This window comes from Ranitomeya imitator, chromosome 2, assembly GCF_032444005.1.
Source record: "Ranitomeya imitator isolate aRanImi1 chromosome 2, aRanImi1.pri, whole genome shotgun sequence".
NCBI classification, from domain to species: Eukaryota; Metazoa; Chordata; class Amphibia; order Anura; family Dendrobatidae; genus Ranitomeya; species Ranitomeya imitator.
In genome coordinates this window covers 403,302,807-403,446,985 of record NC_091283.1, presented here as the reverse complement: position 1 = coordinate 403,446,985, position 144,179 = coordinate 403,302,807, and the positions used below count along the sequence as shown (strand labels likewise).

Sequence of the window (144,179 nt, the reverse complement as noted above, 5' to 3'; positions counted from 1 at the left end):
CCCGTGCTCCGATGCCCCCCCCCAGTGCTCCGATGCCCCCCCCGTGCCCTAATCTCCCCCCCTTATACTTACCCGGCATCCCGGTGTCCGTCCGGCCGTCTTCTCCCTGGGCGCCGCCATCTTGCAAAATGGCGGGCGCATGCGCAGTGCGCCTGCCGAATCTGCCGGCCGGCAGATTCGCTCCAAAGTGCATTTTGATCACTGAGATATAACCTATCTCAGTGATCAAAATAAAAAAATAGTAAATGACACCCCCCCCACTTTGTCACCCCCATTGGTAGGGACAATAAAAAAATTAAGATTTTTTTTTTTTTTCACTAAGGTTAGAATAGGGGTAGGGGTAGGGTTAGGGTTAGGGTTAGAAAACTGCATAAAAAAAAGGATCAAAAAACGCATCAAAAAACGCATCAAAAAAGGACAAAAAAGGACCAAAAAAAGGACCTGCGTTTTCTGCCAAGAGCTGCAGTTTTTTAAAAAAACAGTCCTGAAAAAAAAAGGATGGAAATCCTGAACGTGTGAACATACCCTCATACTGCATGATCTCTTGCTATTATGCCTCAGCATATGAAACATGAAGGATCAACAACTATGGATATAAAGTAATGTTCATGGTTTCTATCCTATGAGCTCATTTGTGGGAAGTATTTTATAGAGATCTGCTCACATGTCACCTTCATGTATTTTTTTTTTAATCTCTTTTATATAAAACTGTAAAAACAAAAATTATGCCATCATTGTTTGTCTTTATATGTTTAATCTTAAGGTTCACTTGCTCTAGATAACAAGGAGATAAGAGAGAGTAAAGATTATGGCAAACTTTTGAGAGTCGGACACGCAAAACTAGAACACGCCTTGCGGAAGCTGCCAGTCTCCATTCCCCTGTCTGTGCACAACAATGGCTTCTGCTGATTTGAAGCATGAGTTGACCTGTTCCATCTGCCTGAACATCTACACCGATCCCATAACACTGAAATGTGGACCCAACTTCTGCCAGGAGTGCATTGAAAGTGTGCTGGATATACAAGAGGGATCTGAGGCCTATACCTGCCCTGAATGCAGAGTGTGGTTTCAGGAACGGCCCTGTCCCGCAGAGGAACACGATGCTGTGTAACATAGCGAAGCATTTACTTAAAGGGAACCTGTCACCCCCAAAATCGAAGGTGAGCTAAGCCCACCAGCATCAGGGGCTTATCTACAGCATTCTATAATGCTGTAGATAAGCCCCCGATGTAACCTGAAAGATGAGAAAAAGAGGTTAGAATATACTCACCCAGGGGCGGTCCCGTTGCGGTCTGGTCCGATGGGTGTCGCTGTCTGGTCCAGGGCCTCCCATCTTCTTACGATGACGTCCTCTTCTTGTCTTCACGCTGCGGCTCCGGCGCAGGCGTACTTTGTCTGCCCTGTTGAGGGCAGAGCAAAGTACTGTTGTGCGCAGGCGCCGGGAAAGGTCAGAGAGGCCTGGCGGCTGCGCACTGCAGTACTTTGCTCTGTCCTGAACAAGGCAAGTCAGTACATCTGCACCGCAGCGTGAAGTCAAGAAGAGGATGACATCCTATGAAGATGGGAGGCCCTGGACTGGACCGCGACGCCCATCGGATCGGACCGCCCGTCCAAGTGAGTATAATCTAACCTCTTTTTCTCATCTTTCAGGATATATCAGGGGCTTATCTACAGCATTATAGAATGCTGTAGATAAGCCCCTGATGCCGGTGGCCTTAGCTCACCTTCGATTTTGGGGGTGACAGGTACCCTTTAATCTGATTAAAAGAGCATGAATAGGAATGAATTACAATAGCAAGGTGACATTAGCCCCTCATTACCCCACTTGCCATCGCTACAGGGCAAGTGGGAAGAATCAGGCAAAGCTCCAGAATTGGCACATTTAATAAATGTGCCTTTTCTGAGCAGCTGCGGGCTGCTGTTTTTAGGTTGGGAGGTCCATATCCATGGCCCCTTACCAGCCTGGGAATAGCAGCCCGCACCTTTGAGTTTTGCCATGTTGGTTTTAAAATATAGGGGGGATCCCATATTGTTTTTATCTTTCATTCATTGTCCCCTCCTCGCGCTGCTAGCCGGCAGAGCAGGGGACAATGGATGAAAGCCGCGTTCAGCACCACACGTAGGGAAACAGCGGCTTACAGTAGCGCTGCTTCCCCCGCGGCCGTCCGTGCACATGGAGGACAGTGTACACTGTTCTCCGTCTACATGTGTGTGGCCCGTATGTCCGGGTAAAAATGGACTTGTCTGCGTGTTTTGCACACAGACACACAGTCGGTCAAAACACGCTGACATCTGCATAGACCCATTCAATTTAATGGGTCTAAGTGTGTCAGTGTCTCCGATATGTGAGAAAACTGTCACTACATGTACCGGAGGCACTGACATGTGAAACCAGCCTTAGTAAACACTCTCCTCTCTAATCTATCCTGAATGCAGCAACCAGGGTCATATTTCTGCTCAGCCGCTACACCACTGCCTTCTCTCTGTGCCAGTCATTGCACTAGTTGCCCATCCGCTACAGAATACAATATAAACTTATCACTCTCAGCCACGAAACTCTCCACAGCCCTACTTCTCCATTCACGTCTGTCTACTGCCCTACCAGTCCTCTCCATTCTGCTAATGATCTTAAGGTACCTTCACACATAACGATATTGTTAACGATATCGTTGCATATTGTGACGTAGCAACGATATCGTTAATGAAATCATTCTGTGTGACAGCGACCAACGATCAGGCCCCTGCTGGGAGATCGTTGGTCGCTGAACAAAGTCCAGAACTTTGTTTCGTCGCTGGATCTCCCGCGGACATCGCTGGATCGGTGTGTGTGACACCGATCCAGCGATGTCTTCACTGGTAACCAGGGTAAACATCGGGTTACCAGCGTAAAAGTAAAAAAACAAACAGTACATACTTACCTACCGCTGTCTGTCCCCGGCGCTGTGCTCTGCTCTCCTCCTGCACTGGCTGTGAGTGTCGGTCAGCCGGAAAGCAGAGCGGTGACGTCACCGCTCTGCTTTCCGGCCGCTGTGCTCACACAGACAGTACAGGAGGAGTGCAGAGCAGAGCGCCGGGGACAGACAGCGGTAGGTAAGTATGTACTGTTTGTTTTTTTTACTTTTAGGATGGTAACCAGGGTAAACATCGGGTTACTAAGCGCGGCCCTGCGCTTAGTTACCCGATGTTTACCCTGGTTACCGGCATCGTTGGTCGCTGGAGAGCGGTCTGTGTGACAGCTCTCCAGCGACCAAACAGCGACGCTGCAGCGATCCGGATAGTTGTCGGTATCGCTGCAGCGTCGCTTAATGTGAAGGGGCCTTAAGACTAAAGGTACCTTCACACATAACGATATTGTTAACGATATCGTTGCTATTTGTGACGTAGCAACGATATCGTTAATGAAATCGTTATGTGTGACAGCGACCAACGATCAGGCCCCTGCTGGGAGATCGTTGGTCGCTGAATAAAGTCCAGAACTTTATTTCGTCGCTGGACTCCTGCTGACATCGCTGGATCGGCGTGTGTGACACCGATCCAGCGATGTCTTCACTGGTAACCAGGGTAAACATCGGGTAACTAAGCGCAGGGCCGCGCTTAGTAACCCGATGTTTACCCTGGTTACCATGCTAAAAGTTAAAAAAAACAAACAGTACATACTTACCTACCGCTGTCTGTCCTCCAGCGCTGTGCTCTGCACTCCTCCTGTACTGGCTGTGAGCCGGAAAGCAGAGCGGTGATGTCACCGCTCTGCTTTCCGGCTCCCAGACAGTACAGGAGGAGAGCAGAGAAGCAGAGCGCAGCGCTGGAGGACAGACGGCTGTAGGTAAGTATGTACTGTTTGTTTTTTTTTTACTTTTAGCATGGTAACCAGGGTAAACATCGGGTTACTAAGCGCGGCCCTGCGCTTAGTTACCCGATGTTTACCCTGGTTACCGGCATCGTTGGTCGCTGGAGAGCGGTCTGTGTGACAGCTCTCCAGCGACCAAACAGCGACGCTGCAGCGATTCGGATCGTTGTCGGTATCGCTGCAGCGTCGCTAAATGTGAAGGGGCCTTAACATCCTTTATAATCCGAACCAAAAGCTCTTATCTCCAAGACTTCTCTTGTGCTGCACCAATTCTCTGGAATGTCCTACCCTAGATAATACAGTTAATGTGCAGTTGTAAGAATGCCCTAAAAAATCACTTTTCTTCAGACTTGCCTATCACCTTACCTTACAAATCTAACTATTCTCTGTTCTCCTTTTCTAAATTTTCACCAGAATCTGGTCCTTTCTATCATCTGTTTGGACACCCTCCATAGCACTTTGTATCTGTACTGTCGAGGGAGACCTTCTGGGCCACAGAAGAACAAATTTAGATCGAGGCCTCCCAATCTGCCAGAGGGTTCCCACTTGGATTGCATCATGCTGGAGAGTGAAAATAAGATGCAGCGCAATAATGTATCTGTGTATCAAGCCCTGATGATTATTATAAGCATTGCTTAACCCCTTACTGACATCGGACGGAATAGTATGTCAGTACCCTCCACTTTGATGCGGGCTCCTGCGGTGAGCCCGCATCAAAGCTGGGACATGTCGGCTGTCTTGTACAGCTGAAGTGCCTGCAATAGGCGCGGGTGGAATCGCGTTCCACTCCTGCCTATGAACTAGTTAAATGCCGCTGTCAAACTCTGACAGCAGTATTTAACATGCGCTTCCAGCCATTGGGTCGGAAATACGTGCACCGCTAACCCCCGTCACGTGATCGGGGGTCATCAGTGCGTCGGTATGACAACCAGAGGTCTCCTGCAGACCTCTATGGCTGTTGATGCCAGATTGTGGTTGCCGCTTATAGCAATTCTGTAATTCAGCTACATAGGAGCGATCTGAGCATCGCTCCTATGTAGCAGAGCCGATCAGGCTATGTCAGCTTCTAGCCTCCAATTGAGGCTATTGAAGCATGCCAAAAGTAAAAAAAAAAAGTTTTAAAAAATATAAAAAAAATCAAACCTACACATATTTGGTATTGCCGCGTTTAGAATCACCTGATCTATCAATAAACAAAAAGGGTTAACCTGGTCGCTAAACGGTGTAGCGAGAAAAAAATCGAAACGCCAGATCAAAAGAACGTATCTGCACTGAAATGGTATCATTACAAATGTCAGCTCGGCACGCAAAAAATAAGCCTTCACCCGACCCCAGATCACGAAGAATGGAGACGCTACTGGTATTGGAAAATGGCGCAATTTTTTTTTCTTTTAGCAAATTTTGGAATTTTTTTCACCACTTAGATAAAAAAAATAACCTAGACATGTTTGGTGTCTATGAACTCGTATTGACCTGGAGAATCATAACGGCAGGTCAGTTTTAGCATTTAGTGAACCTAGCAAAAAAGCCAAACAAAAAACAAGTGTGGGATTGCACTTTTTTTGCAATTTCACCGCACTTGGAAATTTTTTCCTGTTTTCGAGTACGCCACATGCTAAAACCAATGATGACGTTCAAAAATACAACTCGTCCTGCAAAAAATAAGCCCTCACATGGCCATATTGACGTAAAAATAAAAACGTTATGGCTCTGGGAAAGGAGGGCAGTGAAACACGAAAACGCAAAAACGAAAAAAAAAGCTCCGGGGTTGAAGGGGTTAATATTTATAGTATTCAGAAAAAATAAGTAGGGTGATGTCTTCTGACCAATATCATATTTGTAATGTGGCATATTAAAAATCACGCTTAATACACAAGAGGATATGTTTAAATTCTTTGCATAAGTTTCATTTTCTGAGAAAGCAGCTACATACCTGAGCTAAGTTTTTTTTACTATGAATCTATTTTACTCAGGATGGCGGATGAGAATAGAGACGATATGCCTTGCCTTTACATAAGCTCCCTTTTTTCTCATTCTCATACACCATTGTTGAGGGCTACTTCTCTACCGTACTCTGGCAGAGGGGACTTTTCCGTATTGGTCACCCCATTTACCCTACAACCTGAGAGTGCAGAGGCTCATAGCTCCCTCCGTGGCCAGGGGCAACATCAGATAAAGTAGGTTCATGCTCAGGTGCCCGTGATAGATGATGGGTCTGGAACTGAGAAAAAGACCAGTCTAGATCTCAGCTGTAAAGACTGAGCAAAATGCAGTCCTGTCCTGTGGAGTACTTCAAAGGGCGACTGCTGCTCTTTGTCCATGGGCAAGGACCTGATAGCGTAAAGGGCAATGGGCAGACCCTCTCTTTCTTTTGACAGGCCAGGCCTTTGGCCAACTAGAGAAATGAGGTTGACACATAGGAGTACATACTTATTTTCCCCATTGTATACAAGTATATGAGTATTTGATACACTGCTGATTTTGCAAGTTTTCCCACTTACAAGGAATAGAGAGGTCTGCAATTTTTAACATAGGTTACACTTCACCTGTGAGAGACAGAATCTAAAAGGAAATCCAGAAAATCACATTGCATGATTTTTACATAATTGATTTCCATTTTACTGCATGAAATAAGTATTTGATACAATGGAAAAACAGAACTTAATATTTGGTACAGAAACCTTTGTTTGCAATTACAGAGCTCAGACGTTTCCTGTAGTTCTTGACCAAGTTTGCACACACTGCAGCAGGGATTTTGGCCCACTCCTCCATACAGATCTTCTCCAGACCTTTCCGGTTTCAGGGCTGTCGCTGAACAACATTGTTTAAGATAACTCCAAAGATTTTCTATTGGGTTCAGGTCTGGAGTCTGGCTAGGCCACTAGTACCGTAAAATACTTTGTACGGAGCCACTCCTTAGTTGCCCTAGCTATGTGTTTTTCTTCATTGTCATGCTGAAAGACCCAGCCAAGACCCATCTTCAATGCTGTTACTGAGGGAAGGAGGTTGTCGGCCAAGATCCTCCCTTCAGTACTGTGCAGTTGTCCTGTCACCTTTGCAGAATAGCACCTCCAAAGTATGATGTTTCCCCCACCATGCTTCACAGTTGGGACGGCGTTCTTGGTGTTGTACTCAACTTTCTTCTTCTGCCAAACGGCAATGTCAGCAGTCTCTTTTAAGAAGCTCAGCACCCTCTGCAATGCATCTAACCCAGTCAGAGACCTCTTATACAGCCAAATGAGATCTTTCTTTGCACTGAGGAGTAGCAAGCACACGCGAAACACGTGTCTGCAAATAGAGTATCTGATTTGGCTTTTCTCCAAAGGCATATACTTCATTAAAGTGTCAATATTGTCTTTTAGGTTGAGCTAGAGTTCCTGTCCTTTTTCTATCTGAAGAGGCAATTTGCATATTTAATGTCCCAAAGGAGCATTGCATGGCCTACAAGTCTGCTTACACTGGCTTATCTGGCATGAAACTCTCCATAAGGAGAAATGTTACCCCTTAGAACACAGGTGGGAGATCCAAAAACGAGCCGATCAAGTGAAGTGAAGCAATAAACCTCTGGCCTCTGTTTTACGCTATTTGTTTGTGTTAAGACTCCCATAATCTGTCCTCTCAGAAAAAGGTGAAAGGGAGGCCTAGAGCTCTGGTAAAGGAGAGGGAGAGTTTCAAACAGTGGAAAGAGGTCTAAGGGGTAACGTTTCTTTTTGCGGATAGTGACATACCAGCATCCCAAGGTAAGGAGGCTTATTCGCCATGCATGCTCCTCTGGGAAATTTAATATTCAAATTGCTTCTTCAGAGAAGAAGAGGACTTGAACTCTATAGCGCCACCTGTTGGAAGCAGCAATTCTACAAGTCACTATTGAGCCTTTAACGAGCCTTGAAATGTGACTTGGAATAAAAGCCAAATCAGAATATCAATTTGCAGACATATGTAGCGTTTATCTACTTTTCTATGGCAGTAATGCATTTCAAATTTTCTAAATCTTAGTATCTGAGAGTGCAGCTATATTTTCTCTTAGGGCTCATACTCATCTGCGCAGAAAACAGACGAGTGCAATCAGATAAAAAATCAGATTGCACTCTGACCAATGTTGATCTATGATTCCCTGCTCATCTGCAATTTTTTTTCTCATCTCAGGTTGGGATGAGAAAAAAAAATCGCAGCATGCGATATCGTATCTCAGATGAAACTTGCCAATGTAAGTCAATGGGTGTGATAAAAAAAATTGCACGACACTCGGACCATGTGAGTGCCATCTGACTTTTACACACCCATGTCCTTTGAAAAGCCAGCAATTCTTCTGCCACGTACAGTGACCAGACAGAATAGAATAAATAGAATACATATATACACATAGAATAGATGGATATAAAGATGCCAGTGACCTATATAATTATTACAGTGCTTGTGTAGCTTACTGTACATGTATGTTTTTACTTACTAAATTATTTTCTGAGAAAAATGGCATGAGATCCCCAACATTTTATTAACCAGAAGAGGGAAAGCTGACAACTGGAGGCAGATGTTTATAGCCTGGGAAGGGGGTAATACCCATGGAGCTTCCCAGGCTATTAATATCAGCTCACAGCTGTATATTTAGCCTTTCCTGGTTATTATAATGCGGGACCACCTCCCCAAAAAATGCCGTAGGGTCCCCCTATCATTAATAACCAGCAATGTCTAGGCAGACAGCTGCGGGCTGATATTAATAGCCTAGCACACGCAACTCAGAGTCTCTGCTGAATGGCAGGCTGTATGTCAGCCTGCCATCTAGATGTAGCAGAGCTAGGTGCTTCGCCGACTAAATGGATTATTAGCTTCTCAGTGGACAGGTGAGGAATATGGTTGCTTATTTTAATTCTTTTACAGGAGACATTAGCTGCAGTGGATTGGGCGTTGACGTGAGTATACATGTTTTTGGTAAATGTAGATACATTAAAGGAGTCTGTGTCATTTCAATTACAGGACTTTATTCTGGGTGTGTGTATTTTTTTATAATAGGACTATGGAGTTAGTAATGGGGATATATATATATATATATATATATATATATATATATATATATATATACACACACTCCCTGACAGAAGTTATGTTGCTTGTCCATGTTATGTAAATAAAAGCTTATAACCTGACATGAAATTCATTCATTGGTTGTATAAATTATTCTTTTGAAAGCTGAAACCCTCCGAAATGTGGATTAGGTTAAAAAAAATAAATTGGCATAAATACATAAATATTTATCAGTTAATGGACACAGAATGGTAAGATTTTGGCAAGACAAAAGTTTTGTCATCTGGTCATATAATGCACCCAATCCTAGTTTACATCCTCACCCGTGCTCTGACAACATGCCAAAAATCCACCCTGTGACCAAAGCCTGGATTATCAAGAGGCTGAAGCCCAGATCCACTGCAGAGGTGGCTGGCACCTTTAATGTGTCTCAGCGTCAAGTACAAAGAATTAAAAAAAATTTTGAAGAGACTGGAGATGTGTTTGACAAGCCCAGGTCCGGCAGACCCCGCAAGACAACTGCTCAGGAGGAACGTTTGTTGGTTAGAAAATCCAAAGCAAGCCCCTCTTCCACTGCAGCAGAGCTCCAACAGGCCTGGTCACCTCAAGTCCCTGTGTCAACTAGAACAGTTTGTAAGATTCTCGAAATGGCCTTCATGGTCGATTCAGTGCCCAGAAGCCAGCACTAAACACAAGGCAAATAAAAAACTGTGTTGCATTTGCAAAGTCCCACAGCCTGCTAAGCTGATGAACGCTGGAAAAGTGGCAGAAGGTGGATTTCTCTGCTGCATCTTCAGTAGAATTACTCCACAGCCGCCGCAAATACTGCAGGAGACCAACTGGCACCCGTATGGATCCAAAATACATCCAGAAAACAGTTAAATTTGGTGGTGGAAAGATCATGGTCTGGGATTACATTCAGTATGGGGGTGTGCGAAACATTTGCAATATCAATAGCCTAAAAGATCAAGAAGTATTAGCAACCTCTTATATTCCAAATCATAAAAGGGGTCAAATTCTGCAGCAGGATGGTGCTCCATCTCATACATCCATCTCTACAACAAAGTTCCTCCAGGCAAAAAAGATCAAAGTGCTCAAGGACTGGCCAGCCCCATCACCAGACATGAACATCATTGAGCATGTTTGGGGTAGGATGAAAGAGGAAGCTTGGAGGACAAAACCAAAGAATCTAGATGAACTCTGGGAGGCATGTAAGACTGCATTCTGTGCTATTCCTGATGACTTCATTAATAACTTGTATGAATCATTGTTGAACTGCATGGATGCAGTCCTTCAAGCTCATGGAAGACACACAAAATATTAAATATGACTCTAATAGCACCACAACTTCATTCACCAATGTTATGCAACATATAATTGTATTTTAAGTTAATTATTTGTTTGAATATCACATTACTTTCTTTGGGTGACAAAACTTTTGTCTTGCCAAAACCTGACCATTCTGTGTCCATTAACTGATCAATATGTCTGCATTGATGTCAATTTATTTTCTTAACCTAAACCACATTTCGGAGGGTTTCAGCTTTCCAAAGTATAATTTATACAACCAATGGATGAATTTAACGTCCGGTTATAAGCTTTTATTTACATAACATGGATAAGCGACATAACTACTGTCAGGGAGTGTATGTATATGTATATATATATATATATATATATAAAATTGTCTAAGGGGTACTTCCGTCTTTCTGTCCTCAACTTCCGTAACGGAAATCCCGCATCGCTGATTGGTCTCGGCAGCTGCCTGTCATGGCTGCCGCGACCAATCAGCGACAGGCACAGTCCAATTAGTCCCTCCCCTACAGTCACGGTGCCTGCCGCCCGCTCCATACTCCCCGCAGTCAGTGTCCCCGGCGCTCCGCTCCATACTCCCCGCTCCATGCTCCCCGCAGTCAGTGTCCCCGGCGCCCGCTCCATACTCCCCGCTCCATACTCCCCGCAGTCAGTGTCCCCGGCGCTCTGCTCCATACTCCCCGCAGTCAGTGTCCCCGGCGCTCTGCTCTATACTCCCCGCAGTCAGTGTCCCCGGCGCTCCGCTCCATACTCCCCGCAGTCAGTGTCCCCGGCGCCCGCTCCATACTCCCCGCAGTCAGTGTCCCCGGCGCCTGCTCCATACTCCCCGCAGTCAGTGTCCGCTCCATAATCCCCTCCAGTCACAGGGTTAATGCCAGCAGTAACGGACCGCGTTATGCTGCGGGTAACGCACTCCGTATCCGCTGCTATTAACCCTGTGTGACGAAGTTTTTACTATTGATGCTGCCTATGCAGCATCAATAGTAAAAAGATGTAATGTTAAAAATAATAAAAACAAACAAAAAACCTGCTATTCTCACCTTCCGTCGTCGGACGATGCGCTCGTGCCAGCCGCATCTTCCGTTCCCAGAGATGCATTGTGAACTTACCCAGAAGACTTAGCGGTCTCGCGAGACCGCTAAGTCATCTGGGTAATTTCGCAATGCATCTTGGGAACGGAAGATGGCGGCCGCATCACACAGCTTCGCTGGATCCCAGGGGTGAGTATATAACTATTTTTTATTTTAATAATTTTTTTAACAGGGATATGGTGCACACACTGCTAAATACTACGTGGGCAGTGTTATATACCTACGTGACTGGCCAATATACTACGTGACTGGGCAATATACTACGTGGCTGGGCAATATACTGCATGACTGGGCAATATACTACGTGGCTGGGCAATATACTACGTGACTGGGCAATATACTACGTGGCTGGGAAATATACTACGTTACTGGGCAATATACTATGTGGCTGGGCAATATACTACGTGGCTGGGCAATATACTACATGGCTGGGCAATATACTACGTCACTAGGCAATATACTACATAACTGGGCAATATACTACGTGGCTCTGTGCTGAATACTACGTGGCTGGGCAATATACTACGTGGCTGGGCAATATACTACGTGACTGGGCAATATACTACGTGGCTGGGCAATATACTACGTGACTGGGCAATATACTACGTGACTGGGCAATATACTACGTGACTGGGCAATATACTACGTGACTGGGCAATATACTATGTGACTGGGCAATATACTACGTAGCTGGGCAATATACTACGTGGTTGGGCAATATACTACGTAGCTGGCCAATATACTACATGGGCTGGGCAATATACTACGTGACTGGGCAATATACTACGTGGCTGGGCAATATACTACGTCACTAGGCAATATACTAAGTAACTGGGCAATATACTACGTGGCTCTGTGCTGAATACTACGTCGCTGGGCAATATACTACGTGGCTGGGCAATATACTACGTGGCTGGGCAATATGCTACGTGACTGGGCAATATACTACGTGGCTGGGCAATATACTACGTGACTGGGCAATATACTACGTGGCTGGGCAATATACTACGTCACTAGGCAATATACTAAGTAACTGGGCAATATACTACGTGGCTCTGTGCTGAATACTACGTCGCTGGGCAATATACTACGTGGCTGGGCAATATGCTACGTGACTGGGCAATATACTACGTGGCTGGGCAATATACTACGTGACTGGGCAATATACTACGTGACTGGGCAATATACTACGCGACTGGGCAATATACTACATCACTGGGCAATATACTACGTGACTGGGCTATATACTACGTGACTGGGCAATATACTACGTGGCAGGGCAATATACTACGTGGCTGGGCAATATATTACGTGGCTGGGCAATATACTACGTGACTGGGCAATATACTACGTGACTGGGCAATATACTACATCACTGGGCAATATACTACGTGACTGGGCTATATACTACGTGACTGGGCAATATACTACGTGACTGGGCAATATACTACGTGGTCGGGCAATATACTACGTAGCTGGCCAATATACTACGTGGGCTGGGCAATATACTACGTGGTTGGGCAATCTACTACGTGGTTGGGCAATATACTACATGACTGGGCAATATACTACGTGGCTGGCCAATATACTATGTGAGCTGTGCAATATACTACGTGGACATGCATATTCATGTATGTATGTATATATATATATATATATATATATATATATATATATATATATATATATATATATATATTGTAAAATTTCCCTGGAAAACTATGTGTAAATTACATGGAGAATTTCTCTATATAAAAGCTCATGCTAAAATCGCATTGCATTCAGATCGCGTTTGCATGTAAATCAGATACTAAATCGGATTGTACTCACATGAAAATTGCATGACACTTGTCTCCCTTTTCTGGACTGGAATCGGACCTTTTTTTTTTTTTTCATGGCGATGGGTATGAGCCCTTAGAATCATAATCTTAGTTGGCACCTGTACACACCATCTTGGATGTGCTTGTCTGTTTCTACATGCAACTCGTAATGACCTGGAGAATCTTAATGGCAGGTCAGTTTTAGCATTTAGTGAACCTAGTAAAAAAGCAAAACAAAAAAACAACTGTGGGATTGCACTTTTTTTGCAATTTCACCACACTTTTAATTTTTTTACAGTTTTCCAGGTCACAATATGTTAAAACCAATGGTTTCGCTCAAAAGTACAACTTGTCCTGCAAAAAACAAGCCCTCACATGGCCATTTTGACTGAAAATAAAAAAAAAGTTATGGAACAAAAAACTAAAATGTAAAAACTGAAATAGCTCTGGTCGTTAAGGGTGTTACCGTAAGCTTCATTTTCCAAGAAATACACTACTTTTCCTAAGCCGTGTTTCATTTTACTATGAATCCATTTTACACAGGAATGAGAATAGAAAAGGTAACATTGGTTGCCTTACAATATTTGTACAGATAGCGGTTCATGCGGTTTTATTTACGGTAATTATCCCTATACATTACACCAATGCCTGGCCCATACAATACAAGCACCTTTTTAACTTTTTGTGTCTCCCTTATTTTTTAATAGATTGTAGCTCGGGAACCGTTCTTCACTCCTCCTGGTAAGTGGCAAATTATGTGTTACTCTGTATTGTATTTATTGTCTGTACAAGTCCCCTCTGATATGTAAAATGCTGCGGAATATGTTGGCGCTATAGAACTAAAATTATTATTAGTCTTAAAGCTGTATCCTGGCTCCAATTGCTTTAACATTTTTTCCAATATTTGCCTTTTGTCTTACCACCTTCCAAGACTTTTTTTTCTGGGGGGCAGCAAAGCAGAATGAGAGCTGGTTTTGCAAGACACCATGTGGGCGCCAAATTGGAGCATGTGGGATTTATTTTTATTCTTGTTTTGGAGAGAGAGGTGTTGAGCAAAAATCTGCAATTCTAACATTATTGTTTCAGGTCTTTTAAAGTTTTTTTTATACATTTTCTACTGTGAATGATAAATAATATCTTAATTTTAGCATTTTTTTGTATTGTTCTGCAATACTTGTCTGTTCTGTATTGTAGAACATCTGTCGGTGCTAAACCAAAACCCAGGGTAGTGAGTCTTTCCTCTGGACACCATCATATAGATCAGATGGTTAGCTCTTCCCTCTAAATTCGGCAAACTTATCTAATGTCTTTTGACCACCTTAAAGAGGTTGTCCAACCCCCAGATCCATAAATTATACAGAAAGCCCAGACAACCCCTTTAAGTTCTGAACACTGGAGGAATGTCTCACAACCAGTCCTCCCTCCCTTTCTGAGCTTTGGCTGCAATTTATTGAGTGCAGTACAAAGAGCAGAAGACGAGTAGCGTAGACATTGGCTCTCGTGACAGGAAGAGTTTTTTCTCCCTTTGAAAAACTCCCACTTCCTGGATTGAAGTTTCATTTCTCCTCATCAGCTATGGCGTGCGCAGAATTTGGAGACGAGCTTCTCTGTTCAATTTGTCTGAACATTCATGAAGATCCTGTGCCGCTGAGATGTGGACATATCTTTTGTCGTAAGTGCACAGAGATGGAACTGGAAAACCTTGAGGGTTCTGAAGATTTTACCTGTCCTAGCTGCAAAGCAGTGTTGGAGGAGAATCCTACCCTGCCCCAAAATGTGACTCCATCTAACACTGCAGAGGGATTCTTGCCTACCCAGTTGGAGCAGGTGGGTGCTGGATTGTTCTGTACTTACTGTATTCATGCCTCAATACCTGCCGTGAAGTGCTGTCTGCACTGTGAAGCTTCATTGTGTGACAGTCACTTGAAAGTCCACAGCAAGTCAGAGGAACACTTCTTAACCAATCCCATCGTGTTCAAGGAGAGCAAAAGATGCCCCATCCATGATAAGGTCCTTCAATACTACTGCCCTAAGGATGCCACCTGTATCTGTCTCCTCTGTCGTCTAGCTGGAGATCATATTGGACATCCAGTGGAGCAACTAAATGAGGCCACCAAGAAGAAAAAGAATAAAGTGCGAAATCTTCGGAAAAAACTGTTCCAAAGGAAATTAAAAATGGAGGAAAAGCTTCAAAGCTTAAAGGAACAGCAAAATGAGTCACACGCGACAACAACAGGAGAAATGGAAAAAGTCACTGCCTTGTTCAGAAGCATCAGAAGCATGCTGGACAACCTGGAGACAAAAGTCTTGACTCATCTCTCCAGACAGGACGGTCATGTTTCACTCATTTCTGACCTAATTCGTGAAATGGAAATAAAAAAGGATGAAATACACAGCAAGATAAGCCACCTCGAAGAACTGTGTAATATGACTAATCCATGGTCAATTTTGCAAGAACCTCTGTCGAGCCAAGGGGACCTTTTTGTTGCCCAAGGGGAAGCCACATTGGTGGAGAGTAAAGCTCTCCATGCTGCGGATAGTCTGGATGCAGTTGTGATTTCGGAGATGTTGTACAAAGGGTTTACTGAGGTAATAACGTATGCCAAGAAGAACATTTTTACTCATGAAGAAACCGACTTACTACTGGACACAAGAAGAGCTGGGGTCAACGTGGATATCTCAGATGATTTAAAAATGGCCTCATGGTCACAAATAAAACAGGTACGACCAGGACAGCAGAAGCATTTAGAACGTTGTCAGGTCTTAAGCAGAAGCCTGTTTTCATCAGGACGACATTTTTGGGACGTAGAAACCAGTAAATCGGGGACATGGAGTTTAGGTGTTTGCTACGTCAGCATGCCCAAGTCAGGAGATATGGCCGAAATAGGTAGCAACAACAAGTCCTGGTGTCTGTCAAAGTACCACAATAGTAACCAGTATTCAGTGGCGCACAACGACAGAGAAGTCCTGATCGAGCAAAAAAACCCAAATAACCAATTTCGACTGTATCTGGATTACGAGGCTGGACAACTATCATTCTACGAACTAAATGACCCCATCAGACTCTTACATGTTTTCACCACCAAATTCAAGGAGCCGCTTCATGCTGCCTTCTATGTCTGCAATGGTTGGGTTCGAATCGCTTGAAGGGAGTTATTACTCTGTCTGTCCAGGTTACCAGCATGGTGTGCCATCCAAAAATCTCAGCTCCTCAAGAAAAATCTAATGGACATTATGTCAAGGGTCTCGAACTCTTGCAAAGTTATTACTCCCACCAGATATTAAGAAGAAATGGGGCTGAAAATTGTCTTGTCAGCTACATTTGTGCATGAATCTGTTTGCGTTTTTTTTGTTTTTATTTTCACTTTTTTTTTAAAGCCTATTTTGTGTTTGCAGTTTTTTTTTTATATTCATCATTGTGCAGATGATATATCAATATAGCTGCTGAAATGTGAAGAGACGAACATGAGAACATTAATCGTTTAATATGTCTCTGTGCTGTTTATTATTTTAGAAGATGATTACCGTATGTTTTCAGAATTTTGGATTTCTTCCCAAACTGGTAGCATTAAACTGGAGAATTTCTCTAAAGGGTTTGTGTAGGAATATAATATATGTTTTTTGTTCCTCTCTAGAGAAGACACCACTTTTGCCCATAAGTTATCTCTGTTATTCCAGTTTAACTATGAATTAATATCCAACTGCAATACCAGTCCCGGCCCACGGGCTAGAGTGGTGCTGTTTCTAGAAAGTTTATTTCATGGCTCCTCTTAGGATATCTGATCAATCATTTTAGTGGATGTTTAGTATATTTTCTATTTTTTTTATGATATATATTTAATGGAAATGTTAAACTAAAACGCTATGGATAAACGGCACATTGCTTGTAGTTATATAGTCTACTAGGTGTTTCCAGCTAGCTAATGCTCGGCACGCTCATTGCTATCTAATTAACGCTGCTGGTGATTAAAATAAAGTAAATAATGACAACATTCAATAGCGCTTACGCAGGTGGTAAATTAAAGTGTGGTAATATGGGGGGCGGGATTATGTGTGGTAATGTGGTGGGGAGGCGGGATTATCTGTGGTAATGTGGTGGAAGGTGGGATTATGTGTGGTAATGTGGTGGGGAGGCGGGATTATCTGTGGTAATGTGGTGGGGGGCGGGATTATGTGTGGTAATGTGGTGGGGGGCGGGATTATGTGGTAATGTGTTGGGGAGGCGGGATTATCTGTGGTAATGTGGTGGGAGGTGGGATTATGTGTGGTAATGTGGTGGGGAGGCGGGATTATCTGTGGTAATGTGGTGGGGGCGGGATTATGTGTGGTAATGTGGTGGGGGGTGGGATTATGTGTGGTAATGTGGTGGGGGGCGGGATTATGTGGTAATGTGTTGGGGAGCGGGATTATGTGTGGTAATGTGGGGGGCGGGATTATGTGTGGTAATGTGGGGGGCGGGATTATGTGGTAATGTGTTGGGGGGCAGGATTATGTGTGGTAATGTGGTGGGGGACGGGATTATGTGGTAATGTGTTGGGGGCGGGATTATGTGTGGTAATGTGGTGGGGGGCGGGATTATGTGGTAATGTGTTGGGGGGCGAGATTATGTGTGGTAATGTGGGGGGGCGGGATTATCTGTGGTAATATGGTGGGGGGTGGGATTATGTGTGGTAATGTGGTGGGGGGCGGGATTATGTGGTAATGTGTTGGGGAGGCGGGATTATCTGTGGTAATGAGGTGGGATTATGTGTGGTAATGTGGTGGGGAGGCGGGATTATCTGTGGTAATGTGGTGGGAGGTGGGATTATGTGTGGTAATGTGGTGGGGAGGTGGAATTATCTGTGGTAATGTGGTGGGGGGCGGGATTATGTGTGGTAATGTGGTGGGGGCGGGATTATGTGTGGTAATGTGGTGGGGGGCGGGATTATGTGGTAATGTGTTGGGGGCAGGATTATGTGGTAATGTGGTGGTGGGGGGTGGGATTATGTGGTAATGTGGTGGGGGGCGGGATTATGTGTGGTAATGTAGTGGGGGGCGGGATTATGTGGCAATGTGTTGGGGGGCGAGATTGTGTGGTAATGTGGGGGGGGCGGGATTATTTGTGGTAATATGGTGGGGGTGGGATTATGTGTGGTTATGTGATGGGGTGGTGGGATTATGTGTGGTTATGTGATGGGATTATGTGTGGTAATATGGTGGGGGGTGGGATTATGTGGTAATGTGTTGGGGGGGCGGGATTATGTGTGGTAATGTGGTTGGGGGTGGGATTATGTGTGGTAATGTGGTGGAGGCGGGATTATGTGGTAATGTGTTGGGGGGGTGGGATTATGTGTGGTAATGTGGTGAGGGGGCGGGATTATGTGTGGTTATGTGATGGGGTGGTGGGATTATGTGTGGTTATGTGGTGGGGTGGTGGGATTATGTGTGGTAATATGGGGGGTGGGATTATGTGGTAATGTGTTGGGGGGGTGGGATTATGTGTGGTAATGTGGTGGTCGGCGGGATTATGTGGTAATGTGTTGGGGGCGGGATTATGTGTGGTAATGTGGTGGGGGCAGGATTATGTGGTAATGTGTTGGGGGGGTGGGATTATGTGTGGTAATGTGGGGGGATTATGTGTGGTGATGTGGTGGGGGGCGGGATTATGTGGTAATGTGTTGGGGGCGGGATTATGTGTGGTAATGTGGTGGGGTGGTGGGATTATGTGGTAATGTGTTGGGGGGTGGGATTATGTATGGTAATGTGGTGGGGGGTGGGATTATGTGTGGTTATGTGGTGGGGTGGTGGAATTATGTGTGGTTATGTGGTGGGGTGGATTACATGTGGTAATGTGGTGGGGGGGATTACATGTGGTAATGTGGTGGGGGCGGGATTATGTCTGGTAATGTGGTGGGGGCGGGATTATGTGGTAATGTGTTGGGGGGCGGGATTATGTGTGGTTATGTGATGGGGTGGTGGGATTATGTGTGGTTATGTGGTGGGGGGGCGGGATTACATGTGGTAATGTGGTGGGGGGCGGGATTACGTGTGGCAATGTGATGGGGTGGTGGGATTATGTGTGGTGATGTGGTGGGGGCGGGATTATGTGTGGTGATGTGGTGGGGGCGGGATTATGTGTGGTGATGTGGTGGGGGGCGGGATTGTGTGTGGTGATGTGGTGGGCGGGTGTTATGTGTGGCAATGTGGTGGGGGTGGGATTATGTGTGGCAATGTGGTGGGGGTGGGATTATGTGTGGCAATGTGGGGGCGGGATTATGTGTGGTAAAGTGGTGGGGGCGGGATTATGTGTGGTTATGTGATGGGGTGGTGGGATTATGTGTGGTTATGTGGTGGGGGGTGGGATTACATGTGGTAAAGTGGTGGGGGCGGGATTATGTGTGGTAATGTGGTGGGGGGCGGGATTATGTGTGGCGATGTGGTGGGGGGCGGGATTGTGTGTGGTGATGTGGGGGACGGGATTATGTGTGGTGATGTGATGGGCGTGGGATAATGTGTGGTGATGTGTTAGGGGGCGGGATCATGTGTGGTAATGTGGTGGGCGGCGGGATTATGTGGTGATGTGGTGGGGGCGGGATTATGTGTGGTGATGTGGGGGACGGGATTATGTGTGGTGATGTGGTGGGGGCGGGATTGTGTGTGGTGATGTGGTGGGCGGGTGGGATTGTGTGTGGTGATGTGGGGGGGCGGGATTATGTGTGGTGATGTGGTGGGGTGGTGGGATTGTGTGTGGTGATGTGGTGGGGGCGGGATTATGTGTGGTGATGTGGTGGGGGGGCGGAATTATGTGTAGTGATGTGGGGGGCGGGATTATGTGTGGTGATGTGGTGGGAGGTGGGATTGTGTGTGGTGTGGTGGGCGGGTGGGATTATGTGTGGTGATGTGGTGGGTGGGCGGGATTATGTGTGGTGATGTGGTGGGGGCGGTATTGTGTGTGGTGATGTGGTGGGCGGGTGGGATTATGTGTGGTGATGTGGTGGGATTATGTGGTAATGGGGTGGGGGGGCGGGATTATGTGTGGTGATGTGTTGGGGGGCGGGATTATGTGTGGTGATGTGGTGGGGGGCGGGATTATGTTTGGTGATGTGGTGGGCGGGCGGGATTATGCGTAGTGATGTGGTGGGGGGGCAGGATTATGTGTGGTAATGGGGTGGAGGGATTATGTGTGGTAATGGGGTGGAGAACGAGATTATATGTGGTGATGTGTTGGGGGGCGTGATTATGTGTGGTGATGTGGTGGGGGGCGGGATTATGTGTGGTAATGTGGTGGGGGGCGGGATTATGTGTGGTGATGTGATGGGCCCTGGATTATGTGTGGTGATGTGTTGGGGGGCGGGATTATGTGTGGTGATGTGTTGGGGGGCGGGATTATGTGTGGTGATGTGGTGGGGGGCGGGATTATGTGTGGTAATGTTGTGGGGGGCGGGATTATGTGTGGTGATGTGATGGGCGTGGGATTATGTGTGGTGATGTGGTGGGGGCGAGATTGTGTGTGGTGATGTGGTGGGGGGCGGGATTATGTGTAGTAATGTGGGGGGTGGGATTGTGTGTGGTGATGTGGTGGGGGGCGGGATTGTGTGTGGTGATGTGGTGGGGGGCGAGATTGTGTGTGGTGATGTGGGGGGTGAGATTGTGTGTGGTGATGTGGTGAGGGGCGAGATTGTGTGTGGTGATGTGGTGGGGGGCGAGATTGTGTGTGGTGATGTGGTGGGGGGCGGGATTACGTGTAGTAATGTGGTGGGGGGCGGGATTACGTGTAGTAATGTGGTGGGGGGCGGGATTACGTGTAGTAATGTGGTGGGGGGCGGGATTACGTGTAGTAATGTGGTGGGGGGCGGGATTACGTGTAGTAATGTGGTGGGGGGCGGGATTACGTGTAGTAATGTGGGGGGCGGGATTACGTGTAGTAATGTGGGGGGCGGGATTACGTGTAGTAATGTGGTGGGGGGCGGGATTACGTGTGGTAATGTGGTGGGCGGGCGGGTTTATGTGTGGTAATGTGGTGGGCGGGCGGGATTATGTGTAGTAATGTGGCGGGGGCGGGATTATATGTGGTGATGTGGTGGGGGGCGGGATTGAGTGTGGTGATGTGGTGGGGCGGAGCTACTGTGCAGGGGGCGGGATTAGCGAGTAATCACGATGCCTCTTATATATAGATGTTGGTATCTCAATTAAATAAAATAATTTGGGGAAACGTGCACAACTTGATCAGTTTTATTAGGTTAGACTAGAGTTGATTAAAAAGATCCACAAGACCCTGGTCCAGCCGCCAGGCGAGAGACCCCCATATCCCCTCCTCTTCTGATCAGGACTGGCCCCCATCTTGACTATTTCCCCCTCCTATTCTGTTTTGCCAGTTCACATTAATAAGGCTTCATTTATCCTGGCTCATAATGACGGTAGTAATTCCATGCGGTGCACAAGGTGTCGCTATTATCCCGTCACTGTTGTGCTTCGCGCGTCGCCTCCTATAACCGGGGTCGTAGTTTCCTGCACTTATAAGTCATGTAAAAGCTGAATCCTCCCCGGCCTCGGGAACATTTACCGCCCCTGACTGTCAGCCGCTCCTCTTGTTATGGTGCCGCACTATAGACTTCAGGTTGTAATGTTCCTTTTTCTAAGCAGAAGTATCTGTGAGTACAGTATGTTGTGGTGATAGACGGGCGACAACCTGCGAACATTGGCCATATTACTGACAATGTCATATAATGGCCCCTTCTGAGTAGTCCTATGTGACATGTGCACTAGGCTATATGAGAAAAGTATGTGACCCCTCCACAGGAGCTTTTCTCACCTCCCATTCTACATACATAGACATTAGCATGGAGTCGGCCCCTCTGCAGATATCACGGCTCTCCACCTGCAAGATTTTGAAGTTGTCTGTGGAATTTTTGCCCCTTCATCATTTGTGAGGTCAGACTCTGATATTGGGGAGAGGACGGGCTCACAATTTCAGAGGTGTTGGATGGGGCTGAGGTCCAGGCTCTGTGCAGCCGGTCATGTCCTCTTCCACACCATACTCACCCCCCACCATGTCTGTATGGCCATTATGCATCGGAAAAAACGAAGAAAAATCCCAAAGTCCAAAAATGCAGTATAAATTATAATATTTATTAAAATATATATAATATAGTGTAACAGTGGAGAAAAAATACCATAAAAAGCACAACACCAGGGACATGCAAATGGCAGCACTAAAAATAAGTTAAATATATAACCAGTGTAAGAACAACATATATGTGCATACCTGTGTCAATAAGCCATAGAATATATAGCAAGCAGATTTACCAAATGAATATTATAAAGTGCATGTGCAAATTTAATTAATTGGTGGCAAAAAGGAGACCGAATAGAGATGCTGATAATAAATATTGGTGCAATCTATTGGCGCTAAATCCGGCCGGTAAATAGTATAATAGTCATAGTGACCAGTGAGCTATAAAGCACCCAGCGGGCAAGAAAAAAAAAAAAAAAAAAAAAAATTGCCCAAAAAAACAAAATAAAAATCGGAGTAGAGGTCAAAAAGAAGCCACCTGGTATTACCTGCTGAATGGGATGAACGTCCCTGGGATGTGCCGAACCCCGACGCGCGTTTCGGCGTCTGCCTTCGTCAGGCATAATTCAGTCAGGCGGGTAACGTTCTCCTGGTATTCACCAAACCCAGACTCGTCCATCAGATACCTGAGAAGAGTGATCTGTCACTGCACAGAACACGTTTCCAGTAATGGTGGCTTTACACCACTCCATCTGACGCTCGGCATTGTGCTTGGTGATGTAAGGCTGCATGCAGCTGCTCGGCCATGAAGCTCCGGCGGGGGAGCAGTGTTTGTGCTGATGTTAATACCAGAGGAGGTCTGGACTCTGCAGTTATGGAGTCAGCAGAGCATTGGTGACTTTTCTGCCCCCTGCTCTGTAACATTTTGGGGTCTCCACTTCAGGGCTGAGTTGCTGCGGTTCCTTCCACTTCTCAATAATATCACTCACAGGTGATGAGGGAAGATTTAGGAGGAAGAAATGTCATGAACGGACTAGTCACACTGGTGGCTCCTATTACAGGACCGCGCTGGTATCAGTGAGGGCAGATGGCATGTCAAGGGGCTGAGGTTATACACAGTATGGGGTAGGACTGACCATTCATGATTAATGTGAGGACTGTGCTGGCAGTGAGACTATGGTGATCCCTGCTCACTTCCATACCATCTGATCTGCACAATACACGGAGCTGCGGTGGTTCCTGAAGCTGGAAACAGCTGATGGGTGGGGATGCAGGGTGTCGGACCACCACGGATCTATCATTATTGATCTACCATAAGAACTGCTCACCGATAGCTTAGTACATCATTTCCTTTTACCTACTATTTGATACCTAGAGGAATGCATTTTATTGCTCCCTGTTATCAGCCATTTAATGCTGGTGAAAGGCCGATAGCCTATTTTCCCAAGTGTCCATTGTCACTGCTGAGGAAGAGACATAATAAGCTATAGGTAATTGATACATACAAAACATTCCACAATATTTTAATAAACCTTACACATTTTTTCTATATCTTAAGACACTTTTCTACATGGTGATTTTAGTTAAAAAATAGCCGAATAATAAGTGGTATAAAATCATAATGAAATGCACCATCTTTATCAATCAGCCGGAGTCACAGGGCTAAATCTTGCACAACTTAAGACTGTCTAGTCCAAGAATTACAGAGTTTAATAAAAATCCGCTCTGGCTTTAATCATATGTTTAGACATTGGATACAATCCACATTCCATAATGAGGAAATAAAAAAAACCAATAAAATACAATGTGAATAATCAGGACTAATGTGGACTATAAAGTCACCACTTTGTGCCATTTTAAACTTTTTTTTTAAGCAGTCAGAAGAGCCATAAAGAATAAGTCACCCTGTGATCTTCACGCTTCCTGTTCAGTACTGATGGACATCTGATTGCTGCAGTCAATCACTGGTGGCAGCGGTCATATGTTTACACAGGAAAAGCTAGAAAGAGAGCAGCAGGGGTCCGGTAACCATTGCGGTGGTCACGTGCCTCCTATCCAAATGGGAAAAAGAGGCCACTGGGGCAGCATTGGAAGAGGTGCAACAGAGGATACATTTTGGGTGTTTATTTAAAGGGAACATGTCAGCAGGATTGTGCACAGTAACCTGCAGACAGTGTCAGGTCGGTGCCATTATACTGATTACAATGATACCTTGGGTGATGAAATCCGTCTTGTGGTTGTTGTTTACAGTGTGGGTTAAAGAGTTAAGAAAAGTCCCAAGAAAAAAAACTAGTTTCCTTTGCATATGGTCCCTGATCATTTTTATACGTTCTCATAAACCAAAGTTGTTTTCATAGTGAGATCAACCTACTAAAATGCGTTCTCCCATCTTAGCTAAAGTGAACTTACTGTACTAATGGAGGTACACCGCTGCTCCCTTCCATCTTTCTGCTTCACGAGGACCACGGCCCACATCCCAGGCTCTGACAGGGGTGGTGCAGAGGGGAAGAACCAATTTTCAGATGAGCTGTAAGTGAAATTTGTGAATCAGTAGGGTCTTAACTTTCAGGATATTTATTTAATCTCTTCATATTTTTGCATGTCTTCTTTTTGGTCTCCACATCAGAGGAGACCGAAACAAGAGGCGTCTCTCATGCCAACAGAATGCCAGGAAAAAAAAACCTTTCCCCACAATGTCTTGTGTTGAAGCATTACGATTTCCCTTCACTGAAACTAAGAGGCCGAGTCTGACCCTCCGAAGGAAGTCCATAGTATTATCCTCTCTCCACCAAACTGTATAGTGGACACCATGCATTCAGGCAGGTAACGTTCTCCTGGCATTCACCAAACCCAGTCTCGTCCATCAGACGTCAGATAGAGAGTGCGATCCGTCACTGCACAGAACACGTTTCCTCCAGAGTCCAGTGATGGCGGCTTTACACCACTCCATCCGATGCTCAGCATTGTGCTTGGTGATGTAAGGCTGCATGCAGCTGCGGGGGCACAGTGCTTGTGCTGATGTTAATACCAGAGGAGGTCTGGAGTCAGCAGCGTGTTGGTGGCTATTTTGCCCTGTGTTCCCCAGCACTTGGCCCCCCGCTCTGTAACATTGCGGGGTCTCCACTTCAGGGCTGAGTTGCTGCGGTTCCTTCCACTTCTCAATAATATCACTCACAGGTGATGGGGAAGATTTAGGAGGAAGAAATGTCATGAATGGACTAGTCACACTGGTGGCTCCTATTACAGGACCACACTGGTATCAGTGAGGGCAGATGGCATGTCAAGGGGCTGAGGTTATACACAGTATGGGGTAGGACTGACCATTCATGATTAATGTGACTAAGGACGCTCATGGACTGTGATGGCAGTGAGACTACAGTAATCCCTGCTCACTTCAATAGTATCTGATCTGAGCTGCGGTGTCACAGCACCAGTCCATGTTTGCTGAAGCTGGAAACAGCTGATGGGTGGGGATGCAGGGTGTCGGACCACCACGGATCTATCATTATTGATCGACCCTAAGAACAGCTCATCAATATCTTAGTAGAGAATTCCCTTTTACCATATGTTACCCAGTGGAATGCATTTATGGATCCCTGCTATCTGCCATTTAATGCTGGTGAAAGTCCGATAGCCGTAGAATAAGTAACAGAAGCGAAACCTCCCGACTCTACAAATCCCTTCATTGCCACGCATCTCCAGTGTGGGGAGCATTTACAACCTCCGTGACATCGAGCCTCTCCTTTATCACAGTAGCGCTCATATAAGCGATATACCTTAGGCTATGCGCACACGTTTAGTTTTTTTCGCGATAAAAACGCTATAAAAACTCATTAAAAATCCTATCATTTAGAATGCATTCTGCATGTTTTGTGCACATGATGCATTTTTTTCCGCGAAAAAAAACGCATCGCGGTAAAAAAAAAAGCAGCATGTTCATTAATTTTGCAGATTTTCTGCGTTTTTCCCGCTATTCTATGCATTTGGTAAAAAACGCTCACAAAACGCGTAAAAAAAGTGAAAAAACGCATGCGGATTTCTGGCAGAAATGTCCGTTTTTTTGTCAGGAAAATTTCTGCAAGAAATCCTGACGTGTGCACATAGCCTTACTGTTCCTTTATCTCCAGGCGCTAGAACTGTGACCATAGTACGGATTTCATTTTCCCTAGTGTACATCGTCACTGCTGTGAAAGAAACATTAGTTATAAGTAAATGACACACACACAAACCATTCCACAATTTATTAATAAACCTTACACTTATTTTTGTATGTGTAAGACACTTTCTCACTCATAGATTTTAGTAAATAAGCTGAATAATGAGTGGTATAAACTCATAGTAAAATCCGCCATCTTTATCAATCAGGCTAATCTTGCACAATTTCTGACTGTTTAGTCCAAGAATTAGAGCGTTTAATAAAAAATCCGCTCTAAGGTGGCAGCACTGCTTTTGCAATTCATCCTTGTGTCCTATGAGACTCTCAGATGCCATCTTACCCAGGTTTTGTGTGTTTTTCCTTAATCTGGTCTCTATTCTTCCTGTTCATTCCTGATAAATAAGTGATCGCTGCAGCCAATCACTGGCCACAGCGGTCACATGTTTATACAACCTCTTTTCTGTCTGGATGGAGACTAGCGGGGCATTTGGGCAAAGTAGTAAGGAGAACGGCAGGGAATCGGTAATTATGTAGTGCTCACATGCCCATCCAAATGGGAAAAGAAGCACAGAGCCCACCAGGGCAGCATTTGTAGAAGTGCAACTGAAGATTATAGCGGTTTTAAAGGCAGGACTACTCTAAAAATGGAGGTGCGAGAGAAAAGTATTGCAAAAGCTAAAAAGCCACATGTTGGGGGGACCACAAATTGAAAAGCAGCACTGTATGTGTGGCCAGATTTTGGTCGGAGGAAGCTGGCACAAAAGTAATACAACAAATAGTAATGGCTAAATAAACCTAAAAGTATTATACAAGTACCTACCGAGAGGAAAATCCGTTACCATCCATAAATGACCTCACACAAGAGGCATTGACTCATCTAGCTCTCTGTTCTGATAAAGGAGTTAATCATGATTAGAAAAATTAGTTTGTAATTTTCCATAACCAGCGACACATCATCTATACTTAATTGTGATAGTGCTAATCGGCCAACGCACGAAGATCCTAATGTATAAAGGGCACCCGTCAGTAAGACTGTGCCTAGGAGACCTCAGATACTGCAGACAACACATTTACAATGATAACCGTGAATGTGGTCGATACTCTGCCATCTCTTCTGAACTGAAGGGGATGCGAGGACCCCAATAATCCCACCAATGCACTAAATTGCATGTGAATAAATCATGAATTTTTGTGCAACAGCGCTCTGAATAACCATGGAATAGATATCGCTAGAAATGCGTTTCTCTGCCCTCTCCTGCGATACCTCATGTTAACTGAGAGGTTCACTTTGAGGATAATAAAAGAAAACATTTGGATGGGGTGATTCTTTGACTCCACAGGTCTGAAGGTCAGGTATCAAGATCTTGAATCATAGAGGGTGGAGTGGCACGTAAATATATTACAGAGGCTAAGGAAACTAATGGAACAGGGACATTATACATTTAGGTCGATCTGACCTTCATCATATCTAGCTCTTTATTTTGACCCAAGTTGACCATACCCAAATGATGGCATGTAGAGGCTCCATGAAGGTGGCAGAGAAGGTGTGCAAGTGTCTCGTGGGAGCACCAGTCTCATAAAATGACAGCTGCCCGGCCTCATAATCTAAATAGATCCTTAATGTATTTTGTGACGGCTGGCGAGATAACTCTGAAACCGTTTTATCATGTGACACTGAATACTCATTGTCGTACCTTCGTAGACACCAGGACTTCTTATTATCCCCAACAAGAGACTCATGTCCTAGTCTTGTCGATACTGGCGTAAGCCATCCCTATCATCCAATTCCCAGTTTCACTGGTTTCCACTTCCCAGAATTGTCTCCCTTTATAAAAGCTTCTAACACTCAACACTTGATTGTACTCAAATCGCTCAAGGTTTTGGGAATAATCTTGGTTGCATCCAGACCAAGATACCATTTTTAAATCATCGGAAAGATAAACACCACTCCCGGCTGTGTAATTATTTAAGGTGATCGCTAAAGCCTCATGCACATAGATCCCTCCAGTTACGCCATTCACAATGTTTGCTATACCAGTGTGCAAAGTCACAGAGATAAGGTCTTCATCTAGTCCACCAGAAGCTCCATCACCACCATTATACCCTTCATCTGTCAAAGACAAGCCATCAAGCTCCGCTTGTAAGAGCGTTAAGTGATCCGTCATGTTGCACAGTTCCTCAATGTATAACGCTTTGCTATACCGATCATCTTTCTTCACATTGAGTTTTTGGGACATAGAGGAGGACACCTGCTCCTCCTGCTTGGAGATCTCACTGTGGATTGTGCTCTCGAGTACAGTCAGCTCATCCTTGAACTCCTGAATTAAGACCGTACAACTTTCCTTTATAGTAGACGCTGCTACTTTCATTTTTCTCACAACTTCTTGTACACGGTGGGCTTCTCTTTCTTCTTCATCACCTGAGACCAGATGTCCAAGAATGTTCCTCAGAGCCTCTTTCTTCTTTTCACAAGCCACATCAAAGTTAAGTATTTCATGTCGCTGATGTTGCACACTCTGATGGCAGACTGTACAGATCCTGGCAGATTCTTCCCAGCAGTAGTACTCCAGGGGTCTCTTATGCAGAGAACACGTTCCAAGGCGCTCCCCTTGTTGTTGCTCGGAGCGGATCCGCTCCACTATGTTAGATAGGTCTGTATTCTTCTGCACAGCTGGCCGAACATTGAACAGAGTTCTGCAGTCAGGGCATGAGTAATTTCTAGTCGCATCTTGGCTGTATAGCAGATCCAGAAGGCAAATCTGACAAAAATTGTGCCCACAAGTCAGCGTTACGGGATCGGTATACAGTCAGACAAATCGAGCATTTCAGATCATCCGACAGATCCACAAATGCCATCGCGACCAAAGCTGAAGCAATAATAAAAGTCATCTACAGGGCAGAGCATGATGAACCTTACAGTATTTGCATATATTCAGAGTTCATGTATTGAACTTTAGACAGAGATTTTATAAGTGTGGGCTGAAGAGTTAAGGAAAGAACCAAGAAAAAAAAAACAAGCATGTTTCCTTTCTATTTGATCCCTGACCAGCTTTGCAACTTCTCAAACCAAAGAGGTTTTCACAGATCAATGTACTAAAATCATAGAATGTTAAGAGTTGGACGGGACCTCAAGGATCATCATGTCCAACCCCCTGCTCAATGCAGCACAGTATTCACTAAGCCCTCTCAGATGACTCTCCAGCCTCTGTTTGAAGACTTCCATTGAAGGAGAAATCGCCACCTCTATTGGCAGCCTGTTCCACTCATTCATCACCCTCACTATCAAAAAGTTTTTTTTCCTAATATCTAATCTGTATCCTCTCCCTTTCAGTTTCATTCCATTGCTTCTTGTGTTTCCAAGTGCAAATGAGAACAATGATGATCCCTCTACATTGTGACATCCCTTGAGATATTTGTAGACAGCTATTAAGTCTCCTCTTAGCCTTCTTTTTTGCAAGCCAAACATCCCCAGGTCCTTTAACCGTTCCTCGGAGATAACTTGCAGTCCGCTTACCATCCCGGTAGCTCTTCCTTGAAATTCCTCCAGTTTTTCAATGTATTTTTTAAAATGAGGTACCCAGAACTGGACACAGTATTCCAGATGTGGTCTGACCAAGGAGTAGAGGGGGATAATGACTTCAGGTGATATACACTCTATGCATCTCTTAATACATCCTAGAGAACGGTCTTTGCCTTTTTTGCTGCTGCACCACACTGTTGACTCATGTGCAGTCTGTGATCTATTAGTATATCGTGTTTTACACACGTACTGTGGCTTAGTGCTACAACTCCCATTCTGTAGATTTAATTTTTGTTTTTCGTGCCCAGATGTAAAATCTTGTATTTCTCCCTGTTAACCCCTTTCTGACATATGACGTACTATCCCGTCGAGGTGGGGTGGGCCCGTATGACCATCGACGGGATAGCACGTCATATGCGATCGGCTGCGCTCACGGGGGGAGCACGGCCATCGTGGCCGGGTGTCAGCTGACATCCGACATTATGTGCCAGGAGCGGTCACGGACCGCCCCCGGCACATTAACCCCCGGAACAACACGACCAAACATGATCGCAGTGTTCCAGCAGTATAGGGAAGCATCATGCAGGGAGGGGGCTCCCTGCGTGCTTCCCTGAGACCCTCGGAGCAACGCGATGTGCTCGCGTTGCTACGAGGGTCTCCTACTTCCTTATCCCTGCAGGCCCCGGATCCAAAATGGCAGCGGGGGGCCTTCCGGGTCTTGCAGGGAGGTGGCTTACCAGCGCCAGCTCAGAGCAGGCGCTGGTAAGCCTGCAGCCCTGCCTGTCAGACAGCTGATCTGACAGTGCTGTGCAAAGTGTCAGATCAGCGATCTGACCCTATAACATGATGTCCCCACTGGGGCAATGTTATAGCGTAAAAATAAAAAAATCTAAATAAAGAAAAAAAATATTTTTCCCATAAATACATTTCTTTATCTAAATAATAAAAAAATAAAAGTACACATATTTAGTATCGCCGCGTCCGTAATGATCAGACCTATAAAACGGCCCCACTAGTTAACCCCTTCAGTGAACACCATAAAAAGTAAAAATAAAAAGAGGCAAAAAACAACGCTTTATTATCATACCCCCGAACAAAAAGTGGAATAACACGCGATCAAAAATACGGATATAAATAACCATGGTACTGCTAAAAACGTCATCTTGTCCCACAAAAAAACGAGCTGCCATACAGCATCATCAGCGAAAAAATAAAAAAGTTATAGTCCTCAGAATAAAGCGTTGCAAATAAAATCTATTTTATATAAAAATAATTATATCGTATAAAAGCTCCAAAACATAAAAAAAATCATAAATGAGGTAACGCTGTAATCTTACTAACCCGAAGAATAAAACTGCTTTATTAATTTTTTACGAAACACGGAACGGTATAAATGACCCCCCCAAAGAAATTCTTGAATAGCTGGTTTTTGGTCATTCTGCCTCACAAAAATCGGAATAAAAAGCGATCAAAAAAGGTCACATGCCCAAAAACGGTACAAATAAAAATGTCAACTCGTCTTGCAAAAAACAAGACCTCACATGACTATGTGGACCAAAGTATGGAAAAATTATAGCTCTCAAAATGTGGAGACAAAAACTATTTTTTGCAACAAAAAGCGTCTTTTAGTGTTTGACAGCTGCCAATCATAAAAATCAGCTAAAAAACCCGCTATAAATAGTAAATCAAACCCCCTTCATCACCCCATTAGTTAGGGAAAAATAATAAAATAAAAAAAAATGTATATATTTCCATTTTCACATTAGGGTTAGGGTTGGGACTAGGGTTAGGGCTACAGTTAGGGTTGGGGCTAAAGTTAGGGTTTGGATTACAATTACGGGTGGGATTAGGTTTAGGGGTGTGTCAGGGTTAGGGGTGTGGTTAGGGTTATGGTTGGGATTAGTGTTAGGGGTGTGTTGGAGTTATGGGTGTGGTTGGATTAGGGGTGTGTTTGGGTTAGGGTTTCAGTTAGAATTGGGGGTTTCCACTGTTTAGGCACATCAAGGGCTCTCCAAACGCGACATGGCGTCCGATCTCAATTCCAGCCAATTCTGTGTTGAAAGAGTAAAACAGTGCTCCTACTCAGGGTTTACCCCAACATATGGAGTATCAGCGTACTCAGGACAAATTGGTCCACAACTTTTTCTCTTGTTGCCCTTGGGAAAATAAAAATTTGGAGAGCTAAAAAACCCTTTTTATGGGGAAAAAAAGATTTTTTATTTTCACGGCTCTGCGTTATAAATTGTAGTGAAACACTTGGGGGTTCAAAGTTCTCACAACACATCTAGATAAGTTCCTTGGGGGATCTAGTTTCCAATATGGGATCACTTGTTGGGGGTTTCTACTGTTTAGGTATATCAGGGGCTCTGCAAATGCAATGTGATGCCTGCAGACCAATCCATCTAAGTCTGCATTCCAAACAGCGCTCCTTCCCTTCCGAGCTCTGCCATGCGCCCAAATGGTGGTTCCCCCCCACATATGGGGTATCAGCGTACTCAGGACAAATTGGACAACAACTTTTGTGGTCCAGTTTCTCCTGTTACCCTTGGGAAAATACATAACTGGGGGCTAAAAAATAATTTTTGTGAAAAATTTTTTTTTTATTTTCACGGCTCTCTATAAACTGTATTGAAACACTTGGGGGTTCAAAGCTCTCACAACACATCTAGATAAGTTCCTTAGGGGGTCTACTTTCCAAAATGGTGTCACTTGTGGGGGTTTCAATGTTTAGGCACATCAGGGGCTCTCCAAACGCAACATGGTGTCCCATCTCAATTCCAGTCAATTTTGCATTGAAAAGTCACACGCCGCTCCTTCCCTTTCGAGCCTTGCCATGCGCCCAAACAGTGGTTTGCCCCCACATATCGGGTATCAGTGTACTCAGGACAAATTGCACAACTTTTGGGGTCCAATTTCTTCTCTTACCCTTGGGAAAATAAAAAATTGGGGGCGAAAAGATCATTTTTGAGGGGAAAAAAAAGGATTTTTTATGGCTCTGCATTATAAACTTCTGTGAAGCACTTGGTGGGTCAAAGTGCTCACCACACATCTAGATAAGTTCCTTACGGGGTCTACTTTCCAAAATGGTGTCACTTGTGGGGGGTTTCAATGTTTAGGCACATCAGGGGCTCTCCAAACGCAACATGGCGTCCCATCTCAATTCCAGTCAATTTTGCATTGAAAAGTCAAATGGCGCTCCTTCCCTTCCGAGCTCTGCCATTCACCCAAACAGTGGTTTACCCCCACATATGGGGTATTGGCTAAATTGTACAACAACTTTTGGGGTCCATTTTCTCCTGTTAACCTTGGTAGAATAAAACAAATTGGAGCTGAAGTAAATTTTTGTGAAAAAAAGTTAAATGTTCATTTTTTCTTTTAAACATTCCAAAAATTCCTAAAAGGGTTAATAACCTTCTTGAATGTGGTTTTGAGCACCTTGGGGGGTGCAGTCTTTAGAATGGTGTCACACTTGGGTATTTTCTATCATATAGACCCCTCAAAGTGACTTCAAATGTGATGTGGTCCCTAAAAAAAAAATGGTGTTGTAAAAACGAGAAATTGCTGGTCAACTTTTAACCCTTATAACTCCCTAACAAAAAAAAATTTTGGTTCCAAAATTGTGCTGATGTAAAGTAGACATGTGGGAAATTTTACTTATTAGGCTAGGTTCACATTGCGTTCCTGGTGTCCGTTAGACGGACTATGTTACACTGCGGCCTAACGTAGTACGGTAACGCCGCCATTGAATGCAATGTCGGACGCATCGCTAGAGCACGCCCACAATGGGTGTGCGCTAGCCATGTGCCGTCATTGAGTGAGGGACCCCGAGACGCGGGCTGCAGCATTTCCGGGTCAGTCACCGCTAGTGCAGATAGAGCTAGCAGATGCTCTATCTGCGCTAGCGTGCTGCCATATCGGCACTTGCGTTAACAGCAGCCCGTTAAACACATATGTTAACGGGCTGCTATTAACGCAATGTGAACCCAGCCTTAAGTATTTTGTGTGACATCTCTGTGATTTAGGGGCATAAAAATTCAAAGTTGGAAAATTGCATAATTTTAGCCAAATTTCCGTTTTTTTCATAAATAAACGCAGGTAATATCAAAGAAATGTTACCACTATCATGAAGTACAATATGTCACGAGAAAACATTGTCAGAATCATCAGGATCCGTTGAAGCGTTCCAGAGTTATAACCTCATAAAGGGACAGGGGTCAGAATTGTAAAAATTGGCCTGGTCATTAACGTGCAAACCACCCTTGGGGGTAAAGGGGTTAAATACCATTCTATTAGTCGCTGCCCATTGTTCCAGTTTATCTAGATCCTTCTGAATCCTTACTCTGTCCTCTCTAGTGTTAAGGTACCGTCACTCTCAGCGACGCTGCAGCGATATAGACAATGAGCCGACCTAAACTAGATCGCTGGAGCGTCGCTGTTTAGGTCGCTGTTGAGACGTCAAACACAGCAGCTCCAGAACGATGCAGGAGCGATCCAGTGACGTAACGGCGACTCACTTCTCGTTCTCGCTGGTTGTTAGCTCCATGTAAAAGAGCTGGAGTGTACCGATCCGACACACATCTAGGGGCCCTATGCTCGTTGCTGGCGTCGTTGCTTTTGATGTCAAACATGACGATACATGCCGACCTGGCGACGAAATAAAGTTCTGGACTTCTAGCTCCGACCAGCGATGGCACAGCGGGATCCAGATCGCTGCTGCGTGTCAAACACAAGGGGATCGCTATCCAGTCACGGATTGTTGTCGTTCTCTTTGAAAAGTTGCTGAGTGTGACGGTACCTTTAGCTATCCCTCCTATCTTTGCATCGTCTGCAAATTTGATAAGGTTACCTTCAGTTCCCTTATCTAGATCATTTGTAAAAATGTTGAACAACACTACACTCTTGCATGTTGGGGCAAAATCCTATTGCTCCTTATGAACGTACTAGATGGTGGCCCGATTCTAACGCATCGGGTATTCTATTCTATTCTGGCCCACGTAGTATATTGCCCAGCCACGTAGTATATTGCCCAGCCGTGTAGTATATTGCCCAGCCGCGTTATATACAGCATAGAGCCACGTAGTATATTGCCCAGCCACATAGTATATTGCCCAGTCACATAGTATATTGCCCAGTGACGTTGTATATTGCCCAGTGACGTTGTATATTGCCCAGCCACGTAGTATATTGCCCAGTGACGTTGTATATCGCCAAGTGACGTAGTATACAGCACAGAGCCACGTAGTATATTGCACAGCGACATAATATACAGCACAGAGCCGCGTAGTATATTGCCCAGCCCCATAGTATATTGCCCAGCCGTGTAATATACAGCACAGAGCCACGTAGTATATTGCCCAGCCACGTAGTATATTGCCCAGTCACGTAGTATATTGCCCAGCCGCATAGTATATTGCCCAGCGACGTAGTATATTGCCCAGCCACGTAGTATATTGCCCAGTTACGTAGTATATTGCCCAGCGACGTAGTATATTGCCCAGCCACGTAGTATATTGCCCAGCCACGTAGTATATTGCCCAGTTACGTAGTATATTGCCCAGCCGCATAGTATATTGCCCAGCGACGTAGTATATTGCCCAGCCACGTAGTATATTGCCCAGTTACGTAGTATATTGCCCAGCGACGTAGTATATTGCCCAGCCACGTAGTATATTGCCCAGCCACGTAGTATATTGCCCAGTTACGTAGTATATTGCCCAGCCACGTAGTATATTGCCCAGCCACGTAGTATATTGCCCAGCCACGTAGTATATTGCCCAGCGACATCGTATATTGCCCAGCCACGTAGTATATTGCCCAGTTACGTAGAATATTGCCCAGTGACATAGTATATTGCACAGTGACGTAATATACAGCACAGAACCACGTAGTATATTGTCCAGCCGCGTAGTACATTGCCCAGCCACGTAGTACATTGCCCAGCCACGTAGTACATTGCCCAGCCACGTAGTACATTGCCCAGCCACGTAGTACATTGCCCAGCCACGTAGTATATTGCCCAGTTACGTAGTATATTGCCCAGCCACGTAGTATATTGCCCAGTCACGTAGTATATTGCCCAGTCACGTAGTATATTGCCCAGTCACGTAGTATGTTGCCCAGCCACGTAGTATATTGCCCAGCCACGTAGTATTGCCAAGCCACATAGTATATTGCACAGCGACGCAATATACAGCACAGAGCCACGTAGTATATTGCCCAGCGACGTAGTATATTGCCCAGCCACGTAGTATATTGCCCAGTTACGTAGTATATTGCCCAGCGACGTAGTATATTGCCCAGCCACGTAGTATATTGCCCAGCCACGTAGTATATTGCCCAGTTACGTAGTATATTGCCCAGCCGCATAGTATATTGCCCAGCGACGTAGTATATTGCCCAGCCACGTAGTATATTGCCCAGTTACGTAGTATATTGCCCAGCGACGTAGTATATTGCCCAGCCACGTAGTATATTGCCCAGCCACGTAGTATATTGCCCAGTTACGTAGTATATTGCCCAGCCACGTAGTATATTGCCCAGCCACGTAGTATATTGCCCAGCCACGTAGTATATTGCCCAGCGACATCGTATATTGCCCAGCCACGTAGTATATTGCCCAGTTACGTAGAATATTGCCCAGTGACATAGTATATTGCACAGTGACGTAATATACAGCACAGAACCACGTAGTATATTGTCCAGCCGCGTAGTACATTGCCCAGCCACGTAGTACATTGCCCAGCCACGTAGTACATTGCCCAGCCACGTAGTACATTGCCCAGCCACGTAGTACATTGCCCAGTTACGTAGTATATTGCCCAGTTACGTAGTATATTGCCCAGCCACGTAGTATATTGCCCAGTCACGTAGTATATTGCCCAGTCACGTAGTATATTGCCCAGTCACGTAGTATGTTGCCCAGCCACGTAGTATATTGCCCAGCCACGTAGTATTGCCAAGCCACATAGTATATTGCACAGCGACGCAATATACAGCACAGAGCCACGTAGTATATTGCCCAGCGACGTAGTATATTGCCCAGCCACGTAGTATATTGCCCAGTTACGTAGTATATTGCCCAGCCGCGTAGTATATTGCCCAGCCGCGTAGTATATTGCCCAGCCGCGTAGTATATTGCCCAGCCGCGTAGTATATTGCCCAGCCGCGTAGTATACAGCACAGAGCCACGTAGTATATTGCCCAGCCGCGTAATATACAGCATAGAGCCACGTAGTATATTGCCCAGCCACGTAGTATATTGCCCAGTCACGTAGTATATTGCCCAGCCACGTAGTATATTGCCCAGTGACGTAGTATACAGCACAGAGCCACGTAGTATATTGCACAGCGACGTAATATACAACACAGAGCCACGTAGTATATTGCCCAGTGACTTACTATATTGCCCAGTGATGTAGTATACAGCACAGAGCCACGTAGTATATTGCACAGCGACGTAATATACAGCACAGAGCCACGTAGTATATTGCCCAGTGACGTAGTATATTGCCCAGCCACGTAGTATATTGCCCAGTGAAGTAGTATATTGCCCAGCCACGTAGTATATTGCCCAGTGACGTAGTATACAGCACAGAGCCACACACTATATTGCCCAGTGACGTAGTATATTGCCCAGTCATGTAGTATATTGCCCAGTGACATAGTATATTGCCCAGCCACGTAGTATATTGCAGTGACGTAATATACAGCAGAGCCACGTAGTATATTGCCCAGCCGCGTAGTATATTGCCCAGCCGCGTAGTATATTGCCCAGCCACGTAATATATTGCCCAGTTACGTAGTATATTGCCCAGTTACGTAGTATATTGCCCAGCCGCGTAGTATATTGCCCAGTCACATAGTATATTGCCCAGTGACGAATATTGCCCAGCGACGTAGTATACAGCACAGAGCCACGTAGTATATTGCACAGCAACGTAATATACAGCACAGAGCCACGTAGTATATTGCCCAGTGACGTAGTATATTGCCCAGTCACGTAGTATATTGCCCAGCCACGTAGTATGTTGCCCAGCCACATAGTATTGCCAAGCCACATAGTATATTGCACAGCGACGCAATATACAGCACAGAGCCACGTAGTATATTGCCCAGCGACGTAGTATATTGCCCAGTTACGTAGTATATTGCCCAGCGACGTAGTATATTGCCCAGCCACGTAGTATATTGCCCAGTTACGTAGTATATTGCCCAGTTACGTAGTATATTGCCCAGCCGCGTAGTATATTGCCCAGTGACGTAGTATACAGCACAGAGCCAAGTAGTATATTGCCCAGCCACGTAGTATATTGCCCAGTGACGTAGTATACAGCACAGAGCCATGTAGTATATTGCACAGCGACGTAATATACAGCACAGAGCCACATACTATATTGCCCAGTGACGTAGTATATTGCCCAGTCGCGTAGTATATTGCCAGGCCACGTAGTATATTGCCCAGCCATGTAGTATATTGCCCAGTGACATAGTATATTGCCCAGCCATGTAGTGTATTGCCCAGTGACATAGTATATTGCCCAGCCACGTAGTATATTGCAGTGACGTAATATACAGCACAGAGCCACGTAGTATATTGCCCAGCCGCGTAGTATATTGCCCAGCCACGTAGTATATTGCCCAGCCGCGTAATATACAGCATAGAGCCACGTAGTATATTGCCCAGTGACGTTGTATATTGCCCAGTGACGTAGTATACAGCACAGAGCCACGTAGTATATTGCACAGCGACGTAATATACAGCACAGAGCCACGCAGTATATTGCCCAGTGACGAAGTATATTGCCCAGTGACGTAGTATATTGCCCAGTCACGTAGTATATTGCCCAGTCACATAGTATATTGCCCAGCCACGTAGTATATTGCCCAGTGAAGTAGTATACAGCACAGAGCCACGTAGTATATTGCACAGCGACGTAATATACAGCACAGAGCCACGTAGTATATTGCCCAGTCACATAGTATATTGCCCAGTCACGTAGTATATTGCCCAGCCACGTAGTATATTGCCCAGCCACGTAGTATATTGCCCAGCCACGTAGTATATTGCCCAGCCACGTAGTATATTGCCCAGTCACGTAGTATATTGCCCAGCCACGTAGTATATTGCCCAGCCACGTAGTATATTGCCCAGTGACGTAGTATACAGCACAGAGCCAAGTAGTATATTGCCCAGTAACGTAGTATATTGCCCAGCCGCGTAGTATATTGCCCAGTTACGTAGTATATTGCCCAGTTACGTAGTATATTGCCCAGTTACGTAGTATATTGCCCAGTGACGTAGTATATTGCCCAGTCGCGTAGTATATTGCCAGGCCGCGTAGTATATTGCCAGGCCGCGTAGTATATTGCCAGGCCGCGTAGTATATTGCCCAGTCACGTAGTATATTGCCCAGCCACGTAGTATATTGCCCAGCCACGTAGTATATTGCCAAGCCACATAGTATATTGCACAGCGACGTAATATACAGCACAAAGCCACGTAGTATATTGCCTAGTCACGTAGTATATTGCCCAGTGACGTAGTATATTGCCCAGCCACGTAGTATATTGCCCAGTTACGTAGTATTGCCCAGTTACGTAGTATATTGCCCAGTCACGTAGTATATTGCCCAGTCACGTAGTATATTGCCCAGCCGCGTAGTATATTGCCCAGTCACGTAGTATATTGCCCAGCCACGTAGTATATTGCCCAGTGACGAATATTGCCCAGTGACGTAGTATACAGCACAGAGCCACGTAGTATATTGCACAGCAACGTAATATACAGCAGAGCCACGTAGTATATTGCCCAGTGACGTAGTATACAGCACAGAGCCAAGTAGTATATTGCCCAGTAACGTAGTATATTGCCCAGCCGCGTAGTATATTGCCCAGTTACGTAGTATATTGCCCAGTGACGTAGTATATTGCCCAGTCGCGTAGTATATTGCCCAGCCACGTAGTATACAGCACAGAGCCACGTAGTATATTGCACATCAACGTAATATACAGCACAGAGCCACGTAGTATATTGCCCAGTCACGTAGTATATTGCCCAGTGACGTAGTATACAGCACAGAGCCAAGTAGTATATTGCCCAGTAATGTAGTATATTGCCAGGCTGCGTAGTATATTGCCCAGTTACGTAGTATATTGCCCAGCCACGTAGTGTATTGCCCAGTGACATAGTATATTGCCCAGCCACGTAGTATATTGCCCAGTTACGTAGTGTATTGCCCAGTGACATAGTATATTGCCCAGCCACGTAGTGTATTGCCCAGTGACATAGTATATTGCCCAGCCACGTAGTATACAGCAGAGCTACGTAGTATATTGCAGTCACGTAGTATATTGCCCAGCGACGTAGTATATTGCCCAGTGACGTTGTATATTGCCCAGTGACGTAGTATATTGCCCAGTGACGTTGTATATTGCCCAGTGACGTAGTATACAGCACAGAGCCACGTAGTATATTGCACAGCGACGTAATATAAAGCACAGAGCCACGTAGTATATTGCCCAGTGACGTAGTATATTGCCCAGTGACGTAGTATATTGCCCAGCCACGTAGTATATTGCCCAGTAGTAGAAGAAAAAATACCGCACACTCGAAACTGGTATGATGCAAAAGGTATATGCCAGATTTATTCACGAAAACAAGTCAACAATTGCCACTGTGATAATTCGTAGATAGAAACCCGACGTTTCGACCCTCCCGGGTCTTATTCATGGGGTTACTTAGCTCTTTTGATGCACAGACATAGGAGTGGCAGTGATAGAAGGCAAGACAATGGTCCTTTTAAGGCATAACCTTATAGTGGGTCCAGTAATTGCTCCTGTGGTATAGGTAGAGGGGTCCTGTTTAGGGTGAGCCGCAGCATATAAAGAAGTCCTTATAATGGGTCCAGTGAATGCTCCTGTGGCATAAATAGAGGGATCCTGCTTAGGGTGGGCCGCACCATGTGGAGCTGTCCTGCTCTGTCCTGTGTCCAGGGGTCAGCAGCGCATCCCGCGCCCAGCTGTGTTGTCCTGGATTGACAACACAGCTGGGCGCGGGATGCGCTGCTGACCCCCGGACACAGGACAGAGCAGGACAGCTCCACATGCTGCGGCCCACCCTAAGCAGGATCCCTCTATTTATGCCACAGGAGCATTCATTGGACCCATAATAAGGATTTCTTTATATGCTGCGGCTCACCCTAAACAGGACCCCTCTACCTATACCACAGGAGCAATTACTGGACCCACTATAAAGTTTTGCCTTAAAAGGATCATTGTCTTGCCTTCTATCACTGCCACTCCTATGTCTGTGTATCAAAAGAGCTAAGTAACCCCATGAATAAGACCCGGGAGGGTCGAAACGTCGGGTTTCTATCTACGAATTATCACAGTGGCAATTGTTGACTTGTTTTCGTGAATAAATCTGGCATATACCTTTTGCATCATACCAGTTTCGAGTGTGCGGTATTTTTTCTTCTACTATTGACTTGACCACACGGTCTGTTTTACCAGCACCTTCGTGTCCTTGACCTGAGTGCACACCATTATCCTTGTTCGTATATTGCCCAGTGACGTAGTATACAGCACAGAGCCACGTAGTATATTGCCCAGCGACGTAGTATATTGCCCAGCGGCGTAGTATATTGCCCAGCCGCGTACTATACAGCACAGAGCCACGTAGTATATTGCCCAGCCGCGTAATATATAGCACAAAGCCACGTAGTATATTGGCCAGTCACGTAGTATATTGGCCAGTCACGTAGAATATTGGCCAGCTACGTAGTATATTGCCCAGCCACGTATGTCACAGGTTAAAAAATAAACATATACTCACCTTCCGAGGGAGCCCTTGTAGTCATGTCGCCTGTGTGCGGTGCACTCGGCAGCTTCCGATCCCATGGTTGGTAGCGCAGGACCCGTGATGACGTCGCGGTCACATGACCGTGACATCATGGCAGGTCCTTGTCGCATACCATCCTTGCCACCGAAACCTGCCGCTTGCATGGAGCGGTTACCAGAGCGTCGCGAGGAGTGGGAAAGGCGGCGGAAGGTGAGTATATAATGATTTTTTATTTTTAATTATTTTTAACATTATGTAATAGATAAACCATTATTTCTTATTTTTAGGGACTCTATAGCGATGGGGTCTGTTCCGCAGGACTGGCGCATAGCAAATGTGGTGCCAATATTCAAAAAGGGCTCTAAAAGTGAACCTGGAAATTATAGGCCAGTAAGTCTAACCTCTATTGTTGGTAAAATATTTGAAGGGTTTCTGAGGGATGTTATTCTGGATTATCTCAATGAGAGTAACTGTTTAACTCCATATCAGCATGGGTTTATGAGAAATCGCTCCTGTCAAACCCATCTAATCAGTTTTTATGAAGAGGTAAGCTATAGGCTGGACCACGGTGAGTCATTGGATGTGGTATATCTAGATTTTTCCAAAGCGTTTGATACCGTGCCGCACAAGAGGTTGGTACACAAAATGAGAATGCTTGGTCTGGGGGAAAATGTGTGTAAATGGGTTAGTAACTGGCTTAGTGATAGAAAGCAGAGGGTGGTTATAAATGGTATAGTCTCTAACTGGGTCGCTGTGACCAGTGGGGTACCGCAGGGGTCAGTATTGGGACCTGTTCTCTTCAACATATTCATTAATGATCTGGTAGAAGGTTTACACAGTAAAATATCGATATTTGCAGATGATACAAAACTATGTAAAGCAGTTAATACAAGAGAAGATAGTATTCTGCTACAAATGGATCTGGATAAGTTGGAAACTTGGGCTGAAAGGTGGCAGATGAGGTTTAACAATGATAAATGTAAGGTTATACACATGGGAAGAAGGAATCAATATCACCATTACACACTGAACGGGAAACCACTGGGTAAATCTGACCGGGAGAGAGACTTGGGGATCCTAGTTAATGATAAACTTACCTGGAACAGCCAGTGCCAGGCAGCAGCTGCCAAGGCAAACAGGATTATGGGGTGCATTAAAAGAGGTCTGGATACAGATGATGAGAGCATTATACTGCCTCTGTACAAATCCCTAGTTAGACCGCACATGGAGTACTGTGTCCAGTTTTGGGCACCGGTGCTCAGGAAGGATATAATGGAACTAGAGAGTACAAAGGAGGGCAACAAAATTAATAAAGGGGATGGGAGAACTACAATACCCAGGTAGATTAGCGAAATTAGGATTATTTAGTCTAGAAAAAAGACGACTGAGGGGCGATCTAATAACCATGTATAAGTATATAAGTGGACAATACAAATATCTCGCTGAGGATCTGTTTATACCAAGGAAGGTGACGGGCACAAGGGGGCATTCTTTGCGTCTGAAAGAGAGAAGGTTTTTCCACCAACATAGAAGAGGATTCTTTACTGTTAGGGCAGTGAGAATCTGGAATTGCTTGCCTGAGGAGGTGGTGATGGCGAACTCAGTCGAGGGGTTCAAGAGAGGCCTGGATGTCTTCCTGGAGCAGAACAATATTGTATCATACAATTATTAGGTTCTGTAGAAGGACGTAGATCTGGGGATTTATTATGATGGAATATAGGCTGAACTGGATGGACAAATGTCTTTTTTCAGCCTTACTAACTATGTCACTATGTATTATATCTTTTTACTATTGACGCTGCATAGGCAGCATCAATAGTAAAAACTTAGTCACACAGTGTTAATAGCGGCGGTAACAGAGTGAGTTACCCGCGGCATAACGCGGTCCGTTACCGCTGGCATTAACCCTGTGTGAGCGGTCACTGCGGGAGTATGGAGCGGGCGCCGACTGCAGGGGAGTAGGGAGGGACTAATCGGACTGTGGCCATCGCTGATTGGTCGCGGCAGCCATGACAGGCAGCTGGCGAGACCAATCAGCGACTTGGATACCATGACAGACAGAGGCCGCGACCAATGAATATCCGGGACAGACAGACAATTATATAGTAGATACAACTCCTCCCTTCCATCTGGGTGCTTCTCAAGGACCAAAGCTGCACAATTAAGGCTAAAAGGGGTTGTACATTTTAGAATACCACATGTAATGTAAGAAAACCAGCGCTCTCCTTCCAAATGACATCAGATTATTTGGAAGTCTTAATTCTGGTAAACCCATTTTCTGATGAATGATAAGTAAATTGAGCGAGTCAGCAGAGTAGGATCTGATTTTTAGGATCTTTTTTCATATTTTAGCCGACATTAAAAAAACATGGCTTCTTTAAGGTCTTGAGTGAGAGGAAGGTTTCGTTCAAAGCAAGCCGCCAACAATGAAAATTTAGCGCTAGCAAAATGACAGAGGAAGCTTTCTTTCATGAAGTTCTAATGGAGGCGGAACAGTAAGAGGAAGCTTTCTGCCGCCACAAGCTGCCGGCCAGCCAAAAACAAGACACCATAAGAACATTTCTTATCATACTAGCTATTCTGCCAACAGTGGCGCTGCAGCCCATCACCAACCACCCAATACTACATGTGGACGGTACGTGTTGTTTTCTGAAATCAGAGGAAGCAAATTCTATAATGAATACGTTTATTGTCATACAAAATTCTTTGTCTAGAAATATGGGATATACACGGGGGTGAGGGGGAAAAGGGAGATCCCAGGGGATGGGGAGGTGATTTCGGCAGCTGTTATGTAGAAAAAAAAAATATATATATATAACAAGACAGACATTTTATGCGCACAGATAACCTGTATTAATCCTCATGGGTCAAGGAAGAGGCAAGACAACACCTCCCTCCTTAATCCTGTGGCGTATGAAGCTTTTGATACGAAAAAAAAAAAAAAAAGCCATGATATTTCCAGCACATGTTCTGAGTAATACTGACTTCCGAACTGGACTTCCTAGTGATATAATGCACAGTCATATAATAATCTCATACAATCTGCTGCGAGAAGTGGATATGTATTTTAATATTCGCAATTGACTAAGTGTCTAAGGCACCATTTATGTCATTAAATATTTGTTTTCAGGTTTTTAAAAATTTCAAGTGGGATCTGAACAAAGTGCTAATTGAAATGCATTTTGGATAGAATTTACCCAGTCAACCAACCTCACAGTGTTGGCATGATGCGGAATAGCTGGTGCCGGGAGCGAAAAACGGACAGTCCGTGCCTGATCCAGAATCCTTCAGTTAATGAAAAATGATAAATCTGGTAAATTCACAGTTTAGTCATGAAACTTCTGTTCTGCAGTCCACCACAGACTGGAAAAGAGCGAGACCAGATACAACATGCAAAATGGGGCAGGAATCTCACATCTTCCCTTCACCCCCGTCGTCACCCATGTGGGATATGGACATGTAGTGTAGGCGATTTATTTGTTTATTTTTTATCCACATGATGCTATAAAGAAAAAGAAAGCAAAAAAAGAAAAGTCTTAAAACAGACGCCTTTATAGGAAATGTAGAGTCGGAATAAGTAAATCTTTGATGCCTGCCTTCTGTGTATGGGGGACAAGGAAGGTGGTCTTCACAACAGTTTCGGTAGAAATCGAGAACATTCTGCAGGAAACTGATTCGAAACGGATTTGTGATTTAGCAATAGAGAGACCAATGCTGGAGAGAAGTGCGATACAGACTCCTCCAGACCGGCTAATCCCTTGGTGCAGTTTCATGTCCCTTCATTCTTGCTCCCTAGGCGGCCCAGATTCTGGCAGAGGAATGTTGGGGAGGGAAGTCACTCGGCTGGAGAAGAAGCCGATGTCTCGTTGACATCATTGGTTTTACTCTCCGTATCGTCATCTGAAAGATCCAGGGAAGCGCCTTCTATCTGAAGCTGGCGGCGACCGGAACGACTAGAAGATGTTGTTGAGGAGAAAGACATGGGACCACCCCTCCTGCAACAGAAGACGGTTATTTACGACACTGTCATACCTGCAATATAGATTTCCCTTGTTTTTTTCCCTTGGAAAAACTAAAGATTTTATTTCTTATGCAACTGATTGCTCCTTGTGCACCTTTCTGCCCCCTCAATCAGCACGCTAGGCATTTCCCCTTGTCCAGTACAAGCTGAGCCTGAAATTAATCCACTGCCTTACACGTCCTTACTAGAGGAGCCCAGTGAGGGCGCACACACAATGTCAGCGCATGTGCACCTTCATCCCTCTCTCCTGTCTGCAGTGGCAGCTCGCTGCCTACAGGCAGGGTCGGTGTTTGGGGCAGGCAGACCAGGCAGCTGCCTAGGGACCCCGCTCCTCCAGATGCCCACAGCCAGTGGAGCGCGTCTAATAGCGACACATCATGAGGCCCGTGGGTAAGAAGGTCCCAGTGCCGCCCACCCCGCATCGCACATTCAACTTATTGGCATCATAGATACAGTTGAAAGCAGTGAGAGGAGAGAGCGTCAAATGATGCTCCCTCTCCCATCACTCCCCATCTGCTTCTGACTCAGTGTGTGCCAGCAGTGGAGCTGAGGAGATGCACTGCAGAAGCCAGGGCAGCGAGGAGGAGTGGTAAGGTGTGTGTGTTGCATTATACTCTGTGTGTGTGCGGCTGCATTAGACTGAGGGGGCTGCATTATACTCTGAAGGGGCTGCATTATACTGTGTGTGGGGGGCTGCATTAGACTGAGGGGGCTGCATTATACTCTGAAGGGGCTGCATTAGACTGAAGGAACTGCATTATATTCTGAAGGGGCTGCATTATACTATATGAAGGGGCTACATTATGAGGCGGTCTGCATTATACTGTATCGAAGATTATCTATTCCCATCATTGTTCCTCAGCCGCAGTAAACAGGCCAGGAAACAAGCGTCGAACGACTTCAATATTGTCGATCACGCTCGTTTAATGGCCTGACCTCAGCACATTTAAATACAACAGAAATGTTTCTTTGCGATTGTGAAATATGTTAGCAATTGGGGCCCCACTTTGTCTAAAACCAGCCCAGCCTACAGGAATGGCATGAGAGTGTACACTGAATGTGTGCTCATGTTCGGTGGACTCCTGTCAGTGCAGACATTCAAAGACGGGGATTTAATTCAGGCAGGACTCGTTCTGGGCAACTGGGTGCTGTCAATTAAACTAAAGGGATGCTGATTGAGAGGATGGAATGGTGCACTAAGGAGCCCAAGGCCCCAGCAGAGGGTGCACCGTGGAGGCCCCACCAGAGGGTGCATCGAGGAGCCCTAGGCCCCACCAAAGGGTGCATCGAGGAGTCCTATGCAACACTGAAGGGTTTACCGAGGAGCCATCACTTGCATATAAACTAAAACATTCTGAAATCTATACCGCAGGTCTGATTTTTATAAGACCAAGTTCTCTACAGGTTTGTTAAGTTTAAAATTGGGAGTGACAGACTCCCCATAAGAACACTTAGCTACTTCATCAACTGGGGTCCAACAGCCCCTTATCACATTTTTTAAATACAAATAAGTTTCCTATGAGCCAAAAAGGCGTATTAAATGGGAGAGTTGGGTTGGTTTATACTCTTTATGGTTACCACAACACCTATTTTGCAGTCATGGCCTCATCAATAACAAGGCAGGACAATCCCTTTACTGAGCTCGTTTGCCCACCTGAGCCTGTTCTTCAGGGTGGACACTTCACGGATCAGACCCTCATTGGCCTCCGATGCATCATCCAGCTCCCGCTGTAACTTGCGCCTGGAAGCATTTGCACGAGTGGCTTCCTCTTCCGCTTCTTCCAGCTGCCTCTTCAGTTGTTTCATGCGTACGTTGGCTTTTTCCATCTGTATAAGAATTAGCCAGGGATTTATTTCAGTAGAGCCCTATAGGTTTTAAACCTAATCATTGTGATTCACATCTGGACCCGAACCTGTTCTTTGTACTGGTCCGCATGTCGCCGTTCATCTTCCACTTGCATGAACACTTCCTTTAGCTTCTTCTCTGTCCTGCGCACCAGCTTGTTGGATGCGGCTCGCTCTCTGCAGGGAGAGGCAGAACACAGGTCACCACTTGTTATGGACAAGTCTTTCTTTAGATCGACGCACAACCACCTCACTCGGATACTTACTTGGCCTCCTGTTCCAGCTGCTCCTCCAGCTGTGCAATCTTTGATTCAAGAGTGGCAATAGTGGCTTTAAATTTGGACTTCACAGTTCCCTCCAGCTCCTGGAGTTTGGCTTTCAGCTCCTTGTTTTGACGCTCTAGTTGCTGCCGAGCATTTTCACTCTTTTGGGCTGAGCTACGCTCCCCGGAAAGCTCAGCGTTGAGTGTGTCCACCTAGGGATGGAAATGTTTATAAAAGAATGTAAAGGAAAATACACCAGCTCACCATAGGTTTAATGTGGATGATGGAGCATCTAAGACAGACAGTGGCATAGTCGAGTATTAGCCAATAATGAAGGGGGGATGTTTATCCAGCTCAATCCATTTTTTTTTTTTTTTTTTTTTGGGGGGGGGGGGGGGGGAGGGAAGGGGGCAATAAAAAAAAGTTTTGGTACTCCCCGTAATTTCTCTTTATCAGCCTTTATAGGAATCAAAGAAACTATAGGTTAGTTGCTGCCACCTGGAGGCTGACACCAAGAATGGATCTCAGAAAATATTCAGCGCCCCCCTCAACAGTCTATCTTTGGCAGCTGACACCCAGCTAATCAGTAAAGGTACCGTCACACTAAGCGACGCTGCAGCGATACCGACAACGATCCGGATCGCTGCAGCGTCGCTGTTTGGTCGCTGGAGAGCTGTCACACAGACAGCTCTCCAGCGACCAACGATCCCGAGGTCCCCGGTAACCAGGGTAAACATCGGGTTACTAAGCGCAGGGCCGCGCTTAGTAACCCGATGTTTACCCTGGTTACCATCCTAAAAGTAAAAAAACAACCGCTACATACTTACCTACCGCTGTCTGTCCTCGGCGCTCTGCTTCTCTGGTCTGGCTGTGATCACAGCGGCCGGAAAGCAGAGCGGTGACGTCACTGCTCTGCTTTCCGGCTGCCCGGCGCTCACAGCCAGACCAGAGAAGCAGAGCGCCGAGGACAGACAGCGGTAGGTAAGTATGTAGCGGTTGTTTTTTTTACTTTTTAGGATGGTAACCAGGGTAAACATCGGGTTACTAAGCGCGGCCCTGCGCTTAGTTACCCGATGTTTACCCTGGTTACCAGCGAAGACATCGCTGAATCGGTGTCACACACGCCGATTCAGCGATGTCAGCGGGAGATCCAGCGACCAAATAAAGTTCTGGACTTTCTTCCCCGACCAGCGACAGCACAGCAGGGGCCTGATCGCTGCTGCCTGTCACACTGGACGATATCGCTAGCGAGGACGCTGCAACGTCACGGATCGCTAGCGATATCGTCTAGTGTGACGGTACCTTTAGTTCAATAGCAGTATGTTATAGATATGATTGCAAATCTATAAGAAGTCTCATAATTGACAAAAACCTTGCAATGTATCAAGTTACCTTTACATGACCCCATGCAGCTGACCCCCTCTCCTTTGGAAACAGGGTAAGGAAAATCCTAATGGCTAGCAGATGTGAGGCCAATCTTCCCTTGAATGCACAAGAATGCGGTGAAGGACAAATTTACGACCGGTTAGCAATAAGAGCCCCAGGTATAAAGAAAAGGTAAAATTCTTTGCCTAACTTCTAGAAATTATGAAATTTTTGCAGAAGAGGCAATTTGCATATATAAATTATGAAGTGAGGTTTTATGGACTGCGTCAATATAACCGGAAAGTCATTTTTGAAAATATGATAAGCTAATGCAAAGCATGATTTCACGTCGCCGACAAGATGGATGACAATATATATGCCAAGTCTCCTATTTACGAACAGATAAATTTGTGATAGGAAAGATGATAGTAATATCTCCCACCAGGGAGCTCCAGGGGCAAAGATATCGTAAAATGTTGGTAATCTCAATTTTCTAAGACACACCAAATAGTTTTCAGAAGTCCAGCCCTGTTAGGATTCACCAGCGGGGAGGTATGTGGGTGTAATTTGTGTTAATAAAAAGCCAATACCAATAATGATAGCTTAAGCTGTTCCCTCCTTTCTCTTCTTATAACTTGATGTTTTATTGGACATAATACATATATTTTATGATTAATGCCGATATTGTCCTGTTTATTCTTTTTTTGTCTCCTTGTAATTGAAAATGATATAATCCTTCAATAAAAATTTAAATTTGAAAAAAAGCCAATGCCAACTATGTTCATTGCCAGGAAGTTACTGTACATTGCTGTGTAGGATTTATCCATGTTTCACTGCAGTTCTTCCTCTATAAATCTCTGCCATTTCCCATGACCCAGGTTTAGTAATTTTCTTTGTTATTCCTTTCTATTTTATGTCACTGTAATAATAATAATAATTTTTATTTATATAGCGCCAACATATTCCGCAGCGCTTTACAAATTATAGAGGGGACTTGTACAGACAATAGACATTACAGCATAACAGAAATACAGTTCAAAACAGATACCAGGAGGAATGAGGGCCCTGCTCGCAAGCTTACAAACTATGAGGAAAAGGGGAGACACGAGAGGTGGATGGTGTCTGTATCTGCTGTATTGTTTTTTTACGGGGAGGGTGAAAGGGAGACAACTTTTTCTAAGAAGTATTCTTATTGTCAGCCTCCAGATGGCAGCATATTACCCATCGTTTTTGTGTCCAAAGCCCCCCCGCCCCCCCCGAGCACCCAAGAAAATGTATTTTATCAACATGTTTCTAACACCAGAAGATATGTCTCCTCATCCCTAGAGCTCTACTTGCACTTGCATCCTTTATGCTAGTGTTGGGAATGTTTGCGAGTAATGCTTTGGCCTAGTGCGCAATGAAGACAATAAGATAAGCACAGATATTTACATGGCTGCCAATTAATTCAAATGGTCTTCTATGCAGAACAATGAAGTAGTATCATCAAGTCGTACTATAATCCCCCTGCCATGGCCATAATTTGGGCCCAAGCTTATACTCCCACCTGGAGAGTGGTTTTGCGGAATCGATCATTCAGAAGCTCCATGTTGCTTTGCTCCTCTTCCAGCTCTTCCTCAAGTTGGGCGATTCTAGCTTCCAAACGCCTCTTCTCATCCAGGAGGGCAGACCTGTCAGGGATAAAGACAATTTTATACCCCACGGACACTCAGACCTATAATCACGACCAAGCTCCTTCCCATTCTGAAGGTTAAACATGAAAAAACTGAACGTTAGAACCACTCACTTTCCTGAGGTGCTGTTTGAGATCTCATCGGCCAGCTCATCCCTCTCCTGTTCAGCGTGACGTCTGGATCGCTCAGAAGCCGCGAGTTCCTGTGGACATTAGTAATAACACTGTTGACCCAATAACTAGTGAAGCACATCTGTAATATTGGCCACGTCGTGGTGACAAATTACCTCTTGGAGTTGGAGAATTTCTGCCTCTAGATTCTTCAACTTCTTCTCATTCTCCTTTGACTGAGTGAAGATGTCATCTCGAGAAGCTCTTGCCTCTTCAAGTTCCCGCTGGTAATCCTTCATTTGCCCCTATTGAGATAGAGAAGATAATTAAAGCAACCCTTCGTTTTCTAGCCTGGTGTTCTGTCCATATGACTACGTAACATTACCTGCAGTTTACGCAGCTGTTTAATTGCGTCCTCCCGGCCCTTATTTGCCCCCTCCATTTGTGATTCCAGATCCTTCAAATCCATTTCCAACTTCTTCTTAGCGGCAACAGCCAGAGCTCGCTGCTTGCGTTCATCTTCCAGCTCGGCTTCCATTTCTCTCACCTTAGAGATGTAGAAATACATTCATGTTTATCTGGTCCTGGCAACTACAACTACCAAACCAATCTATATACCACTCACCTGCTTCACCAACATACGTTTCTTCTCTTCATTCTGCTCATCACGCGCCTGGAGGTCTCTTTCGAATTGCGCTTTCATGGCCTGCATGTTCACCTCCAACCTGAGCTTGGCATCTTCTGTGCCCTGAAGCTCATCCTCTAACTCTTCAAGCTGAGTCCTCATCTCCTCCACCTGCTGCTCTAGAGTGCGCTTAGACTTCTCCAACTCATGGACCTGCAAAAGCAAGCGGTGGTGAGATAGCGGCTGTAACCCTGAAATCATACTACAAATATCAATTATGGCTGCCATCCGTGCTCACGTTCTTCCCGACATCATCTTTTGAGCTCATGAGATCCTCCATCTCAGCCCTGAGTTGCTTGTTCAGCCTCTCAAACTCATCTCGAGCCTCCAGTGCTTCTTCAAGGGATCTTGCCAGAGAGAGCGCCTTGGTCTCCTTCTCTCGAGCATCGGCCTCCGCTCTGTCACGTTCTTCGGCACATCGAGCAGAGATGTTTTTCTCTTCAGCGAGGAGCTGCAAGCGGTGACAAAGGATAAAAATGTCATAGTGGTTTAGTAGCCTACAGGGTGAAGGACAGCCATCTACATGGTTGTGACTGAAAACCCACCTGGTCAAACTTCTTCTGCTTCTTCTCCAGGTTGGACACAATCTGCCTCTGGTGATCCAGGTCCACCATCAGGTCATCCAGCTCCTGCTGAAGTCTGTTTTTGGTTTTCTCCAACTTCTCGTAGGCCAGTCCTTTTTCTTCTAAGCGCTGACCCACCAACTCCATATCTTTCATCAGCTTCTTCTTGACCTCTTCCAGGCCTTCTATTGTGCCCACATCGTCTTCCACCTTTTTCTTGGAGTCTGTAAGCTAAGCAAGAAGAAAACAGCCAATTACGAGAACTGCAAAAACAGTAAAAGGGTACAAGACCAGACTACAGTGTGGCCCACTGATGTTGTACAAGAACTGAGGTCCTACCTGTGCCTGGAGGGAGAGGATCTGCTTCTCAAGCGCTTTCCTGGCCTCTTCCTCTTCCTCCTGCTGCTCTTGTAGATTGTTCTTCTCCTCTTCCAGCTGACGGATGCGGCTGCTGAGGTTCAACTTCTGTCGGGTCTCCTCCTGCAGCAGCTCCTACCGGGGGAAGAAAAGGTTAAACAACCTGAAGAGCAACTGATGGACAATTTTTAGTTAGGTTTAACTCTTTACTGACATATACATCCTAGCCGTCACTGTCCCCCCATATGTACAACCCTAACTTTGTGCCGGCCTGACTCTCCAAATGTGACAGTAAGCTAAAACAGGATTTTTGGTTGCTTACCGTAAAATCTGTTTCTCGGAGCCTTCATTGGGGGACACAGGAACCATGGGTGTATGCTGCTGCCACTAGGAGGCTGACACTATGCAAATAAAAAAAGTTAGCTCCTCCTCTGCAGTGTACACCCTACCGACAGGAAGTAGGATATTCAGTTAGTGAGAAAGCAGTAGGAGAAGCAACGTGTAAAAGCGAAAGAATAATAATATAATAATAATAAACTTTATCTACATAGCGCCAACAAATTCCACGGCGCTCCATAGATTAACAGTTTCAAACTCTCAAAGAGTGTTCAAAGAACTCAAAAGTATACAGTAAACAGAGCTGTTCAACTTGGGAGGGTGCTGTGTCCCCCAATGAAGGCTCCGAGAAACAGATTTTACGGTAAGCAACCAAAAATCCTGTTTTCTCTATCGCCTTTCATTGGGGGACACAGGAACCATGGGACGTCCCAAAGCAGTCCCTGGGGTGGGAAAAACATACTTCCATCAGGTCCAAGGACTCACCACTGCCGCCTGCAGGATCCTTCTGCCCAGGCTGGAGTCTGCCGTAGTTCGGCGAAAACATGTGGATGGAAGACCAGGTTGCCGCTTTGCAAAACTGTCGGCGAAAGCCCTGTGACGTACCGCACTGGAAGCGCCGACTGCCCGGGTAGAGTGAGCCTATATCTCAGGAGGGGGCACTCTGTTCTTGACCCGGTAAGCTCCCAAAATTGCCGTTCTAATCGAGCGAGCAATAGTCGCCTTGGAAGCCGGCAGGCCTCTACGCACGCCATCAAGGATGGCGAACAGAGAATCCATCTTTCGGAAAGCGGCCGTGCTAGCCAGGGAGAAACTCACTGCCCTGACGAGGTCCAGCCTGTTCCACTATCGCTCCAGAGGATGATTCGGAGCTGGACAAAGGAAGGTAGAACGATGTCCTCGTTGAGGTGGAACGATGAAAACCACCTCGTGAAATGAAGGAAGGCGGAGGCCTGGGACCACCTTGTCCTTGTGGAAAATCAAGAAAGGAGGTCGGCAAGAAATGGCCGCCAACTCAAAAACGCGGCGGATCGAAGCGATGGACCTGAGAAAAGCCACCTTCCGAGATAGAACTGACAGGGAAAAACTCCCTGAGAGGCTCAAAGGGGAAACCCCTAAGAACAACCAACACAACCTTTAAATACCATGAATCCACAGAGGCCCTGTAAGGAGGGACAGCGTGGGCTACTCCTTGAAGGAAGGTCTTAACCTGTGGCTGAGAAGATAATGTCTTCTTAAAGGGAAGAAGAGCGCAGGAACCTGGCCCTTTAGGGAGAGAGAGTGAAGCCCGAATCCAGTCCTGCCTGAAGGAAAACCAAATGGAAGGCAGGGAAAAGGACATAGGTGAAAAGCGGTTGGGCTCGCATGAACGAAAGTCTTCCGGGTACGATAGTAGAACCTGGAAGACAACGAAGGCTTCCTAGCCTGGATTGTAGTGTGACTCGACCGGGACGAAAGGCCAGACGCTCTTATAACTGTGGAGTCCACAGCCATGCCGTAAACTGAGCGACCGATAATTCGGGTGGCAGATCAGACCCTGGAGGCCAAAGCGTAGACGCCCACGCGGGAGGGTCGCGAGATCTGGAGACGAACCAAAGGAACCTTCCTGTTCCTTCGGGACGCAGAGAGGGCCACGTCCGGAGTCCCCCATCGAAGACAAATCTGATGGAAGACCTCCTGATGCAAGGACCATAACCCTGCCGCGAGACCCTCGCAGCTGCAGAAGTCGGCGGCCCAATTGTCCGTGCCGGGGATATGCACCGTGGATATCACCAGAACCATTGCCTCTGCCCAGAGGAGGATCTTGGATACCTCGGCCAAGGAGCTCCGAGTCCCCCCTTTATGACTGACATATGCCACCTCCATGGCATTGTAGACCCCTGAGAATCCTTCCCTAGTGACGAGGGAAGAGAAAGATGGCCCGAAGCTCGAGGATGTTGATCTGCGGAAGAGACTCCTGCGCCGACCAACGACCCCAAGCAGTCAGATGGCGAAACACAGCGCCCCAGCCAAGCAGGCTGGCGTCCGTCGTCACCACTTGCCAAAGAACTGGAAGGAAGGACATGCCCTGGGAGATGAGAGGTGACGTCAGCCACCAGCTGAGGGACCCTTGACTCGGGAAGAGAGTCGGATAGGACGATCCAGGGACAAGACAGCACTGTCCCACTGTGACAGAATGGCCTGCTAAAGAGGTTGAGAGTGAAATTGGGCAAAGGGGATTGCTTCGAACGTCACTACCATCCTGCCCAGAAACTTCATGGGCGATCAGAAGAAGGGAAGCCGAGGACCCTAAAGCAAGGGTACATCCCGACGAAGGATGGATCTCTTGTCCTCGGGAAGGAAGACTTTGGTCTGACGAGTGTCGAAGAGCATGCCCCGAAAAACGAGGCGCTGGGAAGCAACAAGACAGGATTTCTTCATGTTGACAAGCCACCCGAAGCGGACTAGGGTGTAGAGGACGATGGACAGGCTCTGGTGAGCCTGAGAAAAAGGGGGACGGAGCCTAGAAGAGGATGTCGCCGAGGTACAGAAAAAAATAATAAGCCTCTGACCATCAAGATGGCTATCAGCGCCGCCATGGTCTTCGTGCAAACCCTGGAAGCGGTTGCGAGAACGAACGGCAGGGTGAAGAACTGAAAATGGTCCTGGAGCACCACAAAGCACAGGAATCTGTGATGTCCCGGGAAAATCGAGACATGAAGGTAGGCGTCCTGAATTTCTATGGAACACAAAAGTTCTCGAACCTCCATGGAAGCAATTACTGAACGATGGGAATCCATCCTTAAGAGTCTCAGACAAACTCTCCAGTTCAGCAATTTGAGATCCAGAATGGGACGAAACTTGCCCTTTTTTTTTTTTTTTTTTTCTTATTCTTTTCTTCTTTCAGTACCACAAAAGATTGGAATAGCAACCAGTGAACCGTTCTTTTTCTGGGACGGGAACTATTACTCCGGCTTTGAGGAGAGAAGCGGTGGCTGCGAAGAAAACCCGGAACTAGAACGGGGACTCTTGGGGTCGGGATCCGAAGAAACGATCCCTGAGTTGTGAAACGAACTCTATTTTGTATCCCGAGGATACAACTTCCCTGACCCATGCGTCCTCTGCTGAGGGGATCCAGACATCCCTGAAGAAGGGAAAACCGCCCATCCTGGGAAGTGGGCTGGCGTCTTGCTGTGAGTCATGCCGAGGTGGATCCTCCAGTCCTGCCCTGGAGGATCTACCCTGGGAGGAGCGGGAGCGCCAGGAAGGCGTGTGGTCTAAAGAAAACAGTCTTCTACTCTTGACGTGCCTGTGGCATCTGTTGCTGCGGGGAAAAGGAGTTTGACGCCACGAAGCGACGTAAAGGCAGAAAGGACCGAAATTGCCATCTAGGAGGGGGGCGACGAGGTGTAGACTTGTGCCTCCTGGTAGCGTCCTAATGATTTGGCCCAACTTAGAACCAAAGCGACGTGAACACTGAAAAAGGCAGGCTGGTAAGGGACTTTTTGAAGACAAATCCGCCTGTCAGGCCTTGAGCCAAACGGACTGACGGATGGCAACGGCATTGCTGGACACCTGAGCCGCAAAAGACGCGGCATCCAGGGAAGCGGAGACCAAGTATTCACCCGCATGAGAAAACTGGTTGGCAAGCTCCGCCAGCTGTCCAGGAGGGCCCCGTCCAGAATGCTCCGACGGAGTTGTGTGACCTTTGGATATGGATAATGAAACCCAAGTATAAGCAATGGCCGGGCAAAAATAGACGCAGCCGATTCGAAAGCTGAGCTCGCAAAGGATTCTATGACTCTATAGTTAGATTCTTTCAGAGATGCTCCGCCAGATAGCGGGAGGACCGTGTTGGAGGACAGAGTCCAATAAGCGGTGAGCTCCAGAGAAAAGGGATATAAAAAACGCCAAGGCGCTTTCCTCTCTGAAAGCGGCTGGTCGGATTCTCTTTTTCTCTCGTCAGGGCCTTCTTGAATTCAGGGTGAGAAGCGAAGACCTTGGAAGGTGGCTTCGACCGTCTAAACGAAACCGCCTGATCCGCGCGTTCCGTAGAGGGATCTTTGATGCCACGGGTCTGGTTGATTGCTCCAATGAGGCTCTGAACCATATCCCTGTTAGCGATTTGGTCAGAATGCAGCTCCAAAACGTCCCTCTGAAGGTGCGTCCGAAAACGCCTCGCCTGACTCGGGAGAGGATCGGGAAGAAGCTGACCGCTGAAATGGGCCGTGAGGCGAGATGGAACGGGAAGAGGAGTCGCAATGGCGCTCCGGTCTGGACCTCTTTAAGGCCTATCCTGGTAGGCTCAGACGGGGCTACTTGTGACCCGCTGGCTACTGCGGAGGTCTGCCAGGACAATCTATCCAGAACGGACACCGGGGTCTGGGATACCCTGGTGAGATCCGCCACAGATTGAGACAGAGCGGAAGCCCACACTGGGATAGGGTCCTCACTCTCTCGGGGCAGAGGGGGGGGGGAGCCCAGAACGATGTGGGATCGCTGCAGTCCTGACAGGTGGGAGAGGACTGACCTAAGGGGAAACTGCCCTTACAGGAGAGCACAAAAGGTGCCTGACTAAAGCAGAGGAAGGATATTGGTCTGCAGTGCAGAGCTACTCACGGAAGATGTCCTGTGGATAGCTTCGGCTGTAGGAGGAGGTCGGCAGGGAAGGCAGGTCCTGTAAGAAATCACCGCTGGGTCCACACGCCGGGAGTGGTGTAAGGCCCCGCACTCTGAAGTCCGCAGCATGAGCCAAGAAGCGCCGAAAGCAGCCGGCGCTGAAGCTGCATGATTGAGAGTACAAAGATGGCGCCGGCCGCAGTCTGTGCTGAGGCCAAGAGGAGTGGGCGGGGCTAAGCGCCGGAGAGGAGAGAGGGGAAGACGCGGGAGAAAAGCCCGCCGGAAAGAGGACGGGGGCGGAGCCATAACGCCGCGCTAGGCCCCGACCGAAGCCGGGGCCTAAATTAGCTCCCGGTGGCCGTCGGGAATGGAAGCCGCGGCGTGGAGGCCCCGCAAGGCTAGCCCACCCGACGGAGAGAGCGGGGGCTAGAGTCACTGCGGCGCGGTCTGTGCCTAGGCCAGGGAGTGGCTGGGGCAAAGCGCCGGAGAGAAGGGGGAAAACGCGGGAGAAAGACCCGCCGGAAAGAGGATGGGGGCGGGGCCGAAACGCCGCACTAGGCCCCGACAGAAGCCGGGGCCTAAATTAGCCCCCGGTGGCCGGCAGAAAAGGTCCAGGCCCCGACCGAAGCCGGGCCTGGATTAGAGCCTGGTGACCGCTGTGGGGGAGAGACGCCGTGGAAACCTTACAAGGCCCCGGCGCTACCGCCGCAATGAACCCCTTCTCTGGTGGACCCATGTGCCGCACAAGGGAAGCTGAAGAGAGATCCAGGGTGAGGTAAGAGCCCTGGACCCCAAACTGTGGGACACAGTGACTTCCCCATAAAACAACCCCTGAGCCCCACTCTTAGATTGCTAGACAGGGGAGAAAATACTCACCTTTCTTCATCTGTATACTTACCCTTGAATGATCTGGGATGGTATGGGGAAAATACTCACCTCAAACCTCCCACGCCAGTACTAACCTGAAGAGGAATGAGACGTCCAGGAGCTGATGGACGTCCTCGTCTCCGCAACCGACAGGCTCTGGTGGGCGAGTGGGTGGGGGACGGAGCCAGGACCGGACTTCTGAGCACGCTTGTGTGCTAGGATCTTGGTCCTGGAGAGGGATCTATGAGGATACGGGGTGGCAGTACACGCCGTACTCATAGTCCGTATTGTGGGACTACAGGTGTGACTGTTCACCCTGTATCCCTCGGGAAAACCTGAAAAGAAAATGACGTACATTGAGGTAGATAAGGGTCTAATGAAAGACCCGTGTCCACCTCCTACTGACACTAAGCTAAACTGAATATCCTACTTCCTGTCGGTAGGGTGTACACTGCAGAGGAGGAGCTAACTTTTTTTATTTGCATAGTGTCAGCCTCCTAGTGGCAGCAGCATACACCCATGGTTCCTGTGTCCCCCAATGAAAGGCGATAGAGAAATAAAGAGCTCACGGTGTTTAGGTCCTGGAAGCCGAATCTGCGGAGCTTCCCTCCTGTATATGGGCCATTGCCATAGAAACCCGCGATGTCATTGTGACATCACGGCCTTCCAAATGTGACATGAAGGAGAGTGGCAGGGTGAGAGGACATAATCTGTGTCATCCTTAAATCCTCTGCATGCAGATCACTGATAATATTACTATAAAGTGTATATATTATTGAAAAAAATAAAAAGATATATAATTACTAAAAATACATATTTTTTACATTTTGCTATTTTTCTTCTATAAGAATAAGTTATTTGTTTTGGTAAAAAAATTAATAAAAAAAAAAATCACAGCTACGTAAAAAGAAAAAAAAAGTAATAAAGCAAACAAAAACAATTTCTGTCATAAAAGGTGGAACTTTTCTGTGGCCATTTAAGCATCTGAAAGACCAGAGATTCACATTATTGTTAATTTCCATATTCCTACCTGTGTGTCCTGCAGCTGTGACTCCAGGCCGGCAACATCCTTCACCAGCTTAATACCCTTCTTCTCAGCTTCTTCCAGCAAACTAGAAACATTCTCCAACTCATTCTAAAATAAAAATAATGTCAAAATTATTACTGCTTACATCATTACAGCAGTTATATTCTGGTACATAGGGGGCAGTATTATAGTAGTTATATTCTTGTACATAGGGGCAGTATTATAGTAGTTATATTCTTGTACATAGGGGTAGTATTATAGTAGTTATATTCTTGTACATAGGAGCAGAATTATAGTAGTAATATTCTTGTACATAGAAGCAGTATTATAGTAGTTATATTCTTGTACATAGGGGCAGTATTATAGTAGTTATATTCTTGTACATAGAGTGCAGTATTATAGTAGTTATATTCTTGTACATAGAGGGCAGTATTATAGTAGTTATATTCTTGTACATAGGGGCAGAATTATAGTAGTTATATTCTTGTACATAGGAGCAGAATTATAGTAGTAATATTCTTGTACATAGGGGGCAGTATTATAGTAGTTATATTCTTGTACATAGAAGCAGTATTATAGTAGTTATATTCTTGTACATAGAAGCAGTATTATAGTAGTTATATTCTTGTACATAGGAGCAGTATTATAGTAGTTATATGTTTCTAAATAGGAGCAGTATTATAGTAGTTATATTCTTGTACATAGGGGCAGTATTATAGTAGTTACATTCTTGTACATAGAAGCAGTATTATAGTAGTTATATTCTTGTACATAGGAGCAGTATTATAGTAGTTATATGTTTCTAAATAGGAGCAGTATTATAGTAGTTATATTCTTGTACATAGGAGCAGTATTATAGTAGTTATATTCTTGTACATAGAAGCAGTATTATAGTAGTTATATTCTTGTACATAGGAGCAGTATTATAGTAGTTATATGTTTCTAAATAGGAGCAGTATTATAGTAGTTATATTCTTGTACATAGGAGCAGTATTATAGTAGTTATATTCTTGTACATAGAAGCAGTATTATAGTAGTTATATTCTTGTACATAGGAGCAGTATTATAGTAGTTATATGTTTCTAAATAGGAGCAGTATTATAGTAGTTATATTCTTGTACATAGGAGCAGTATTATAGTAGTTATATTCTTGTACATAGGAGCAGTATTATAGTAGTTATATTCTTGTACATAGAAGCAGTATTATAGTAGTTATATTCTTGTACATAGGAGCAGTATTATAGTAGTTATATGTTTCTAAATAGGAGCAGTATTATAGTAGTTATATTCTTGTACATAGGAGCAGTATTATAGTAGTTATATTCTTGTACATAGAAGCAGTATTATAGTAGTTATATTCTTGTACATAGGAGCAGTATTATAGTAGTTATATGTTTCTAAATAGGAGCAGTATTATAGTAGTTATATTCTTATTCATAGGGCAGTATTATAGAAGTTATATTCTTGTACATAGGAGCAGTATTATAGTAGTTATATGTTTCTAAATAGGAGCAGTATTATAGTAGTTATATTCTTGTACATAGGGGCAGTATTATAGTAGTTACATTCTTGTACATAGGGAACAGTATTATAGTAGTTATATTCTTGTACATAGGGACAGTATTATAGTAGTTACATTCTTGTACATAGGGAACAGTATTATAGTAGTTATATTCTTGTACATAGAAGCAGTATTATAGAAGTTATATTCTTGTACATAGGGGCAGTATTATAGTAGTTACATTCTTGTACATAGGGAACAGTATTAGTTATATTCTTGTACATAGAAGCAGTATTATAGTAGTTATATTCCTATACATAGGGCAGTATTATAGAAGTTATATTCTTGTACATAGGAGCAGTATTATAGTAGTTACATTCTTGTACATATGGAACAGTATTATAGTAGTTATATTCTTGTACATAGGGGCAGTATTATAGTAGTTATATTCTTGTACATAGGGGCAGTATTATAGTAGTTATATTCTTGTACATAGGGGCAGTATTATAGAAGTTATATTCTTGTACATAGGAGCAGTATTATAGTAGTTATATGTTTCTAAATAGGAGCAGTATTATAGAAGTTATATTCTTGTACATAGGAGCAGTATTATAGTAGTTATATGTTTCTAAATAGGAGCAGTATTATAGTAGTTATATTCTTGTACATAGGGGCAGTATTATAGTAGTTACATTCTTGTACATAGGGAACAGTATTAGTTATATTCTTGTACATAGAAGCAGTATTATAGTAGTTATATTCCTATACATAGGGCAGTATTATAGAAGTTATATTCTTGTACATAGGAGCAGTATTATAGTAGTTACATTCTTGTACATAGGGAACAGTATTATAGTAGTTATATTCTTGTACATAGGGGCAGTATTATAGTAGTTATATTCTTGTACATAGGGGCAGTATTAGAGTAGTTATATTCTTGTACATAGGGGCAGTATTATAGTAGTTATATTCTTGTACATAGGAGCAGTATTATAGTAGTTACATTCTTGTACATAGGGAACAGTATTATAGTAGTTATATTCTTGTACATAGGTACAGTATTATAGTAGTTATATTCTTGTACATAGGGAACAGTATTATAGTAGTTATATTCTTGTACATAGAAGCAGTATTATAGTAGTTATATTCTTGTACATATGGGACAGTATTACAGATTTTTATACTTTTCTCCACTGAACAGATGTTTACATCCTATAAGCTGGAGACAGTACCTGGAGCTTACTGGTCTTATCTCCCAGTTCTGCCCGCAGCCTATCCCCTTCTAACACTTTGGCATGCATCTCCTGCACTTGCGCCTCCAGCTTTTTTCTCTTGTGTTCGGACTCTGCTTTCTGCTGCTGCAGGACCTTCACTTCTCCAGCCATCTCCTTGTTATCAGACTCCAGGCTCTGCTTGTTCTTCTCTAGATTCACCTTAAACTGTGGTAAATGACAAGGCAAGTACAACAATGTAGATTCCACATTCACAAGGTACATAGAAGACATTGCTCGGCCGGTGGCCACCTCCTCTTACCCTCTTAGCTTGCTCCAGTTGCTCAGACAGCTCCTCCAGGGCGGTGGCCTGCCGCTGCCTCATCTCTTGGATTTGGGCTTCATGGTTCTTGGTCTCCTCGTCGATGCTTTTCTTCAGTTCGGCCACTTCTTGCTCTCGTTTGGTCCTACAAGTGAAACATTTTATTTTAAGTGACTGATCTGCGGTTGAAAAACAAAGGATTGCGGCAATTACGTGGGCCCTTCATTTAGTTAATTGGCAGGGGCCCCAAAGGTTAGACCCTGATTACTGATCAAACATTAACCACGCAGATGTTTGTTAATCATCGTAAAAGCTCCAAAAAAAACCTTTAAAAGTTGTCTATTTTTTAACTTTTGCACATATTAAACCTTGATCATTTTTATAATGAAGTTTTCCAAGATCTCGAACACGCTTTATATTGCCCCTCTGTCTTTTAAAGATCTCTGCTTGCTGTTGGAAAATGGAGCAGAGCAGAAACACCAGCACTGACATGTCCATCAGACACAGGTGCAGGGCTTGTTACACTTCCGTCACGAGCCGCACGGTCCTATATAATACCGCTGACACCTCAGACAACGCCCGCATGCCCAGTGATGCTACCTCAGCTCCTGCTGGGCGGCCGTGGTGTCCAGAGTGTCCTCCAGCTCGGTTTTCAGGGCCTCCAGCTCCTCACTTAGGTCTCTCTTCTGTTTCTCAGCCTTGTTTCGGGAAGCCTTTTCTGACTCCAGGTCTTCCTGCAGTTCGGCGATCTGCGCCTGCAACTCCCGCACCAGCTTCAGAGCGTTGTTCTTCTGAACCACTTCATCATCGCCTCTGACCAGAGAACAAGTGAAATAAGAGAATTAGGAATCACATCCATGGAGAAGAGATTAAGACCTTAGTATGACAAAGGAGTATATAGTAGGGTATTCTCCGGGTTGTGCACTATAGTGCGGTATAGTGTATAGTCATCACTTATATCACCTTGCTAGCGCAGCCTGCAGCTCCTCCTCTTTTTTGGCCAGCTGCAGCTTAAGTTCTTCAATCTGTGCCTGGAGCTCAGCTATTTGGTCCTGTAGGTCGGTGGTCTCGCCATCGAGCTTTCGTTTTGCCTTTTCCAGCTCCTGACGGGTCTTTTCTTCCTTTTTCAACCTCTCTAAAGAAACAAAGCGGACAGGACGGTACATAAAAATGGAGAAGGATTCTAAGACATGACGGTTCTATGAATCGGACAACATGGTACCTTCCAGGTCAGTGATCATCATCTCCTGCTTGTTCTTCAGCTTGGCCAGGTTCTTGGCTTTCTCCTCCTCCTCTGCAAGCTGCGCTGTGCATTCTGCAATCCTCTCGTCCATTGACTTTTTTTCCTGGATTTAAAAAAAAAAAAAAAAAAAAAAAAAACCTTCATCATTTTCCTATGCTTATCTAGCCCTGATCTTGAGTAACATGATGTATTATACTCTGTTCACATCAAAAGCTGCATCCAGAACTCTGCTGACATCCACTTTCACACCCTCTGTAGTGTCCACCCTCTGTAGTGTCCTCCAATGTAAGCTAAACACCGCAAGATTGTGACTGCAGATGTGGATATTAACTAGCTGAACTTTTTAATAACTAACCAATTTTGGTGTAAAAAAAAAAAGAAAGAAAAAGAAAAAGTGTTTATTTTTTCCCATAGTAGTATATTGGGAACATAATTAAAGGATTAGTATTTTTTGATAACATTTAACTTTACCATAATTTTAATTTTTTGCCCCTCTAGAAGCTGCTGCAGTCTCGATTGTCTGTTCAGTTAAATACCTTAGAAGCTATGATTACTATTAACCGCATTTTCTCAGGGGTTAAAATGCCAGGATCAGAGTCGCCTCCAATCCCTGCAGTGAGACAGTGCGCACAACATCAGAGCTCCGAAATTGTACGGTGCTGTTCCTTAAGATCAGTATAATAAAAATAAAATAGCTTTGGGTTCTCCCCAAACACATACAATTACAGAGTCTGAGCAATGACCCCTCCGTGTGATGCCCCCACCTTTATAAACTTGGAGTTCTGATCTTCCAGCAGCAGAATATCCTCCTCCATCTTCTTAATTTTGGCTTCTGCTGTCACTTTCTCCAGCTGTAGCTTCTGTCGAGCCGCTTCCTCCTCATCCAACTGTTCCTCTAGATCCTGTAACAGGGAAACAAGTAGTGCCCAAATTACTGGTGTGCCCCCGAATCCTAAGTGTGAGAAGCTAATGGGCAGGAGAAACATCTCATGTGTGACTGGTGTGCCAGCATGAATGACGCTGGTTCTTAGGGGTTCATACCTGGATGTGGGATTGCATCTTTTTCTTCTCATTCTGCAGGACTTGGTTCCTCTCCTCTTCTTCCTCCATACGGATCTCCAGATCTCTAAGGATCTCTTCCAGTTCTTGTTTCTTTACAGCGAGACGGGCCCTCATCTCCTCGGCCTCAGCAAACAGCTCAGTCTCAGCTTGAAGCTGCTCCGCGAGAATGTTCTTCTCCTCTACCAACTGAAGAGGACTTTGAATTAGAGGGAGGCGACTCCAATGTCCTAGTGACCCTACCATCACTGGACCATCATGTGCTTGATAGTGTATAATCAGGTGACCCATCTTCACTTACCTGCTGGTGCTTCCTCTCCATCTCCACAAGTTCTCCCTCCACCTTACATTGCTTCTCCTTCACCTTCAACAGTTCTTCATCTTTGGCCAAAAGTTCTTCCTCCTGTCTGGTCACTTGAAGAAGTGGTTTTACCTACAAAAGGTTGTCCTTGGGTGAATACAGGGTAGCCCTGGAGACCATGTTTGGGAGATAGAATGAACCTCAGTGCAGGACTCACCTTGGTGAACAGTCTCCACCATTGCCAGTGCCGCAGTTTCAGGTAAGCCGCGCAGTTTCTCTGTAATACCTTCAGGGCGCTAAGCTGCTGCTGCTTCTTAGCAAAGGCCCTAAAGGAAGAAGGACCCACGAGATTTATCAAAACAAAAATATTGAGTAAACATGTGGTCCATATACAGTGGTGGCCAAATGATTTGAGACTGACATTTCGGTTTTCACAAAGTTTGCTTTTTCAGTTTTTACAGTAGCGATTTGCATTAATTCTAGAATATTAGGCAGAGTGATCAGGTGCATTTTAAAGTAATTGCTGGCCATGAAAATTCATTTCATGACAAAAAAACACATTTCCAGTGAATTTCAGCCAGAAAATGACCTGTTTATATCATATCAGTGATCTACTTCATTAGCTCAGGAGAAAGTGTGAACAAGGACAAGGCAGCTGACATCACTCTGTCCTGATGATTGAATTATAAGAGCAGACTGGTGCATTAGAAGTGGGCTAATTATTGAAGTTATTGTCTTCTGTTAACCCACGTTTACCATCAAGAAAACACTTGCAGTTGTCATAGCTTTGCATTAAACAGGCTTTACAGGCAAGGACATTGCTGCTTGTAAGATTGCCCCTAAATCATCTATTGGATTATCAAAGACTTCAAAGTGAGAGCTTCAGTTAAGGTACCGTCACACATAACGATATCGTTTACGATATCGTTGCTTTTTGTGACGTGGCAACGATATCGTTAAGGAAATCGTTCTGTGTGACAGCGACCAACGATCAGGCCCCTGCTGGGAGATCGTTGGTCGCTGAACAAAGTCCAGAACTTTATTTCGTCGCTGGATCTCCCGTGGACATCGCTGGATCGGCGTGTGTGACACCGATCCAGCGATGTCTTCACTGGTAACCAGGGTAAACATCGGGTTACTAAGCGCAGGGCCGCGCTTAGTAACCCGATGTTTACCCTGGTTACCAGCGTAAAAGTAAAAAAAAAAAAAAAAAACACTACATACTTACCTACAGCTGTCTGTCCCCGGCGCTGTGCTTCTCTGCACTCCTCCTGTACTGGCTGTGAGCGTCGGTCAGCCGGAAAGCAGAGCGGTGACGTCACCGCTCTGCTTTCCGGCTGCTGTGCTCACAGCCAGTACAGGAGGAGTGCAGAGAAGCTGGGCGCCGGGAACAGACAGCGGTAGGTAAGTATGTAGTGTTTGTTTTTTTTTTTACTTTTACGCTGGTAACCAGGGTAAACATCGGGTTACTAAGCGCGGCCCTGTGCTTAGTAACCCGATGTTTACCCTGGTTACCGGGGACTTCGGGATCGTTGGTCGCTGGATAGCTGTCTGTGTGACAGCTCTCCAGCGACCAAACAGCGACGCTGCAGCAATCCGGATCGTTGTCGGTATCGCTGCAGCGTCGCTTAATGTGAAGGCTCCTTTACTGTGAAAAAGGCTTCAGAGGACACTCAAGAAAGTCCAGAAAATGCCAGGGTCATCTCCTAAATAGGATTCAGCTACACCCCAGTGCAGAGCCTGCTCAGGGAAGGAAGCAGGTGGTGTCAGTGCTTCTGAGCAACAGTGAAGCAAAGGATTTTGGAGGTGGATTAGTGTCAGGAAGGGCAACAAAGAAGCCACCTCTTTCCAAGAAAAGATCAAGGACAGACTGACATTCTGTAGAAGTACATGCACTGGACGGGGGTAAGGTTATTTTCTCTGATAAAGCCCCCTTCAGACTGTTTTGGACATCCAGAAGGATGACTGCTCAAAAAAGAAAAGGTGAGCGCTAACATGAGTCCAGTTTCTGACAACAATAAAGCAGGCAGAGATCCTTTAGGTGTGGAGGCTTCATCCAACTAAAAGGTCGAAAAACACCGAAGCCGCAAAATGTGAAAACCAAAATTTGTGGCTACGACGGTCAACTTTTTATAGATGTGGATTTGGCACCTCAATCCATAGTCCAGCCATTACCCGTGCTGCCGGGCACAAGAAGCTTAAAGTTCATGATGATCACGTCGCCCACACTATTATGTCCCCCCCAATCTCTACTCACTTTCTGGCTATGTAGCCTCTGCACACCGCTTGGAAGTAGATGATAATATCCGTTATCTTCAGGTCCCGCTCTTCCTCCAAGTGCGCCAGCACACCTGCACGGAAGAAGATCTTACTCTGGCCGATCCGGAAAAGATTTGGATCCAGCTCCAGAGCCCGGATCTAATGGAAGGAGAATGGTCAGGATTATGGAAGCTTTATGGATAAAGCATTATGACACGGTCACATCTTCCTTACCATCCGCTCACAAGCCTGCTTCCCATCCATGAATCCTTTAGGGATGGCATTGGGGGTGAGAATTTCATATCTACAGAAGAACAACAAAAATATACCCATTACATATGGGTTCACTGCAAGAACCTGTGCAGCGACTTCAGGATATGTCCATGCTGGACTGACGAGCAAAGGACTGCATACTTGCTGGCAGAAATCCTGCTTTGTAGCCAAGATTTCAATATATAGTCCAGTGGAGCTGAAGTATTGCCCTTTCCACTGACACAAATCCACCCGATAAGTCCGGTGTGGACGAATCCTTTATAGTGACCGTTAATCCATTACCTTTGTCTGAACTCCTGGAAGACGATGCGGTTGGGGAACCCCTGGCGGCAGATTCGGATGCCTTCCAAAACACCATTACATCGTAGCTGGTCGAGCACCAAGTGAGGGTCCAGCTTCCCGGCCTGTGGGAGACATAAGAACGGAGTCCATCACAGGCAGCATGCGGTTTCCAACATTTAAAGGGACACTCCAGACATAACTAATAACACTGTGCCTAGACCTCCACCCCCACAGGCCCTGCATTATGCATAACACGTTATCAGATTATGTTGTGTTGCATCTTTCAGGAAAGTAAGCCCCAAGCTATGTTAAAAAAAAAAATTAAAAACCCCAGCAAATATTCGACCCGTGCCGGCTGTCTGCCAATGCTTTGACCACTGACGCAACATTAACATCACGTGCCACCAATCTCCATGAACGGCTGCAGCCGCTGTTGATGGAGAAGCGGCAGGTAGCCGGTACTGGACCCAGGGGGATGAGTGCGTAGTGTGGGGCTCTTTTCCTGAACGTGGACAACCCCTTTAAGGTATGAAAATGCCTCAGTTGAGGATGTAGAGCCTCGTGATCGCCCGACGCACACTCACCCGCTTCTCGTGGTTGGGGATTATACAGCGCACAAAGTTGGGGTTGGTGTTACGGAGCGTCGCCATGAGTTTGGTCAGCGACTCCTTGTACAGCTGCCCTACGGTCCGGAACATGCCTTTCTTGGTTTTGTATGCGGAGCCGAAGGCCGTCTCCGTCATTCCTGCCACCTGGTCAAGGCCAACGATTCGATCCACTGAAGAAAAAAGCAACAAATTAAAGGGGTGCCCTACAAGGCTTAAAGGGGATTTTTTTTCACTTCCACACTGGGTAACGCATCCTAACTGAACACGTCCACTGATCAATCATCAGAACGGCTCACCTCCCACCCAAAGCCGAAGTGAGTGGTGCTGCAGAACCTTTTATCTCTTCTTGCTGTCAGTGATTGGAAGTATTCTTCATTTTCAGAAGGTGACAACCTGATCAGATCTTTGAGACTCGCTAGGAGGAGATGACAAGATACCCAGCTTTGTAGCTGAAGAGTCTTCTCTGAAGGTAAGAGCATGTCCATTCACTGACAGCAAGGGAGACTGAAAACCTCTTAAGGAACCAATGCTATCAGCGAGTTAAGGGGTCATCGTTGGACTATCTGACAGGTTCTCTGGACATTCAGTCTAGAAGAAAATAATCACTGAATGTATGTGGAGGAGTATCAGGAGCTTATACAGCAGCCACAGGGGAGACGTACCGTCCTTCCAAAGCTCGGCCACAAACTTGTCCGTGGACTGGTGAAGCAGCGTGGCCACATTGTCATTCAGGGGATCCATGTTCTTCATGAGCCATTCATCTGCTTTATAATCCACCTGTGGGGAGAGAGAGCACTTGGTCAATGGGAAACAGAAGGTGGATCAATGTGCACACAGGTAATAGCTGTAGGGGGCCACTGGGAACAAAAATGGGGGTCTAGTGTCCTCCAACGAAATAGATCAACGGTCACATGTATGAAGCTGCTCCAGTTAAAGCCTGTGGATCTGACAAAGACGGCTGTATACAGCGATTATTGGGGTCCCACGCACTCATCGATTATCCCGTGATTGGGAAACAGCCCCATATTCTCATGGTTTGGATTCAGTCTCCGCACGGTGCAATCACCACAGTGCAGTAAAGGGACTCACCCTGCCAGCGTAATGGATGATGCAGAAGTCGGCCTTGTCCTTCAGTTGTCGTGGCTTTTGGAATTTGGAGTGGGTGCCTTGTTCCTGGACCAGTTTGTCCACAAAAGTCTTATCTGTGGCTTTGGGGAACCAGCATTCTTCATCCAGCAGAGCCAGGACCCCAGGAGGGTTAGCCTGCGGAGAACACGTATATATGAAATCAGAGATCATAGACTGAGGGACGGCCATGCAGGTACATGACAAAAACTGGATTCTAGAGGTAGAATAACTTGGAGTTTAGATTGTGAGCCCTAATAGGGACCGAAAGCGATGTCAATGCATAAAAAAAAACAATACTATGTGTGTGGTGCAGTTCTACATTTTGCCACCAGATGGCATCAAAAATTAAATCAGCTGTAAGTGCGACTGCTTGGGTTCACCATCAACTTCTATGGTGCAGGATCCCTCCTAACGAGGGTGGAGACACCATGATTATAGGTGGTTTAGTGGAATATGTTCACCCGATAAATAGTATCAAATTATCTGATATAAACGCCATAATCCAGGCAGTAACGTCTGCAGGACTTACTGGCCTCTCGATGAGGTCGATGCAGGGCTGCAAGTCCAGGCCGAAGTCTATGAAGTTCCACTCGATGCCCTCGCGCTGGTACTCCTCCTGCTCCAGGATGAACATGGTGTGGTTGAAGAGCTGCTGCAGCTTCTCGTTGGTGTAATTGATGCAGAGCTGCTCGAAAGAGTTCAGCTGAAAACGGAAGGGGAAAAAAGTGAGTGGTGCTATTAACAGAACCCAGGATTCTGCAGGTAACAAGCCCCCCTGTAAGCGCAGCCAAGATCCTATATACCGCACTGGATTCAGGTTACGTGCAGTACAGACACTCTGCCAGCAGGGGGATGTATACGATTTTATAATACAAGAACGCAGCTCTGGAAGTGACTAGAGCACAGGTCAAGCTACTTGATAAGGAAATATCCTTGCAAATTTACATGTAGATTATATAAGGACCTGCGTGTAATATCCAGCAGATAACGGAGCATCATGTTCTGCAGTATATTGGATTATCGAATTATATAATAACCCAGCACTGAGGACACGTGAGTCCTATTGGCATAAATCACTAACAGATGACCCACCCCGGGACCAAGATTTAGTGGTGCAGACGCAAAATTAAAGGAGAACTGAGTTTAGAATTTAGTAAAAGGTCTTCACTAATAAGATGACTGTCTGGACGGATAACCTGGAATCTGTGGTGCTACAACTCCCATCATTTGCTTTTATTTCTATAGATTCTGATCTCAAAAAACAAACCTCGAAGATCTCAAAGCCGGCGATGTCCAGGATGCCGATGAAGGAGGCTCCTTGGCGCTTGGTTCGGTCCAAGGCTTTGTTGATCCGATGGACTAGCCAGCGGAAGAGTCGCTCGTAGGTTGCCTTGGCCAAAGCTTCTATGGCAAAGTCCGCCTGAAATGGAGAATAAAACAGTCATCACTGCTATCTAGCTCCGGTCTGTATTAGCACGTCCCTCCAGCTTTGATTATAATCTATAACATCGGACTTCATCTAATATGACACTTTCATATTCATAAGGGCATAAATAAAAAAATATTCTCACTACCTGCAGTGGCCACCAGGGAGAGCTCACTGCATACGAATCCATACAGCTTCCGTTAGGCTAAACATGCAGGAAGCTCCCCCTGGTGGTGGCTGGAGGCAGTAAAATTTCATATTACTACGATAGGTTATTTCAGCTTACACTTACAGCAAACATTCCTCCACAATCATTTATAGAACTTCTGAGATGCCCGGATCGAACCTCAGATACAGGACTATTGGAGGTGCCCAATTCATAGCCTCCTCTGCTGGCGTCATGCCCATGTTGGCCTAGGCTCACCTGCTCCTTTGTCTGTGCCTTCTGCACGTAGTCCCGGCCCACTTTGATGCGAGGAGTGAGGATCGCTCGGGTGAACTCCATGACGTTCATGCCCAGCAGATGGCAGAGTTTCTGCGCGGCTGGAAAGAGAAGGCAGGATGATGCACCTGGTTGATGTCGAACATGTAGCTCACCTTCCCGTAACCCCCACAGGCAGAAAACGTCCGGCACTAAGGGGACGTGTTGGGGGGCTTCAGAGGTAAATCGCTATCAGCTGCTGATGATCAGCCCCTCGCTTTCGGCTTACTAATAGCCTACAAGAAAAGATCTGGCCCATATCTGCTGAACGCTGCTCTAACAAGGGCTTGAACTTGGTTACTGCATGTATTGTGACGACATCCAAAAACTGGCTCCAAATCTCTCTGATGTTATGTCACCTACAAGTGTGTCACCAGCCTATCTTGGCTTTGCAGAATGGCTGAGATCAGGGTCACAGGCGTACAAATACCTGCGAAATGTCAGGTCTGTCCATTCTATGTGCAGCCCTTTCTAAAAAATCTCAATATAACTTATTATTTTGGATTTGACCAAGTTGCAACGTTTTTGGTGAAGCGGAGCCACATCGCTAAAAGGTAAGCATTAATGGTAAAGGCTTCCCGTATAGAGTTTTTGGGGGGCACCGTTATTGCTCTCTGTCTCCCAAAAGAGTCAATAATTAGCTGACATGCTACCAATGAATCAATACTATAAGGCACTGTGTCACCAGCCTATCTTGACCCTGCAGAATAGTTGAGATGAGGCTGAGATAGGCCCATAAATGTGCATTAAGGAGCCCATTATCATTTTATGTACAGCACCTCAAAGGTTTAAATTGGGAGTCAGTTAACATCCTGTTACTTAAATGTCATTATTAAAAGGAAGTGCGTCACCAGCCTATTTTGGCTTTGTAGAAAGGGTGCGATGAGGCTGAAAGTGTTACAGATATTTGCGGTTTGGAGCCACTCATTTTATGTGCAGCTCCTTAAAGGCATGAATTAAAGGGTCAGTTGACAGACTTATCTAAACACCAATAAGGAATGAGCAGGTAGCCTATCTTGGCTCTGCAAAATGGCTAAGAGGAGTTTTGGACACAAATATATGTGTTTTGTGGGCCCTATTTATTCTATGAACCACTTCTAAAACTGACCCTATGTAGCAATTCCTTATGTGCTGTATTAAGGACTGGGATTGGAGCCATGCAGGATCTTCCCGAAGTTTTTAAAAAATTTGGCCTGATTAAATAGGTAAATATTATAGGACAGGATTCCTGGGGGAGGGTACCTGCACAACTATAGGGCAACTGCACTCACGAACCTCCCCCCTTAAAGTGTGCATTGAGGGGGTCAGTTGACATTCTGGTATTAATAAGTCAATATAAGGAAGTGTCGCCAGCCTATCTTGGCTCTGCAGAATGGTTGAGATGAGGCCGAGAGGCGCACATATGTGCATTAAGGAGCCTATCATTTTATGTACAGCCCCTTACAAGGTGTAAATTAAGAGTCAGTTAACACCCTGTTACCTAAAAGTTTAATATTAAAAGGAAACAGGTCACCGGCCTATTTTGGCTCTGCAGGAAGGATGTGATGAGGCAGAGTGTGGTACAGGGATGTGCAGTATGGCGCCACTTATTTTATGTGCAGCCCCTTAGAGGTGTTAAAGGGTCAGTGGACAAACGTATCTCTACGTCAGTAAGGATTGAGCAACCAGCCTGTCTTGGCTCTGAGAAATGGTTCACATGAGGCTCAGAAGGGTACAAGTTATATGTATTATGGAGCCCTCCTTAACTTTTTGCAGATACTGAAAAAAATTGTCCCAGTTTAACCCTTTGTACTTGGCAAATGACGATGTCCTAACAAAAATTTATCCTGACAGCAAACTTCTCAAAATCTCCACTTGCATCAAGAAGTAGACTTTGAAGACGTCAGCTTCTTTCAGCTCGGATCTGAGCAAGATCAGAAAGTTCTGTGACTTCCGAGTTTGCTATGTGCTTGGAAAGGAAAGTCTCTGGGGAAATCATGCATAGCGCAGGCCTGAAGTAACCGATATTAAATTACTGTCTTTCCAGCACGCCAGAAATGAAGGTGAACCTATGCAAGAGTGGAATGAGTACAAGTCGGAGGCAGGCAGCTGCATCGGGTTGGCAGATCCAGATGGGCTACAGTGCTGGATTATCAGATATTCTAGATTATCAGATGGACCCAGGATAATAAAAAAAAAAAACAGATGATCTACAACTTCCAACATGCTGGGAGTTGAAGTTTCACCACAGTTGAACTGCATAAAACTGATCAATGGGACCTAGAAGGGCGCTTTATTGATGAGGGTGGTCGCTGTCTGCTGCGGAGAGATCTGTGACAACATGGCTGCTGGACCCAGGCCTGTAATAGATTCCTGTACCGGGGGAAACAATAGGTTAGAGGGTCCAGCGAGCGATTTTCTTTGGCTCACACACATCCCTCGGGGTTTGGCTGCAGATTCTTGGCCTCTGCTCCTTTCTCCACAGTCCGGACCCAATGAAAATAAACACCAAGAACACGCTACGTACCTTCAACCTCCATCCCCACAACTTCTGGAGACTGATTAGACGCAAATTATGGTGGTCAGGGGGGAATTATGCAAACCGTGAATAATCAACGCTGAGGTGCCGTTAGGGATAATACGAAAAATATGAAGTGCTGGACCTGGTGTTCCCTATGAAAACCCAACATGGCAGCTGGGGGTCATCATTGAAACATATCAGGATGCAGCTTTAAATAGCAATTTCCAAACACAGGCAGAAAGATGATTTGCGTGGGGCATTGAGCAGGAAGTGTTGTCATGGGCACACAGGCTTGGAAGGTGTTAAGAAAACTGCGATGAGTGGGCATACCCACTTGCACCACATTCCCCCCCCCCCCTCCTCCCCATCACACAGAGTGGGGTCTGCTCAATGAGATGTGTCATAGACCCCAACAACCAGCGATCTGCTCTTGAATATTGCTAGTGCAGACTCCACCAACCTGTGTTCTCCGGCATGGATGCCTGATCTGTGTTCCTCTCCTTCTTGAAGACGATGTTTCCGAACTGAAGAACCGCAGAGACGACCTTGAGCATCGCTGAGCGAGGAGAGGAGACAGGAAATATGGGGGTGAGACAAGATATACAACCAATTTATTCCCTGGGCCAACAGTCTCCAACCTATGGATCTTCAGTTGTGGAGACAAACTCTCGGCATGCCCTGATGGAAGAATATCAGATCTTACTTACACAGTATCTCATCATGAGAGAAGCCCATGATGTGCATGGCCTCCATGGTCTCCTGAAAGTTGTCCTTGTCCTGCTGCCCAGGAATTGGTACATAACCATTAGAGACAAATCTGTAGTTGTTGAAGCCCTCCAGCAGCAGATCCGCTACAGACAGAGAGAAAGTCAAAGGGTTGGTGACTGCCACAAAGGTCTGCTCCATCTGCTCCAGTGATGAAGACTTACACTTCAGGTGTTCCCCCGATCCTGCAAGCAGCTGGTAGAAGATATGGAAGGTCCTCTCGTCCTTGGCCTGTCGGATGGCTCGAGACTTTTCAAGCAAGTCTGGAGGACTGGCGTCAAGGAGTTTACCACGTGAAAAGCAGGTGTTTTTTGGGAGATCCTGACAACCGGTAGGATTGTCCAATGTCCCAATCCGGATGACAGAAGTCTACTCCATCAGCTTTAAAAATTACTGGTGGTGTCGCTTCTGGAAGAAGGCAGCCATGTTTTATTGATTTGGATGCTCCCGTTTAGTGGCTTTCTGCAATGCGGATGACCGGTAGACACAGCCCCCTTATGGCCGACCGGTAGACACAGCCCCCTTTATGGCCGGTCGGCGGACGCAGCCTCACCCCCAAGGCCAACCAGCGGACGCAGCCCCAACCAGCGGACGGAGCCCCCACCCCCAACCAGCGGACGCAGGCCCAAAAGTCAGATGCAGCCGCCCGCCCCCAAACCGACCGGCGGTCACAGCCTCCCGAGGCCGCACAGCGACCGAGGTCGAGAGGCAGCTGGGTTTGATACTTTGGGCCCGAGTTAGTGCTAAATATTACTCCAGCCCACACAGCGGCAGCTATAGCCATCCATAGATCAGGAATATACCTGTCTCACCCCTTCTCATCTCCAGCCCAGCATAGTGTTAAACCCGCACCGGAGAGAAGTGCACTGGTTTTAATTAAGGAAAGCTGAATTTCATCTTAAACTTGGCGCTGAGAGGAATCCGAGGAATGGGATTTAATTTCCCTGCCGTAGAGAGATTTTTTGCTGAGAAATGCCACAGGTTGGCTCGTGTTCCCACCACGGTGTCCCTACTAATAACACCCTGTGGCATAACATATAAACACTGAATCCTGGCGGTAACACGAGATAAGGAGCACACGAGATTCCGGCCTCGCACGATCCCTTATCCGAGGACATTTGGGGGGGATGGGGGGGCAGTGCTCCTGTAAATGAGGTGAAACTCTCACAGGGGAAAGCATAGTAGGTGTCCACTGCTTCAGTCTGATCTGATGAATGTGTGACCAAAAACCTTCTGCTTCTACCAGGAAACCATCAGCAAGCATGCCGACAGAGCTCATGGTGTGAACACCCCAATAACATGACAAGATTAAACTATGAACAACAAAGGTGGAGTGGTCACCATTGGTGGCATTATAGGGGTTCTGTAGTCCTCGCTCCAGTCACATCATGGGGGCGAGTGACTATTTTAGGAAGTTCTCAGTGAAGAGCCATAGTTGCGTGTATAACGGACGCCATAAACTTGCTGTAATGGACTCTCGGCATTTCAAGGGGCAGCAAGGCCAGGCGAGAGTGAAGGAAAAGGATACATGTCTCGATATTGGCACCTACGATGTAACCGGTCACATCAAAGTTTATCCGGATGAATTTGCCCTGGAGTAAAAGGGGGAGAAGGACAAAAATTAAAATCCCTCCTGATGATTAAAATGGGCGATCCAACGCTGCACACTCCCGCATCCGGAGGCAAACGGGGCAGATATATGGTCACCGGCCACGCTCACCTTCCGATGTGGAAGTATGTGGTTTCGGATTACCACTTTTAGTTTGTTGAAGACATTTCAGTAATCATCACAATTCCTTAGACTCATCAATGAAAACGGGGGGCAGCGGATGAGGGGGCTCACAACCCCGCCTTGCACATTAGGCTTTCATTTCAGACAGGCAGCACTGTCATGTAAGCAGGTGGCGTCAGGACAAGGGTGTCTCTGCGGGAAGGATTACCTAGAAGGAACCGGACACTGCCCGGACTAAGATTCTGCAAGAGCTTTACATCACAGAATCACGGGCCTTCGTCACCAGCAAAGCAAAAGCAGCGGCCCCATCAGGCCAAGTGTCAATCAGCAAGGCTCCTCGACATGAGAGCTGTATGTACGGCCAGCCATGACCCAAAACCCCGGCCACTTACAAAGCGGGATGAGTTGTCGTTCTTGACCGTCTTGGCATTCCCGAAAGACTCTAGGATGGGGTTGGCTTGCAGCAGCTGGCGCTCTAATTCCCCCTAGAAAGAAAATATAAATTAAATCACATGTTTATACATAGACATAGGCATCATGGGAACTTGCAAAGATCAGGGGGCTTCAGAAAAGCAAGAATAAGTATCAGACATTATTTTCTGCATCAATACTTTGATTTAGTTCCCTGAAGTTACCACTAGAGGGAGGTCTGCACCTAAATAATGACTCAGTCTTCAGTTCGCTACAAAGCGCCCTCTGGTGGTGGTGGAGGTAGCCAGAATTTTATTATTTAACTTCAATGTTTCAGCCTTTTGATTTAGGGTTATATTTTTTTCCAGATTTTCTTCTTATTATGGTCACCACAGCAGTTGTAATTATCTGCAGATCTTTGAGGGGACTATCTGAAATGGCCACTACCAAATCATCCATAACACGGCATCCAAATCTACATCCTCGATTCTATATTCCTGTATTACTAAGTGAAACTGTAATTCAGGAGTCTGGAAAAGCTTGGTGACAATCATGGTACTGGCATGCTTTCCCAGAAACAGAAAAAACTAAACTGAGCAGGAATAGCAGCAAGATGAGTTATTCCCATTGCTGATTCCTGGCCCCCTCCCCCACACAAAACCTCAGTCACGATTAACGAGCTGTCACCACAGGGCTGCAGCGCCTGTCCTCCCCCACAATACCTCTGTGTAAGCGACAGCGCAGAACACGGGAGAAGCACGACACGTAAATGAACGAGAAATCAACCATATTGTACCCCCTCACACCCGCCACAGCAGATCACCTGGGGCCCAAAAGCCTTTGTACATAACAATAGCTGTTATCAAGCCTGCAGGTGAGCCCCGGGAATTATGGGAAGGTTATTGGAGTCTCAAGCTGCAGAGGAAGAACCCTGCAGAGCCTTAGTACTGAGGGGGCGGACTGGAAAAACACCACCACCACCACATTACTTATCCTGTACTGATCCTGCGTTACATCCTGTATTATACTCAAGAGCTGCACTCACTATTCTGCTGGTGCAGTCACTGTGTACATACATTACATTACTTATCCTGTACTGATCCTGCGTTACATCCTGTATTATACTCCAGAGCTGCACTCACTATTCTGCTGGTGCAGTCAGTGTGTACATACATTACATTACTTATTCTGTACTGATCCTGAGTTACATCCTGTATTATACCCCAGAGCTGCAACCAATATTCTGCTGGTACAGTCACTGTGTACATACATGACTAATCCTGTACTGATCCTGAGTTACATCCTGTATTATACCCCAGAGCTGCACTCGCTATTCTGCTGGTGCAGTCACTGTGTACATACATTACATTACTGATCCTGTACTGATCCTGAATTACATCCTGTATTATACTCCAGAGCTGCACTCACTATTCTGCTGGTGCAGTCACTGTGTACATACATTACATTACTTATTCTGTACTGATCCTGAGTTACAGCCTGTATTATACTCCAGAGCTGCACTCACTATTCTGCTGGTGCAGTCACTGTGTACATACATTACATTACTTATTCTGTACTGATCCTGAGTTACAGCCTGTATTATACTCCAGAGCTGCACTCACTATTCTGCTGGTGCAGTCACTGTGTACATACATTACATTACTTATTCTGTACTGATCCTGAGTTACAGCCTGTATTATACCCCAGAGCTGCACTCACTATTCTGCTGGTGCAGTCACTGTGTACATACATTACATTACTTATTCTGTACTGATCCTGAATTACATCCTGTATTATACTCCAGAGCTGCACTCACTATTCTGCTGGTGGAGTCACTGTGTACATACATTACATTACTTATTCTGTACTGATCCTGAATTACATCCTGTATTATACTCCAGAGCTGCACTCACTATTCTGCTGGTGCAGTCACTGTGTACATACATTACTGATCCTGTACTGATCCTGAGTTACATCCTGTATTATATTCCAGAGCTGCACTCACTATTCTGCTGGTGCAGTCACTATGTACATACATTACATTACTTATCCTGTACTGATCCTGAGTTACAACCTGTATTATACCCCAGAGCTGTACTCCCTATTCTGCTGGTTCAGTCACTGTGTACATACATTACTGATCCTGTACTGATCCTGAGTTACATCCTGTATTATACTCCAGAGCCACACTCATAATTCAGCCATTTTTTGAATTTCCATCTGTCCTGATGTAGTAAGGTTTGAGGCTCACTTAGTTGGCTTCCTTTTAGCGGAGGTAGTGGCCCCATTATCTCAGCTTTGACAGTGCACATTCTTTTCCCTTTTAATTAAATCCACAGCTTTGGGGGGAAATAAAAGAGACCAAAAACACGATTCTTGGGCTTTCTTCTCACTTTACGCCTGCTGTAAAGTTCACCTACCCCTTCTCCCTGGAGGAACTGCGCCAGTTCTTACCCTACAGGTGCAAGTGGCCATTTTGGAATAGACCATTAATAACAGGGGGAGCAACATTACGCATTTTGCAGCAATTTTTTTGAGTAGGTTAGTGACAGAAGGCAAGCAAAACCCTAGACCTCAAGATTTACCAACCAGTCGGGGGAAGGGGAGAAAAGTTAGAAAAATGTCGGGAAAGGTGAAGTTAGACAGGAGAAAGGCAGAGCTTGGCATGCAGAGCGAGGACGGAGGTGAAATGATAGCGGGATATGAGGTCGGGCAGGGATGGGGGTGAGGGGAGGAATGAAAAGAGCATGAGAAATAAAAAAAATCAGGTGGCGGGTAAGTGTCGGGTGAGGGGAGAGCTACATGCTACTCACATACAACAAGGATCCACTCTGTAGTTTTACAAAATGACAGTGGGGGGAAAAAAAATACGTTAATGGTTATGATTTATGCAGCACACCAAATTCAACACAGGGATTAGAGTAATACATTAAGGCTTTCCAGAAGAAACCCCCCTCCTCCCACCATGATCGAAGGGTAAGGGTGGCAGGTGCGGTCAAAAGTAAAATGCAAACTTTCCTTCCATGTGACATCCCCCTATCAGCACAACATGGCTTCCAGAGGGGGTTGTCACCCTGTTCTCACAGTCTATGGCAAAGGTGGAAAAGATCTGGCCAACACCTGCCCACACCAGGAGTGGGCACCCAAGAGTGTTAGGATGAGGTGAGCACCGAGAACGGAATGGTTACGGAGCTAATGATGCTAGAAGTGAGATATATGAAGCTGGAAACGTCCTCGTAGGTACAGAGAGAGAGAGGTGGGTGAGGATAGAGAAAACGGGGGAAGATATGCCACCAGTCACCTCCTTAAGATGCAGGCGGCCAATTCAGGAGCAGATAACGGACGCCAACAAATTGGCCACCTGCATGAGACAAAATGGAAGGAAAAGAAAAAAAGGACAAGGAAGGGGGGAGACGGGACGAGGAGGAAATCCACTTGCCTGATGTTTGATGGGTTTAGGGGATTCCGTCTGTTACGACAAACAAATAAAAACAAGTTAGCAACGAGGCAGTTAATTATTGACGGGCAGTGCCAAGACCACTCCAAAAACATGACTCGTGGAATATACACAATGATCAATGCCAACCAACGAGCAAGGCAGGGAAAACAATCAAAAACTCAACCAAGTCCTGAGCCTAAATGTCCTACTCACCAGTGGTCCTTCTCATTGTCACCACCACCCATGAAACTGTGCCAGCCTGGTCAATCTAGGTCAGCTATGAAGTACCCTGTGCCCACTTGGCTCTAGTCCCAGAAGGTGAGTAGGATCTGATGCGTTGGTTTAACTTTTCCCTCTCCGATAGAGAAAGGTGGGTCTATTTCACAGATATGAGATCTAGGAATAGATCTAACATGTCTATGCCCAGCCCTAATCTACAGGGCATGACAATAGCACGGATTGTGGGGAGCCCCACTGGTGAGGGGCAATGCTTGAGCTCAGACTACTACAGTTCTGGTCCTGGGCACTCACGGGAATCGTATGGTCCTTCTTTCCCTTGTGTGAAGATGCCACGTGTGCCAGGTATTGGATGACCTTCTTGGTATTTTCAGTCTTCCCGGCTCCAGATTCTCCTCTAAGGAAACAAATGAATCGCAACTTACCCAAAGGCCAATGAAACCCACCGACCCAGAAACACTACACATTAACTCGGCTATTGTAGCCTATGCTTCACTTTCGTGGCCATGGAAAATCCACAGCCGGTGGTGGTGGTGGGGGGAATAATGAGAGGCCAAAATCTGGCACATAGAAGTTCTGACCGCAGGCAATGATCAGATCTTTCCACTGACGGACACTAATCTTTCTCTTACCAACCTGAACCAATAGGCACCAGGGAACAATAGACTCTCCTAATGGCATTTGATATTCAAGATATTTAGGATTTTAGGGTCTGATGAGCGAAGACCATCCCAAGAAACTTTTCAATTACTTTTGCCGTCTTACAGTCACACCTCATACTTCAACTACAACCAGAGCTGTAATCGTAATTCTGTTTGCAACACTGGCTTTTCATTATACCCTGGAGTTGTGAGGCCCTGCTTGCCGGGAGTCAACAGGATACCGACAGAAATTCAGCTCTGGCTGTGACTAGAGTGTAACGCACGATCAGCATGTGATCTCCGCAACGATGGTCTGATGGCAGCGGGAGGATGATGCCGCCTGACAGCCAAGTAGTTAACAATACCGTCATCACCGGCAGATATTGCAATAAAATACTATCAGACGGCCTACTGGCTCACACCTCCCATGCCCGGCAGGGAGGATACCCTCCTTTTAAGGCAGGACTTGGGTGCAGAAACTTGGACTGACATCTTGGTACTAAAAAAGTAGAAAATGTGAGCGCCAGCGGCCCATACATCAACCAGGGGGAGATTCCTGGGCAAAGAAATGCTGAAATAATGCAGTCACTGATTTTATTACTGGGATGAAATTTATCCTGGGGGGAAGATAATGAACTTTATCCAGGCAGCTGCTAAGGTGAGACCCCGGCCAGACCAGAATGTGGGCAACACACATAGCATAGCATGGTCCACATCTGCTCCGTCCTGTCAGGCCAGAAGGCTCGCTGCAGACAGACAGACACCGGTGCTCATATGATGCTGCACAGACTACTGCACCCTAAGCCCTGAGGGAAGAAACGTCCAGAAGGGTTGTAAAAGGAAGCCGTACACCAATGACGAAGATTGTACTGCCTAATACTGAGGTACAGAGAGAAGGGCATTACAGCCACTCCTGATCTGGATCTACATCCTGTATTATACCCCAGAGCTGCACTCACTATTCTACTGGTGCTGTCACCATGTACATACTTTACATTACTTATCCTGTATAATACTCCAGAGCTGCTTTCACTATTCTGCTGGTGCACTCACTGTGTACATACATTACTTATCCTGTACTGATGCGGAGTTACATCCTGTATTATACTCCAGAGCTGCACTCACTATTCTGCTGGTGCAGTCACTGTGTACATACATTACATTAACAGAAAAAAGCAAGCAGCACAGCCCAATATCCAGAGACCGGCTTCCAGCACGGGATCCGCCATACAAAAAGGACGTCCGAAAGGAACTGGGGGTGCTCGCGTGAAAAACAGGCATGTAGCATATGAAACAAAAGAAGAAACGCGGCATCACTCACCAGTATGAATAGTTCAAATGTCCTTTATTATCATAAACAAAGAGGCATCTTCACGGCACAAGGGAGGGAGTGGAAAGGAGTGCAGTTGACGGGACAACGGCCGTTTCGCGCTACAACAGAGCACTTCTACGGGTCCATGTCAGGTAGAAAGTGACGCCAGGATAAGTAAGAGAACATGCAAAAACTCCTCCTGCGTCAACCGCCTATCAGACAACAGAAGTGCAAATGTGCAAATTAAAAACAAATAAAAGAAAAGTACAAATATGAATTGAAGTTGCAAACAGACCACAAATAGTAGATACAATTTTACAACTGAATAATCGATAGTCATATCATAATAAAAAACATCATGACGGAACAATGCTGACAAAGCAACATCGACAATGCTTATTAGTTGGAAGGGGATAAATGTCCAAAAGACTTGAAAAAAGTCAGAAAGAAAACATTTCCAAGCATATTGTCACAATTAGAGAAAAAAATATGTATGTAGATAGAATAGACCTAATAACATGAAAATATGCACAAAAGAGCGAGCTTATAAAAAAACAGACATATCGACTCGATCATTCAGGCCAGATGGACCAGTTGCTTTGGTCCGCAAAATCCACATAGCTTCTTGTCTCAATAGTATTTTATGGAGATCGCCACCCTGAACGGGCAGAGTTACCTTTTCAATACCTGCAAAGGTTAACACCTCAGGGTTCCCTCCATGAGACTCTCTGACATGACTGATCAGTCTGGGAACGCCCTTGCCATCGTAATCTAGATGCAACCCATTTATCTTTGTTATCGAAAGGTTTGAATTTCTGTATACCAGATGGTTTTGATTTTGTTTCTTTTCAGATTGATTTATTTAAAGCCACTAGGAAAATGCACTTGTACAAATTTTTTCTTTCTAGCCCTATAAAGTCAACAATGTTGGAAGGTGAACGTCCTTGTAATGTAGGACCTTAGGGCTTTAATTTGTTAATTTTCGCGAAGATGCTAAATGTCTGCTTAGCCTTATACACACAGTAGAAGACATAAAAACTCCTGGCTCGACTGTTAGTGCTCCATTTATGGGTGGGGTTTCTTCCACTTATATACCTCCGGTGTCTCCAGGTAATATGATCGACCTATTTGAAACTTTAGTTTTGAAAGATATGGAAGCTTTACTTTACAAAAAAGTGATAGCCAGCTGGAAGGATATGATCGTACGTCCCGCGGATAAAGGGGGAAAAACGGTTTTGCTACATACTGAATCTTATTTAGTGGAAGCCGATCGGCAATTGTCAGATACATCAACATATGTTAAACTATCTGAGGATCCTACTTCTAGTTTCAAGGGTGAGCTCTGCACTTTCCTCAGGAGGGCAATGGAAAATGGGATTATTACTCAAAAGAAGGCAGAAAGGCTGCTCCCTGGCTTCCCCACTAAGCCTCATTGGTACTACCTTCCTAAAGGCCCCTTCACATTAAGCGACGCTGCAGCGATACCGACAACGATCCGGATCGCTGCAGCATCGCTGTTTGGTCGCTGGAGAGCTGTCACACAGACCGCTCTCCAGCGACCAACGATGCCGGTAACCAGGGTAAACATCGGGTTACTAAGCGCAGGGCCGCGCTTAGTAACCCAATGTTTACCCTGGTTACCATCCTAAAAGTAAAAAAAACAAACACTACATACTTACCTAACGCTGTCTGTCCTCCAGCGCTGTGCTCTGCACTCCTCCTGCACTGTCTGTGTGAGCACAGCGGCCGGAAAGCAGAGCGGTGACGTCACCGCTCTGCTTTCCGGCTGACCGACGCTCACAGCCAGTACAGGAGGAGTGCAGAGCACAGCGCTGGAGGACAGACAGCGTTAGGTAAGTATGTACTGTTTGTTTTTTTTTACTTTTAGGATGGTAACCGGGGTAAACATCGGGTTACTAAGCGCGGCCCTGCGCTTAGTTACCCGATGTTTACCCTGGTTACCAGTGAAGACATCGCTGGATCGGTGTCACACACGCCGATCCAGCGACGAAATAAAGTTCTGGACTTTCTTCAGCGACCAACGATCTCCCAGCAGGGGCCTGATCGTTGGTCGCTGTCACACACAACGATTTTATTAACGATATCGTTGCTACGTCACAAAAAGCAACGATATCGTTAACAATATCGTTATGTGTGAAGGTACCTTAAGATTCATAAATCAGTGACTGCTCCCCCTGGGAGACCGATTGTATCTGGGATAGGTTCGCTCACTGAGCCACTATCCCAGTACATTGATTGGTTATTGCGTCCCCTTCTCATCGATGCCCCGTCCTACATCAAGGACACAAATTCCTTTTTGGACTATATTCAGGGCTTTGTTTGGCAGCCGGGGTTCTCCATGGCATCCATCGATGTGGTCAGCCTGTACACTAATATTCTGCAGGATCTTGGCGTAGATTCCATCAGGCGTATTCTTTGTACCACTGATAAGAGTCAGGGATATATTGATTTTGTGTGTGGAGGTTTAAATTTTATAATAGCACATAATGCCTTCACTTCCTCTGATGTATGGTACAGACAGACCACCGGGACTGCCATGGGGACCCCGGTTGCATGTACGTTCGCCAATTTGTACATGGCCGTTTTTAAAGAGGACTATATCTTTTCCCAAAATAATGCTTTCTTGAAGCATATCAAACTATTTTTGAGGTATGTCGATGATGTCTTTGTGGTGTGGGACGGGACTGAGATTGAGTTTGGATCTTTTGTTAACTATTTAAATACTTGCAATAATATGGGGATGCCTTTCACTCATAAATTTCAAGGTAACAGTCTCGAGTTTCTTGATGTGTTTGTGGAGATTGTTGACAGCAATATCTGTACATCCATTTTTTGCAAATCTATTGCTTCTAATTCTATTCTCCATTTTGATAGCTGTCACCCTTACCATACTAGAAGATCATTACCTTATAGCCAGCTTCTTAGGACACGACGTGTCAATAATACGCAGCAAGGTTTTAAACGGCAGTCCGAGGGGGGCGTGTCCTAGCTGGCCATGTGAGTGGAAGCAGGGAAGAGTGCTCCCGCTGCCAGAAGGACAAAAATCCTGTTTTAACCCCGATTTTCGGGTAAACTCACCTAAATCCGGCTGGCTGAAGGTCCGGAGAGTGCAGCGGTGCAGAGCAGCGGGTCCGGAGTCGGCAGCGATGACCAGGAGGCGGCAGAAAGACGCTGGCACCAACGATGCAGGAGCCGGCCAAGATGGCTCCAATGCTAGGGAGGATGCTGAGAAGGAGAACGCCGCATGTCAGCGGCGCATGGAGGTGGCCGCAAAGCTGCAGCAGTATGCTAGAGTGGAGGCTGCTGAGGAGGCAGAACCAGGATCTGGAGCTGGAGCTGACCAGGAGGAGGAGGAAGCAAGCAAGGCTGAGCAGCATGAGGTACAGAGGGGGAAGGAGAGAGGCAGCATGGCTGGGGCTAGTGGGGGACCTGAAGCCATATCACAGGGAGAGGAGCCGACCCTTAGAGATGTTATCACACTGATCTCTTCATGTCAGCAATCCCTGAACTCCTTGGCCCAGCAGATGCAGGAAGTTAAAGGGGACACGGCACAGATTAATGCGGCTCTGCAGAAAATGGACAAACGTATAGGAGTGGTGGAGGAGAGGGTGAGCACGGCAGAAGATCACATAGTTAAGCTACAAAAAGCTGAAAAGAAGTTCGCCCAAGCAATAGCCGAGCTCGCTGCCAAAAATGAGGATCTGGAAAATAGGTCCAGAAGGAATAACATACATATAGTGGGGCTGCCTGAAAAGACTGAGGGGAGAAATCCCACTGAGTTTGTGGAGAACTGGCTGCTGGAGAAGATTGGGAACACAGTGTTGACAAAAGTTTTTGCTGTTGAATGTGCTCATAGGGTCCCGCCGCAGCCCCCTGCCCCAGGAGCGAATCCCCGTACCATGCTTGCTAAAATACTGAACTACCGGGACAGAGACATTATCCTTAGAAAGGCTAGAGAGATGGAGGATCTGACGGCTGGAGGTCAGAAAATCGCCATTTATCCGGATTATTCCGCTGCGGTTCAGAAGCAGCGGATGAAGTTTACTGGAGTCAAGCGGCGACTGAGGGAGCTGGGAGTGCAGTATTCAGTGATGTTTCCCGCCAAGCTGAGACTGGTGGCTTTTAATAAGACACATTTCTTCCTGACACCGGAGGACGCTGCCCAGTGGCTTGACACCAATGAGAAAAAGTTGAAAGGAGTGGGAGACTGATATGCCGGCGAGATTTGGCTGGAAATTGGTTTCTCTGTCGTTGGCGGAGAGTTTTGCGCTGGTTAGCGTCGGTTTTAAAAAAGTTGAGCAACTGCTGAGGGTTCTGCTAGGCCATGTTGAGGACTGGCCGGAGGGGACAGTACTGTCTACCAAATGTGGGGGAGGAGGGCTATGACGGATATTGTAAATTGGTTTGCTATTTTTCTTACATGTCATAGAAGTGCAATGTTAAGTTATAATAAAGTTAAAGTTAGGGGGAAATTATGTTTAGTGTGGCAGCGGGACGCGAATGGAGAGGGTTAAGTGAGGGAGAGTGTTCGCAGTGGGCAGTGGAGCCCCACTCTTGCTGAGAGGAAAAATGCGTTACACTGGGGGGGTTGGCGGGGTAAGTTGGGAGGAGGTAGGGGGGCGGGAGGGGGTAGGGGGGATGGGAGAGGTGGGGCAGCTCATACTTGGGAAATTGGATAAAATGAGAAATGATGAGCCACAGGGGGGGAGAATGTATTAAAATATTGAGTTGGAATGTGAGAGGTCTGGCGGATAAAACACGGCGAGCGGCAAGTCTACAGTATGCTCAAGAGCAGAAGGTTTCAATGATATGTCTGCTGGAGACACATTTAGTGCGGGAGAGGGTGAATGTATTGAATAGGCGCTGGATACAGAAAGCATATCATTCTACTTTCTCGACGTATTCTAGGGGTGTGTCTGTTGATTCCTGCTGGGGTGCAATATGAGGAGGTAGCGGTAAAGGAAGATTTGGATGGTCAGTATGTGGTGGTGAAGTGTAAAATGAATGGAGTATTGATGTGTATAGTGGCAATGTATATTCCGCCCCCATACTCAAGCAAGAAGATAAGAGAGGTGCTGGAGAGGGTAGAGCGCTGGGGACCGTTACCATTACTAATTATCGGCGACCTTAATAATATATGTGATGACTTTTGGGACAAGAACAAAAACCCCCAGAATAGGACGGCGGGACATACCACTACGTTTGGGACTTATGTCGGGGAAGTGGGCATGGTTGATTTATGGAGAGTTAGGCATATCGGGGAAAGGGCGTATTCATGCTACTCGCCAGCTCATGGTACGCTGTCTAGGATTGATCTGGCACTAGGTAACCGATTATTAGATACGATGGTAAGGGATGTGAGATATTTACCTAGGGCTCTCTCAGACCATAGTCCAGTTGAAGTGGAATTTAGACCAGTGGGGACACGGAACGGGAGCAGAAGGGAGTGGAAAATTCACCCTAATTGGTTACACAGTATAGATTTGGAGAAGATTAAGAAGGAACTAGGGGAATTTTTTTAGATAAATGAGGGAAGTGTAGATGTGCTTACTGTGTGGGAAGCCATGAAAGCGTACTTGAGAGGGCTGTTGTTTAGGGATATTAGCAGGTGTAAGCGGAAATCGAGAGAGGCAGAGAGGTTGGCGATTGATGGGCTGAGGGTGGCTGAGGATGAGATGGTAATAACGGGTACTTTGGAGGCTGGGAGGAGGTTGAAAGCAGCTCAAAACCAGCTAGAGGAGGTCTTGCTGAGTAAGGCTGAAAGGAAGAGGGAATTCATGAATCTGGCCTATTATCAGGAGGGTGAATCAGTGGGTCATTTACTGTCGCTGGTGGCATCTGCCCAGAGAAATACATCCTTTGTTCATTCTCTGGTGACTGGGAGTGGTGTTGCTGTTTCGGAGACTTCAGAGATTTTGGAGACTTTTGCAGATTTTTACGCAGACTTATACTCCTCTCGGGTAGATGGGTCAATGGAGGACACGGTGGCGTTCCTTGAGGAGTTGGAGCTCCCGAGGCTGAGTGACAGGGATAGGGAGGATCTGGAGGCTCCCATTACGGAAGAGGATCTGGGACGGGCATTACAGTCGATGGCTAATGGGAAGGCGCCTGGCGTAGACGGATTTCCTGCTGAAATTTATAAAAACTTGGGGGAAGTGTTGATCCCTAAATTGAAGGTGGTCTTGGAGGAGGCTAGGATTGGCAGAAGGCTGCCGGCATCTATGCGGGAGGCCACAATAGTGGTGATTCCAAAGGAGGGGAAAGACCTGACACAGCCGGATTCATATCGACCAATTTCTTTACTTACTATTGACGTTAAACTCCTGGCTAAGGTGTTGGCGATGAGGTTGACAAGTGTTATTTCTGGCCTGGTACACGCAGATCAATCTGGCTTTATGCCTGATAGGTCAACTGCGATCAACTTGCGAAGATTGTATGTGAACTTGCAACTCAGAGCTGATAACTGTGGCCAGAGAGTTATTGCATCTTTAGACGCCCACAAGGCGTTCGATAGTGTGGAGTGGGGGTATCTCTGGCAAGTGTTGCAAAGAATGGGGTTTGGACCGCAGTTCATATCCTGGATTCAATTAATGTACTCGATGCCGATGGCCAGGGTTAGGGTAAATGGGGAGTTTTCACGGACCATACAATTGGCTAGAGGGACGAGGCAGGGGTGTCCGCTTTCCCCCCTTTTGTTTGCTCTAGCAGTGGAGCCGCTGGCTGCTAAGCTTCGACGGTCTGATGAGATGACGGGATTTAAATATGGGGTGATTGAAGAAAGGGTGGCGTTGTATGCGGACGACATTTTGTTGTTTCTGGCAGATCCAGTTGCATCCTTGGAAGGAGCCATTGGGATTATTGAACGATTTGGATCAGTGTCGGGGCTTAGGATAAACTGGAGTAAGTCTATCTTGTTTAAGGTGGACGATGTGGATGGGGAGCCATTGGAGAATGGGCGACTGGAGGTGACGAGTAAATTTAAGTACCTGGGAATATGGGTATCTATGCCGGTCACTGACTATATACATGAGAATCTGACTCCAATCTTGGGTGCACTCAAGGCAAAAGCGGATGCATGGCTCAAGCTACATTTGTCTGTGGTAGGTAGGGTGAACCTTATCAAAATGATTCTGATGCCAAAAATACTGTATATTCTTCACAATGCACCGGTTTGGATACCACGTGGGAAATTTAGACAGATCAACTCTCTGTTTAGGAACTTGATTTGGGGGAGGCAACATCCGCGTATTAAACTAGAGACACTTCAGCGACCCAAGGATGATGGGGGTCTGGCATTGCCTAACCCTGAATTGTACTTCCTCGCAGCCCAGAGTCAGCATCTAAGGGGCTGGGCGCATGAAGGGTCATCTGGAGCAGTACAGCGGTTGATGGAAGTGGTGACAAAAAGAAGGCCAGTGGTGCAATGTTTGGAGGATGGATCCTTGGAGAGTTTGGGGAAGCTATACCCGACTTTGCTGTTGATACGCAAGCTGTGGAGTAGATTGAGGCATGTACGTGGGATCACGGACTTGACTAGATACTCGCCGCTATGGCATAATAACAATCTGAAAGAATTTGAGGCATTAAGGGTATTGATAGAATGGCTGGGCAAAGGGATTCAGTATGTGTATCAAATAATTGAGCAAGGTGAACTGAAATCATTCTCCCAATTGCAGGCGGAATTTGGCCTTGGAAATGCAGGGGAGTATCAGTATCTGCGGATGAGGCATGCTTTTGGAGCTCAGAGTAGGAACGGAGGTATGAGGATTCAAAGGGATATAAGTACTGGAGTATGTGTGTAATGACGAGACGACTGGAGGAGTCATATCCACTCTGTACAGGGATCTGTTGCACACTTTCCTATTGGGGTTTCCAATAATGGCGAGAGCTAAATGGGAAAGAGATCTGGGCCCAATGGATAATGAGACTTGGGAGTCGGTGTTGGAATGGATCCCAAGACTGTCGCTGAGTGAACCGTATAGATTGTCACAGCTTTATGTGGTACACAGAGTTTATAGGTCTCCGATGGTGCTATATAAGGCAGGATTGCGTAATGACTCTGAATGTCCGAGGTGTAGGTCTACGGATGCAGACATTTTCCATATGATGTGGACATGTCCGAGGTTGGCTGCCTTTTGGGTGGTAGTTTTAAGTCGTATGGAAGGTGCGTATGGATGCACGGTGCCAAGGGATCCAGTTGTCTGCTTGTTGGGATGCGTGGATGAGATTGGGGTGGATAAACATCTAAAGATAGCTATAGCTAGATTGTTGTACATGGCTAGGAAGGTGATAGCTAGAAACTGGATTAGGGAAGAGCCGCCGTCAAGAGGAGAATTCCTCCAGTACGTAAAACAGGGCCTGACACTAGAAAAAGGGATTTATAAGAAGAAAGGGAAAACTGAAACGTTCAATAAAATGTGGTCTCCATGGATTGCTATGGGATAGTAATGTGAAGTGTGGCTTATACGATTGGTTGAGGGATTAGACACTCAATTGTTTTAATGATGGTAGTAATTAACAAGACGAGCTGCTTTGTGGGGTGGGGGAGGGGGGCTTTGGGATCGAAGGGGGCTGTTTGAAGGGAGAGGGGGGAAAAATACTCTGTATTGAAAATGCAAATGAAACATGTTAATTGTACTGTTATTCTTAATAAAAATTTATTTGAACAAAAAAAATTAAACGGCAGTCCGAGGAGCTCCTCGGTAGGTTTCGTGATAGGGGGTATCCCGATGAGTTGTTGGGAACTACATTGCGAAGGGTAGAAGATACACCACGAGGATTGAAAGAGAAACCGTCAGATACATTGGGACAACGATTCACCTTTTGTTTTCAATACGGCCCCTTAGACAGAGAGATAAGATCTACTATTCGTAAGCATTGGCACGTACTGGAGAGAGATAGAGAGTTAACAGGGAGGACAGCGGGTGGACCCTTGATATCGAATAGACGGGGGACCCGGATCAGAGACATATTGGTCCATAACCGCGTTGTAAGAGATAGAACCACCTGGCTAGAACGAACTATCCCCAAGGGTAACTTCCGTTGTGGCCATTGCCAATACTGTCAATTTCATCTCCTGGGTCAGTGGCTAAATATTGGTCCGGTAACTCAATGTTCGGCAATTTCTCTCTTGCAAGACAGAATATGTAGTCTATGTGGTATTCTGTCCTTGCAAGAGGTTCTATATTGGTAAGACTATTCGTAAGCTCTATATGCGATTTAGGGAGCACTTTAAATCAGTCTCTACAGGCAAGGGCGTTCCCAGACTGATCAGTCATGTCAGAGAGTCTCATGGAGGGAACCCTGAAGTCATGTCAGAGAGTCTCATGGAGGGAACCCTGAGGTGTTAACCTTTGCAGGTATTGAAAAGGTAACTCTGCCCGTTCAGGTTGGCGATCTCCATAAAATACTATTGAGACAAGAAGCTATGTGGATTTTGCGGACCAAAGCAACTGGTCCATCTGGCCTGAATGATCGAGTCGATATGTCTGATATAAGCTCGCTCTTTTGTGCATATTTTCATGTTATTAGGTCTATTCTATCTACATACATATTTTTTTCTCTAATTGTGACAATATGCTTGGAAATGTTGTTTTCTTTCTGACTTTTTTCAGGTCTTTTGGACATTTATCCCCTTCCAACTAATAAGCATTGTCGATGTTGCTTTGTCAGCATTGTTCCGTCATGATGTTTTTTATTATGATATGACTATCGATTATTCAGTTGTTAAATTGTATCTACTATTTGTGGTCTGTTTGCAACTTCAATTCATATTTGTACTTTTCTTTTATTTGTTTTTAATTAGCACATTTGCACTTCTGTTGTCTGATAGGCGGCTGACGCAGGAGTTTTTGCATGTTCTCTTACTTATCCTGGCGTCACTTCCTACCTGACATGGACCCGTAGAAGCGCTCTGTTGTAGCGCGAAACGGCCGTCGTCCCGTCGACTGCACTCCTTTCCACTCCCTCCCTTGATGCCTCTTCGTTTATGATAATAAAGGACATTTGAACTATTCATACTGGTGAGTGCTGCCGCGTTTCTTCTTTTGTTTCATAACATACATTACATTACTTATCCTGTACTGATCCTGAGTTACATCCTGTATTATACCCCAGAGCTGCACTCACTATTCTGCTGGTGCAGTCACTGTGTACATACGTTACATTACTTATCCTGTACTGATCCTGAGTTACATCCTGGATTATACCCCAGAGCTGCACTCACTATTCTGCTGGTGCAGTCACAGTTGTACATACATTACTGATCCTGTACTGATCCTGAGTTACATCCTGTATTATACCCAAGAGCTGCACTCACTATTCTGCTGATGCAGTCACTGTGTACATACATTATATTACTTATCCTGTACTGATCCTGAGTTACATCCTGGATTATACCCCAGAGCTGCACTCACTATTCTGCTGGTGCAGTCACAGTTGTACATACATTACTTATCCTGTACTGATCCTGAGTTACATCCTGTATTATACCCCAGAGCTGCACTCACTATTCTGCTGGTGCAGTCACTGTGTACATACATTACTTATTCTGTATTATACTCCAGAGCTGCACTCACTATTCTGCTTGGTGCAGTCACTGTGTACATACATTACTTATCCTGTACTGATCCTGATTTACATCCAGTATTATACCCAGAGCTGCACTCACTATTCTGCTGGTGCAGTCACGGTGCACATACATTACATTACTTATCCTGTACTGATCCTGAGTTACATCCTTTATTATACTCCAGAGCTGCACTCACTATTCTGCTGGTGCAGTCACTGTGTACGTACATTACATTACTGATCGTGTACTGATCCTGAGTTACATCCTGTATTATACTCCAGAGCTGCACTCACTATTCTACTGGTGCAGTCACTGTGTACATACATTACTGATCCTGTACTGATCCTGAGTTACATCCTGTATTATACCCAAGAGCTGCACTCACTATTCTGCTGATGCAGTCACTGTGTACATACATTATATTACTTATCCTGTACTGATCCTGCGTTACATCCTGTATTATACCCGAGAGCTGCACTCATTATTCTGCTGGTGGAGTCATTGTGTACATACATTACATTACTTATCCTGTACTGATCCTGCGTTACATCCTGTATTATACTCCAGAGCTGCACTCACTATTCTGCTGGTATGTTTCATTACGTCTCCCGCACTAAGTCCCACATTGGTGTCCGTAGTCAGTTACCCCCTACAGGACGGTTTGTAATGGAATATTCTGACAATTTAAGACCCTAAAAAATAGTTTGCTTTGCTGCTGCAGATCTACAAATCATGGTAAAAAAAGCCATGAAACCATCGGCACTTGCAGGAAACATGCGGACTATAAAAGCCTAGCAGTGAAACAAAAGGTTACTTGTAGTGATGACAGACCATGTGTCTGCAGAGGGAGGCCGGAGCTGGCGAGGGGAACACTCCATTACTTCCAACAGCGGACAAGTGTCAGCTGACAGTAGTGCTGCCGGGCGGGGCACTGCCATACTTAAAGGGGAAATCCAGCATAAAACTATCTCCCGGCATGTCATCAGAGTCCAGATTTGGGAAGGCTTCTTAAAGGGATCTTGTCAGGGGCAGCGGCAAGGCTATTGTCTCCATTATCTGCCACTTTTCTGCATGTGTGATGTATACGGTTGTTTTCTTTTGCAAGATCCCATCCAGTTAGAGGAATTTACTTACGTGCAAAGTATCGACTGGTCCTCACGATCTGAAAGATAAAAAGGTAATAAATAAATTAAATAAAATACGCATCTAACAAGGTTTTTTAGTAGTTTACAGGGGGTTGGTTCTCCACCTCTACAGAACTGAGGACCCATCCATTATCGCCTCGCTGAAGGGTCTGCCCCTGTAAATAGCAGTACTGTGATTTAATGAACGCTTCATGTCCCTTATTCTCAACGTTTTCAAGACCACTGCTTGCTGTCAGTGAATGTGAACATCCCAATCTGGACTCTGCGGAAGGCTCTGATACATTGTAACAACTCTGCTGCTGTGCGCATCTCAAGAAAGGCTTTTACTTTCTGCATGTAAACTGAAGAAATGTTCTGTATACTGAAGGCTGTGGAGTCCACCCCTGTAATGTAGGTAAGATTCTGCGATTTTCCTTGGGTTCCAAATCCTCCCCTTGCTTAAATGTCTGCTTGCTTCCAGTGGCCGGATACACCCTGGTCTGTGTCAGCTCCTCCTTACATCAGTGGGATTGTAACAAGCCCTGAACCAAGATGGTAGTATATCCCGTAATGTTCCTATTCACCGACAACAAGCAGATATACTGAAAAACATTACAAAATACAGATTAAAACCCAAAATCTAGATTCTATAAGCCCCCAATGTACAGCTGGGGGCAGAATATGGGGCAATATGTGCGGCCCGTGTAGAAGGGTTACGTGGCTTCCTCACCACTCTGTGGACGTCTGCCATGTTTTACGTACAAGCTAATGACACAATGATGATGAATGGCAGTCATTCTCTGCACATTATTACACCAGACACAGTATCCGCCGACTGTTTATCCGGCCATTAATCTCCACGGTCTGATGTCACCGCTACTGCATGTGCTCCCGACACTCAGCGCCAAACAGACACGTCTTATTGTAAGCAAACGCCAAGGATAAGAGGCGGCTGCAGATTTACTGACGTCCCGCAGAGAGGAGACAAGAAAACTCACTGCGAATGCAGGGCCACAGTGGGTAGTGATGTGGGCAGCTGGGCACCACACCACACTACAAGCCACGTATCAGACACCACACCGGTCACACTACAAGCCACATATCAGACACCACATGGGAACACTACAAGCCACGCCAGTCACCACTCCGGCCACACTACAAGCCACACATCAGACACCACACCGGCCACACTACAAGCCACGCATCAGACACCACTCGTGAACACAAGCCAAGCATCAGATACCACACGGGAACACTACAAGCCACGCCAGTCACCACTCCGGCCACACTACAAGCCACACATCAGACACCACACCGGCCACACTACAAGCCACGCATCAGACACCACTCGTGAACACAAGCCAAGCATCAGATACCACACGGGAACACTACAAGCCACGCCAGTCACCACTCCGGCCACACTACAAGCCACGCATCAGACACCACACCGGCCACACTACAAACCAGCCACAGTACAAGCCACACCAGACAGCACACCAGCCACACTACAAGCCACACCAGACTGCATACCGGTCACACTACAAGCCATGCTAGACAGCACAACGGCCACACTACAAGCCATACCATCGGACATCACACTACAAGCCACACCATCGGATACCACACTGGCATCACCACTTATCTGCCTAATGGTGACCATCCACAATAGCACTGTTCAGTCTGTATCTCTTACTTCTGCAGGGTCCTGGTTCTCACTGCTGCTCCATGGGAAAAGTACATGCAAATTAGTTCTCCAGAAGGTGTCAGTAGCGGCCGTATGTAAGACTTTACCTATCCAACTAACAAGTATGTCTGCACTATATGATACAGGAAAGATATATATCTTGGTACTCTGTTAGCCAGTGGATAGAAAAATATTTAGAATTGAGAGTCCTCAGTGGTTGAAACCTTTTAATGGCTAACTGAAAAGATGGTAACAAATTGCAAGATTTCGAGACTACTCAGGTTCCTTCGTCAGGCAAAGACTAATACAAATTCTGAAGAATCACATATTTATGCACAACACAGCACAGGAAAATGCCACAGATAAGACCGGTGACGTGAAGTAGCATTACCATTATGTGAGTGAAACCGTTATGTCCATAAATATTGGAACAGTTCATAGATAAGGAGTATGAATGTTTTATTGTCCTCGGATTGTGGTGTGGTTCTACGTTATGATGACACCACAGGGTCTGAGGAGCAAATTCCTTAGTTGATGTAAAAAGAAATAAATCCATGCCACACATTCATTCCTGCACTGAGAGTGTCCAAGGTCATCATCAGCTTATATTCGGAGACTCTTCTGTCTCTCTGAGTTTTGAAGTTACCTTTTAATACAAGAAATTTCATGTCCATGATGCTATGATCGGGGAGACAAATTTATTGCCACAGGTAGATCCATTCTTCTTTCTCTTATTGTATGGCGGTGAGAATTCATTCTTGTTCTCAGTTTCCACCGTCTCCACTACATACAGATCCCCAGTTGGACATGTAGTACAAATAATTAGGTACACCACATTAGAAGTGACGCAGCTGAAAGTACCAGGGATCTTGTAGTCCTGATGTGAATTGGGGATCTTTATCCTGTGTGTGGTCATTATAAATCTAAGAAGTATCATTGTCAGAAGCTCCCTATCCTTTCCAACAGCTGCAGGAACCTTTCCTTGCAACCAGAAAAAATGTAAAACCTGTCCATTTATAATGACAACGGACAAGATAAAGATCCCCAATTCACATCAGGACTACAAGATCTCAGGTACTTTCAGCTGCGTCACTTTTAATGTGGTGTGCTTAATTATTTGTACTGAATGTCCAACTGGGGGTCTGTATGTAGGTGAGACTTGGCAGAAACTGAGAACAATGAACTCTCATCGCCATACAAGAGAAAAAAGAATGCATCTACCTGTGGCAATACATTTTTGTCTCCCCGATCACAGCATTATGGACATGACATTACTTGTATTAAAGGGTAACTTCAAATCTCAGAGAGACAGAAGAGTCTGGGAATATAAGCTGATGATGACCTTTGACACTCAGTGCAGGAATGAATGTGTGGCATGGATTTATGTCTTTTTACATCAAATAAGGAATTTGCTCCTCAGACCATATGGGGGCATCATAACATAGAACCAGACCCCAATCAGAGGACAACAAAACATTCACACTCCTTATCTATGAACTGTTCCAATATTTATGGACATAACTGTTTATCACTCACAATGGTAATTCTGCTTCACGTCACCGGTCTTATCTATGGCATTTTTCTGTTCTGTATTGTGTATAAATATGTGATTCTTCAAAATTTCTATTAGTCTATGCCTGATGAAGAGACCAGAGTAGTCTCGAAAGCTTGCAATTTGTTACCATCTTTTCAGTTAGCCATTAAAAGGTATCAACCACTGAGGACTCTCAATTCTAAATATTGCACTATATGAAATATCCCTTTAACCTCTTCCAGTGAATCACACCTGGGCTTGGAGGTCCCGCCAGTGACTTCTCCGCAATCCCCTTCCTATTTTAGGCTAAGTTAATGTCACCAAAATATCTTGCAGCATTGACAGACCACATTTCTGCCCCAGGATGCGCTATATACCCGGCGAGCGACTTCTGCTCTCTGCCTGTGTACAACATCTGTCATCACTGCTAGACCTGGCCGACAGTCCAGATACAATGGTCTCACTGGGCAGAAGGATCTATATTATAAGGGGACTACTTAAAGGCGGCACTGACATCACAAATGTGGCCACTAAATGAAGGCAAGTCCAGCAATGGCATTCAGCCTGTACGATGACTGTACAGTCCTGCAAAAACAGGAGCGCAGGCCAACGAGAAGATATTAAAGATAATACTCGGGATCAGTGCAGCAACTCCACCAGCAGAATAGCGAGTGCAGCTCTGGGGTATAATACAGGATGTAACTCAGGATCAGTAATGTAGTGTATGTACATCGTGACTACACCAGCAGAATAGTGAGTGCAGCTCTGGAGTATAATACAGGATATAACTCAGGATCAGTACAAGATCAGTAATGTAATGTATGTACACCGTGACTGAACCAGCAGAATAGTGAGTGCAGCTCTGGAGTATTATACAGGATGTAACTCAGGATCAGTACAGGATAGGTAATGTAATGTATGTACACAGTGACTGCACCAGCAGAATAGTGAGTGCAGCTCTGGAGTATAATACAGGATGTAACTCAGGATCAGTACAAGATCAGTAATGTAATGTATGTACACCGTGACTGCACCAGCAGAATAGTGAGTGCAGCTCTGGAGTATAATACAGGATATAACTCAGGATCAGTACAAGATCAGTAATGTAATGTATGTACACCGTGACTGCACCAGCAGAATAGTGAGTGCAGCTCTGGAGTATAATACAGGATGTAACTCAGGATCAGTACAGGATAAGTAATGTAATGTATGTACACAGTGACTGCACCAGCAGAATAGTGAGTGCAGCTCTGGAGTATAATACAGGATGTAACTCAGGATCAGTACAGGATAAGTAATGTATGTACACAGTGACTGCACCAGCAGAATAGTGAGTGCAGCTCTGAAGTATAATACAGGATGTAACTCAGGATCAGTACAGGATAAGTAATGTAATGTATGTACATCGTGACTGCACCAGCAGAATAGTGAGTGCAGCTCTGGGGTATAATACAGGATGTAACTCAGGATCAGTAATGTATGTACACAGTGACTGCACCAGCAGAATAGTGAGTGCAGCTCTGGAGTATAATACAGGATGTAACTCAGGATCAGTACAGGATAAGTAATGTAATGTATGTACACAGTGACTGCACCAGCAGAATAGTGAGTGCAGCTCTGCAGTATAACATGGGCTACAGTAATGTGAGCTGTAACATGGTGATAAAAGGTGGAGCAGCCTTTTCAGCTCTGCAGTCTGTGATTAGCCCCAGTAATGCCAGATCCGGAACAGAACAAGACTCCAATACAAGACATCTGGGATGTGTCACGGCCGCCACACCACCATAATAAAGCCATTATACACTAACCGGTGGATGATGTGCTTAAACACTCCAGTAAATCACTTCTCTATTAAGAGCTCGGCACATAAAGGCAGCAGCAAGACAGTTGTCTCTAAACAGTGAGCGTTCCCACAGCTGTTCCCAGACGGGCACAGGCAATCCTGAACACAAGGGTAAAGCAGGCTGATAACTCTGCGGGTGACATAACTAGGAGGCCACCAAGGAACCTGGGCCATGTAAAGCACACACACACTTGTACGCATCCCCGCTCCTTACACGCCACCAAGGAGGAGGGGATGGGACAATCCTGGTTGAAAGTGATTACTCATGGGAGCAAACAAAAAAAGTTACATTAAGTTATTTTCACACACCCCTTTACAATAAAAGCAGAGCTGCAGTAGCAGGGAACCGCCACTACACAGTGAACGGCACTCTTGCCATCCGGTCACCACTGCAAACAGCTGATCGGTGGCAGTGCCGGACATCTGATATAGTTGACAATTTAGGCCATCAATATCTAAGAAGGTGACAGCCCTTTTAAGTCTTAAGTGAGATCATACTGCCTGGAGGTGTCTGATGCTGGACGATGTCACTTTCCAAGAACAGGGAATTCCTGACTCATCTGATCTCCTTGATCCAGATTGGTCACAAGGGCCCAGATTAAATCCAGACTGGGTGACGCAAACTTCATGCAATAGGAATCTCCAGTCTGCAGTGATTACGAGGTGCTCTGACACAGGTTCACCATCATCATCTTCTCCAGCCATGGTGACAGGAGCACTACGGGAGTCTCTGCTCCAAGGATGGCGGCGGCCATGGAAGGTGTGAAGTGTGAGCCATAAAGCATAATGAAAACCTGCCAGCAGGTCAAAAGTGGACAGTGTTTTTTTTTTTCTTGCGCTCTCCCAGGTAGTTTATTTTATTTTTTTAGAAAATCTCCCATACTGTTCCAAAGATGTGAGCTTTCCTATTCTGTGCTAAATATTAAGGAATTTTCCAAATGGGCGTGGCTCACCGGTAGTCACGCAGAGCTGCCAAAAGCAACGCCCCTGAGGAGCCTGTGAGCCACACCCTCTTCACAAGCACTTCAACTATTAGCATTAAATAAAAAAGCTCATAGCTCTGAAACAATATGGCAGATTTAAAAATTAAAAAAAAAACAAAAAAAAACACTATGGTTAGTCAGGGGAGCAGCGCTAAAGCAAAACTGGCCACTTCTGACCTGGTGACGGATCCATCTAAAATTGCATCAAAGACATTTTCGGTAGTTAGGAGTGGAGCTAACCCTCTAATCTGTGGGTGTGTGACCTCGGAGACAGCCGCCAAATCCAGAGCAGGGCTCTGAAACGTGCTACTGAAATCATGGACCCGCGCCATATGTTCTTTATGGGGCAGCCGGAAAAAAGCTGATCAGAACCAGAACTGTACACTCCAATGTACAAGTATAGTGGCAGGCAAAAACAAAAACCATCAAAAGTAATTATCCAGTACATAATCTCTCAGACTTCTAGGAAATATTAATTAGCTGATTAGTTACCTATGAACATCTCTTTTTCTTGTATTTCTTTGCACTTGTTCTGCTAAGTATAACCCGATATCCTATATTACAAGTGAGCTTTGCTTATTGCTCTGACATATGGGAACATACAGACGCAAGCAGTTAATATGGTAATGCAGTAGGCATAAGTATTGTGTGCATGGGATGGCGGCGAGGTTACTGTCTTCGATATCTGGTATCCTGGAGTCCTTGTTCTGCACCTGTTCCATCCTGTTTGTTGCGAGTAACATCAGGCACATGTTGGTCATATGAATGCAGTTCATGTAATCGAGTTTAACCCGAGCGTGGCTAAAAGGCACGTCCTTATTAACCGCACACCAAAGAAGTCATCTCATCACTCAGAACGAGACAAACGGATGAAGTTCCCTGGGCGATGGCATTCACTTAGAAGCTTTAGAAATACTAGTCCAACTGGATCTGGTTAAGCTATCAAACATCTCAAGGTCTTCCACATGGTTTGTAGGTGGTCACTGACATGACCATGCCACCTGATAAAGGAGATGTGTTGGGTGTAATAATGCCGTCCTAAGTAGTTTTAGTAAGAATGTTTAGCTGCAATTCAAGATTTTTCCAATAGTGGAGTCAAGATAATGGGATCATTTTTAGTTGAATTTGAGATGACCATAAAAAACTGCAGAATGGTCTTCTAGATGGGCGGTCCTTTCAAAGAACATGGACATTATGAATAGGAGTTCTAGAAAACCGTTCTCAAACATTCTACATGAGGACTGGCCTTATAAAAAAAAAGTCTCTTGCAGAGGTCAACAGTGTAGATCCAGATTTTGAAGATAAAGCTTCTTAGTCAAGGGCAGAAGACTACCAATAATAAAGAGCAATGTTTCAGCAGTAAACCAAAACCAATGAGATCTCCAACAGATGGGGGTTTCCCTGCAGGAGTAGTACTTCCCCTGAAAAGGAGGCCCCATCATAAAAAAGTGAGCAAGCTGTGATTACTCAGCAATTTTTGGGGCTCCCAAAGAAATTAAAGGAGAGCTCTGCATATATGCGACCCTGTCCATCAAGGTTCTGATCTTGAGATAGATGCAAGTCCCAACAGTCAGACATGTATGGCATATTAGACATGTATGGCATTAGGTAGGACTGCTCTATATGGGTATACCTTGACGATTGGTGGAGCAGCTTAGTACACATTTTTTTGCAAACAAAACATATCAACTAAATACCCTGTGTTTTCCATCTTTTGACTAGCACTTGCTTATTACTGTGATTTTTTTACAACAGTATTTTTGACCTCACTGTGCTCTTGTGTGTCTTCAAGATTCTTGGTGGTGTGTGAACAGGTTCCTACAGACTTGTTCATTGCGCAAGTACCCCATGTGTTTCTGGTTCTGTAATGGTTCTCTTGTTTCTACAAGACTAGGGAGTCCACCACTCCTTATGGGTCATTTGCATCAAAGCTGTTCCATCCAGCATGTCCACATGAAAATTCCCTCTCTGAACCCTGCTTATACAGGTACTATACAGATGATCAGGTTTTTAAATACATCAGATAGGGATTATATACATTAGGTAGGACTGCTCTATATGGGTATACCTTGACGATTGGTGGAGCAGCTTAGTATACATATTTTTGCAAAAAAACGTATCAACTAAATACCCTGTTTTTTCCATCTTTTGACTAGCACTTGCTTATTACTATGATTTTTTTACAACAGTATTTTTGACCTCACTGTGCTCTTTTGGGTCTTCATGTATGGCATATTGACAGGATATATGATTAAATAAGCTACTTAGGATAACCTCAACTTTTCTAAAAGAATTACAACTCATGGGCATGAACACTACAGGTGAGCAGAGACTTCTATGTTGCAAGTGGAATAAAAATGGGTACAACAAGAAAACCAAAGTGTGTGATGAATTCAGTTTTTTCTTTTTTTTTTCTTTTATACTGGATCCGATACAGATGGGCGACAACTGGACATGTGAACAAGAGCCATAGAAATCTTTTAAGTGCTTCCAACCTAGGCTGAAGACGTTTAATGGGTTGCCAGGTAATTAGGGGAATGGACGCATCGTTGCATTGACTGATGATGGATGAAGGTTAATGGTCCTTCAACAGCCTGGGAACCAAACAAAGACCATGGCCAAATTCTCAAGCTACACATGATCACAGGAGCGCAGAAGGAACAAATATAGAAGCCATGGTCATGACCAAATTGCTGTATGCATAGACCTAAAGCAACCAATTACCGTATACGTTGCCCGTAGCGGACATCGCTGATCGACCCATTGAGCACATACCTAGATAAAAGTTTTGCATAGTGCCCAATATGACTGCCGTTCCAGAATGAGATCTGTGAAACTGCACCAGGGAACCGGGCAGATTATTCCCCCATCCCAAGACTTGCATTCCTGTGGTTTAGAGCAGTTCACCACAAAAGGAGAATCTATACCTAAACACAACTCGTCAGAGGCTGGTGGTGTCTGGTCTGTACAGCAGGAGTCGTGTGCCATAAAAATAAACCAACCGGCATAAAACATAACCAAATTGATTACAGATGGGCCTAACAGATTGCTCAGCTTAAAGAGAACATTAAAATAAATACGATGCAGATGGAGACGTTGTATCGGACACTCCAAAAGTGTCAGTCTATGTCCAGCCATCCTGCCCTATCACCATGATTTATCATGTATTTTACCTTCAGCCACTTCGGAGGCTAGAAATCCAGGCCACTCAGAGAAAAAAAAAACTTACGTGTGAATAATAATAATCTTTATTTTTATATAGCGCCAACATATTCCGCAGCGCTTTACAGTTTGCACACATTATCATCGCTGTCCCCGATGGGGCTCACAATCTAGATTCCCTATCAGTATGTTTTTGGAATGTGGGAGGAAACCGGAGTACCCGGAGAAAACCCACGCAAACACGGGGAGAACATACAAACTCTTTGCAGATGTTGTCCAGGGTGGGATTAGAACCCAGGACTCCAGCGCTGCAAGACTGCAGTGCTAACCACTGCGCCACCGTGCTGCCCTTTTAAAGCGACCCATCACTGTAAAAGGAATTTGCAGGCAACTCCCCATATCCATTTTAACTCCACCCACTAGGGGCTTGAAGAAAATCCACACTGCTCAGGTGAACTGGTTGCCGACCTATGAGGGATACACTTTTTTTTTTTTTTACTTTAAGTGCATGTAATCAGGTCCAAAATTTTTGCAATTGGATTTCATTAAAACTTTAGCACTGCTTGCTGTCTATAGACTTCATGGTGCCCAGTCTACTATTGGCTGGAGAAGGAATTATCTGAGAATCCATCAGTAAGACAGCTAGGATGGTCTGGCACTATTATTTGACATTTTCTGCTCTTCTCCACGCTGATTTATGACTAGAACTGAGCCAATTTGTTTGGATTTAGTCACCGAATCTGAATTTGCCATATTCGGGCCATATTGGTACCCCATTTGTGACGAATTGTATGTTTGATGATCGGTTCCGAACATAATCTTCGGTAATTTCTACTCCCATTGACTCTAATGACGTTTGGCTGTGTTCGACGAATATTGCAAAAAAATATTAGCTGCCGATTGTATTCGGACCCAAATCCGAACAAATTCGCTCAACTCTATTTATGACCACAGGGCGCAATAAAAGTAAATGTACAGAGATACCGTATATACTCGAGTATAAGCCGAGATTTTCAGCCCAAGTTTTTGGGCTGAAAGTGCCCCTCTCGGCTTATACTCGAGTCACGGTAGCGGTGGGGTCGGCGGGTGAGGGGGAGAGGGCGCTGAGGTATACTTACCTAGTCCCAGCGATCCTGGCGCTCCCCCTGCCCTCCCACGGTCTTCTGTGCTGCAGCTTCTTCCCCTGTTCAGTGGTCACGTGGGACCGCTCATTAGAGAAATGAATAAGCGGCTCCACCTCCCATAGGGGTGGAGCCGCCTATTCATTTCTCTAATCAGCGGTGCTGGTGACCGCTGATAGAGGAAGAGGCTGCGGCAAAGAAGACCGTGGGACGGCAGGGGGAGCCGGACGTCGGGACCAGGTAAGTATGTAATATTCACCTGTCCGCGTTCCAGCCGCCGGGCGCCGCTCCATCTTCCCGGCGTCTATCTGCGCTCTGACTGTGCAGGTCAGAGGGCGCGATGACGCATATAGTGTGCGCGGCGCCCTCTGCCTGATCAGTCAGAGCGGGGAGACGCCGAGACCGGACGCTGGGAGCTGCAATCAAGAAAGGCGAGTATGGCTTTTTTTTTTTTTTTTTTATTGCAGCAGCGGCGGCACAGATTTATACCGAGCATCTATGGGGCAGTATGGACGGTGCAGAGCACTATATGGGGCAGATATGGAGCAATATGGACGGTGCAGAGCACTATATGGGGCAGATATGGGGCAATATGAACGGTGCAGAGCACTATATGGGGCAGATATGGGGCAATATGAACAGTGCAGAGCACAATATGGGGCAGATATGGGGCAATATGAACAGTGCAGAGCACTATATGGGCAGATATGGGGCAATATGAACAGTGCAGAGCACTATATGGGGCAGATATGGGGCAATATGAACAGTGCAGAGCACGATATGGGGCAATATGAACAGTGCAGAGCACTATATGGGGCAGATATGGGACAATATGAACAGTGCAGAGCACGATATGGGGCAATATGAACAGTGCAGAGCACTATATGGGGCAGATATGGGGCAATATGAACGGTGCAGAGCACTATATGGGGCAATATGAACGGTGCAGAGCACTATATGGCAGAGCTATGGGGAAATATGAACGGTGCAGAGCACTATATGGCAGAGCTATGGGGAAATCTGAACGGTGCAGAGCACTATATGGCAAAGCTATGGGGAAATATGAACGGTGCAGAGAACTATATGGCACAGCTATGGGGCAATAATGATCTATTTTTATTTTTGAAATTCACCGGTAGCTGCTGCATTTCCACCCTAGGCTTATACTCGAGTCAATAAGTTTTCCCAGTTTTTTGTGGCAAAATTAGGGGGGTCAGCTTATACTCGGGTCGGCTTATACTCGAGTATATACGGTATAATAGATCCTGCAAAAGCCAAGAGGTGCAAGATTTTTAATGGATCCCCAATGCAAAAAAAAATTGCTTTTAGCCTCAAAAACATCCATAAAAGTTTAAAAAGAAAAAAGCCCTTTAAAGGAATTTCTTAACCAATCCTGCCCAAAAAAACAAAGACCCAACTAAAAATTTGGAGCATGACAAATAGACAAAACCTTAACCCATCAGGTCAGGCAACCTGGTTTCCCTAATAGATCATTTGTTGAGAAAAGTGATATATCACTAACAATAATTTGTAGGCCACTCCCCTGATCAATTTCAACTCCACCCATGAGGGGCAAGTAAAATATAAAACACAACATTCCAAACTGTTCAAAGAAAATTATAAACCAGAAAATTATAAAATTAAAAAAGAGATGCAAATACTTAACATTAAACTTAAAGTTTGGTTAATTTTATTTAGTTTCGTCCATCTCTTGGGACCCAGTCAGATTTGCTCAGGCTGTAGCCCTCACCATCATTATTGTAAATGCCTTGACATCCCATCTCAAAGGGCATTAACATATTTTCCTATTAATTCCTTGTTTAATACCTATGCAAAAGAAGATCACGAGAGGAAATTCCACTCTCTGACTTGAGGAGCTTGAGTCAGTATTACTTCCTTCCTGTATTTTACATAAAGAACATTATGGAGGATATTTTAGCTTTAAAAAACTTTGGCGTCAAGTCAAAATTGGCCTTATAAAAAGCCCATAAAAATGTAAAACAGATATATATAAAGAGACGAACGTGCTCCCTATCTTTACATGCGGGGTGGGTGAGGTGTCTAAATAGTATATAGTTTTAACGAGTCTCTATGCGATTTAAAGGAGTATTCTACTTTGACACAAATATGGAGAAGAACCCTTGAGGAGGTAAGAATGTCAGATATTGACAAGCTGATTTCGCCCTTCACCATCCTGGCATTTATAGAGTTGCAAGAAAGTGGTGAATATCCAACTTTTCTGGCATAAATGGTCCTCATAAAAGTCGTAAACTTTACACAGCACAGTTTAAAAAAATGTAAAAAAAAATGGGAATTTCGCCCACAAGTTTGACATTGGGTACTCTGCTGTGGGGTTGACTGGTCTACATGATTCAACCTTTTGGAGAGTGTCATGACCTAACTATATTAGGACAAAATTTGGGGAGAAAAATTCCAGACGTGGTGCTAATAAAACGTCTAGCCTATATGTTCCACACAACATCGAAACTGACTTTAGTGTTGGGGGGGGGGGGTCGATCAAATCAAGAATTTAAGTCTTGGCAGCCTGCAGCTGAATGAACATCTGGAATACAAAAATACCTATACAACTTAAAAATATGAACCTTGGCATTAACAATATCCTAACGTGGAACAGGAGACAGAACAGTCACTACAGACATGACCCAGAGACAGACAAGTATTACCCACTGTGACTATGTCCATGTCCTATTGTTCCCATGGCCAGGAGGGGGAGAAAACCCTCCAAAGACAAGTAATATATCAAAAAGCTGGAACATTCCCGCACCTCAGAGGAATGTGATCGCCTAATGGACTCCAAAGACTTCAAAGGACTTTGTGAAAGTCAGTGTTTAGTTTGAGAGCTGCTCCGAGTCCCATTGGACGGGTGTCAAGCAATATGGTCAGGTTTGGTTTTCATTATACAGACATTGGTTTTTCGGAATCGCCCCTATACCCCTGACTCCCCCCACTCATTCACAGCAAATGTGTTCACGTGCTGAGAATATATAAAATTCTCTTTCAGGACTAGCTTCCACATTGCCATCTTACTCAAGTTCTTCATGTAACCTGTTGACATTGACCAACACGAATGACAAATCTGCCCAAGACTGATGCCCCTTTTTGGCTCGCGGGAGCAAATTTTTTTACTATGGTTTCCACTTCTGTTTCATTTGTATTTGTGGAAAGTAGTCAAACGCCTAGTTCTTTAGGACGATATCCCAACGACCACCTTGTAAGGACTTACAACCAGGCAAATGGGTAAAAACCAGTGCGTAGCTCAATGACAACCAGTTGGTATCATCAAGCTTCAGCCAAAATATTTTCTCCTCCAATTGATCATTTATGGTGTGAATTGTCACCCATCATGCTTGCAGGCTGTCCAAGACACATAGCACATCTGCACAATGAGAGCACTCTGTAGGTGTAAGCTTCTGTCTTGGCACAAGACGGGAATGAGACAAGGACATTAAGCGGGAATTACTGAGACTAAGTACCAAAAGTCAGTCTTGAGGTGGCCTTAAGAGAGGATTAGGATCATGCATCCACCTTATATAACAGTGTCCTGGGAGATGGTGCTGGTGTCTGACCTACAAACACATACAAGTGTATAGTAGTTATAGTTCATAGCCTAGAACATAGGGGCAGTATAACTAAACTACTATAATACTGTATTCCATGTACAAGAATAGAACCATTATAATACTGTCCCCCACACGTACAAGAACATAACTACCATAATACTGCCCCTATGTACAAGAATATAATTACTATAAGGCTGTGTTCACACGTTGCGGTTTTTCCCGATAAAAACGCTATAAAACCGCAAAAAAAACGCATACAATAAGCATCCCATCATTTAGAATGAATTCCGCATGTTTTGTGCACATGAAAAAAACGCATTGCGGCAAAAAACGCAGCATGTTCATTAATTTTCCGGTTTTTTTGGGGATTTCCCACTCCAAAATGCATTGGGAAGTGTCCGGAAAAAACCGCGGCAAAAACGCGGCAAAACCGCGGCAAAAACGCATGCGGTTTTCTTGCGGATTTCTTGCAGAAAATGTCCGGAATTCTCAGGAATTTTCTGCAAGAAATCCTGAACGTGTGCACATAGCCTTATACTGTCCACCATGTACAAGAATATAACTACTATAATACTGTCCACCATGTACAAGAATATAACTCCTATATACAAGAATATAACTACTATAATACTGTCCGCTATGTACAAGAATATAACTACTATAATACTGCTCCTCTGTACAAGAATATAACTACTATACTACTGTCCCCTATGTACAAGAATATAACTACTATAATACTGTCCCCTATGTACAAGAATATAACTACTATAATACTGTCCACCATGTACAAGAATATAACTGCTATAATACTGTCCCTATGTTCAAGAATATAACTACTATAATACTGCTCCTCTGTACAAAAATATAACCACTATAATACTGCCCCCTATGTACAAGAATATCTATATCTATCTATCTACAGTATCTATATATACACACACTAGATTGTGGCCCGATTCTAACGCATCGGGTATTCTAGAATATGCATGTCCCCGTAGTATATGGACAATGATGATTCCAGAATTCGCGGCAGACTGTGCCCGTCGCTGATTGGTCGAGACAACCTTTATGACATCATTGTCGCCATGGCAACCATTATGACGTCTACGTCGATACTGTGCCAGTCGCTGATTGGTCGAGGCGAATTCGCGGCAGACTGTGCCCGTCGCTGATTGGTTGAGGCAACCTTTATGACATCATCGTCGTCATGCTGTGCCCGTCTCTGATTGGTCGAGGCCTGGCGGCCTCGACCAATCAGAGACGCGGGATTTCCAGGACAGACAGACAGAAAAACCCTTAGACAATTATATATATAGATATACGGTAGTTGTCTAAGGTCCACTTCCGTCTGTTTGTAACGGAAATCCCACGTCGCTGATTGGTCGCGGTCAGCTGGGCGTGACCAATCAGCGACAGGCACAGTCCGGCCGCGAATTGGCCCCTCCCTATTCCCCTTCAGTCAGTGCCCCCTCCCTACTCCCCTCCAGTCAGCGCCCACATAGCGTTTTAGCAGTCCGTTAACGCTGCCATTAACCCTCTAAGTGTGACCAACTTTTTACTATTGATGCTGCCTACGCAACATTAATAGTAAAAACATATGTTTAAAATAATAATAATAAAAACATTATATTCTCACCTCCCGGTGTCCGCGGCAGCCTTTCCAGCTCCTCGCGACACTCCGGTCCCAAGAATGCATTGCGGCAATGACCACAGATGATGTAGCGGTCTCGCGAGACCGCTACATCATCACGGGTTATGGCCGCAAGGCATTACTGGGACCGGAGTGTCACGTGGAGCATCGCTAAAAGCCTGGGCTGGTTCCGGGGGTCACCAGGTGAGTATATCACTTTTTTATTTTAATTCCTTTTTTTAAACAGGGATATGGTGCCCACAGTGATATATACTGCGTGGGCTGTGCTGTATACTGCGTGGGCTGTGCTGTATACTGCGTGGGCTGTGCTGTATACTGCGTGGGCTGTGCTGTATACTGCGTGGGCTGTGCTGTATACTGCGTGGGCTGTGCTGTATACTGCGTGGGCTGTGCTGTATACTGCGTGGGCTGTGCTGTATACTGCGTGGGCTGTGCTGTATACTGCGTGGGCTGTGCTGTATACTGCGTGGGCTGTGCTGTATACTGCGTGGGCTGTGCTGTATACTGCGTGGGCTGTGCTGTATACTGCGTGGGCTGTGCTGTATACTGCGTGGGCTGTGCTGTATACTGCCCGGGCTGTGCTGTATACTGCCCGGGCTGTGCTGTATACTGCCCGGGCTGTGCTATATACTGCCCGGGCTGTGCTATATACTGCCCGGGCTGTGCTATATACTGCCCGGGCTGTGCTATATACTGCCCGGGCTGTGCTATATACTGCCCGGGCTGTGCTATATACTGCCCGGGCTGTGCTATATACTGCCCGGGCTGTGCTATATACTGCCCGGGCTGTGCTATATACTGCCCGGGTTGTGCTATATACTGCCCGGGCTGTGCTATATACTGCGTGGGCTGTGATATATACTGCGTGGGCTGTGCTATATTCTGCCCCGAACAATCAGCAGTCTGGCCGCGAATTGGCGCGGGATTTGAACAACACTTCACTGATTGGTCGCACCCAGCCGGCCGAATCCTGTTTTCATTGCATTATTCTGAAATCTTCATAATAAACTACATAAATATTCTAGAATAACCGATGCGTTAGAATCGGGCCACCATCTAGTAACTACTATCATACTGCCCCCCATATACAAGAATATAACTATTCTAATACTGCCCCCCATGTACAAGAATATAACTACTAGAATACTGCCCCATATGGACAAGCCAATGGATCTAGATGGGAGAACTAGTCACTAGTGATAAGCGAACGAGCTCAGATAATGTGATAGGGTGTTATCAGAGTACCTCAGGCGTGCTGGGATAATATGTTCTACTCCATGCGGCTGCTTGTTTTGCTGCTGTTAGACAGCCAGAACACATGCAGGGATTCCCTAACAGGCAATCCCCCACATGTGTTGAAGTTCTCTAACAGCAGAAAAACAAGCAGCCACATGGAGTAGAACATATCACAGCGTGCTCCGGGCCCACACGTCGGTAACAGCGTGCTCCGGGCCCACACGTCGGTAACAGCGTGCTCCGGGCCCACACGTCAGTAACAGCGTGCTCCGGGCCCACACGTCAGTAACAGCGTGCTCCGGGCCCACACGTCAGTAACAGCGTGCTCCGGGCCCACACGTCAGTAACAGCGTGCATAAGCCCATAAGCTCATATTCATAACAAGGCACTCATCACTGGGCACTGGTGCCGGCTACACCATGTTCTGCCAGTCCGAGCACGCAGCAGGCATTGTTACGGGGGAAAGCACCAGCTTGAATCGACCAGCTGAACAGATGGCAATTGGCCAGAGCTTGCAGACACCAGGACAGGATGCCCAAGCACAGCCATCCATGTGCCAAGCCTTGGAATGCAGAGGAGAAGAATGGCAGCCGGAAGGAAATCCTGAATGTCACTCGTCTTTATTACCAGCGCTGTGACAGACGCTACCACAGGCAGCCTAGCTGGATGAGAATTCTGGGCTGCAGAAAGCTTGTTGTGTAATTGCACACAATGTTATGCATCTCCTCTGTGCGGACCACTGAGTCCCACCACCGGAAATCAGCAGCGGCACAAACCCACCTTTTTAATATTCTCATAATATATTTGGCTGCACTAACCCTTTAAGGACAGGGACAACCTTGTTACCATGCTCTTGCCAGAAGCAGGGTGGTAGGAAAGAGGCAAGAGCCTCATTTGGAACCTCTGAAGGACTCAGTCATTTCGATCAGTTGATTTCAATAATTAGCATGTAATACTCCATTTTTCCTGTGGGGGAGCTGCGACAAAATTGAACACACGTTACTGATCAGTAAGGTTCCAAGACAAGAAAAACTGTGATTATCTAATCTTTGATCGTTTTATGCAATTTGAAATAATTTTCTTCTTGAAATAATTTTTTGTTGCAAAGGAGAAAAATAAAGTTTTTTCCAACTAGAATTTTATGCCAGTCGAGGGGTTAATCATGTCTGCATTCTCAAGACAATGACTCCCAAGACTTGCCAGACATTACAAACACTGGGGGAGTCTGGAAGGAAATGGAGGGGGGGTACAGCTCAGGGTCTGGCCCCATGACCTCAGAGTGCCCGGATCTCTCTGTCTGCTGCGGTTACTGCAGGGTTTATGAGGGAGGAAACAGTCAGCGGCAAAAGTTGTTGGCTTCACGATGAAGCGACGCTGGCGGCATGCCAAGGGTCGGCCGGACTAATCTTGTTATACGGAAACGGGCACTTTACTGTGACTCCACTGTCACCTCGGGCACTGGCCTGGCACTATAAGATCTTTGGATCCTGTCCCTGATTTTGGTTCCGGAGGATTGTGTTGTATAATTTAAAGGGATGGGCAAAACATATACAGACTTGATATAACACTAAGAAGTGGAGAATGATAAAATACACCAATGGGTGACTGTGGTGCAGTGCTCCGCCCCTGCCTTGGACATAAATCCCTGTCTGTCCCTGGACATAACATTGTATGTGCTCAGCTAGCTCCACCCCTGCCCTGGTCATAACGTCGTACGTGCTTAGCTAGCTCCACCCCTGCCCTGGACATAACATTGTATGTGCTTAGCTAGCTCCACCCCTGCCCTGGACATAACATTGTATGTGCTTAGCTAGCTCCACCCCTGCCCTGGACATAACATTGTATGTGCTCAGCTAGCTCCACCCCTGCCCTGGACATAACGTATGTGCTTAGCTAGCTCCACCCCTGCCCTGGTCATAATGTCGTATGTGCTTAGCTAGCTCCACCCCTGCCCTGGACATAACGTCGTATGTGCTTAGCTAGCTCCACCCCTGCCCTGGACATAACGTATGTGCTTAGCTAGCTCCACCCCTGCCCTGGTCATAACGTCGTACGTGCCTAGCTAGCTCCACCCCTGCCCTGGACATAACGTATGTGCTTATCTAGCTCCACCCCTGCCCTGGATATAACATTGTATGGGCTTAGCTAGCTCCACCCCTGCCCTGGACATAATGTTGTATGTGCTTAGCTAGCTCCACCCCTGCCCTGGACATAACGTCGTATGTGCTTAGCTAGCTCCACCCCTGCCCTGGTCATAACGTCGTACGTGCCTAGCTAGCTCCACCCCTGCCCTGGACATAACGTATGTGCTTATCTAGCTCCACCCCTGCCCTGGTCATAACGTCGTACGTGCCTAGCTAGCTCCACCCCTGCCCTGGACATAACATTGTTTGTGCTTCGCTAGCTCCACCCCTGCCCTGGATATAACATTGTATGGGCTTAGCTAGCTCCACCCCTGCCCTGGACATAACATTGTATGGGCTTAGCTAGCTCCACCCCTGCCCTGGATATAACATTGTATGGGCTCTGCCTCTAGATATAACATTTCTCCGTTTAGCTTTCTCCGCTCCTCCAATAGATATAACATTATTTAGCTTGGGAGTGTCCCTTTCGGGGGGGGGGGGGTTGCCTCCCAATGAAGGATGGGGGGGGATCTTAAGCATCTCTGTATGAATAACGCAGTAGTGAGCATGTGCAACCTCTGCTCCTAACAGGCTACACCAATGGTCATCAGAAATGCTCACTAGCGCTCCAAATCATGTAGTGGACTTTGTGAAACCCCGCTCTTGCAATCAATGGGGGTCTCAGCAATCAGGCCCCCAGTGGGGAGGTGATATGATGTTTATTATACAACCCCATTATAAACATTGTATGATGTAAAATATCTTTCCCATTACTCTGTGTGCAAAGGCAGTAATGAGAGGCGATGATGTAGCATGTCGACTGGTGCCAAATATACGTCCATTCACAAGCAGCAATCTAATTCCCAAAACTTTTCCATATTCACAGCAGCACAAGAGGGGGATGGGCCGTCGATCAGTGATAATTTTTTTTTCCTGTTCGCTGCCATGTTTACACGGGAAATGATGGAAACGATCCTATGAGCTTCTTTGCCTGCTCTCAGCTCCATGAAAAGGGCCTTTAACGCACAGCTTCACCATCTAATGGTGCTCAAATACTCTGTGCTGCAGTTAGACTGATGGAGCCTACTAAACGATCGCGTTTCGGTCTCTTTACATGTAACATGACGTGACGCTAACTACACTCACAGATGCTCGCTGTTTATACAGAACCATATACATTAACATTCCACAAATGTATACACATGTGGTGTGCGAGCGCCAAAATATTCCCCCGTGACGGTAAACAGACGACGGAAAGTTAGGCATGTCGGCCCGGACGGAAAACAAATTAATAGATAAATATCTAAAGCCGCTGAGATAGGAAGACAGCCCGACAAGACGCATTTATCATGTATCAGACAGTGGTGCAGAAAGATTCACGGTGTGCAGCCTGAGAGCTAACTGCAGGGCAGCACTGAATGGACTGGAGCATAAGGGAAGGTAAAACATCATACCTTGGCTTTTAATAGCAGATTTTAGACCTCTCATCCATATTTAAAGGGCTATCGCAACTACCCTTTTAGAGAAGTGGGGAGGATGACACAAAACATTGCTGCTTTTGACTTAAAGCAGCGCCAACCTTGTCCATGAGTTGTGTCTGGCATTGCAGCTCAGCTATATTCACGTCAATGGAGTGGATCTGCAATACCACAAACATCCTTTGGACAGGAGTGGCGCCGTTTCTTAAACTTTTTCTACATCTTAGGTACTTTCGATCCTAGGACTAACCTTGCAGCATGCAGCGATAGGCGGACTCTGATATGGCGTAGATGTGCGGCGGCATCTCGTGGCGCTTCTTCCCCCGGTACATCTCAATGATATTTTCTGAATAGATAGGGAGGTTCTTGTAGGGGTTGATCACCACACAGAATAACCCAGAGTAAGTCTAGACGGAGAGACAGAATAACCATAATTAAAAACCTGACTTACAGTAAATGACTAATACCCTGCCCGCGTGTGCGGCATTGACAACATGCCATTAGCTGTATTAAAGTGTATTTAAGATATCAAACCAGGGAAAAAATATTCTACTACATTGGCGGCACAGTTATGTTCAAGTAATACCCAAAGTGTCCACCAGGTGGCAGAAAACAGTTAGATTTGCCCCTCTGCATGTTCTCAGCCATTCAGCAAAGCTGTCAGGAGTCACATGACTCCCGCAGCCCTGACTAAGAAACAGGAAGGAGAATGAGGGTGGGGCAATTATTTTGCACTTTTGAGGAGGATGTGGGTATTCTGCTTTATCTAAATGCCCTCATTTTGAAAATGGAGAAGTAACTTTATAAAATAGTCTTGATTAAAGATTATTATTATTTATTGTTATAGCGCCATTTATTCCATGGCGCTTTACATGTGAGGAGGGGTATACATAATAAAAACAAGTACAGTAATCTTAAACAATACAAGTCATAACTGGTACAGGAGGAGAGAGGACCCTGCCCGCGAAGGCTCACAATCTACAAGGGATGGGTGAGAATACAGCAGGCGAGGATAGAGCTGGTCATGCAGCGGTTTGGTCGATCGGTGGTTACTGCAGGTTATAGGCTTGTCGGAAGAGGTGGGTCTTCAGGTTCTTTTTGAAGGTTTCGATGGTAGGTGAGAGTCTGATATGTTGTGGTAGAGGGTTCCAGAGTAGGGGTGATGCGCTAGAAAAATCTTGTATGCGATTGTGGGAGGAGGAGATAAGAGGGGAGTAGAGAAGGAGATCTTGTGAGGATCGGAGGTTGCGTGCACGAAAGTACCGGGAGACGAGGATGTGAATGTTTGGTGTATGCAGCTCCAATGCAAACTTGTGTGTCTCCATGGTTGCAGAGTACAAGGTTTCACTAACCTTGTGTAGTCTGATCACGCACACTTTAGTGTACACAGCTCCTAAGCAGACTTGGGTTTATCTATGCCTAGTTTGATCCTAAACTAGTGATGAGCTTGTGTACTCGTTGCTCAGGTGAAATCAGAGTATCTATGACTGCTCGGAGATTTAGTTTTCATTGCGGCAGCTGAATGATTTACAGCTATTAGCCAGCTTGATTACATGTGGAGATTACGTAGCAACCAGGCAACCCCCACATGCACTCAGCCTGGCTAGTAGCTGTAAATCATTCAGCTGCCTTGATGAAAAGAATCTCCGAGCAGTCATGATGAAAACTAAATCTCTGAGCAGTCATAAATACTCGGATGTCACCCGAGCGTGCTCAGGAAAACCCGAGCAACGAGTACACTCGCTCATCACTATCCTAAACCATTTTGTGCATATAGCTGCTATACACACAGATTATCTCAATGGTTACAGATGAAAAACCAACCCTGTAAGCTCCTCCTTATTTGTGTGGTAGCCCACTGACACTGTAAGCTCCTCCTCATTGCAGCGTGGGTGGCCCACTCACACTAAGCTCCTCCCCATTGCTGTGTGGTAGCCCACTGACACTAAGCTCCTCCTCATTGCTGTATGGTAGCCCACTGACACTAAGCTCCTCCTCATTGCTGTGTGGTAGCCCACTGACACTAAGCTCCTCCTCATTGCTGTGTGGTAGCCCACTGACACTAAGCTCCTCCTCATTGCTGTATGGTAGCCCACTGACACTAAGCTCCTCCTCATTGCAGTGTGGGTGGCACACTGACACTAAGCTCTTCATTGCTGTGTGGTAGCCCACTAAACTCCTTCTCATTGCTGAGTGATAACTCACTGACACTGTAAGCTCCTCCTTATTGCTGTTTGGTAGTCCACTCACACTAAGCTCCTGCCCATCGCTGTGTGGTAGCCCACTGACACTAAGCTTCTCCCCATTGCTGTGTGGTAGCCCACTGACACTAAGTTCCTCCTCATTGCTGTGTGGTAGCCCACTGACCCTAAGCTCCTTCTCATTGCTGTGTGGTAGCCCACTGACCCTAAGCTCCTCCTCATTGCAGTGTGGGTGGCACACTGACACTAAGCTCCTCCTCATTGCTGTGTGGTAGCCCACTGACACTAAGCTCCTCCTCATTGCTGTGTGGTAGCCCACTGACCCTAAGCTCCGTCTCATTGCAGTGTGGGTGGCCCACTCACACTAAGCTCCTCCTCATTGCTGTGTGGTAGCCCACTGACCCTAAGCTCCTCATTGCTGTGTGGTAGCCCACTGACCCTAAGCTCCTCCTCACTGCAGTGTGGGTGGCACACTGACACTAAGCTCCTCCTCATTGCTGTGTGCTAGCCTACTGACACTAAGCTCCTCCTCATTGCAGTGTGGGTGGCACACTGACACTAAGCTCCTCCTCATTGCTGTGTGCTAGCCTACTGACACTAAGCTCCTCCTCATTGCTGTGTGCTAGCCTACTGACACTAAGCTCCTCCTCATTGCTGTGTGCTAGCCTACTGACACTAAGCTCCTCCTCATTGCAGTGTGGGTGGCCCACTGACACCAAGCTCTTCCTCATTGCTGTGTGGTAGCCCACTGACCCTAAGCTCCTTCTCATTGCTGTGTGGTAGCCCACTGACCCTAAGCTCCTCCTCATTGCAGTGTGGGTGGCACACTGACACTAAGCTCCTCCTCATTGCTGTGTTGTAGCCCACTGACACTAAGCTCCTCCTCATTGCTGTGTTGTAGCCCACTGACACTAAGCTCCCCCTCATTGCAGTGTGGGTGGCCCACTGACACCAAGCTCTTCCTCATTGCTGTGTGGTAGCCCACTGACACTAAGCTCCTCCTCACTGCAGTGTGGTAGCCCACTGACACTAAGCTCCTCCTCACTGCTGTGGAGTAGCCCACTGACACTAAGCTATTCCTCATTGCTGTGTAGTAGCCCACTGACACTAAGCTCCTCCTCACTGCTGTGGGGTAGCCCACTGACACTAAGCTCCTCCTCATTGCAGTGTGGGTGGCCCACTGACACTAAGCTCCTCCTCATTGCTGTGTGGTAGCCCACTTACATTAAGCTCCTCCTCACTGCTGTGTGGTAGCCCACTTACATTAAGCTCCTCCTCATTGTTGTGTGGTAGCCCACTGACACTAAGCTCCTCCCATTGCTGTGTGGTAGCCCACTGACACTAAGCTCCTCCTCATTGCTGTGTGGTAGCGCACTGACACTAAGCTCCTCCTCATTGCAGTATGGGTTGCCCACTGACACTAAGTTCCTCCTCATTGCAGTGTGGGTGGCACACTGACACTAAGCTCTTCATTGCTGTGTGGTAGCCCACTAAGCTCCTCCTCATTGCTGAGTGATAGCTCACTGACACCAAGCTCCTCCTTATTGCTGTGTGGTAGTCCACTGACACTAAGCTCCTCCTCATTGCAGTGTGGGTGGCACACTGACACTAAGCTCCTCCTCATTGCTGTGTGCTAGCCTACTGACACTAAGCTCCTCCTCATTGCAGTGTGGGTGGCACACTGACACTAAGCTCCTCCTCATTGCTGTGTGCTAGCCTACTGACACTAAGCTCCTCCTCATTGCTGTGTGCTAGCCTACTGACACTAAGCTCCTCCTCATTGCTGTGTGCTAGCCCACTGACACTAAGCTATTCCTCATTGCTGTGTGGTAGCCCACTGACGTTGTAAGCTCCACGTCATTGCAGGGAGTGGAGACACGAGATCCTGTGGGTAGGATTTTAAATTTTTAAGAAAACTTGCAATTAGTGATAAATAAAAAATGAGAAAGGCCATGTTCACATGATCCTTTTTTTCATGCGGAATTGCCGCGATTTTCCCGCTGCGGGTCCGCAGCTGTTTTCCATGCAGGGTACATTACATTGTACCCTATGGAAAACAGGAACTGCTGTGCCCACAATGCGGAAAATCAAAAAAATAGCCACGCTGAATAGCTGCGGGAAAAAAGAAGTACCATGTCACTTCTTTTTTCGGAGCCGCAGCGGTTCTGCACCCATTGACCTCCATTGTGAGGTCAAACCCGCAGTAAAACCCGCAGATGAAAAAAATATCTGCGGGTTTTACTGCGGTTTGTGCTGCAGAACCGCTGCAGCAGGAAGTGCGGAGAAGCGGGCGGAAGTGCGTGGGCGGAGTGTGGCTGCCCCCCCGTGCTCCGATCCCGCCCCCCCGTGCTCCAATCCCACTGCCCCGTGCTCCGATGCCCCCCCTCCCAGTGCTCCGATGCCCCCCCCCCCCCGTGCCCTAATCTCCCCCCCCCCCCTTATACTTACCCGGCGTCCCGGTGTCCGTCCGGCCGTCTTCTCCCTGGGCGCCGCCATCTTGCAAAATGGCGGGCGCATGCGCAGTGCGCCCGCCGAATCTGCCGGCCGGCAGATTCGTTCCAAAGTGCATTTTGATCACTGAGATATAATCTCAGTGATCAAAATAAAAAAAAAATAGTAAATGACACCCCCCCCCCTTTGTCACCCCCATAGGTAGGGACAATAAAAAAAATTAAGATTTTTTTTTTTTTTCCACTAAGGTTAGAATAGGGTTAGGGGTAGGGTTAGGGTTAGGGGTAGGGTTAGAGGTAGGGTATTTTCAGCCATTTTAACCCTAAACTTCCTAGAAAACACACAGACTCTGCATAGAAAACTGCATAAAAAAAAGGATCAAAAAAAGGATCAAAAAACGCATCAAAAAACGCATCAAAAAAGGACAAAAAAGGACAAAAAAAGGACCTGCGTTTTCTGCCAAGAGCTGCAGTTTTTTAAAAAACAGTCCTGAAAAAAAAAGGATGGAAATCAGGAACGTGTGAACATACCCAAAAGCTTTCACACAAAAAGAAAAAAAAAACACAACTCTGCTTCAACTACGCACACCTCCATTGTTACTGCACATGGTGGGGGCGCTCATAAATCCTCCGGCCTCCTCCATAGCATGTGGAGCTCCCACTTCTCCCTTAACATTCTTCCACAAGAACAGCATGGTCACTTAAAGGGAAAGGCTTCCACAAAAATAAAAAAAAAATAAAAAACGTGCCTCTTCCCTGGTGCATTCTAGGAGAGGAGACCAAGTGCCCACATCTCCAGGACGGCATATTTAGCGCCATTATATACCCACAGTCCCATGTAAAACCAAATAGTCATGTCATACATGTTTGATTCTGTAAAAACTCTTTAAAATTATTTCAGTGCCCCCTCCCACCCCAAAAACGGAATGATGGGGTGTATTCAGCCTCCAATGACACCACCCCGCAGCTCTGCTGGGAAAACTTGCTGCGATTCCTACGCCTGTTTACTCAGAGAATTCCTTCTCCATCACGACAGGCCCGGGGATGTGTGGGAACGGGCGCTCGTACCGGGTGACAGCGGGGATATAACACAGCTGAAGCCATGGCGCCGGTCACACGATCAGTGGTCAAATAAAATTTTGCAGAGAGGGCAATGATTTGGTGCCCGGGAACACACGGCCCAGAATGTGATAGAGGGGTGGGGATCGCCTGGACATGGGCATTTATGGCTCCATTAGAGTGGTCACCGTGCATGAGCATCCGGCAAGGTATAGGTTAGAGTGGTGCCCTGTTACGCCAGTGTAATACTGGTTACTATGGTGATAACTAGACCTGCTCAGTAACCAGTGACAACTACTGACCACAACTAAAGGCTCAATTACCATGGTGATAATTGCACGTCACAATATACTGCTCTGCTACCATGGCGATAATTACCTTCCATTAACACCTCAACCATGGCAACAACCACCAGTAAAGCCTCATTTACCATGGTGATAACTAGCCAACTGTTACCATGGAAATAGCTACCAGGCTGATAACTACAAGCCAGCAACTAGGCCTCAGTTTCCATGGTGATAACTAACAGTGACCAAAGACTCAGTTACCACGGTGATAACTAGCCAACATTTTGTTACCATGGATATAGCTACCAGCAACTAGCTCAGTTACCATGGAGATAATCAACAGCACGCTGCAAAGACTCAGTGACCAGCTACCTCTGGCTACATATCAACCAGGCTGATAACTACAAGCCACCAACTAGGCCTCAGTTTCCATGGTGATAACTACGCACGCTACGAGGGAGTTGTCATGGTGATAACGATCAGTGACCAGTAACTGTTTTAATTACCATGTCAATAACTACCAGCGGCCAGAAATGGCTCAGTTACCACGGTGATACCCACTCATCACAAGCCCTAATCTTCAATCTCCCATAAGGCCTTGTTCACACAACTGCAATAAGTGCAATATTAGCAATCCATTGTTTATGATATGGAGCAGAAGGCCGGACTTTATATTCGAGCCATGACAACCACAAAACCAGACTATTGTTTCTTAGCCCGGACCTCCATTTTGTCTGTGGGGATGGACAGCAGAGCGGCTTCCCCCTACAGTGGCCGGCCGCCGTGCCGTAATTTCCAGGAAAGTGGAATGGCGCTGTTTTATGACTAATTTAATTTGTCCCTCGTTAGTGCCCTGAGTAACGAGTCGTCTTCAGGAGACTGGGCATCAGGAGGGGGATAATTACAGAGGAATTCCTGCTTTATAAACCACGGGTTACCAAAAGTGAAAACATGTGTTTGCGTCTGCGATGTAGCAGAGCCTGATGTAGCAGAGCCTGCTGCCCCATCACAATGGGGGAGGATGTGTGGCCAGGTGTGCAGGAAGGGCCATTGTATATGGGCACACGTGTGGAAGAGACGGGAGAGGGGACAGAAAAGGGTAGTGGGCACGGCCAGGTGCGCAGCGACTAAATATAGTCTCAAATGTGGGGAGGGGGATGGAGAGGATCACGAAAAGCAGCAGGACACCCAGCCTATAAAGATCCACAGCAGATGCTTAAAGGGATCCTCTTTACCAATGAATTTCAATTTCTCCATTTCAAGATCTCCACTTACTGTCACTGAATGCAACATTTACATCCACAGACTGAATTATCCCTAGTGTGTACAGTCCTCTAAAAGCTAACTGTCAGGAATGTAAAGAAGAACGTTCCCCATTCACTGACTGCAAGCAGAAGTGTTGAAAAACTGAAAAGACGGCTAATGAAAAGTTATAACACTACATTATACTTCAATGGTTAAGCTTTGATATTGTACGGTCAATGCATGTAACACTGGATTGAGATCCCACCCAAGTACGTTTGGCTCCCATGACTGCGGCGGAGTTTTAAATGGCTCCTTATCGCCATAATGCCACATCCACACAGCGCCAAATAAGAACCACCCCCTTGTCAGGCACAGATTTGGGTTTGACAACTTTTCACACAAATGGGGCTTTAAATGTTCATTCTGCTGACCCCCTTTAAGAAAAGGGGTGGCACCAGCCGAGTGGGCTCCACATTTTCTGCAGCCGCCGCCGAGTGGGCTCCTCTTTTTGTGCACCCGCCGCCGCGCAGTCTTTGTGTTTCCTGACATTCCAGCACAGAAGCATTGAGCTGCGGAGATTACATTCAGGAAGCCCTCTGAAGACTGTCAGCCCTGCTGTTTAACATACCGGCCCCCCCGAACACCCTATATTGCTAGGTTTGTTGGTATTGGCACCAAACACAATTCTTAGAATTAACAGAGAGAGAGGAACTCTCCTTTTTGGAAAAACGTCAAGAACCAATCAAGGGACTGAGTCCGATCATTGAAGACGAAGGTCCAAAACTGCCCGTTTAAAGGAGGGCAGGACCTGACGGGACCAGTAATGAGGCTTGTCCGGCCATTTCTACCCATCAGAAGTGAGATCTGATACAAGACTTCCCATTTGCTGACAGCAGAGATCCCAGTGACTGAGCGGCTGTATGTGTTGCCATTGCTCCGAAGTAGCTGCGGTGCTGCCCCGGCCCCGCAGGAACACCACTGCTGGTCACCCCGATTCTTAAAGGGACAGGAGGCATTTTTTGAAGTCACTATTCAGGATGTCTGTGCTTCACAAAAGGAAGTTTACCTGTGGGGGTCTCAGAGGCACACATATGGGATCAGAGGAAAGGAAGTAAGAAACGACAAAAAAACAAACCCCTACATTTAAAGGAAACCTACCAGAATAGTAAAGTAACACCAAATAGTGTCACTTTAATGCATATCACAAATGTGAAAACCAGCAAGATATGACATCAGATCCAATGTGTGAAGTGACAGGAAACGTATATAGATGCAGATCCTAGCCACATCACTATCTACATCCAGGTGGCAATTAAAGGGGTTGTCCAATGTGTAATTATTAAATATATATAATATATATATATTTGTGTTTGATCAGCCGCCTCTCCAGTGGTTCCCGCCTGCCCTGCTCCAGCAATGACATCACACCCTACTGGTTACGAGACCGCCCCAGCCGATCAGCGCAATGATGGATGTGACGTCATTGCTGTAGGAATAGGAAAGCAATGCTTCTTTTATCCTGGGTTTTGTTTTTTAAAGGTTTTTTAAAGGAAAATCCAAGACTATGCCATGAAAGTCTTTGTATATATGTGACACAGGAAAGATAAATATCTTGGTACCGTGTTAGCCAGTATAACTTCAGAATTTGAATCAGTCTGTGCCTGATGAAGAGACCCGAGTCGTCTCGAAAGCTTGCAATTTGTTACCATCTTTTCAGTTAGTCATTAAAAGGTATCAACCACTGAGGACTCTCAATTCTAAATACTTTTGTATATATGTGGATCTTGATGCAGATGGCGATACTTTATGGAGTATGTATACACGTGGTCGGCCGTTATAGGACTAGGTTAGTGGGGGACTGGCCCTTTATATGGGAATCAATCATCGGAATGTCCCCGATCCACGGTGATGAATGGTTTCTGCAGTAAGGGAAATAAACACATATTGAATCAGGAATGTTCGGAGCAGCGGAGGGAAGCCGTATATCAGCAAGGAATGCTGGAATGTGTCGTACCCTGGCCCTGAGCCAAGGACACACACATACATACCACACGGCTCTCGCCCACCGAAGCCCACCACCAGATTGGGAATACTGGATTGGTACTTCAACCCGTGTGCTAGTACCGAGCTGTGGAAGATTTACTATGTGCTTCAGAGCTGGAATCCCGCCTGGAACAAAGACGATCATTGGGATTAGACCAATGACACAGACTGGGATATTAATGGAGGCAGTGCAACTACGGCAGACGGCAAAATGATGGAGCAGAGAATCCACTATAAATCTTTGGCCTTTTACTGTCTATGATGAGAATATGACCCAAAAAAACCAAACCCCAGGGAACGATTCACCCCGATGGCGCTCACAGTCAGTGCGGGAAGCTGAAGGCGAGGGACATGACCAGACACCAGAATGTGAGTATGTACAGTTTGTTTTTTTTGCATTTACAATGGTAACCAGGGTAAACATCGGGTTACTAAGCGCGGCCCTGCGCTTAGTAACCCGATGTTTACCCTGGTTTCCAGTGAAGACATCGCTGAATCGGCGTCACACACGCCGATTCAGCGATGTCAGCTGGTGATCCAGCGACTAAATAAAGTCCTGGACTTTCCCCAGCGACCAACGATCTCCCAGCAGGGGCCTGATCATTGGTCGCTGTCACACAACGATTTCGTTAACGATATCGTTGCTACGTCACAAAAAGCAACGATATCGTTAACGATATCGTTATGCGTGACGGTACCTTATGCTTACAGGCCAACCTCACAAAAAAAAAAATACAGAAAAAGGAACTACTCAGGCCTTTTCCCATTATCTGCCCCACGACGGGGCACCCCCTGCCACCACGACGTTCAAATCCGTTCTCATTCCTATTATTTCACTGTCCAGCCACAGAAACCCGATCCTGCCGCCACAATGGGGCACCCTGGGGGTGTTCCACAGACTGTTGAATAAAGAGGGGCCTCTACGCTTTGGTGCCGACAGAAGGCTAAGGCTCTTTATATGCCCAGTCACCCGGACCTCCTCAGACATTATGTCCAAGGCAGCTTAAAGGAGGTTTGGCCAACGGATCCTCAAAGTCACGGTGACCGTGGGTCCTCTATAAAGTGATCCTCAGCCAGCATCACATTTATAAGTTGTGACAACGTAAATCAGGGCAGAAATGGAGGCATATAGGTGTTAGAGGGGGTTGTGGGAGACCCCACTATTGTTCCGCAACTGGTGACAGTGATACATAAGTGTGGCTTCTCTCCTCGACACGAGTCACTGTGTCTTCTTATCACACAACGACAGGCATAAAATTCTCAAATCTCTGCAAGCAGGAAGTGCCGAACCTCACCCTGACATATCTGTGGCTAAAAAGGGAAGGACTGTGGTTGTGTGCAGAGGACGTCCAGCCGTACCCCGCAGTATAAGTATAGGGATGGACTATGGTCACTGTGGGCTAAGACAAGAACCTGCAATTCTCTACTTACTCTTTTGGGTAGAGGAGTTAAGAAATTGCATAAAAAGCACTTACATGAATATTTTACACTCCAGTTACATCGAAAGCGGCTTTAAGAATTCTGGGGAATCAGGGAATCATACTGTGACCCCCACCAACAATTCCAAATAGCTAACAAAGTTATAAAACCAGCTCTGGATGTGACAAGAGCCAACCTGTATCTAGAAAATTATTTATCAATTAGTTGCCCCCCAAAAATATTCCCTTTAAAAATTGAGTAATACAGGGTTGGGGCATTAGGGCAGCAAGTAGATGTTAAGCGGTCGCTCTATTAATTTTCTATAGGGCTGTCGAAAAAAGCTGAGCGCAGCTCCATAAGGAATCAATGGAGCAATTCTGCCAATCAAACCCAATCCCAAGAGTCGAGACCCCAATGACCCTAAGGGTAGGTAATCATATATTTTTACCGAAGGACAACCCCTTTAAGTTCTTTTTTTTATTAATTTAGCATGCTGCATATTTAAGTATTGCAACACTTTTTCCACTTTTTTCCTTCTTGGAGAAGCTGCTTATCTACAGTCCAACTTTTATATGATTAGAAGAGCCAAATGCAGTTGCCAAAATTGCAAAACGTAATACAAACAAAAGGAAGAGGGGGTGGGTGCTGCTGTCATATATAAAACTGCATGTGTTATATTAATATGCCTTTTAGAGCTGAACATAAACCCTTTCTATATGCTGTCAGGATTGGCTAATTAAGCCCTAAATTGGGATTCACCTGGCACCGGAGGACTTGAGGCTGTGATACTTTTAATGCCCAGCGGGAGTGCTAAAGGAAAACCAAAAATTTACACTGTGGTTCCCCCACTGAGAAGGGTTCATCATTCCAAACTTTTCTCTGTGGGGGATGTTGCTAACTACACATGCTGATCAGTTATTCTAAACTAGATAACTTAATAGAAAAAAGGGGGATAAATAGTTTTACTAGAGGTATATAAATGGCTAACATGAAAAGATCTGAAAGACAAAAAAAAAAAGCGCCTTTTCTCCAGACCTACAGGAAAGAGTGCTTCCTCACACACCAGATCCTTGATTTCAAGACGAACAATCTGGGAGGATGTTTTTGGTTTCCCCCGGAATTCAAAGAAAAAAAGCCTTCAAAACAAGTCAAAGGAAGTCAGAAGAAGGAATTTAAAAAACCTCACAAAATCTGGTATTTTATTCAACGCTGTGGTCACAGCCAAGAAATTTCTAAAACTTAAAAAAAAAAAAAAAAGATTTTGCCAAAACCTTAGAGGGGCTGTCTCATAGGAAAACCCCTTAGCCAATACTGACTTCAGCTGCACCCAACCCCCTTCTATTGTGGATCTAGCTTGCCAGTGTATTTCAATAGCAGGATGCAATGCTAAATTTCTCCAGTAGTGGCCACTGTAGATTTTCCATGATAGCTGCAATGACTGAAGCCAGATCCTCAGTGATCAATTGATCAATTTAAATATTAGAGTAAAGACCCCGTCACACTTAGCGACGCTAAAGCGATCCCGACAACGATACGACCTATCAGGGATCGTTGCTGCGTCGCTATGTGGTCGCTGGTGAGATGTCAAACAGTGAGATCTTCCCAACGACGCAGCAGCGATGCGGCGACCTGTAGCGACCTGTACAACGATGTCGTTGGTCGTTGTGACCCTGTCACATGGCAGCTATTATGACGATTCAAACCTCGATGAGGGACGTCCTGTGTGACGTTGTAGTCACACAGGCGTGCATTTGCGTTGCCTTTTCCGCGACCATTCAGTTCCGATTGGTGGTCGCTACTGCGTTCTGATTGGTGGCGGCCTTGCCTTATGAGGCGACACAATAGCCCTTCCGTCCTTTGTTCCTGACCGCGTGGTGGTTTGTAGATCGTTGTAGAGTTCTCCGGCCTGCGACTCCTCTTCGATTTATCTATTCTTCAACGGTTCTTCTGACACCTAGGATGGAAGCGCTACTATGTCGCCTTCTGTTGAAGGCATGACCGCCAATCAGAACGCAGTAGCGACCACCAATCGGAGTGGAGGGGTGCGGAAAAGGCAACGCAAATGCACGCCTATGTGTCGGTGTCTGAGTCGTCAACGAGGTCGTTGGTAAGGTGTCAAACACAGCAATGTGTGCTACCCAGCGGGACCTCAACGATCAAAAAAAGGTCCAGGCCATTCCGACACGACCAGCGATCTCACAGCAGGGGCCTGGTCGCTGCTACATGTCAAACATAGCGAGATCGCTACTGAGGTCGCTGTTGGTTCACAAAACTTGTGACTCAGCAGCGATCTCGCTAGCGACCTCGCTTAGTGTGAAGGTACCTTAACCCTTTATGAGATGATCTGGGATTTGACTAGACTAGCCAGTACCTTCCCATAAAACACTGGCCTAGAAACTAACTGAAGGCAGCACCAGCTACAAAGCATCATGGCTCTGAGAATCAGAACCCAAAAAAGGACCTTACACCCAATTTACAAACCATGTATGCTAAATACATCCATGTGTAAACATACTCTAAATGGAGATGCCCTCGAAATGAGAGCAAAAGGTGATCCATAGATGAAAACGGCCAACTGTTATTTTCGAGGTTGATGCTGCCCCTCCACGAGATGCCACTTATCTTACTGCTGTAGATAAGCGCTCTCCATGATGGATTCATCCAGACGCAGTCTGAAACGGAAAAGTGACAGACGTCTGCTTTCCATAGCGGTCAGCGTCTCCGCCTGGCGGCTTATCTCCTGGCAAAAGCTCGCCATTCCTATGCCCTGATTGCTTCCATTCCTTACCTCTGACACAGTGCATTCTCAGGCAGACCACGGCCATTCCTTGGCCCAGTCCTTGCTATGTCTTGCCCACAGAAAGCTTGCCATACATCCGTAACATGGATACAGGGAGGGAGACGTAATGGAGGAGGATATGGAAGAGACGTATCAATTAGAAGTACATGGAAAAAAAGGAGACCGGCTCAATAATGCATGGGGCATTACTAGAAATCCAAAATAGGGAGATGTGGACATCTAAAGTTTAGAAAAAACTTTGTATATTCCAGCAGTGAATATGGGATAATCAGGTAAATATCCCATCTTTTGTCCAGAGCGAAGAGCAGTTATAAAGAGCGTTCCTCTCCGGGGGACCTGTCATATGTTACATAGACAACACATTGATGTGAATATGAACAGTGTAATACTTTAATTTTCCCTGTGGGGGCACTGTAGGGAAATGGAACACTTATTGTCATGTTAAAACACAATTGATCGTTGGCGGTCCCAATAAGGAGACATTTATTAAAGCGGTCTGTTTACTAGTCGATTATAAAGATTTCGTTATACAAAGCAGAGAACCTCTTAAAAACCATATAACAGGCTCTCTCATGTAAAGAGGATGGGTCACTAACAAAAGTTGTCCGCTGTACAGTGCCCACAGCTGAAGCTTGTTCCACTAAAACGTTCCTTGAAATCACTATCACAAAAAAACAAAAACTTATACTGTCTAAAGGCCCAAGGAACTCAAAAATGTACACAACTAGCCAATACTCCTTTTTGATATAATGGATAAAACTAAATCTTTAATTAATATACTTAAAACCATGAAACACAACCACAGACATAACACAACAGACAACTGTGCTCTCTAGGTATATCCCAATCAAGAAACCCTTTATACCCACTACCTAACAGCGGAGGTTGGCACCCTACACACAATCGAGATTGGCGCTCCCGCTCGACGTCGGCTGACCCTAAATCTCCTGTTGCTGCCCTAGATATGTGTCACAATTGGGCTGTCAGTTATTCAACGGAAAAAAAATTAGATAGAGGTAGACTAAAGCCATTATTGGCTATTGATTTGCCAATTATAAGGCTAAAAAATTGTTAATAGGGTGAGAGACACGGACATGCAAAGTGCAAAAAAATAGTGTAAAAATTGGTGCTCAAGTGAACAAAATAATACCTTGCTATACTGCTACCTATTGCTTTGAACCCTGCCTAACTGTGGGGGTTGGCACCCTACTGTACAGCGGATATGGCGCCCCCACTCCACATCGGCTATCCCTTGGATTCCCTATGGGTAGCTAAAGAAATAAATTTGTCAGGAATGATATATCACAATGTTACCTTAATATGGCATAATGTTGAAAACCATAGTTAATGACCGATCAGCCAATATAGCATACAGAATATAGGGCCGTGCTTAGTAACCCGATATTTATCCTGGTTACCATTGTAAATGTAAAAAAAAAAAAAAAACCACTACATACTTACATTCCGGTGTCTGTCGCGTCCCCCGGCGTCAGCTTCCCTGCACTGTGTCAGCGCCGGCCGGCCGTAAAGCAGAGCACAGCGGTGACGTCACCGCTCTGCTTTACGGCCGGCGCTTACACAGTGCAGGGAAGCTGACGCCGGGGGACGCGACAGACACCGGAATGTAAGCATGTAGTGTTTTTTTTTTTTTTTTTTACATTTACAATGGTAACCAGGGTAAACATCGGGTTACTAAGCGCGGCCCTGCGCTTAGTAACCCGATGTTTACCCTGGTTACCCGGGGACTTCAGCATCGTTGGTCGCTGGAGAGCTGTCTGTGTGACAGCTCTCCAGCGACCACACAATGACTAAACAGCGACGCTGCAGCGATCGGCATCATTGTCTATATCGCTGCGGCGTCGCTTAATGTGACGGTACCTTAAAAGGAAAATTTGAAGGTCATATTAATGATAAGTCAACCGATAGATCATTGTTTAGTTAATATAACCTTCCAGGTTTCTTGATAGGGATATACCTAGAAAGCACGGTTGTCTGTTGTGTTATGTCTGTGGTTGTGTTTCATGGTTTTAAGTATATTAAAGATTTAGTTTTATCCATTATATCAAAAAGGAGTATTGGCTAGTTGTGTACATTATTGAAATCACTATCACTAAAACCACCGCTCATCATGTCTAGGGTAAAATGTAAAGTCATGTGATCGCTCCCTGCCAAAAAAAGTCATGTGATCGCTCCCTGCCAAAAAAAGTCATGTGATCGCTCCCTGCCAAAAAAAGTCATGTAATCGCTCCCTGCCAAAAAAAAAAGTCATGTGATCGCTCCCTGCCAAAAAAAGTCATGTGATCACTCCCTGCCAAAAAAAGTCATATGATCGCTCCCTGCCAAAAAGCCATGTGATCGCTCCCTGCCGGAAATGAGAATGATTGTGTTTCTTGCCCCATGTGCTCTTTGGGAAGCCATTTAATGGTACACATATGGCTTTTTATGTCACATTATAAAGGGAGCAGAGAATAAAAAAAAAAAATTGTTATAATGCCTGGATCCATTTAAGACCTCATCAGCAGAAACCAATGAGGAATGGATTTTGAAGCTCCTCAAAAACGGACAGTACCATATATCCAGGTCTCAATGAGGTAAAGACCATTCTAGGGCACTTCTTAAAAAAAACATAAAAAAGTCCAATTTATTTTGGAAGACACGTGATGTCACTATATGACATCATCAAAAGCTCAAGAAAAGGATATCACAGTCTGCCTCTTTAAGACAAGCGTCCTCCAACATATAAATATTAATGTGTGGGTATTGATTACAAAGTGCCCTGTTGGGTTCTGCTGATGATGACGGCAAACTCCACTAAGGAATAATGACTAATCCTCTATATGGAAAAAGCTCGATGCTGACAGCCGCTCCAAGTCCAGGCCTGGGCGGACGACAAGGTTGTTTATGTGATTGCAGATGAGAACTTGGCTCCAATAGCAATTGGAGGACCCATCAGGTCCAAGTGACCCAGGAAATATAAGGCAGTCAGTGCACCAAGTCTGCAGCTCCACAGCAGCCGGTGTCCGACAGCCCCCAGACATGACCCTGATGGTAAATATTTGGCTTAATTTGAGGCTAGAGACAAAATAAAACAAAAAAACACGTTTCCGAAAATCCTCGGGAGGAAGTTGTGGCTGCAGAGGGATTTAGCTAATATATGTTACAAATAAAAAAATATAAAAACTGTGAAACTGCCCCGATCGAGATAGGAATAGCACCAGACACTTATGGCACAGACTAGCCCTTTAAACTGATGGTGAAGCCAGGACTATTAGGATTAATTTACATAAAAAACAACCATTTCCTAAACTCAGAAAAAAGTATTATCAGTCACAAAAAGAGAAAGTTCGGACTTACATAGATGAGTCCAGAGTAATATCTGTCCTTTAGGTTGTGCAGGACGGAGGCCTCGTTGAGGCACGTCAGCTCCGCCATGTCTTCCACCTTGGAGAACTTCGGGGGGTTCATCTTCTGGATGTCGTCTTTGTTTACCATGGCCTTCTTGCCATTCTCCGCTAGCTCCACCACTACCTCATCACCCTTCTCCTCTTTGATGCTGGCTGCCTCGAACCCATGCCGTTCCGACGGAACCCACACTAGCTTCTTGGCTGTCCAGTCAGCCTGGGTGGCTGGATTGTAGACCACATCGCGGTCCACAAAGAGGTATCGCTCGGGGTCATCCTGCCCCACTCTCTGAGACATCATGACTAGGAGTCTCTAGGAATCACCTGTGGAGAGAAGACACAAACCAGACTTATCAGTTAAGCTTAGATACACTGGATCAGCAGACAGTATCACACATGATAGGCTTAGAATTACCAAGTCATGCAGACTACTCGTTCACCAACAGTAAGTAAAATGTTGTAGTCCAGAAAAAATAAAAGCAATCACAAATTATTGTAACTAACAATACATGGTCACCGGAAATTCAGACTTTGAAATGTGATCATTTCTTTTCCACCAAATTGTTATGATACCAAAATAATCGGAAGATACCCTACTATATGTAGATGTAACCTGTCTATTATCTTGTACACAGGGAACAGTATTATAGTAGTTATATTCTTGTATATAGGGGCAGTTTTATAGTAGTTATATTCTTATACATAGAGGCAGTATTATAGTAGTTACCCGTATATACTCGAGTATAAGCCGACCTGAGTATAAGCCGACCCCCCTAATTTTGCCACAAAAAACTGGGAAAACTTATTGACTCGAGTATAAGCCTAGGGTGGAAAATGCAGCAGCTACCGGTGAATTTCAAAAATAAAAATAGATGCTCCATACCGTTCATTATGGCCCCATAGATGCTCCATATAAAGCTGTGCCACATATAATGCTCTGCACCGTTCATTATGGCCCCATAGATGCTCCATATAAAGCTGTGCCATATATATTGCTCCATACCGTTCATTATGGCCCCATAGATGCTCCATATAAAGCTGTGCCATATATAATGCTCCATACTGTTCATTATGGCCCCATAGATGCTCCACATAAAGATGTGCCATATATAATGCTCTGCACCGTTCATTATGGCCCCATAGATGCTCCATATAAATCTGTGCAATATATAATGCTCTGCACCGTTTATTATGGCCCCATAGATGCTCCATATAAATTTGTGCAATATAGAATGCTGCTGCAATTAAAAAAAAAATGCCATACTCACCTCTCTTGCTGCCCGCAGCTCCTCAGCGTCCCATCTCGGCGTCTCTCCGCACTGACTGTTCAGGCAGAGGGCGGCGCGCACACTAGTACGTCATCGCGCCCTCTGACCTGAACAGTCAGAGCAAGAGGACGCGGAAGACGGAGCGGCGCCCGGCGGGTGGAAAGTGGACAAGTGACTATGACATACTTACCTGCTCCCGGCGTGTCCCTGGCTCCTTATCTCGGACAGATGGTCTCCGGGTGCCGCAGCCTCTTCCTCTGTCAGCGGTCACCGCTCATTAGAGTAATGAATATGCGGCTCCACCCCTATGGGAGTGGAGTCCATATTCATAACTTTAATGAGCGGTCTCACGTGACCGCTGAACAGGGGAAGAGCTGCGGCACCGAAGACCGTGGGACAGGCAGGGGGAGCGCCAGGACTAGGTGAGTATGCCTCAGCCCTCTGTCCCCCTCACCCGCCGACCCCACCGCCGATCATGACTCGAGTATAAGCCGAGAGGGGCACTTTCAGCCCAAAAATTTGGGCTGAAAATCTCGGCATATACTCGAGTATATACGGTATATTCTTGTATATAGGAGCAGTATTATAGTAGTTATATTCTTGTATATAGGGGCAGTTTTATAGTAGTTATAATCTTGTGCATAGGGGCAGTATTATAGTAGTTATATTCTTGTACATAGGGGCAGTATTATAATATCATATTCTTGTACATAGGGGCAGTATTATAGTAGTTATATTCTTGTACATAGGGGCAGTATTATAGTAGTTATATTCTTTTGCATAGGGGCAGTATTATAATATCATATTCTTGTACATAGGGGCAGTATTATAGTAGTTATATTCTTGTACATAGGGGCAGTATTATAGTAGTTATATTCTTCTACATAGTGGCAGTATTATAGTAGTTATATTCTTGTACATAGTGGCAGTATTATAGTAGTTATATTCTTATACATAGTGGCAGTATTATAGTAGTTATATTCTTGTACATAGTGGCAGTATTATAGTAGTTATATTCTTGTACATAGTGGCAGTATTATAGTAGTATATTCTTGTACATATAGGGCAGTATTATAGTAGTTATATTCTTGTACACAGGGAGCAGTATTATAGTAGTTATATTCTTGTACATAGGGGCAGTATTATAGTAGTTATATTCTTGTACATAGATGCAGTATTATAGTAGTTATATTCTTGTACATAAGGGCAGTATTATAGTACCCTATATACTCGAGTATAAGCCGACCCTAGAATAAGTCGAGTACCCTAATTTTGCCACAAAAAAATGGGAAACTTAATGACTCGAGTATAAGCCTAGGGTGGGAAATGCAGCAGCTACCAGTAAATGACAAAAATAAAAATATATACCAATAAAAGTAAAATTGATTGAGACATCAGTAGGTTAAGTGTTTTTGAATATCCATATTGAATCAGAAGCCCCATATAATGCTCCATACAGTTCATGATGGGCTCCATAAGATGCTCCATACAAAATATGCCCCATATAATGCTGTACAAATGTTGATTATGACCCCATAAGATGCTCCATACAGTAGTTATACTCTTGTACATCGTATTAGTATTATAGTTGTATTCTTCTTTCTGTGTGGGAGGGACAAACAAAACAGAAGACCAATATTTAGTATGTGATTTAGGAATGAGGACACTACTATTGCCCGTGATAGGGATTGCATACAAACTAGCACTTCCCAAGCAATACATGCCAGGTTTTACCACTTCCCAGGAGACATCCTACTAGTGTCTGGATTTTGCTGTCTCACAGTAGGGGATGTACTTGGTAATCAGACTGGATATAGCCTTCCCATTATTACAGAGCTGGGTGACTAATGACTTCACCTGTTGCTTCTTTCCTGGCACAGCTCGACCCTTGTTAAACTCCAGGAAGCCTATCAGTGTGTGTCATCCAATCCACAACAGAACCATAACATCATCTCACTGAACTCCGCAGATCGCATCTTCGTACCCTCCCCCGACGCTTCTCCGAATAAATATACCCACCCAAAATTTAGCATTGACAACCACTGAGCCCATACTTGCCCACTGAAAGTCCAAAACATGGTAACTGGTCAACTCGCTGCCGCAATTTTTTTTATTTTTCCTTCCTATCATGTCACTGCATTGATTCCTGAAAATCACCAGACCAAAGTTTTTAATATGGCGAGGGGCGCTGCTGTTAAAATGTCATCACTTTTGGGGGTTTCCCAATATGTAGGACCCCCAAAGTCACTTCATACCAGGATAGGTCCCTCAAAAAATACATTGTTACATTTCCTTGAAAATATGAAAAATTACTGCTGCATTCTTAAACCTCCCAAAAGGTTGCTAGTTTAACATTTTTCTCAAATTTCTGATACTTTTTGTAAATAAACACAAAACATTTACCTAAATTTACCATTATCATAAAGTATAATGTGTCACGAAAAAAAAACAAAATCACTGGGATTTGTTGAAGCGTTCTAGAGTTAATACCACATAAAGTGACACTAGTCAGATTTAAAAAAAAAATGCGTCCAGGTCAGTAAGGGGTTAAACTAGGAAAAAAGGCGACAGAACCTTTTATACTGTTACCAAAAAGTTCAGTGGTAATGCCTTCCTCCTCTCCTGTGGTGGCACTGCAGGGAAACCGAACATGTACTTCAAGGATTCCCCATAGATCACAGCTGATCACTCAGGTCAAAAACAGAGAAGCTTCTCTAAAAGGGGCGGTTAAAGGGAATCTGTCACCCCCAGGCGTGTATAGCTTACTTTTATCCCCAATTTATGCAGCACGGTTGTAGAGCATGCCACAAAGAAGGTCAGGATCGTTCTGGTCCAGAAAAATATTTGTGTGTTGAGATTTTGAAGAAGACAAGGTACCAAGTTCACATGATGGGTGAATGCACTGCCAACTAGTCAAAGCGCATACATCACTCCCTGGGACGTATATATGACCTATTAATATGGGCATACAGGTAATGGAAATGTTAGGAAATGTTACACTGGTCCTACCTGTATGCCTCATAATAATGGTCCTGATGCTGAGAAATGTCATATTCTGTCTTTATGCTAATGATATCTTCCGGGCTCATGGGCGTGCGGTGCTGTATCCCTGCCTGCTGTTCTCATTGTAATACTACCCCCCCCCCCTCCCATGTATGTCAGTTATGGCCTCGGAAACCCACGGCATACAGGTAAAACTAGTGTAACATTTCCATTACCTGTATGCCCAGATTAATAGGTCATATATGTCCCGGGGGTGACAGATTCCCTTCAACTAGTTGGCAGTGCATTTACCTAGCATGTGATGTTGGTACCTGGTCTTCCTCAAAATCTCAACAATATTTTACTGGACCAGAACTATCCTGACCTTCTTTATGGCATGCTCTACAACCATGCTGCATAAATTGTGGATAAAAATAAGCAAGACGCCTCAAAGTCCTTTCCATCGAGTTCTGGGAAAAACGTCCAGTTGGATGGCAAGTAGAGATTTCACATACTGCACTCCCAAAGCGACAAATGTGAATATCTTTGAAAGGAAACAACGCAGTGCAAAAAGAAACATAGCTGCAGAATCTGGAATCTCATATTTTATGAGGTACCAGTATTTAATATTTTGGGTCAAGTGATAGGTCTTAAATTACAGCAGCAGGGTGTCGCAAAAAAACAGTGATCCAACAAATATCACCTACGGGATAGGTGATAACGTGCTCAAACCAGGATGTCCCTAATACTTCCAACTCAAACCTGCTAACATACTGTGCCACGGTTTGTCATTTGATGGATTATTTAAAGTCATTTTTTTGCCGTGTTATGCATTTAATTTTTTTTGCACCGAAATATTTGAAACATAGGCGGTTTATGAATTTTGTGCAAAATGTAAAAAAAAAATAAAAAATGCTCTTCATATTTGTCTTTAACCTTGCAATAAAAGGTGTGATGTTCTGCCAAAAAGATTCAAAATTTTAGGCATACATAATATCACTCTGCGGGAGTACTGGGGTACATTGGTGCAAAAGTTTTCCAAAAGTCGCAATTGATTAATTGGCTGAAAACATCAGAAAACCAAAAACCAAGCCTGCATTACCTAACATAGCATATAGGGGACGGCGCGTGGGGGCACGTGCCGCATATAGGGAAAGCCGCGTGGGGGCTCGCGCCGCATATAGGGGAAGCCGCGTGGGGGCTCGCGCCGCATATAGGGGAGGCCGCGTGGGGGCTCGCGCCGCATATAGGGGAGGCCGCATATAGGGGAGGCCGCGTGGGGGCTCGCGCCGCATATAGGGGAGGCCGCGTGGGGGCTCGCGCCGCATATAGGGGAGGCCGCGTGGGGGCTCGCGCCGCATATAGGGGAGGCCGCGTGGGGGCTCGCGCCGCATATAGGGGGGGAGAGAATGAAGATGAGGCAGAACTGGAGTCGTTTTCCAGACACTCACTATGCAATGGTACTGCAGCATGGGCCCATTCAAACCAGTAAAGCCATATTCTCAAATATCACCATTCCACTAGTAAAAGCTACATGCCGCCTTTTCAAAAATGCCAGTTTACAAATGCCCTACACCTTGTTAATATTGGCACGTAATCCCCCCCCCCCCCCCCCCCCCGCTAGTAATACCACCACCTCATGTCCTGTCAATACCCCCAGTAAAATGCAGTTTTAAAAAAAAGATCAGGAGCGCTGGCATCTCATAGTGGGTACGAGAAGCGTGAGACTAATCAGCCCTCGGCCCCCTGCCTTGAAATATGAGAAAAATTTAAAGAAAAATAAATTCTTAGAAGAAGAATTCAATCCTTGATTATAAGGTTGGGAAGATTACAGGCAGGGCGACGTTACGATAACGCGGGCGTAATACCCGCTACCTAATAATCCGGATACAGACAGTCAGGTTAATGCGCCTAACAACGGCCCCCCAGACCCGAAGGTGAATGGGAAGAGTACGGCTGTGCAGACTAATGCAGGGGGTGACAGGCGGCGGCAGATTTTGGGGGCAGAACGGGTACACGAGGGGGCTGGAGAGATAGTGGTAGGTTCCTCTAGGAGGTGGGCAGGCTGGTGCTGGAGGGGGCACAGAGGAGGGGGCTAGACAGAGCAGAGGAGGACTGACTGAGCGCATGGAAGCTGCAAGTCATGATGTAGACAGGCTCTTTGTTCCCCTGGAGCTGCTGCAGTAAGAGATCTGAGCAGCCGCCCACCCAGCACAGGGTAACTGTTCTCCACACTTGTTCCTCCAACTTAACCCCTTTCTTGCCATCCCCTCCCCCCTAAACAAGGTCAAGCTGAAAACAGCTCAAAAGCAAGACCTGGGTGGTGCCCCTGATGTGGAGCGAGATGTTCTGCAGCAGGACAGGCAGCCAGATAAGACATGCCCTCAGCCAGAAGAAGGAGATGGCACCCTCTGCCCGACGTGTGTGCCACAAGCAGACAACAGTGTGCGGGCAGGCCTGAGACACATGGGCACCAGACTGAGGGAGGGGGAGAGAAAGATCAAGCTGCCCTTGAAGGCAACCAGCAAGGCAGGAGTAACCCATATGGCCAATTGGTTAACCCTTCCTCTGCTGCAGCGAGGAAAAACATGGCCGCCTCCACGATCCCTGAATGAATGGGAAAGGACCGGCGGGCAGCATGGCATCTTCCCTGGCAGAGCCATAAACACCTTGTCCCTGCAGACATAGCTAGCCCACTCATCTACCAAGAAACCTTCATTTAGGGATCAAATCCAGGTGGAGACCATTGTCATTCAAAAAAGGAGAGGGGGACGCCTAAAGGAATTCTTGAGGGTACGAGGAAGAAGGGGATCACGTACAGGTATTAGATCCCACAGTTATCCAAGGGGAATACTTGGGGATTGGTGCAGGGCACACATCCTGGCACTGGCAGAGAAAAGCAACAACTTGGAAACAATCATTTGTTACAGCTTGGTGTCAAATACTTATTGGGGAAGGAGAGGCATCATACCAAAAATGTTTGTGTATTTGGGTGCTAATGCTCACACCCTAGAATTTGGGAATCCTAGAGGTTGGGGCAGCTCCTTAACAAGTGGCTGATCCAGAGCTCTTCAAGGGGTTCAGTGGTTAAGACGGGGGGGAGGGGGGGGGGGTGTATTAGAAAAGAGCCCATAACCTGGGTATGAGGCACAGCCTGGGTATGGGATACCGGAAAAGGGGCACCGCCTGGATACGAGATACCGGAAAAGGGGCAGCGCCTGGGTATGAGATACTGGAAAAGGGGCGCCTGGGTATGAGATACCGGAAAAGGGGTAGCGCCTGGGTATGAGATACCGGAAAAGGGGCAGCGCCTGGGCATGAGATACCGGAAAAGGGGCAGCGCCTGGGCATGAGATACCGGAAAAGGGGCAGCACCTGGACATGAGACACCGGAAAAGGGGCACCGCCTGGGCATGAGACACGGGAAAAGGGGCAATGCCTGAGCATAACCATCTTTATTTTTATATAGCGCTAACATACTCCGCAGCGCTTTACAGTTTTGCACACATTATCGCTGTCCCCGATGGGGCTCACAATCTAAATTCCCTATCAGTATGTCTTTGGAATGTGGGAGGAAACCGGAGTACCCAGAGGAAACCCACGCAAACACGTGGAGAACATACAAACTCCTTGCAGATGTTGTCCTTGGTGGGATTTGAACAGGAAAAGGGGCACCCCGCCTGGGTATGAGATACGGGAAAAGGGGCACCGCCTGGGTATGAGATATGGGAAAAGGGGCGCCTGGGTATGAGATATGGGAAAAGGGGCACCGCCTGGGTTTGAGATACGGGAAAAGGGTCACCGCCTGGGTATGAGATACGGGAAAAGGGGCACCGCCTGGGTATGAGATACGGGAAAAGGGGCACCACCTGGGTATGAGATACCGGAAAAGGGGCACAGCCTGGGTGTGAGATAGTAGAGAAGGGACACAGCCTGGGTATGAAATACTGGAAAAGTGGCACAGCCTGGGTATGAGATAGTAGAGAAGGGGCACAGCCTGGGTATGAGATAGTAGAGAAAGGGCAAAGCCTGGGAATGAGATAATAGAGAAGGGGCACAGCCTGGGTATGGGAAACTATTAGCTTAAGGGCATAACCTGGGTATGGAGCAAATGATAAATGGTATCACTTTTATATGCAGTATTGAGGTATATTATATTATAGAAGGGGCGGGCAAGCCTGGGTAAAGGCAATGATGTTACTCAACCAAAGGACTATTTACTCACACATAGGGCACAATGGAGCAGTATTACTGGGGGGGCATCACCCACACATTGGGTACAATGGAGCAGTATTTAGCGGGGGCCATCACCCACACATTAGGCTCAATGGAGCAGTATTACTGGGGGGCACCACTCATACACTGGGCACAATGGAGCAGTATTACTGGGGGCATCACCCACACTTTGGGCTCAATGGAGCAGTATTACTGGGGGGCATCACCCACACATTAAGCTCAATGGAGCAGTATTACAGGGGGCATCACCCACACATTGGGCTCAATGGAGCAGTATTACTGGGGGGCATCACCCACACATTAGGCACAATGGAACAGTATTACTGGGGGGCATCACCCACAGAGGGGGCACATTGGAGCAGTATTACTGGGTGGCATCAACTACACATTAGGCACAATGGAGCAGTATTACTGGGGGGCATCACCCACAGAGGGGGCACAATGGAGCAGTATTACTGGGGGGCATCACCCACAGAGGGGGCACAAAGGAGCAATATTACAGGGGGCATCACCCACACATTAGGCACAATGGAGCAGTATTACTGGGGGGCACCACCCACTCATGGGGCACAATGGAGCAGTATTATTAGGGGGCATCACCCACAGAGGGGGCACAATGGAGCAGTATTACTGGGGGGCAACACCCACACATTAGGCACAATGGAGCAGTATTACTGGGGGGCATCACCCACTCATGGGGCACAATGGAGCAGTATTATTAGGGGGCATCACCCAGAGGGGGCACAATGGAGCAGTATTACTGGGGGGCATCACCCACACATTAGGCACAATGGAGCAGTATTACTGGGGGGCACCACCCACTCATGGGGCACAATGGAGCAGTATTATTAGGGGGCATCACCCACAGAGGGGGCACATTGGAGCAGTATTACTGGGAGGCATCACCCACAGAGGGGGCACATTGGAGCAGTATTACTGGGGGGCATCACCTACACATGGGGCACATTGGAGCAGTATTAGTGTGGGCACCCCTCACCCTTGGGCCATTAGGAGGCTACACTGATGTGGTATGGGGGCATCACCTGGGCACTGGGTGGTCACCAGTGGCAGAAGCCTCCACTCAGGACAATTACTAGGAATTCCCCATACTCTGCAGCCGGCTGCACTATGGGGGGTTACATACAGCACAGCCCGGCTGAGTATGGGGGGCGGCTCACTAATCCCCCCGGTGGGGTAATATCATTATAATAAGCTAATATTACCATTATCATGAAAATCTCCAGACGAGAACCCGCCCCAGCCACCATCCCCCTCTTACCGGCGGCTCCTGGGCTCCCTCTCTGTCTCTGCGCCTCCCGGTAGCCACCAGCCCGTCACCTCACCGGGAACGCCCACAGACACTAGGAGGAGCCTTTCAAACCTCACCACCTACTCTATTGGCCAGCTCTGTCTCTCCTCCGCCCCATATCTCCGCTGTGATTGGCTATCAGTGCCGTCAATCATTTAGAAACCGTTACTTCGCTCCCACTCCATCATTTTTTTTCCTTCATTTATCCCGCCTTTCTCCTGCAGGACATAGGCTGGAGATAGCTGTCAATCATTAATGCTGCATTCCTATTGGCTAGTATGGTTTCCATGGGATCCGGCAGTGTAGGCGGGTCTCTTTTGGACCGGGAGTGTGCAAGTTTGATTGACAGCTGAGTGAGCCCCACGTGGGTGTAATGCTGATTAGAAGAGAAGAGGCCCAGGTAACAATGCGTCTATTATCCCCCAATCTGTCCTCACGCCCCCAGTAGTGAAGCCCCCAATGTGGCAAATCTTGGCTGCAGATACTGTCGCGCACCAGTGGCAGAAATAATGATGATTTATTTGTCAGGTCACGCCCCTCATGACTAGCCACACCCACTTTTCACAAATTTGACCGAGAAGCTTTATTTTTTTTTTTGCATCTGTTGTGCAGCAAAATTATGCAATTGGTTAACCCCTTAAGGACTGATAACATGATTCTGCAGGTCTTTACGGTGATAAGTGTATAGTTTTAACACCTTCACGACATCGCCCATAAATGTACGGTGCATGTCGGAAGCTGGTGTACGGAGGGGTCAAGCGATCAAAACTTCACATCTATCCCAAAGTGGTACCAATAAAAACATTGTCTAAAAAGAAGTCATCACCACACAGCCCCATCTGCCGAAAATAAAAATGTTACGCTTCTCGGAAACGTTTACCAAACTAAAATAATAAGAAACATGGACATGTTTGGTATCGCCGTAATCACGTTGTTGAGCAGAATCATACTGCAGGGTCATTTGTACCACAAAATGTACACCGTAAAAACAAGTCCCCAAAATAGTGTCAGAATTGGGGGGGTTTCACGATTTCACCGCACTTAGAATTTATGTTTCCTAAATTTTAGCACTCTATGTGGTAAAGTGAATGGTGTCATTCAAAAGTACAGCTCGTTCCGCAAAGAACAAGCCCTCATATGTCTATGTGGACAGAAAAATGAGGCTATGTGCACACGTTGCGGATTCTCTGCGGATCCGCAGCGTTTTTTGAGGTGCAGAAACGCTGCAGATCCGCAATTGATTTACAGTACAATGTAAATCAATGAGAAAAAAAAATGCTGTGCACACTTTGCGGAAAATCCGCTGCGAAAACGCTGCGGTTTAAAAGAAGTAGCATGTCACTTATTTTTTGTGAATCTGCAGCGTTTTTGTACCCATTCCATTATAGAAAACCGCAGGGGTAAAAACCGCAGCAAATCCGCAAGAAAACCGCACAAAAAACGCTCCGGAACCGCAGGTGCGTTTTCTGCCAGGAGAGGCAGAATCCGCACCAGAAATTCCTAAGCCTAATCCACAACGTGTGCACATAACCTAAGAGTTGTGGCTCTGGGATTGCAGTATATAGTGGAAATCATGGTCCCCTATGAAGCTCAGCCGGTGACTGAGCTTCACTGGAGTACCAAGATGGCGGCAACAGGGGTCTTTACACCCTCAACTCTAATAGTGATGCATAGGCGCCCTGCAGTCTTGAAAGTACTGCAGTGCGCAGGCGCCTGGAAAGGTCAGAGGCCCGGCGCCTGCGCACTGCAGTACATTGTCTGCCTTCAACAGGGCAGAGCAAAGTACGCCTGCGCCGGAGCCGTGGCTGAAGATCAGAAGAGAACGTCTTGTAATGAAGATGGGAGGCGCCGCAGCGGACCGGAGACGCCCATCCGACCTGACCAGCAGCGGGACCGCCCCTGGGTAAGTATAATATAACGTCTTTTTCTCCTTTTTCAGGTAACATTGGGGGCTTATCTACAGCATTACAGAATGCTGCAGATAAGCCCCTGATGCCGGTGGGATTACCTCACCCGCGATTTTCGGGGTGACAGGTTCCCTTTAAGTCTCCTCACCTCGACATGCTTATCATGTCACTCTCTGCAAGGAGAAATGATACTTCTTGGATCCTCTACAAATTGTGCAATGGTTCGAAAATTCACAGACTGTGAATCACCTGGATAATGAGAATGCGGCCATAACGCTGCACAAAAAGTGACTTCACATAAAAAGAGCAAAGAAATGATAAATAAGGCGCAAAAAGAAAATCGCCATTAGAACCATTTTTACTCCTGTAACAGGTGCAGACGTAATAGTGAAGCAGCTCCTGGGTGTCCAATGAGTGTCACAAGCCTTAAAGGGGATGTTTGCCCGGGCATGCTTTCCCATCCGGGATTATGTCAGGCCTCCACATAGCTGACCGGACACATGGACGATGGTCAGGCAGCACACACACGTTACCTACCAGTGGGGAAGGGAGCATCGCTGGACAAACCCTTTAATTCACAGGCGACTCACTGCCAAATCACAGTATACAATTACAACTCACCACATCTGTCAGCAAACCTCCAAACCTGTAGGATATTTTGTCTCCGGTCGCACAAAACTTTTCGGCAATGTCACATGTGACTTGTTTGCAGCGCAAATCATTGACTATGTGACATTACAATCTTTGTGTTGTGAAGACATCTGGAGGAGGACAGAGGAGTCTGGAGGAGGATAGTGAAGTCTGGAGGAGGATAGTGAAGTCTGGAGGAGGATAGTGATGTCTGGAGGGGCATGGAGGAGAACGGACGTATCTGGAGCAGGACCGTGGGGCCTGGATGAGGAAGTAGAGGTATGGAGGAGGACAGAGGAGTCTAAAGGAGGACCGTAGGGCCTGGATGAGGAAGTATAGGTATGGGGGGTATGGAGGAGGACAGAGGAGTCTAAAGGAGGACCGTAGG

General features: G+C 45.8%; 3 protein-coding genes across 5 annotated transcripts; 1 reads left to right on the top strand and 2 right to left on the bottom strand.

Annotated features, from left to right (window-relative positions):
- Window positions 1-14,633: 14,633 nt before the first annotated feature.
- Window positions 14,634-16,685, top strand: LOC138664182 (E3 ubiquitin/ISG15 ligase TRIM25-like). Its single transcript, XM_069750658.1, has one exon. The coding sequence runs from the start codon at window positions 14,670-14,672 to the stop codon at window positions 16,239-16,241; it is 1,572 nt and encodes a 523-aa protein (XP_069606759.1). The 5' UTR covers window positions 14,634-14,669; the 3' UTR covers window positions 16,242-16,685.
- Window positions 16,686-27,978: 11,293 nt separating this feature from the next.
- On the bottom strand, window positions 27,979-29,098 carry LOC138666672 (zinc finger protein RFP-like). Its single transcript, XM_069754859.1, has 2 exons — window positions 29,035-29,098; window positions 27,979-28,913 (listed from the first exon to the last, which is right to left on the bottom strand). The coding sequence occupies exons 1-2, from the start codon at window positions 29,096-29,098 to the stop codon at window positions 27,979-27,981; spliced, it is 999 nt and encodes a 332-aa protein (XP_069610960.1).
- A 15,172-nt stretch (window positions 29,099-44,270) lies between these two features.
- On the bottom strand, window positions 44,271-141,353 carry MYH10 (myosin heavy chain 10). Of its 3 annotated transcripts, XM_069750654.1 has the most exons (43): window positions 141,225-141,353; window positions 131,413-131,783; window positions 114,805-114,961; window positions 94,169-94,196; window positions 80,785-80,887; window positions 80,254-80,283; window positions 79,628-79,645; window positions 76,796-76,888; window positions 76,200-76,263; window positions 74,836-74,934; window positions 74,614-74,757; window positions 74,367-74,462; window positions 71,350-71,468; window positions 70,767-70,919; window positions 70,029-70,202; window positions 69,461-69,634; window positions 69,034-69,148; window positions 68,348-68,541; window positions 67,764-67,885; window positions 67,443-67,512; window positions 67,207-67,367; window positions 65,167-65,275; window positions 64,950-65,081; window positions 64,631-64,837; window positions 64,354-64,491; window positions 63,569-63,692; window positions 63,310-63,481; window positions 62,947-63,159; window positions 62,347-62,491; window positions 62,046-62,252; window positions 59,316-59,420; window positions 52,466-52,618; window positions 52,109-52,357; window positions 51,802-52,014; window positions 51,504-51,716; window positions 51,264-51,425; window positions 51,055-51,183; window positions 50,882-50,970; window positions 50,642-50,765; window positions 47,734-47,942; window positions 47,536-47,644; window positions 47,277-47,449; window positions 44,271-45,596 (listed from the first exon to the last, which is right to left on the bottom strand). In XM_069750654.1, the coding sequence occupies exons 2-43, from the start codon at window positions 131,758-131,760 to the stop codon at window positions 45,437-45,439; spliced, it is 5,997 nt and encodes a 1,998-aa protein (XP_069606755.1). In that variant the 5' UTR covers window positions 131,761-131,783; window positions 141,225-141,353; the 3' UTR covers window positions 44,271-45,436. The 3 variants fall into 3 exon arrangements, with proteins under 3 accessions (XP_069606755.1, XP_069606756.1, XP_069606757.1); XM_069750655.1 differs by lacking the exon at window positions 79,628-79,645; XM_069750656.1 differs by lacking the exons at window positions 79,628-79,645; window positions 80,254-80,283.
- Between the last annotated feature and the right edge of the window lie 2,826 nt (window positions 141,354-144,179).

Excerpts from the sequence above, each read along its gene's own strand:
- LOC138664182 (XM_069750658.1), top strand. The coding sequence starts at position 14,670 with ATGGCGTGCGCAGAATTTGGAGACGAGCTTCTCTGTTCAATTTGTCTG.
- LOC138666672 (XM_069754859.1), bottom strand. The coding sequence starts at position 29,098 with ATGGCATTTGTGGATCTGTCGGATGATCTGAAATGCTCGATTTGTCTG. Across the intron at positions 28,914-29,034 it reads TCTGACTGTATACCGATCCC|CTGTGCAGAAGAATACAGAC; the intron begins GTAACGCTGACT and ends ATGTTCGGCCAG.
- MYH10 (XM_069750654.1), bottom strand. The coding sequence starts at position 131,760 with ATGATGTCTCAGAGAGTGGGGCAGGATGACCCCGAGCGATACCTCTTT. Across the intron at positions 114,962-131,412 it reads ATTACTCTGGACTCATCTAT|ACTTACTCTGGGTTATTCTG; the intron begins GTAAGTCCGAAC and ends CTCTCCGTCTAG. Across the intron at positions 94,197-114,804 it reads CTATCGCTGCATGCTGCAAG|ATCGTGAGGACCAGTCGATA; the intron begins GTTAGTCCTAGG and ends TTTATCTTTCAG.